Source organism: Cupressus sempervirens, chromosome 5 (assembly GCF_028749045.1).
Source record: "Cupressus sempervirens isolate cs-2001-9-10 chromosome 5, ASM2874904v1, whole genome shotgun sequence".
NCBI classification, from domain to species: Eukaryota; Viridiplantae; Streptophyta; class Pinopsida; order Cupressales; family Cupressaceae; genus Cupressus; species Cupressus sempervirens.
The window spans coordinates 671,462,185-671,606,363 of record NC_143122.1 but is presented as its reverse complement, the minus strand read 5'-3'; the positions used below and the strand labels follow the sequence as shown (position 1 = coordinate 671,606,363).

General features: G+C 32.1%; 1 protein-coding gene across 1 annotated transcript; it reads right to left on the bottom strand.

Annotated features, from left to right (window-relative positions):
- Nucleotides 1–31,679: 31,679 nt before the first annotated feature.
- Nucleotides 31,680–89,025, bottom strand: LOC149557727 (uncharacterized). The gene is made up of 3 exons (XM_089830427.1): nt 88,855–89,025; nt 34,299–34,718; nt 31,680–32,363 (listed from the first exon to the last, which is right to left on the bottom strand). The coding sequence occupies exons 1-3, from the start codon at nt 89,023–89,025 to the stop codon at nt 31,680–31,682; spliced, it is 1,275 nt and encodes a 424-aa protein (XP_089686553.1).
- Nucleotides 89,026–144,179: the final 55,154 nt, after the last annotated feature.

Below are 144,179 nucleotides of genomic sequence, written 5' to 3'. Positions count from 1 at the left end.
TTTAATTTTGTAGTTGGGTAACTTAAGGTTTCAAGTGTATATCGAAGACAGGGAAGCTTCGACCAACGACTTAACAAACCCTTTGTCTAAAGATATTAATTTTCTAATCAATCTATAGAATGTACAAACAAACATTATTTCTTACTCTTGGGCTAAAGTGGCTAACATAACTAAGTGATGCAGGGAACCTTCAAACAAATCTTTACTTCATTTTTTCTATAATCTTTTTTGAAGAAATAATAAATTTTATTTGTGTTTTAAACAACATTCAGTTGAAATAATATAAGGGTAATGATCCAAAGTTTGATGCACCAATGTGAAAATTAAACTACATTTGTGTATCACTTTAGATGGATTTTAATATGTAAAAAAGAAAGAGATGAATTTTTATATTTCATGTTTAAGTAATTAAATCATTAGATGAGTAAATTGCTCTTTGATTTATTTTTTCAAGTGTTTGCAAAACAATTCTATATCAAGATTGCTTCTTGATGGACTAGGCTAGTTTGGGAAGCTCAATTAAATTGATCTCTCTAATAGTCAATTCAACAATACAATATACTTAGTTCGCTAAGTGAGCTGAAGATCATCAACTACCTAAGAGTATTATGCAATAAATGTAATTTATATTATGGATATATGTGTTATAACAATTGTTGCTATTGTTCACTAGATTCATTTTTTGGGAAATAAAAGATTAGACAACAATAGCCTTTTAGATTAATATTTAAATATTAAACCTATATCTTTTTCCTATCATTAATGTATGATCTCTTTATTTTTTCATTTTGTAATTGTTATTTATATGTTGCTTTTTTATTTGGGTTTATTATTTTATTACTTGCATGTCGTATTTTTAACAACTTATTCTTATAATATGAGTGGTTAGGTGTCAATGATTCATGCCCAAAATATTGTGCACAAGAAACATTTCTTTGTTTAATGCATTTTAATTATTTTAACCATATTAATGAATTAGTGCAATGAAGATACATGATATTTTTATCAACCTAATGAATTTGAGTTTTTTGTTCTCGAAATATATTAGTACCATACAAAATCCTTTACTATGTGGATGTAATAGACAAAACTCTTCACAAATTATAGCATTAATTGAAAATTCAACATAGGGTGAGCTAGTTTTATTCTTTTTAAAACTTTGTTAAATATTTGTTCTCTTATCCTGTGATAAGTTGTTTTTATGTAGATGTGGTACAAGTTGAAGTTTATATAAAATAATTATTTTTTATTTTTGTTCTGAGAACCTTTTGTGTAATGGATTTTGAAATTAGGCTTCTCGTGTAGTGGGGAAAATAAGCAAAATCAGCAAACTATTATCTTTTTGACTATATTGCTCATTTATCATTGTCTTTTGCAAGAAATAAAATTTGATGGTCTTCGATGATAGTTATGAGAAGGTAAATCAAAAACTTGTAAACCCAACAACATTTTTTTTGTTGAAATGTGATGGAGCGAGTCATATTTCTAAATACTATATGTGGTAGCTTGCTATAATCTATTCAATCATGAATATAAGAAGTTGGATGTGCTTAGCATCAACTAGTACGAAAAAAGAGATTAGTTGATTAAGTTGGTTTAAATTGATAGGTTGACCCATAGACTATGTTTTGCCACTCAAAGTTAAAAGTTATCTATTTATCATACATTATATGGAGTATTCTATCATCTTCTAGACTCTTTGATTAATTTGTAGGGGATCAAGAAGTTTGCAAAAGGTATAAGATGCTTGTCAATAAATAATTTTCTTATCATAGCCTTGAATATCATGATCTCCATGTCAAAATTGTACGAATTAAGAGTTATATATTTTCATTTATTCCAATCTTTGTTGCTTAACACATTATTTCTCTATACCATTGCATTATACTTTTCCTCTTGTGATATCCCTACTTTAATAGGATTAAATAATAAGTAATTATTAAAATAATATAAAAGAATAAAATATAATTATATTATGAGTGAATAATGTTAACTATAGTTATCTTGATGTAATAATAAAAATATATCATATAATGATAATATACTACAACATTAATGTATTAAACATAACTAACAACAATATATTAGTGAAATATAATAGATTATTAAATTAATTATATATTCTAGTTATAACATTATGTTAGTTGTGTGTAGAGTCACCTAATTCTTTTCCCAAGGATCTCCTTCAAACCTCCCTCTACCTATATTTGTTTGAAGTCTTCTCCTCATCACTTTTGCCTTCTCCGCTCCTTGAAGTTGTTGTCACAAGCTTCCGCGGTTGTGATCCCCTTTCTTTGAACCACTTTGAACCTTAACTCAAAGTAGTTCGAAGTAGTTCAACATAAGATTTTCATACTAATGCTTCTTCCTTTGGCAGGAAGTTCTCTTTATGCACTGGCCTTCATTGAAGCACTTCGAACCACTTTGAGTCTTAGTTCAAAGTAGTTCAAAGTAGTTCTTGATCAGAATGGATGGCAATAATTTGTTTCTAAAATACGACGCGTCGCCTTTCCACAATCAATTAAGGCTCATGTTAGATATCAAAAATCAAAAGATTTTGTTCTTTTTCCAAGGAGGAAGTCGTCATCATTAGGAGTGGGAGAAAAGATCTTCGACTTGAAGGATGATCAGATATTGTACGAAATCGATCATTGTTTATTTATGTGAAAAGGGAAATCATTAAATGAAAAGCTCATGCTACAATGTTTTGAACGTGCCAAGGTTGATATGAGGTGATATGTCATCGTTTTCATTAATGATCCAATTCTTTTGCATGCAAATCTTTCCTTCAATAAAATCGTTCAGCAGCTTAGTAAACTACTTTGTAATAGAGACGGAGTTGTTAAGGAAGGTAGAGGAAGTCGTTTGGTTTTCAGCGTAAAGCAGTTGAGAATTTAGACATCTTTGTTTTGTTCTGTAAATCTGTTGTTTTCAAAAGGATTGTCTAGCAGAGGTTTTGCTTGTTTTGTTGAAAATGAAGTCAATCTTGCACTTTTTCGGCAATGCTTCTAGCCTAGAATGTAAGAGACCAGTGATCTGTGATATGAATTTAGAAGGGGTAAATGTGGAAAAGCTGCAAATGAATTTTCTTGAGAATACCAAAGAGGTTAAGGGACGCATGGAAGTGTTAACAAGTGGGTTGATTGAAGCCGCTACCTTTCCTCCTGCTTTCGTAAGCCCTAAACTTTTGCAACTTTGCATTGACCATTACGATGTTAGGAGTAGAAGCATAATAGATGCGAATGGTAACACAATACTTTCTATCTCAAGGGAAACCAATTCATCTATTTTACGATTAATAGCAAATACCTTTGCTGCATTTTCACCCACTCAAGCTTTGGCTAAATACCAAGAAACCCCTAACATTTTCCGAAACACCCTTGCTAGAAAGTGGGCCGAAGTTAACTATGGAGGTGGGTCTAGGCTACCCAAAGTCATTACGAAAGATCACATGAAACCCCATATACATGACCTGGTTGTATTATTGCACAGGGTGAAGGGTTCAACTGATGTGTATTTGTTTGAAGAATGGATGTATAGATATATTGAAATTATCTTGAAACGCGAGCAGTGGATGGATTGGGCGGAGATCATTGCCAATTCCTTGAGGAACCAACTCAAAAGGGCCAAAGAATCTCGTGAGGATTTCTATATGGCTTCATATTTGACTTATTGTATTGTCTGTACATGTGATCTCACTATCCTTCCACATGGGGTATGGAACGAAGAAATAACCATTTTCCAGTATTGTCCTTTGTTGCAGAAAGACCGAGTTTTAGAAGATTTTTGTAAGGTGCATGATGTAGTGTATAGAAGCATTTATTTGACTCTAAAGGGTGTTGAGGTGCCATGACTTTCTTCTGAGGCACAAAAGCTAGTTCAACAATATGGGAGTCATTTCATTCAATTTCCTAGGTTCACATATTTAAGAGTTAGAGGCTTTGAGGATGAACCTCTGGAATTACCCCGATATGCTCTCGATTGTTTCATTTTGGCCGAATTATGCAGACAGCTTTTCTCAGTCATTAAAGATAATCTTCCTCAGGAGAATTGGGAAATAGCTTTCCCTATTGCACTAGACTCCTTAGTCTGTGCTAACATGAATAATGATTCCATCATTGGAAACAATTTGCTAGGATTCAATCTTGGTTTCTACCGCAGCAAGAGAAACTTTGATAGTAGGGGATATGCAGCTCTAACCCTTGGCCTTGAAGTAAATCTTTCGGACACACCTCATTTAGAAGATCTATGGAGAGACTGTGGAAATGAAGAAGAGGTCTTGAAGAAAGACCATTCTAGATTAACCGTACAACAAATCAATTCGTTCAGATTGAAGTTCAAAACACAAGGAATTATTGAAGACAGTTCATACTTAATTGAACCTGGTTGGGAAGAATCAAATGAGGCAAAGTTTCTAGAAATAGACTGGAGCAAATAGGAGGAAGATGATATTAATTTGAGAGCTAGATCCATATTGAGCTATACAGATGACTGGCTACAGAGGAAAAAAGGAGGAAATATCAATGAGTCTTCTCCTAGGGTAATTTCTTCCCCAGGACCACTTCAATCTAACATTCCATTTTCTCATATTGCAGGGGACGCACCGATTCTAGAAAAGAAACTGAGGTCCTCTCCCCATTCACAAGCTATAACTCCTAGGATGAGATCCCAATCCAAATTCAAAGCCTCAAAGTAGCCTAGTGTTCAGAAACAGAAGATGACATCTTAGGGGCAAAGTTCAGATGATAAATTTGTTTCCCTTGATGAAGTAGATGGTGAAGTCCAATTCATTGAAGCCCCAAGAATAGATCAGCCTAAATTCTTAACTCCAACTCGGGACACTCAAGTAATGTCAACCACTTCTTCTGTCCCTTCGTGGTTGTCAAATTCAATCAACAAGAAATGGAGTCTACAGCCGGTATCCACACCAGTAAAGGACATAGTCACTAGATATGCGGCCAGAGGTTCTAAGACCAAGAAAGTAAAAATGGATGCTTGTCTCACCAAAAACCCAGTGACAGGAAAAATCACAGCAGAGGTGGCCACTTATAGACAAAAGAAAGAATCTGGGGAGATCGAGGATGAATGGTTCCAAGTTACTTCTTTTGAATTAGGTTCTATAAATAGGAGTAATGGAAACAATTTCTTTAAGTTCTCTGTTGACCACATGCTCACACAATCAGAGAGAGATTCCAAGGAAAAGAAAGAACTAAAGGCAATGGTGGTGATGATGGCCACATATATCGATTCTCTGATCAACCTAGGTGATTCTCCTATAATTCAGGTTCCATAACCTTTTGACCCCAACTCTGTTGAGAGCCAGCAATTGATGAAATAGATGCAAAAGGGAAAACTATTAGCTGATGCTATGACTAACTGGGCAAATAACATAATAAATCAAGGAAATAAATTCATTTATGAAGTTGTCAGCATCTACTCCGAAGGTGAAATGCTTCTAGGGGAGATTCAAACCTTGATCTCAATATGGGAAACAGAATTAGAACGTTGTCAAGTTGTGGTTCTACAGGTCTCAGAGGTTGAAAATTTTGGGGTCCCCAAATTCTTGAGTGAAAATCCTATGAAGGTCGTGGACCCCTGCATACTTTTCATTCTGAAGAATAATGTGTTGGAAAGAGTCCATTTACAAAGAGACCATCAAATAAATACAAAGCATTGAAAGTAAAATCACTAGAATGCACGAGGAGCTAGTAAAGGACATGAAGATTGTCAATCCTACGGGCATCTTACAATTCAAGGAAGGGAATATGGACACTGAAATATTAATCAAGAGTTTCACCGATGCAGTAGAACAGATCAAGGACGAAGAATCGCCAAAGGCCGATGATTTCACCTCCTTGGCAAGCATTGAATCTATGTTGCGCCTTAATGAGAGCTTGATGCCACATCAAAACCGAAAGGTAAAAGAGTATAAGTAGCAGAAAGACGCATGCAAAGCCTGGGTGATGAGCTTGAAGAACCCATACTCCCATGCTACGCAGGAATTTGTATCCATGTTTCGGAGTTGGAAGCTGGTGCGTCAAACTATTGGAGAAGAGGAGAAAACTGACGCGGATACTGGGAGTTGAACGGTCATCGGTTGGGGATTTTCTTTTTGATAACTATTTTCTAGTTTTATAACTGTTTCTTGTACCACTTCGATAGGGCTAGGTTTTAATGGAGGCCCTTCAAGTTTGAAAAACTATAAATGCTGGGGCATTGAACTGTGTTTTTTTTTTTTGGGGGAAGCAAATAGGGGATAGAAAATAGAGATTAGATAGCAATATTTTAACATAGATTTGATTTTGATAACAGTTTTTTGGGAACCAGTATATGAATGTTTGGCTTTCAAGGACTTGGTGCATTAAAGTTTGAATATACATATATGAAGAATTTTGAATTATGCTTTGAAACTTTGTGTTTAGAGTGTTGAATTATTATTACTTTATGAATGTGATTCGACATTTTGGAAATCCCAAACTGCTGTTGTTTGATTGTAAGTTCTTTAAAAATTTTTTTTTTTCATTCATTGTTAATGATACATGTTAAAATTTAAGCAGAAGTTCATTCTTTGAAGTGAATTTTCTTCTCTACATTAGTTCAGTCTGTTCATCTTGGAGCAGTTCCTTTTTATATAATTACCTCACTACCCAGGAGTAGTTGAGAGATCTTTATGCACTTTCGAAAAAGTGTGAAAATGATTTCAAATTTATTTCAAATCTAATAAGGGAGCTGTACCCTTAGAAATTTAGAGAGGAAGTGTAAAGTAAGATAAGAGTGCATCCTCAACTGCAGTGAATGATTTTGTTCTTTGTGATATTTGGGTATAGAGTTAATTTGTTAAACCAATTAAAATGACAAATCTGTTCACTAACACATTATTATTAAAATAATTTTCAAAGGACATGACCATTGGGAATATTGGATATTTAATAAGCAAGAAGCAGGAATATCAGATATTTAATAAGGGAGAAGCAAGGAGAGAGTGGGATATCCAAAAATACGTTTTAATTCATCTCCAAAATGTAAGGATCTGATTTGGGATCATTACAAGTGGTATCAGAGCATGTTCCTACCATCCTGAAAGAAGAATATGTTAAAGGTAGTTATCAATAAAAAATAAGAAGAAAAATAAGAAATTAGCTTTTAGAATTGTAAGGGAACTCAACCTTGTAGCTTGTGGATTCGTTGGACAGGAAATGACAATAGTTGAAAAATAGAAATCCAAAGGAACTCTCATCCACACAGAGTACATTTTAGAACTTCAAATCATAAAAATAGATAATAATAGCAAGGTTAGTGCTCTACAAATTTTTTTTGACATCTTCCATTGTATTTTCATTAATAAGTGATAATGTGGAAATTATATAGGATGATTTGGCTTACAAAAGCTTTAGAAAAGCTATACCAATCACACATAAAACAAATGGCAATAGATTAAAGTCTCCTCACCCAGATTAGGAAATGATTGTAACACATGAGCAGGAAAAATGACATTGCATTCATAGAAAACATTCAATGAACCGCTTTGAATTGAAATATCAATTTTGTAAAAAAAGAACTGGAGCAATACCTGTTGTTTCTAGAATCAACCACTCAAATGTAGAGATCTCTACACAAAACCACTAGTTGTTTCTTTTCAAGCCCATTGATTTGCTAGCCCTTTTTCCAATTTAAGACTTGTGGAAATGAGGAATTTGACAACATTATGATTATGATCAATTGGAGAATTTTAAAAAATTAAATATACAGAGTGAAATTCTACTGCATTTAAAAAAGTCTATAAGCCTCGATCTAACAGGGGATTTTTTTATCATTTCAGTGTAGTCTTTTTTAGTTTACATGCATTAGGTCCTATAATATACATAATGGCTAGTGAAATGTATTATTCAATCAGAGAGGCACTGGTGTTGAATAGCTCTTGGTGTAGTTATATGCATTGAGATATATGTAATACTAGACATAATCTTAGTAACTTGATTTTGGGTTCTTTTAAACACAAAGTGCACAAGCAGCCAAAACAAAAAACATTCAAAACAAAATTAGAGGAACCCTCATCTTAGAAAGAGGGTTTCCATTATAAATAAAAGTACCATGAGCCTACGGTTGTAGATGAATTGAAACATGTGAGATTTATGGTTGGAAGCACACCTGTATATCAGTTTCTTGTTTTCTATGAGCACCTACATCGCCAAGAGAGACAAAAAATATAATACTCCTAGCACTTCAATATTTGAAAATTTTATCCTTCTAAGTAACTATAACTGTTAACCGTTGCAAATGTGATTTTAAAAGAAAAATTAGCCCCACACAAAATTTATATACTTCCTTGGTATAGCACTAACTAGAGGAAAGCACCTTGTTCTATGGCATGGTTGTCGAGCAACATAGATAGATGATAACAAGTCCCAACAGGAGGCTTGTGGCAGAGTGCATGATAGAAAGGCTAGACGATAGACTATTCCACCAAGTAGATTCATAGAAGGTCTAAGAATGTAATAGTCTACATTGCAAAATCAATGTCACATTAGCAGTCTCCATAAAATGTGGAAAATTAAACATGAATGAAAGCTAAGGAATATTGATCGGTCAATAGTAGTTGATTAAGTATCATTAACTTTAACAAAAATGCTACATATACATATATGCTCAATTGTAAAGAAACTATAATTTATACCATAATGTATCAATTATGTCGACCATTTTGATAGAAGCACTAGAACCTGTCTAAGAACACAAGGGTGAGAATATTTTAGGAGTGTTTTATCACCCTACCACAAAGCTATTAAGCTTCCCTAGAGTCTTTCGTGACATGAAAGATACCCAACCTGACAACAAGATAGTTTAAACAAGCATAACTAAGAGGAGAGTACTGGAATTGTGCAAATATAGAATATCATCTATAGACTAAGGTATGAATTCATTTCAAATTATTGAACAAATCTCAATCAATAAATATGCCAAAAACAACCACTAGACAAAGATAACTCATAAGATATTAGTTGTAGCGTTTATGTGATAAAGACACAAAAACTCATATTTAGGTTAGTATCCAACTTATGATAGTCAAAAGACATTAATCATCCTTGTTTCTAATTCACATCATAGCCATCATATATGCATGTAAAACATTTAAGATAAGCATCATAAGTATTTGATAAAATACCATCAACATGTGATGTAAAACCATCACAAAATCAATATATAAGATGTGATCAATTCTGCATTAAAACATATCATCTTTGTAAAAAAAAATCACAAATCCAACCAATATGATGATTAGGGTGAAGGATGAAATTATTGGCACATAAGATATAGTTTACCCCATGTGCATATCAAACCATTAGAAATCAACTACCACAAACAAGGGAAAATTAAAGAATATAAATAAACTCCAAAGAAATAATTATTTAGTCATCCACTATATGCTCATAAACATAACTTTAATCACATGTTCACTCAAAAAATGAAAACTTATTAAATAAATTCTATATGGATACAATTCCTGGTATGCCATCATGTTTGGTATTCATAATTTGCATTAAAACTTAGTTCAATTGTTAACCAAACATAGTAAGAATTACATGACAATATCCAACAATCAATTCGTCTTTGTATGCATAAAATATAGGATGCAAGCACTTATTGCTCCTATTCCAACTATTTAAACTATCCATCTTCATTATAGTAGGAATATTAAATGCAATATAAAAACACATCATCTTTTCTATTTCACATTTTTCTCAATTATAAAAGTATCATTAAGCACATTAATTTCTAATAAATAAGGAAGACAATCCCATCATTTGACACTATTGTTTGGTTGTTTGGTCATTCATTCATATTTCAACACAATGTATTCAAACCACATTTGTTGTGGTTCCTTTAGATTTGGTAACTCCAAATTTTTAGTTCAGTCATAGTATTGACTAAAATATGAAATGTTGTGTTTAACACCATAGAATTAAACAATTCTTGGAGGTTTATCACTCCACTTTAGCAAAATAATGAATAAGTTTGTAAGCAATTACTCCTTTACCAATCAAGTTACAAGGAAAGAAATCTTTGAAGGAAGTTTACTAACCTTTTTGTTTCATTTAATTATTACAATCCTTATTATTAAGATTTAGTTAACCAGAATGGGCATCCACAGAGAGATCTATAACGATGACACATGTTCATGAAGTAAGAGTATGACTAGTTATAAAGACAATATAAAATGATAGAATAATTCACCTAATTCCTTGACTAAAGTGAAGTGCAGTTGAGGAGAAGTTTATACAGAACTTAATAATTGTGGTTCTTCAAAGGATCCCTTTGCCTAATCTATCTATTTCTCATACATTCTTTTCCCAATTATGACCACTGTAAGTAGTTCTCCTCCTTATGAAGATAGTGTTGATGTTTGAGATTCACTACAAAATCTCAATTTATAATTTGTGGCTATAGGTCTCTTTCTTGATGTGAGAAGGGATATAAAGCACCCTTGTTTCCATTAAAATGTTGAAATACTTTTACAATAATTTGGGGGGGGGGTGGTGAATCAATGATTCAAGGTCCAGATGTAAAAATTAAACTCTTCTTAACTTAGTGAACCCATATAACATTCATATTCATACATGCATTCAAATGAATATGTGAATACTAGAAACTTGCAGGTTACTGTATAATCAAATTGTAGAAATGTAAAGCATGAAACACAACACATTCATCAACACATTTTACACAATGATTTAATGTGGAAACCCAATTTGGAAAAAACCATCAGTAACATGCTACTCCATTTCACTCTTCTGAAGTGATGCCTTGTGAAAGACCAACCCTGTTAAAGGTTACAATACACATTGTTAAATGTGACTTGGTTAAGGGATTTCAATCACCCAGTTAAAAGTGGGCCTTGTTAGAGGAATTTAGGTCATTCAATTGGAATGCCTCCTTGATAAAAGATTTTCCAGTAACTATTATGTCAACCTTAATCCAAAGGATTAAACCTAGACTGATACAATTTTTAGAGAGTAACAATAGAGCTTTGATTTTATACAACTTAGAACTTCACTTGTAGATTACAGATTTCTCTATTCAATTCTCAATTCTGCTTGGTTTCAACTTGTTCAACCTTCAAGTATTTATCTCCTTAAGCCTTCATGCTTGGTATGCCATTGCAGACACTTCTCTTGGGTCACTTGATGAAGCAAAACCCTTAATTCCTTCTCCTTATTAGGTTCTTGCTTATGACACCGACCTCTCTAACTCATCTTTTTCTTTTTTCTTTTTTTTTTTTTGATTAGGCATTCCTATATAAAGGAAATTAGAATATTTTCCTCCTCATTATCCATCATCTAAATTAGGGTTTTGGATGGATTAGGTGGGATACAATGTATCTACCCCATGCCTTGTCTTCTGTAGAAACTTCTCTTAGAATCCATTTGAATTTGCCTCCAAAATGGTTTACATGAAATTCTATGCCACCAGCTCATCAATCTTACCTTCCTTCTGGTTCACAAGTTTCAAGATAACAAACTTGTCATCTTATATTTGGCGAGTCTACATTTTTTGTCATTATGCAGTAGCTCAACATTATTAATATTTTGATGCTCAACACATACTATGTTGCTCGACATCAACTAAAGTTTACTGATGCTTGGCATCAACTAAAGTTAGTGATGCTCGGAATCAACTAAACTTCACTCAGTATCCATTGTCTTCATCAACATCCATTAGAATTTTCTTTCAATCAACTCTGACTGACTTTTGGCTCGGGTTACACTAACTTTTTTGGGCACCTACTATCCACTCGGTTGAGCTTCATAGATAAATTTTGTTTAACTTATTCTTCTAAACTTTCTAACTGTAGCTAGTCATTTTGTAACCTTAAGTAGATCATCAATACATCATGTCATCACTTTTTTAATTGATCCTTGTACTTCATTACATAATTATAACTCAACCTTTCCTCTAGGTGCTTTTGTTACATTTTATTTATCAAATCCTTCTCATCAATCAACTAAGTGATAGTACTTGAAACATATAAGCAATTAGCTTACCACCAAATAGAAGGTTTGACATCGATGGCAAAACAATGATTGAAACACATAACAATCTCCCTTATAACAATCTTTCTATTTAGTGATATTTTCAATTAGATTTCAACAATCTCCCTCTTTGGCAATGATGGCAAACCAATTCGATCAACCAAGTCAATCAAATGATTAACATGTTGTTCATCCAAACATAACTAGGTTAAAATAGTAAGACAATACAAAAAAGAAAACTTGTATTGAAATTTCTACCTCTATTAGCAACTTCCATCTTTTGATTAGGTTACAAAATATAACTCCCTCTGAGTTCCTTCTTATGTCCTCTTTCATACTGAATTGATTAGTAGAATATCTCCCTCTGATAATGATCTTTCTAACTCTTTGATCAATGTCTCCCTCTTTGTTTTGATCCCTTCTCTAATTTCTTTCTCCCTCTTTGATCTTTTGATTAGTTTGTGCTATTTCTCCCTCTTCAATAACAATGCCAAAGACATATAGAAAACATTTGAAATCTTTAATATCTGTAGATATAGGATTTTGTAGGTTCTTTAGTTTCTCCATCTATCACCTTGCTTGTGACTGATTTGAAGTTTTCAGCGTTGTGATTATTTTAGGCAATTCCTCAAGTAAGATTCACTGCATTGATTTGTATTATATGAACATCAACTTGTTTGATGGAGGGCACTCCCTCTATCTCTTAGAGAGCCTTTGATAGGAGCATCACCCCTAGTGTACCTCTTAGGTACTCATAAACATCATTAGATAATGCTTTTGTGAATATATCAACAATTTGCTTCTTTGTGTTGAAATATTCCATCTTCATCTCTTTATTTTTAGTCAACTCTCTTACATAATGGTACTTGATTGCAATGTGCTTTGTATTTGTACACATTACTGCATTTTTTGATATATTAATAGCACTTGTATTATCACAATAAAGTATCACTAATTTCTTGATTTCTTTCTTCATTCCTTTAAGTAACTATTTGATCCATACATTGTTTGTAATGTTGATAGTAGCAACAACTTATTCTTCTTTAGCAATAAATGAGGAAGTACAACTTTTCTTCTTACTAGTCCATATAACTAGTCTTTTGCCTAAGAAGAATGGTCCTCCACTAGTTCTCTTTTTGCCATCAATGTTTATAGCCCAATCAGCATCAGTATAGTCTCTCAGTTCAAACTTATCATTCTTCTTATAGTATAAACCAAAATTTTTGGTTCCTTTTAAGTATTTCATTATTCTCTTCATAGCCATCAAGTGATTTTCTTTGGGATTTGCTGAGAACCTTGTAACTATCCCTACAGATAATGCACAATTAGGTCTTCTATGTACTACATATTGCAATTTTCCAATCATGGATATAAAACATTTGATTCACTTCAGCTGAATCACCATTCTTTGATAGCTTGAGTCCTGTCACCATAGGTGTACTTATTGGTTTGGAATCCTCTAATCCAAATGTCTTCAATATCTCTTTGATGTACTTTGACTGAGTGATATATATACCAAACTTCATCTAGTATACTTATAATCCCACAAAGAATTTGATCTCTCAAAACATAGACATTTCAAATTCTTGCTTCATCTCATTTGAAAAGTTCTTACATAAAGCATCCTTTCCTCCAAATATGATATCATCAACAAATATTTCAAATAAAAAAATACCTGTGTCTTTTTTTGTCCTCATGTACAAATTATTGTTATCATTAGTCCTTTCAAATCCAATCTTGACAAGAGAAGTATGAAGTCTTTCATACCATGCCCTTGGTGCTTGCTTCAAACCATATAAAGCTTTGTGTAGTCTACATACCATGTTTTATTATTTTCATCAACAAATCCTTCTGGTTGTTCTATGTAGACTTTCTCTTCTGGTATGTTATTCAGAAATGTAGATTTAACATCCATCTGATAAACTTTGAAACCTTTGTATGCAACATTAGCAAGTAGAATTCTCACTCCTTCCATTCTTGCAATAGGGGCAAATATCTCACCATAGTCAATTCCTTCACCTTGTGCATATCCTTTGCAAACTAATTTTGCTTTGTTCCTTGTCACTCAACCATTCTCATCTAGCTTTTTTCTAAATACCCACTTGGTGCTAATCACATTCTTGTCTTCTGGTCTAGGAACTAAACTCCATGTTTTGTTCTTCGTTATTTGTTGAATTTCTTCTTCCATAGCCTTGTACCAGACATTATATTCTAATGCATCTTTCACTATTTTGGGCTCCTTCATGCTTAACAAACTTGATTCACTTCTCAATTTATTTATTTTCATTGACCTTGCATCTTTTTTTCCAATGATTTGATCAACATGATGATGTCTTTTGACATGTTTAGACAATCTTGGCTCAGCTCTTGTTTCCACATTTTTTCTTTCAGCTTCAAAATCATTGTGTGCATCTCTGTCAAGTATCTCAACATCTCTTTCATGTGTACTGATTTTAGAATTACAATGTGCATTTTCTTCATTCTACAACTTGACATTTGAATGCAACTCTATTCCTGAATGCAACTCGACATTCACAAGTTGTGACTCAGTAGGTAGTGAGACTTGTTGTTGCTTTGCAACTTGATTTGTAGCATCTTCTTTAGTACGCATTCCTTCATAGAAGTATACAAATGTTTTTTATTCTTTTGGTTCTTTCATAAGTTCAGCCTCATGTACTTCTATAAATTCAACAAAATTCACATTTTCACTTTCCACAATTTTGTTAGTGTTAGTATTTAAACACTTGTAAGATTTACTCCTTGTGCAGTAACCAAAGAATATTCCTTCTTCACTTTTTGCAGAAAGCTTTCCGTTCCTAACATCTTTAAGAATATAAAATTTTCTTCCAAATACCCTAAAGTATTTCACATTAGGTGGATTCCATACCATAATTTAAAAGGTGTTGAATGAGTACCTTTCCTGACTTGCACATGGTTCAAGGTATATATATCAGTACTTACAAATTCTCTCTAGTATTTCAAAGCAACATTCTTCTCCAACATAAGTGTTTTGGCATAGTCCATTATGGACCCATTTCTTCTTTTAGCAATTCCATTTTGTTTAAGGATTCTAGGTGTCGATGTTAATCCTTTGATTCTTCTATCATTATAGAACATCTCAAACTCATTTGAAGTAAATTCTTCTCCTTTGCCTAATCTCAAGCATTTTAGACTTTTACTTGTTTCTTTTTCAACTTTTTCCAAGTACCACTTAAACATTTGAAAAGCATCAAATTTTTATTTTAGAATCATGACTGTCATTATCCTTGAGTAATCATTAATAAAAAACATTATGTACTCATCTCCTTTGTAGCTTTGCACTTCAATTGATCCACACAAGTCAGTATCAACAATCTCTAGTATTTCTTTAGAGGTATAAGCTTGACTTTGACATTTTTCGTAGCTGACATTGTTTGCATACTATATTATCTAGTTTCTTCAACTTAGCAAAACCTCTAACTCTTTTCATGTTACTGATACTAACCAAATTATCAAAATTAACATGACATAATCTCTCATGAAAAAGCCATACATCATCAAATTTTGTAATAAAACAAGTAGCTTCCTCTATATCTAGATAAAACATATTACTTCTAGTTTGAGCACCATTTCCAATCAGCTTCCCATTCGTGTCATATATCTTGACAGTTTTATTTTCAAATTCAACTTTGCATCCCAAATTATTCAATTGTGACATGCTTAACATTTATAATTTGATCCTTCAACATAGTAAGCATTGTCACATGAATTCTTGTCTTTGAGTTTAATAGACCCTTTTCCATTTATCAAACATGGTGCATCATTACCAAACCTTACACTATTTCCATCATAACAAGTTAAGGTAGCGAACATACTTTTGTCTCCAGTCATGTGATGTGAACATCCACTATTAATAATCCATTTATCATTCTTGTTCACACAAGTCACAAGTGCAGTTTCCTCATCCTCATTAGATTCGTCCTTCATTACAACATATACCACTTTATCATCATGTTCATCAGGTCATGTTCATTAGCAATGTACCATGACTTCTTGGCTTTGTCTTTGTAGTCTCTACCAACATTTTCTCTTCTATGTTTGTACTTGTTCCCTTCTTTTTAGTTCTTCTTCTGTGTACATCTTGTAGCAATATGACCAACTTCACTGTAATTGAAACAAATGATGGGCAACTTGCCTTTACCTCTGTGAAATCTTCTTGCTAGTAGTTCTTCCAATTGTTCAATGTCTTCCTCATCTATATTACTGTCACGAGATGCATATTTTCTCTTTCTCTTCCTCTTCTTCTATTTTAGCTCCTTAGAATCCTTCAATATCAAATTAGCTCTGAAAGCTAATTCAAGAATCTGTAGTTTGTAATTGTCAAAATTAGATAGCTCAAAAGTAGTGAGTATACCTACCAGACCTTCAAGGGTTATATTATTTCCTGGTATACATCTCAACTCTAGGATTGCAGAAACTCTAGTAGCATAAATAGGTAGTAATTTCCTCAATACTTTACTTAGCATAGTATCATTATCTATTTGACCAATAGTACCTTTTATTGCACTAAAAATTTCTTTTATCCTAGCAACATATTGACCAATATTCTCACCTTCTTCCATTCTCATGTCATCAAACTTACCTCTGAGGCTATTAGACTTGGCTATTTAAATATTTTTGTCTCCTCCATAAATGGTGATCAGGGCATCCCACAACTTCTTTGTAGTGTCAAATCCTTTGATATCATGAAATTTGACATAGTTTAGGGTAGAGGCAATCTCCAACATTGCTTGATTGTGTTCTTTCTTTTTCTTGATATCTTTCATAGTTAGGGCTCCTATTGGATCAACATGTTACATTGTAATGGAAGATTGTGCATGATCTCCAAGTCCTCCAAGATGTAGCTTCATCAAACTTTTTCATGCAGGAAATTTATCTCTGTTGAGCTTGGGTACTTCTATTTTATACCTCTTGATCTATGTGCTTCTAGTAACTTAAAACTAGTCCTCTTAAGTAGATGACTTTGATTCCAATTGTTGGAATTCTTTTAGAATAACTAAGAGTGGGGGGTGAATTAGCTATTCAAGGTCCAGATGTACAAATAAAACTTTTCTTAACTTACTGAACCAACATAACATTTATATTCATACATGCATTCAAATGAATATGTGAATACTTGAAACTTGGAGGTTATTATCTAATCAAATTGTAGAAATGTAAAGCATGAAACACAACACATTCATCAACACATTTCACACAATGATTTAATGTGGAAACCAAATTTGGGAAAAACCACTTGTAACATGATACTTTTTTCCACTCTTCTAAAGTGATGCCTTATGAAAGGCCAACCCTATTAAAGGTCATAATACACATTGTTAAATGTGACCCAGTTAAGGGATTTCAATCACCTTGTTAAAAGTGAGCCTTGTTAGAGGACTTTAAGCCATTCACTTGGAATTCCACCCCATTAAAAGATTTTCCAATGATTTTTAAGTCAACATTAATCCAAAGGATTTACCCTAGATTAATACAATTTTTAGAGTGTAACAATAAAGCTTTGATCTAATACAACTTACAAATTCACTTGCAGATTACAGATCTTGGTTCAGTTCTCAATTTTTCTTAGCTCTCATACTTTGTAGCTCTGATATCTTGTTCACCCTTCAATAATTTATCTTCTTAGGCCTTCATGCTTGGTGTGCCATTGCAGACACTTCTCTTGGGTCACTTGATTAAGCAAAACTTTTAATTCCTTCTTTTCATTAGGTTCTTTCTTATAACATCAACTTCTCTAATTCCATTTTTTTATGACCAAGCATACCTATATAAAGGAAATTAGAATATTTCCCCACTTATTATCCATCATCTAAATTAGGGTTTTGGATGGATTAGGTAGGATACAATGTATCTACCCCATATCTTGTCTTCTCTAGAAACTTCTCTTAGAATCCATTTGAATTCACCTCTAAAATTGTTTACATAAAATTTTGTGCCACCAGCTCATCAATCTTATCTTCCTTCTAGTTCACAAGTTTCAAGAAATCAAACTTGTCAACTTATATTTGAAAAATCTACAATTTTTGTCATAACACAGCAGCTCGGCATTGTCAATCTTATGATGCTCGACACATACTGTGTTACTTAGCATCAACTATAAAATCACTCGGCATCAACTAAAGTTTACTAATGATCAACATCCACTAAACTTCACTCGGCATCTACTGTCTTGCTCAACATCCACTAGAATTTTCTTTCACTTGGCTCCAACTGACTTTTTGCTTGGCTTGCACTAACTTTGCTCAACACCTACTATCCACTCGATCGAGCTTTGCAAATAAACTTTGTTTAACTTATTCTTCTAAACTTTCTAAGTGTAGTCAACCATTTTGTAACTCTATGTAGATCATCATTACATCATGTCATCACCGTTTTAACTAATCCTTGTACTTCATTACATAATTATAACTCAACCTTTCCTCTAGGTGCTTTTGTTACATTTTTTTGATCAAATCATTCACATCAATCAACTAAGTGATAGTACTTGAAACATATAAGCAATTATCTTACCACCAAATAGGAGGTTTGACATTGATGAGAAAACAATGATTGAAACACATAAAAATCTCCCTTATAAAAATCTTTCTAACCAGTGATCTTTTAAATTAGATTTCTACATAAAAAATAATGCATTCACTAACCAAAAAGGATACTTTTCAAAGATCCAATGAAATAACACTACAATTTTGACTACCCACAATAGTTGTTATTAATTACAAGAATAGTTGAAAGACAAAATATTTAACTATGGAGTTGATTATCTACCATTTTCAAAGATCCACACAAGAAATATGACCAATCATGCATTGGAAAAAAGGAAATTTGAAGTAGAGTGGAGAACCTGAAATTTTAGATGAATAAGAACCTAGATAATCTTCCTCACAGCTGCACCTATTTTTGGTAGACCAACATTGTAGAATGAGTTCTTGCATGAGTATGGTCAAGCTGAGTATTCCTTTGAGATTTTTTGAACCCTAAGAAATGAAATAAAAGAGTTTCACTAGACAACTCCATTAAATGGTCTTTTGCTTGATACAAATGAGGTTTCCATCATCTGTAATGGAAAATCACATGCTCCTTGCCAAAAGGTTGAAGATGCCCAAGAAAAGCATCAAACACGGAATGATGTCAATGAGTGCAATGATGCCAATGTCATCAAGGAAGACAATTCCCCTTTCAAAATCAAGAATTATATAATCCTCAGGCCATTGAAAAAAAAAATTGTGAGTGCCAATGAAACACATTAAATGATCTATATGAAATTGTAGATGCTAATATTTGTGGTTTTGCACAAGATGCAACAAATGGATATTCAACTTTTTGGTGCAAGTTATAAGAAAGATATTTACTTCTAAAAAGTTTACTAGAGAGGCTTCAAAAGAAAGAATTCATGCTCTATTTTTAGCTTTGAATCCCCCATAATGGTTGTTATATTTCTGTTAGAAAACTATGGCTAAATATATGCTCCCACAACTCCTACAATTGCCATTGACCTTCCAATTGTTAGTCATTAATTAATAATGGTTGATATTACCATTATTTATATTCATTAACATATGTAAAAGAAATTTATTATCAAGAATTAGATTCAATGATCCACGTGGAAAATGGTATACCAGTTTATTTGGACAAGGTGATGTGGTTTGTGACATCCTCCTCTCCTTAAGAGATGCATCGTCCTCGATGTAGTGATATATAAAATCATACCCAAGAGTCTCACGATGCCACAATTTATAGTCTAATTTCTATTAATCACAATAATGTATGCAATTACATTCAATTTCATCTATAATATTTTCTTTTGTCTACTCTTTATAGTCATATTTTGAGTTTCTCAAACTGAAATCTACTTATGATTTTAGATGCATTCTTAAAAGAATAAGTCTACACATACTATCGTGGTAACAATATTTTAAAGACAATATTAACACATATTTGAAATAATCAAATTTAGATAAAATAACACACATTTCATATAAGCACATGATAAGTTATCATTTCAAGAATATTCAATGTGAGTGTCTGAATTCCATTACCCTTCTTTAGTTTTACAAGGTTAGACTACCACTCTCTGACAATATTCACCCTTTATTATGATGTGTCATTCCTTTTATTCATTCATAGGAACAACATCAAATATTAGTCCATCATAAATCATAATTTAAATTAAATATCTAATGAAACATCCAATCAAATACTTCCTTATCTCAAATATGTTCAAAATTAAGTAACATCCTACCTTAAAATCACATGATAGCACACACATACCTATGCTTACTTATCATACCTTGGAAGCACATGGATTTGACCCTTCTAGTAGGTACTTTATATCCACATCTTGCTATACTTATACACATACACTCACAATATCTTTAGTTCATCCTTAGTGTCAATAGCTAAAGAAGATAATTTTTCAGTTATAATTGTCAAGAGTCAGTATTTTCCTTTAACTCATCTTTAATCAAACCTTGATCATGAGTAGCAATAATAACCAACCATGCATACCATCTACATTTGGTTCAAGCTAAGGGAGTAAGTGTCCACATCAATAGGTCAATGAAAATGAAACACAATCAAGTGATGCAATCATGTTACATCTAATTCATCCTCATTTAAATCATCATGAAATATGTAAAAGATATCCACGTATAAATTCATCAATGTACTCATCATCATTTGTTCATCATTATGCATATAGATGCTTGTAGAAGTTGACATACAATGTTATCACATCATAATGCATCATATAGCTCAGAATTATGGATATATATATCTAATCAATAAGATAAGTAAATGGATGATATGGATGCCACATAGTCAAATGCATCAAACAACATTTACCCAGAGTTGTCATCGATATGTAACAAAACCAAATCCAAATAAAACATATTGACCAAAGGTCTAAGTTGAATAAATAATAACCAAGTCTATGTCAAACAACATATCGACTAGGATTTTGAAACAAAAAACTCAAGATAACTAAATTGTCGACCGTTGTTCATCAACTAAGTTGACTAATAAAATGAGTCAACAAGTTTTTATAAAGTAGAAGTCATATATATGGTGGGTCATTATATATACATAATACCAATACAATATATTTCTAAAAATAAATCAAAGAAGGATCTATACATACACTTTTGCATTCTCATAGGAAGACCACATTTCCATACATTTTCCACATAGGCCAAAAAAAGAAAATCAAGTTAGGTTAGTCAAAAGTCAACTACACGTACTGGAATCAACAAGTAGATTAAATATATCTCAATTAATTATGAAAACTCATTTAGTTTCTAAAATACATGTCAAAAAGATAGGTACAATAATTATTATATTTCATGATCCAGTTATCAACCAAAATGTCAAACACAACATATCATCACATAGATATGACATACATGAATATATTCAAGAAGTTGGCCAACATGTCAAGCTTTATTTCATCGTATGTAATAACCATGTCCTACTAAGAAATTACCACATCATTAATTGCAAGAATGCATAAATACGCAAGAAAAATCTAGTTGAATAGTCAACAACCATTTGATTCACCATAATCAAAGGTTAAACAATAATTATGCATTTAAGAACACAACATATGAAATTATCCAAGGATGCTAACCTATACATTATGCATCCATCAAAATGCATATTTTAATAAATACATGAAGTATAATTTAAACCATCATACCTCAATGGGCATCATAGAAAATGTCAACCTATACGTTAGACATGGAACAATAAGCACATCCTACAAGTGCAATACCAGCTACCATATGATCAACACCATTGAGTAAATAATGCTCATCAATCACCTACAAGGATTAGTAAATCCAATTTTTTTATCAATTCAATGACCTTAGGCCCTCAAGCCCATCTTGTCACCATAGTGTGCTTAACCAACATATAAGCACAAGTTGTGATGTATGGCCTTCATGGCATTCAATCATCACATAAAATATGGTTGAGGTGCTTTCATGCCCAACCATGAAGCCTTACACTTCCTTGGGATCCTACCTAACTCATAGAATACCCAACCTTGTAATGCCCAAATATTACCAAAAAACATTTATTTGGGATCCTACCTAACTCATAGAATTACCCAACCCAAAAATTCTCTAGTAATACAAAAGGTTCTTTCTTGGAATCCTACCTAACACGTAGAATTCTCAACTATGGAATGCCCATATATTACCCAAGACAAGAGGTAACTAGTGCAACCATGAAACATACTACCTCACACATATGTCTAACTCCACATATGCCCATATAGCCATAATCATGGATGTGGTAGGGAGATGAAACTAGGGCAACATAGCTTTGACCAAAGCATTTTGTAGTGCTAGTATTACACTGGCAGGTAGAGTGGAAAATGAAAGCATCACTTCTACCCCTCCCTATTTTTCCACATTTGGCACACACACCAGAAGGTAAGATTTTCAAAATAATAAATAAATAAAATAAAAATAAATGAAAAAGGAAGAATAACATGTTCTTCACAATCTAGTCCTTTCAACATCCTACCAATGTTTCACACTAAACATGATAGATGACATAACTTCCAAATCATAGGACTAGCATCATCAAAAATACACACACACCCTAGCCACTCAAGATCAAGAAATCTTGATAACAAGATTCACAATTATCAAGTCAAAGTCCAAAAAGGAGGTACAAAACCAAAAATAAAAGTGAACAAGAGTCACAATAAATAGGTCACATAAGAAATTGGTGGCTCGGTGGTCACAAAGAACATAAAATTTCAAGCTAGTCCATCACATCAAAGTTCATTAAAATGAACATAATAAAATGAAAATCCAATTCACTTAAAGCACAATGACTCTCACCAAGAGGGGTAGATGTTTAATAACACCTTGCATTCAAGGGTTGTTAAGAACATTACTAAACTTCAGATGCATCACATGCAATGTATCTTGATAGTCTCACATTTCTAAATTTATAATGGAACATACAATACTTTTGCAAATGAAATCCATGGTCTTCCTACTTATCATACAAGGTTACTCAATGAACCTCATGAATCTAACATAAAATAAAAATAAATTCTTGCACCACATGTGCATTACATGTGATTTACACAATAAAAGGAAATTTTCATTGCTATCACAAGCTAGATCATCATTTGGTAGGCACGCATAGCCTAGTGCAAAAGTCAACCATGATTTGACTATCTCAATAGTTAACAAAATTTTGCACTCTTCTTGCACCACACTTGCAAGAAACAAATACTTCAGGTGTAATATTAATTATGCATATTATACCACCACATAATTTAAATCAAATATAATCATAACCATGTGAGATGGGATAATTACCAATCATTCCATAAACTTTCCATTTTTGACAATCTTTAAAGGAATGCAATTTCAACTCAAAATCATGACATGCATAAGGAGCATAATGTATCCTTCTATGACAAAAATAATTCTAACTAAGAGACACAACATGCAATCCATGTCATCAACTCATACAACATAGAGTAAACTAGTTTATTTATAGTTGTGTGTCTAGCATAGTGAACTCAAGGCCCAAGTGTGGAACCAAGAGCTTTGATACCATATGTAATAGTTTTCCCTTGCAAAACCAATGCCACATCACTAGTCTTCATAAAATGTGAAAAGTTCAAAGCAAGTCAAAGCTAAGGAATATTGACCAGTTAACAGTAGTTGATTATCATATTTTTTAACAAAAATGCTACATATACATATATGCTTAAATCTTTATAAGAAACTAAAATTTTGTTACCGGAATATTATAATGTATCTATTATGTTGACCATTTCGATAGAAGTTCTAGAACTTGTCTAAGAACACAAAGGTGAGAATATTGTAGGAGTGCTTTGCCACCCTACTATGAAGATATTAAGCTTCCCTAGAATCTTTCCTGATATGAAAGATACCCAACCTACCAATGAGATAGTCTAAACAAGAAAAACTAAGAGGAGAGTATTAGAATTGTGCAAATATAACATATCATTGATAAGATAAGTTGTGAGTTCATTTAAAATTATTGAATATATCCTAATCAATAAATACACCCAAAAAAGCACAGGATGAAGATAACTTATAATATATTAGTTGTAATGTGTATGTGATAAAGACACAAAAACTCATATTTAGGTCAATATCCAACTTATGATAGTCAAAAGACATTAATGATCCTTGTTTCTAATTCACATCATAACCTTCATACATGCATGTGAAACATGTAAGATAAGCATCATAAGTATTTGATAAATACCATCAACATGTAATGTAAAACCATCACAAAATCAATATATAAGATGTGACCAATTGTGCATTAAAACATGTCATCTTTAAAAAAAAAATCACATATCCAATCGATATGATAATTAGGATGAAAGATAAAATGATTAGCTCATAAGATATAGTTTACCCCAGGTGTATATCAAACCATTAGAAATCAATGACCACAAACAAAGGAAAATCAAAGAATATAAATAAATTTTGAAGAAACAATTTTTCGCTCATCCACTATATGCTCATAAACATAACTTTAATCACATGTTTGCTCAAAAAATGAACACTTATTAAATAAATTCTATATGGATCCTATTCCTACTCTAACATCATGTATGGTATTCATAATATGCATTAAAACTTAGTTCAATTGTTAACCAAACATAGTAAGAATTAAATGATGATATCCGACAATCAATTTGTCTTTGTATGTCTAAAATATAGGATGCAAGCAGTTATTGCTCCTATTCCAACTATTTAAACTATCCAGCTTCATTATAGTAGGAATATTAAATGAAATTCAAAGACACATCATCTTTTCTATTTTACATCTTTTTCAATTATAAAAGTATCATTAAGCACATTAATTTCTAATATATAAGGACAACAATCATATCATTTGACACTGTTGTTTGGTTGTTTGGTCATTCATTCATTTTTCAGCACAATGTATTCAAAACACATTTGTTGGTGGTTCCTTTACATCTGGTCACTCCAAATTTCCAGTCCAGTCATAGTACTGACTAAAATATGAAATGCTGTGTTTAACACCATAGAATTAAACAATTCTTGGAGGTATATCACTCTGCCTCGGCAAGAAAATGAATAAGTTTGGAAGCAATTACTCTCTTAACAATCAAGGTACAAGGCAAGAAATATTTGATGGCAGTTTACTAACCTTGTTGTTTCATTTAATTATTACAATCCTTGTTTTTAAGTTTTAGTTAACCAGAATGGGCATCCACGAAGAGATCTATAACCAGGACACATGTTGATGAAGTAAGAGTCTGACTGGTTATCAACATAATAGAAAACGATAGAATAGTTCACCTAATTCCTTGACTAAAGTGAAGGGCGGTTGAGGAAAAGTATACAGAACTTAATAATTGTGGTTCTCCAAAGGATCCCTTTGCCCAATGTATCTACTTCCTGTACATTCTTTTCCCAATTATGACTGTGGTAAGTGGTTCTCCTCCTTATGAAGATAGCGTCAATGTTTGAGATTCACTACAAAGTCTCAATTTATTGCTTGCGGCTACAGGTCTCTGTCTTGATGTGAGAAGGGATATAAAGCACCCTTGTTTCCATTGAGAAAAATGCATTCATTAATCATCAAGGAGACTTTTCAAAGATCCTACGAAACAACAGTACAATTTTGACTACCCACAATACTTGTTATTAACTACAAGAATAGCCGAAAGACAAAATATTTAACTATGGAGTTGATTATCTACCATTTTCAAAGATCCTCACAAGCAATATGATCAATCATGTATTGGTAAAAAGGACATTTCAAGTAGAGTGGAGAACCTTGAATTTTCGATGAATAAGAACATGGATAGTCTTCCTCACAGCTGCACCTGTGTTCTCCAGACCAACGTTGCAGAATGAGTCCTTGCACCAGTATGGTCAAGTTGAGTATTGTTTCCAGATTTTCTGAACCCCAAGAAATGAAATAGCAGAGTTTCACTACACAACTCCATTAAATGGCCTTTTCTTGATACAAATAAGGTTTCCAACTGAACTGTAATGGAAAATCACACGCTTCTTGCCAAAAGGTCGAAGATGCCTAAGAAAAGCATCACACACAGAATGATGTCAAAGAGTGCAATGATGCCAATGTCATCAAGGAAGACAATTCCCCTTTCAAAATCGAGAATTATAGAATCCACAGGCCATTGGGAAACAAGACTCTGAGTGCCAATGCAACACATTACATGATCTATATGAAATTCTGGATGTTGATATTTGTGGTTTTGCACAAGACGCAACACATGGATATTCAACTTTTTGGTACATTTTAAAAGATCTTTACTTCTAAAAAGTTTGAACCCGAGAGGCTTTAAAAGAAAGCATTCCCGCTCTGTTTTACAGCTTCAAACATGCTCCCATAACTCCTACGATCGCCACTGATGTTCCAGTTGTTAGTCATAAATTAATAACAGTTGATATTACCATTATTTGTATTCATTAATACATATATATAGAAAATTTATTATCAAGAATTGGTTTCAATGATCCACGTGGCAAATGGAATACCAGTTTATTCGAACAGGGGGAAGTGGGTTGTGACAGAGAGGAGACAAGTATACACGAGAGCCACTCACGCGAGTAGGGCACTGGCAGAAGCTCATCCATCGAACCGATCGTTAGGATGACATGATGGTCAAAGCAGGCTTCACCCGGATAATAGTCTTATCGGCTATATAAGACAAGTTTTAATCATTATACTATTAAAGTGGAGTTAATATTCAGTATGACCTTGAATAATTAACTTTGATAACGTTCAAATCTCAAATGAACGAGTTATTCATTAGAGGCTAAATACTACACATTATCCCAGAGAATTCGTTGAAAGGGTACAACATACATGGTATTAGCTTGAAAATCCTATCTAAAAGTCACGACTTTAGGATTGCCAATTTATGTCTACCTCTTTGATAACTTCAAGATTGCAAATTTATTTCCACCTGTTTTGCACTTTGAAAGTAGATATCTAAGTCCATAAGTTTTGAAACAAATCTTTTTTAAGTAGTCAAGAATATGTGTCAAATTTCAAATAATAAGGATAAATTATAAAACAATAATATTCTTCCTATAACTTCTTGAAGTATTACTATATACTAAGTTAGGGAGCTCTTGCATCGTCATATAAGACACCACTAACCAGTATGGTATCAAATGCTGGCAGGAAATTAAATTGATGTTTTACAAGGATTGATGTGTTCCAAGGATTATAGTGTTTTTTGAAAGTGCTTCCTTTCATTATGTAGGCTTAGATACCGATATTTACAATTGTCATGAATTGAAAGGAAATGCAAAACCAAAACCTGCAAATAAAGAATAACATATTTTAAATGCATGCAACTATGATCAATTCATTATATATAGTATAGAAAAGGCTTACTATATCACATAAGATAAAAGAACAAGGAAAAAAACCATAGAAAATAAACTTACAATTACAATTCTCTTAAAAAAATGAGTATAATATTTGTTGTAATATAATTTTTTATACTTTAAACAAACATAATATCATTGATGTCAAATTTTGATTAAATAATCTACAAGAAAAGTAATCTCTTCATATATATATATATATGAGGAAATTACTTATATATTCCTTTTATTTTGTTTTAGATTTTACTAAAATTTCAACATCATTTATTTAAAATATATATATATACTTTAATTAATTTGAAAAATATATTTTTATGAGATAAATTTGATTTGGTTTTGTATTTTTTATTGCATATATTTGACATTAATTTTATTACTTTTTATTTTTGATATTTTATGTTATTCTTATTTCATCTCCTTTTTTGTTCTCTCCTTGTCCTTATTTCAGATATTTTAATATTTTGGTAATTTTTTATAAAGTATTTACAATTAAATTCAATTATTTTAGTTGATTTTAATTATATATTTCATATTAGATATAACTTACAATAATTTTTACCTATAAAAAAAACTTACTCTAATTTTAGATTTAAGTGTTTTTTTTTTGTGTATAATATTATTGATCTATTTTGTACTCAATCTCATGCAACTACTAGTAGACATCACAACAATTTACTTAATTTTAAATTCCTACAATAAGTCCTAATAAGCCTATTGTGATGCAATAGGTTTGAAGGGCAATGTCTATGCCAAAAACACAATTTTTTAAAAATAAATTTAAATTTAAGACATAGTTTTAAAGTAATTTTTAATTTATTTTTTAAAATTAGTAAATTGCCAATTTGATGCTAGCATAGACATTGGCATTTTGAAGAGTCTTTAAGATGCATGTAAAATAAGGGAACATGTTTCATGTGGCACAAGCATGCAAGTTTCTAGTAAATATTAGAAGCTTACAGTAGTTTATATTAGAAACTCATATTATGATTTTTTTTAACAAAATGGTACCCCACATAATCACTTTATTTATAGAATTTTCTAAAATGGTCAAGCTTGGCACTGAAAGAAATAAAGATGAACAATCAGGAGAGATTCTACCCGATAAATTTGTAAAATAAAGTGCAAGAAATGGGGAACAACATCTTATATTGTTTCTCTCTCTAAGGTTGAGAAAATGTTTGTAGTGTGATAATATAATTTGAATTTTTAGCCTTTTTAATTTCCCATCAAAGTGAATTCCCACTAGCGGATTCACTCATAAACCTTTTTACAATATCCCTAAAAAGTTTCAACAACACCCGTTGTATTTGCAAGGAAGGCGATGCCCATAGAACCCACATATAGCTCTTTTCTACCATTACAACAATTACCATTCCATTTTGCATGTGAAGATTTTTACCTGGTTGCATTATTGCCTTTCTCATATCAATGGGGCTTAGAAAAGGTCATGTAGTTGAAGTTTGCAATGATCATGAAAGTTTTAAGGGGGCTGGTCCATAGCGATCATTGTTACAAAGGTTGGTGTAGTGTTCCTTGTTGAATTCAAAAATTTTGTGACTGATGAGTGGACATCAAAGATGAGAGAGAAAATTAGGGTTGAACAGATAAGGCCTCAACCTCCTCATATCAAGAGAGAGCATTTTAAGATTTGTGAAAAATTGATGCATGTGATATGGATAGTTAGTGGGAAGGAGTAATAGAGAATGTTGTAGATGATAATAAGTATATTGTTTTCTTTAGCCATAATGTTTGATATGAAATGTGAATACAATTTATCCCAACCCCATCTAAATCTGGACTGGATAGAAGGCAAATGGCTTCAATATTCATAAGTATTATATGTACATTAAAATAGCTTTTAGGGTATTGGGTATTTTATTTGGTGGTTTTCATTTTGTTCAATATTTCAATTTGTTTAATATTTCATGTTTGTAGTGGATGTTGTTTAGATGTTTATTGCTATTATTGTTTAATCTTTTGGATATTTTGTTTGCTGGTTTGAATTTGTTTAATATTTCATGTTTGTAATGGATGTTGTTTTGATGTTTATCATTGTTCTTATTCAACACCTAGCTTCTAGGGCATTGGATATTTTGTTTACTGGTTTGGATTTGGTTAGCAATTTAATAATGTTATTTTAAAATTTTAATTATTTTATTGTAACTCTTAGAATTTTAGGAGTCTAGGTGTTTAGGATTTTTATTGCCATGTTCAACTTTTAACATCTTTTAGAGACTCGTTTACTGATTCTTCATAAATTTCAAAAGTGTACTTGTCGTGAACTGCAATACAAATAGGAATGTACTTTAATTTATATTTTAAAATTTGGCTTTATAAATATATACTTTTTTAATTATTCTAATTATCATCAATTTATTTATTTTTGACAACAAAAATTTATTTAAAACTTTAGGAATATCAAGCATAGATTTTCAAAAAATTAAATTAAAAAATGTATGTTCATGATAAAAAAACTATAAAAGTAATGCAATATGGATATCCTTCCCAAAAAAGGGCTCCTATAAGACAAAGACAATTTAACCAATATTTGAATAATTAAAAAATAGTTGGATGTTATTGGTTGAAATGGTAGAAATTGATTATGTTTTCATCAAAATTGAATGCAATATTATTTGCGTATGACAAGTACAATAACTAGCAAATTCAAATCATTCAAATAATTAGTTGTAATTTGAAAGAATCTTGTAGTGGTTATTTTTTATTTGCAAATAAATTTAAATGGAAAATTGTTATATAATTAAGAGTTGAATCTAGGACCTTGGACAGTTTTGGGAACACATTACTATTTGGCCATCAACTTTTGTAGATATTGGACCATCTTTGATTCAAGTGTATCATTTTCTAACATCATTCTAGTCAATTTTCAATAGTCAGCAATGCTAGTTTCTCTTGCCTTTACTAACCTAGCTTCAATACCATATTGATCTTTCAATAAACTATATAGAAATAAAATCTAAGACTCCCCCTTGCTATTAGGTTGCTTTATTATTGAGCTACTTACTTTGTTGATTCAACCATAATTATTATTAACACAAATCAAATAATCCTTTCTGTATTATGAAAATAATTTGCATAGTTTCTAAAATGTAGACTGATAAGTATATTTTAAAGAACTAATTACGAAACTATGCTAAGTGAAAACTTTTAATGATTCATGACCTTTATTAAATATATTGTTAAACCTTACCATATATAGATATGGTAAGGTTAAGAATCATAAAGCAATTTCCACTTTCAATATTTTTATGAAGTGCATTCTTTTCATTATAGGTATTGTTATTAATTCTTCCCTGTGGTGCATCCTTAAGGATGACTATATTTGACTGATAAGCTTACTCTGGCCACTATCATTCACATGGAGACGGTGAGGTGCAATTGTACAAACATGAGACAAAAAAAAATCCGAATCAAGAATAAAATAGAGGCCATTTTATAGTGGGTGCCTAGCTGATTAGAGAAATTGTCCTCAAGTTTCACCGTTGGCAGGGAAGGCTTGCATTATAAGCATTATATGACATGCAATGAAGGCTTGTAAATGTCGAAAGAAAGTTGGAGGACATAAGTTGAAAGAGAGTTTTATTTTATTTTTTATACCAAGCTTTAAATATAACATGTCTGCTGATGCATGGATCATGTTATAGCAAAATAGATAAAGGAACAAAATTGCAAGACAATTCATTGAGGTGCCAAACTTTATATGCAGTAAAATGAATTTCATATGAAATAGGATCAATTTACCCCAACGAAAATACCCTTATTCAAAATTCGTAAGGATAAAAAATGTCATGTTAAAAGGAACAAAATTAAATACATACATAATATCATTACGGTTAGGTTTAAGATTACGTTAAGAGATCTATAACTGTATATTAACATAAGATAGATCTATAACTGTATATTAACATAAGATTGCTTATACACTTAACTATAATCACCATCATTCCGTTCATTAGTTATCAAACATGGAAGGCAATGTTTTATAGCAAAAAATTCATTACATATTGACAATAACTATTAAGCATACGAGCTCCATTGAAAATGAGCCATACCGGATTTTTCTAGTATATAGCATAAGATAATACCCTGATTCTATCTTTATCAGCAAAAACCTAGTCATTAATCAGCATCAGCAGCTTTGGAATACGGTCAATTCCTCGCACCTTTACAGCTTCAACAGAAACAAAGTGTCTTAGTTATTTTGGGCATAGGTTATGCGTCTCAGCTCGGAAGCGGACTCCTCATTGCTGATATGTAATACCTCTCTTAGATCTGCAAGGAGAACTTCAATTTTTAAACTATGAGTTCCTTGGAGGTACAATGCCTTAAGTACTGAATTATAAGCATGGAGCTCCATCTGCTTCAATCTGGCTGTTGCCCCTGTTTCACAAGTAGTACCAGGATAACCATTAGTTTTCTCATTGTCTACAAGACAAAAGGAGCTCATTGCAATCTTCTTCTCTGGTGTGAAATAAGAATCCAGAGATCTTTTTGCCTCTTCTTTCACAACCCTAGCATCCAAATTATTCTGAACTTCTGAAAATGGTACTTCAGTTGCTTTAAGAATATTTGCATTTAAGGCAGAGGAATGATTTTTTTCTTCCTCCGCCTTGAATGGAGTAACGTTCTTTGGACCCTCCACATCCTTTACTGCTGTGTTCATTGTCACTTTGCCAGTTAATGCATCGTCCTGCTTGTCTTTAATTGTCTTCCTTCGCTTTCCTAATGTTTCATTTGGCTGATCCTCTGCATTTTTCAGGGAATCAGCCTTACCATCTGCTGATAGTCCACAGAAAATGGCCTCTCTTTTGAATTTGTCGGGTCTGGTATTTCCTCTGTCTGGTTTTTGAGAAATGCTATTTGGGTCCTCCGATGGCTGTGGTAGAGGATATGAATTTAGTTAGATTTTCAGATTTCGTTTCATAAAACATGACTGATGCAAATCAGAAAAAACACAAAGATGGAGAGTAAACGAAAAATAGCTATGATTCTTCGTTCCCTACATGTAGCCAAAACATAATTTGCAGTTACTTCTAAGTAGCATATCATTGGAAGTTTAGAAAAACAGATCTAAACGAACAAATTGATACCATAGCACCAGAACTTGTGAAGCAAGAAAATTTGGGTAAAACAGAGTTTTCTAATTGGGTTTACTTGAAAAGAACCATTCCTATGGTTGAGGAACTTTTAGTAACGTTGAACATTCATAACCAACATGAAGAAACTCGTTCGTACTCTTATTAAGAGTGATTCTGTGACATTGATTCTGATATTAATTTATGTTGAGTCCTGTCTAAATCATTAGTTGTGTTGGTAGACCATAACTAATTGGCAAAGCATAACTTTCAATTGTGGATAACCTATATCAGATCAAATATATTGTGTAATAGCATTTCAAATTTGTAGTCGAATTAGGTTGGGTTGCGGCCTCCGATCATAGCAGTCGGATCATTGTTAGAATACATATCTAGCCACAGATACAATTTATACTAAAGAAAGCATTATTTCAAGCTTGTTGATTTGAGCTCAAAGATGGAAATCCAATATATGGTAGGGATAATTGCTATTGGTGGCTAATATTGTCTTACGAAACTAAGACAATGTCTAATGTGCTGTAGTTTAATTTCCTGCCTTTAGCAACCATAAGTCGGATCATTGCTAGAATACATATTTTACCACGAAGACAATTTATACTAAAGAATGATTCCAGGCTTGCTGATTTGCGCTCAAAGATGGAAAATTATGGTTGGGATAATTGCTATTAATGGCTAATATTGTCTTCTGAAACAAAAGCTATGTTTCATGTTCTGTAATTTTATTTCCTGCCTTCAGGCACCATAACAGTTGAATCATTCTCAGAATACATATATAATATTCTAAAGAAAGAATGATTCCAGGCTTGTTGATTTGAGCTGAAAGATGGAAAATGATAATCCAATACTTTTATGGTTGGGATGATTGCTATTTTGTGGCTAATGTTTTCTTATGAAACTTCACAGGTGGCTTTTATATAGTTGATACAAACATTTCGACAAAGGATAGGCATCAAGTCTCAAAACACTTAATTTATTGTTTGCAGCTCAAAACCAATATAAATGGAAGTTTTGTTTCGTGGAATTTGAGTGTTTCAATGCTCATCCAAAAGCATAGAAATGGCCTCCGGAGAAAGGGATAAACTAGAGTCAACTCAATAGTTAGAAATAAGTCTTTCTCATAGATCAAATTCCTTTAAGTCAGTCAACTAACTTAAAACAGAGTTCCAAACAGAGCATTTAGCTATGCCATCAAGGCACTTAGGTTATTCAAATAGTTGCATTCTCTGTTAAATTTCACAAGTATTTTTTATGCCCGCAGATTCTGCCATAAACCTGCAAAAGATAGACTTGAACAGAAATGAATTGATTATGAAAAGGCTAACCTCCCAATGTCTAATCTGAGTCTCAGTCTAAATCCTCTATAGTTAAAACACAAATCAAAGGCATAGTTAAAATCTTTGAAGTGGGTGCTTGAAAAAACATACCAAACCAGTAGGAAGAACAAATCTACATAGCATACATGCTTGAGCATGGCAATAAAAAGACCCAATATTTAGTAAAACAAGACTTTATGCAATTGTAACTTATTAATAGCTAAGATGAAACATTTCATTCTAAAGTTTCAATAAATGGCGAAAACGATGGCCATTGATGGCAGCCTGGAAGTTCAAAGAGAACAGAAAACACTATGAAAGCACCAACGTCCAATCCAAATCCAAAATCTGTTAAACCGAGAGTTAAAAAGTTTAGTGATATACTTTAATACTACATAATACCTGTGAAGGCTGAACCCACTGGCCATCGACCCAATCCAGATGGAGACGAAGCTGAGATACATTGTACTCCAATTTCTCCCCAGAATGACTGAAATGAACAAGATAGTTGTTATCAGCCATGACATTTTCTATGGTTCCTATCCACCACCCATCTTTGTCATTTGCATCAACTATTTCACGAGGTATGAAATATTGCCTTTTCAAAGAAGGGGGCACAGGCCTTATCTGATCAGCTTCAACCTGCTCCCTCAATTTTGATTTCTGGTCGTCAGTTACTAAATCTTTAAACTCAATTATGTATTCCGAACCCCATTTTCTAATTACAGTTGCAGGATACCAGGCACCCTTAAAACCTTCTTCATCACTGCAAACTTCCACTTCCTCACCCTTTTTCACACCCATTGCAGCTTGATCACTATTCTAAAGACCCTACTGAAAGCCCCTTATAACGAAAACAGGATGATACGCAAAGGAGAAAAGAGCCTCAATCCAACAGTGAGGAAATGGATTGAAGGTTCAACTGAGAGGGCGGCTATATTCTAAATATTAGAGAGAAGGCTAATAAGAGATGTTCATGACATCATGGCATGTATTGTTTCCCTACTTGTAAAGTTCATGATTAGGCCTCTCAGCTACATCATTGTACATGCAATGTAATGGAGTTCATATAAACTAATGAAAATATATGATATTAGAATCTCAATGAATCTCAGTTAAGGTAACGCACTTCAGTAATCGTAGCAGGCCCACATGATGAATGCATTATATTGGATTTGGTGTGAATTTTTATTGAAAGATATGTTGTTTTCATTTGTGATGGATACAGCAAAAAAATTGCAGTCACATCAGGACTGATAATGGAGATTGCAGAATTTCGGTAAGATGCCCTTACAAACAAGAGGCCGGGAAAACATTTTGTAAGAAGATTCACAATCATCAAACTGATGTGAATTAACTTGAAGATCATTTGAATGTTATAATAATGATGGGATTGTTATCTTTCCCTGATGATGGTTTTTCAGACCAGCGTCTCTGTTTCATTTTACAAATAGAATAAGATTTAGTTCTTCTTGAATTTACTAATGATTTACGAGTCGTTCATCAATCTTACTAATTATTTATGAGCAGTTCATCGATCTCTTGAAATGTAATTATGAACACATCAGTTATATCAATCTTACTAATTATTTATGAGCAGTTCATCGATCTCTTGAAATGTAATTATGAACACATCAGTTATATCAATTGTGCTCATCAACCATTACAATGCAGGGTACTCGCAAAGTTTAGAGAAAACGAATGCGTACTGAACTATACATACGACTAGCTTATATATATCTCTATATATATTATGCCGAGAGTAATCGTTCTTTTAATCTTAAGGTTATTTTAATCACAATTGGGATTTATGAAAATGAAAATAGGCGCCTCGAGAATGATTACTCTCGGCGTAATATATATAGAGGTATATATAAGCTAGTGGCAATCACGGTGCAATAGGAAAAGTATTTTTAAATTTTTTTCTTTTTTTTTTAAGGTAAGTGCTGAATTATTTATTTCTTTTTAAATACAATTGTATAAACTTACTATAAAAATGTAATAGTGTAAACTTACTATAAAATTATTCTTGAATATTTTATTTTTTAATTCTATATACGGTGTTTATTTGCATCACTTTAATTCTATATATGTTGTTTTATTTTAAGCATATTGTAATGTAAAATGTTATAGTCAAACATAGATATATGGTTAGGGACAAAGTTACCATTACAATTAATGTTAACCTTAGGGATAGAATAAGGGTTAGGGTTACCATTAGGGTTAGGGCTAGAGTTAGGGTTAGGGTTTGAGTTATGGTTATGGTTAAGGTTTGGATTAGAGTTATGTTTATGGTTAAGGTTAGGGTTAGAGTTATGGTCATAGTTAAGTTTAGGGTTAGAGTTATGGTTATGGTTAGGGTTAGTGTTATAGTAAGGCTAGGGTTAGGGTTTGAGTAAAGGTTAAGGTTAGAGTGAAGGTTAGGGTTTGAGTCAAAATTAAAGTAAGGGTTAGGGTTAGGATTAGAGTCCAATTATGGTAGTGTTAGATTTAGGGTTAGAGTTATGCCCATGGTTAAGGTTAGGGTGAGGGTTAGGGTTATTATAGGGCTCGAGTTAGGGTTATTGTAGGGATAGGGTTATGGTTTGAGTTAGGGTTAAGGTTAGGTTTAGGATTAGAGTTAGGGTTTTAGTTAGGATTAAAGTTAGGGTTAGGGTTAGGGTTAGATTCTAGCTATGGTAGAGTTAGATTTAGGGTTAGAGTTAGGGATAGAGTTATGTTTATGGTTAAGTTTAGGGTTAGAGTTATGCTCATGGTTAAGGTTAGGGTTAGACTTATGGTTATGGTTAGGGTTAGGGTTATAGTAGGGCCAGGGTTAGGGTTAGGGCTTGAGTAAGGGTTAAGGTTCTAGAGTTATGGTTAGGGAAAAGTTTTGAGCCAAGATTAAAGATAGGGTTAGGGTTATGGTTAGAGTCTAATTATGGTAGAGTTAGATTTAGGGTTAGAGTTAGGGATAAATTAATGTTTATGGTTAAGGTTAGTGTTAAAGTTAGGGTTAGGGTTAGTGTTAGAGTTAAGGTTAGGGTTAAGATTAGAATTAAGGTTAGGGTTAGTCTTAAGGTTAGGGTTAGGGTTAGAGTTAAAGTTAGGGTTAGCATTAGGATGAAAATTAGGGTAAGGGATAGGGTTTGAATTAGAATTAGGGTTCTTGTTAGGGTTAGAGTTATAGTTAGGGTTAGGGTTAGGTTTAAAATTAGAGTTAGAGTTGGGATTAGGGTTAGGGTTAGAATTAGGGTTGGAAATATAGTTAGGATTAGAGATAGAGTTAGGGTTAGGGTAAGGGTAAGAATTAGGGTGAGGGTTAGAATTAGGGTTAAAAATATAGTTAGGGTTAGTGTTAGGGTTAGAATAAGAGTTAGGGCTAGGGTTAGAGATAGAGTTAGAATTAGAGTTCGAATAAGGGTTAGAGTTAGAGTTAGAGTTAGAGTTAGGGTTATATTTAGGGTTAGAATTAAGGTTAGGATTAGAATTAGTGTTAGAGTTAGGGTTACAGTTAGTGTTAGGGTTATGGTTAGGGTTAGCATTAGGGTTAGGGTTAGCATTAGGGTTAGGGTTAGGGTTATGCTTAGGATTAGCATTAGGGTTAGGGTTACAATTAGAGTTAGAGTTAAAATTAGAGGTAGTGTTAGTGTTAGTGTTCATATAAGAGTTAGAGTTAGAATTAGAGTTAGGGTTCAAGTTAGAGTTAGAGTTAAAGTTAGAGATAGAGTTGTGATTAGGGTTAGCTTAGGGTTAAGGTTAAAGTTACTTGATTAGATTTAGGGTTAGGGTAAGAGTTAGGGCTAGGATTAGGATTAGAATTAGGGTTAGGGTTAGAATTAGCATTAGATTTAGGATTATAAAGGGTTAAGGTTAGGGTTAGGGGGAGAATTAAAGTTAGAGATAGAGTTAGAGTTAGAGTTAGGGTTAGGGTCAGGGTTAGGGTTAGAATTAGAACTATCAAGTTAGAGTTAGAGTTAGAGTTAGGGTTTGTGTTATTATTGCTGTTAAGATAGTTTTTGGGTTACTAATCATATTATAGCTAATAAAATTATAATTAATAAATATTATTACTCTAAATTATAATTATAATTTAGAGTTAGGGTTAGGGTTAGGGTTAATTGTAATCACACTCTCTCTCACATGTCCCATTCTATAATTATACCCCCCCCCCCCCCCCCCCACAATAATGTATACCCTCCCCACTCCCCCTACATTGTTCTCTTTGTCCATCTCTTTCTCTACATATATACATCTCTTCCTCCATAATTATTGTCATTGTCTATCACTATCATACATACCCTTCCCCCAATCATTGTCTACATCTCTTTTGGGCCTTATATATTCTTTTTCTTATTTAGCTCATCTCTCCTTACTCCCCTTCTATATATCTACATCTCCTTCCCCCTCTAATCATCTCTCTCTCTCTCTCATGGCCTCTCTCTCTCCACCATCTCCATCTCCGTCTATTTTGGACCCTTCTTATTCTTTTTCTTTCCATGGCTCATCTCTCCCCCTCTCCCCTTTTCCTTCTACCCCCTCTAAGATTATCCTCTCCCTCTCTCTCTCTCTCTCTCTCTCTCTCTCTCACACACACACACACACACACACACACACATTGCATCATGTTATTTATCTCACTCTTTCTTTGTATCACATCACCTCATGTTAATTCTCTCTCTCTCTCTCTCTCTCTCTCTCTCTCTCTCTCTCTCTCTCTCTCTCACACACACACACACACACACACACACACACACACACACACATCACCTCATGTTATTTGTCTCTCTTTAAATTTGACTTCATTTCTAAAGTTTGTCCCAATTTATAATTTTTTTTTGTATTTCTATAATATAAAATCAAGTACATTTAATAGAACTTAATTATCTTTAATAGTTTTTTTATACAATTAATAAATTTAGGTAAAATTTTATAATTTTTATATTTGATTTAAGTAACAATTTTATTATCTTTTCTTTCTTTAATATAAATATTATGTTAAAATTCATTTGTAAAATCTAAAATAATTTATAAACTTCAATATTTTACAACCTCCAAAATCTTATTATTTTAATAATAAAATAAAATTACATATATATAAAAATCTTTATTTTTAAGATTTGAAAAAATAATAAACTTTCATATAAAATGAAAACTGCAAGCGAAATAGTAACCAAAAAAGATTTATAGAAATTTTTTCCTTTCTACTTTACAATTCATTAGCAAAATAATAATAAATTTTCAAAGGAAGAGAATATTTGTGAAAATAAAAACTTTCTGCAGTTATCTCAAATTGTTATTACTAAGTTTTCCTAGATTTAGTACTATTCTTTGGATGAACTCAGAGATATTAGTAATCAATATTTGTAATAATAAAATTAAAAATAACATCAAAACTAACAATAATTATAAAAAAATTAAAAATATCAGCAACAATAATAATAAGAAAAGAGTAATTTCTTTCAGTGTTTTGTCTCTTCCATGCACCATTTAATCTAATAGTCATGCACCAATTCACCGAATAAGGAAGAGAATGTAACATGCAGTTTGAACTTTGAGTTTTTAGAAAGATGAATTTATGCATGAAATACGGAGAATCAAGTAGTTATAAATTATTAATCACAAGTTCTATAGTTGTCTATGTTTGTTATAACAACAGTTACATAGGAATCTTGGGCCAGTCTCATTCGATAAAATTAGATTAAGTACAAAGTTAGTCTTGATTGTAGTGTAGTTAAATAAGCATGTGAAAGTCCATACGAGGCATTTTTCAATATAAAATATGGCAATTTTAATCTATTTTAAGTAGACGAATTAATACAAAAATTGAAGTTTTTTCTCCATTCTTGTTTTGCTGTAGCAATTGTGTTTTTGATATTTTTGATAAGTGTTGTAGCATGTTATATTTAACATTAAATTAATCTTTATTATTATATTTAATAGTATTTTCAAACATTATTAAAAAGACTCTAAATACAACCAAATCACATAATCTAAGAACTAAAACATAAGTACCCATCACAGGAACAGTTAGAATGCCCAAAATTGCTAAAATAATTGCACCTGCAACTGCCATTACAGAAGCAATTTGTTCCTCAATCTGTTATCTTTCTTAGACTAAAGGAGCACAAGAAAAAGTGAGATTGATATTATGAGTTACAAAAGAAATTTGAATGTATTTATAAGCATTTCTACTTAGAGATTTCCTATAACATTGTGTTAATACTAGATTTCCCTTTTTTTCAATTGTATTGCTAAGAAAATCACCATGGCCGCACTCTATATCCAGAGCAATTATCACATTGGACAAGTCATTCAGCATTGACATAATTATTCACACCATTTTCCAATTAAGAATCCCATCAGAATGCCACAACTAGACATCATGACAAAATTACAAACCGGTGGGAATGAGCCAAAACCTCTCAATCTGCACTTAACTAGATTAAACCACCAAAAGAATAGGTAGTAGGAAGGAACCTATAAATTTGAGCCATAGAAAAGCCAATTCCAAATGCATATCTAGATCTAGATTTAGTCGCTTACCATTAATCCATTCCCATTCAGTCCTAGCAACGCGCTAATAGCGTCAGGAAGCTCCATGCATGAATCAGAAGAAAATGGATAGATCTGGTTAGGAAAGTACATATTGGACCAAAATATTTCAGAAATAGAAAAGAAGAAACCCCTAAAACATTCCCATCAAGCACCATTAACAATGAAAAGTGTTATAAAATATATAAATCAAATAGATTTTGAATACAAATCTAAATCTAAATCAAAGATGCAAGACTAAACTATTAAATGCAAGCCTAAATAGTTATGAACAGAATTCTAAATCTAAATAAAATTAATTAAAATTGAAATCTAAATCAAAGTAGAATATTATAACTAATTTTGAATTTCAATTTACATCTACATCTAAATCTAAATGAAAATGTAAATAAAAAATAGAAATCTCACCTGCAAAAATGTTACTCCAAAACTTCAATCTACTCCTATTCAAAAACTCCAATCTAATCCTCCAATAACCTCCACCTCTTCCTTCCTGCAAAAACATAAAATGAAAATGAAATGAGGATCCTTGGTTTTATAACTTTTGAGAGGCTCCTCATATCCCCCAACAGACGTCTCTTCACATTCCATGAATTTGTTTCAAATTCCCCCACTCCCCGCAAAAAAAAGCATGAATGTGCATGCAAAATTATATTTAACAAAAAGAAAATCATATTGAAATTATTTTGCCCCTATTTTTTCGGGCCCTATTTTTTTGGGTCCTACTTTTTCGGGCCCTACTTTTTCAGGCCCTATTATTTTGGGCCTATTATTTTGGCCTCCATTTGGCTTCCTATTATTTTGGCCAGCTATTATTTTGGGAATTCTTTTTTAATATTTAATTTGGAAGTTTGTAACTGCTCCCAATTCTTTTTTATTGACAGAGAATCTTTTTTGGCATATTCTTGTGCTGTGATTGTATAGAACGCCTCTCGGCATAATTACCAAAACATTTTGGATACACAATTGATGTTTATGATTGGTAATAGCTTGGTTGTATAGTTGTAAAAGTGAAAATGTGCATATCTATCTTTTTAATTTGATCATAATAGGCGAGTTGATAATTAATTTTACAATAATTTTGAGTATATATTAATTGATTTGTTTAAGGTATGTCTTTGTTTAGCCGTGGGAGAAATTGTTGTAACTTCAATATCTAGCCGTCAGTGACTTAAAACTATTATAAGACATTGTTAGTTTTTATTTATTTTTTAAATAAATATTTTATTAAATATTCTAATAAATATTTTAGACAAAAAAATAAAGGATTTTTTTTTATTAAGATAGTGTTTGATTTCATGCACTCACAAATATAATATTGAACACTTTTTTAGGCATATAATGAGAATATTAATTTGCGAGCCAAGAGAATAAGTGGTTCAATTTTAGTTATAAAAATATAGTGTAACTTATTAAGTCTATTTTTTACTAATGTAGTAATAAAGTTAAATAAATATAAGCTATTATTGTATGAGTTCAACAAAGGAGATATACTATACATGAGGTATGTGAGTATCAAATAAATATAATCAAGGATCTTGTTTAAGGTATGGAATCAAACTTCAAATATAAGTGTTCACTTTCTTTTGTCCTCTAGAAAAGAGATGCATAGAGAATGTAGGTTTAAATAAAGTTAATTGGTGATGAAAGCAAATCTAGTCCTTCTAACACACACACACACACACACACACACACACACACACACACACACACACACACACACACACACACACACACACACACACACACACACACAAACACACACACACACACACACACACACACACACACACACACACACACACACACACACACACACATGTATATACACACACACATATATATATACACACACATACACACACACACACACACATACATACATACATACATATAAAAGATGTGTTTTTTATTCTTAAGAGAATGAAATAATTTTAGGGAAGATTATATTAACTCAACCTTTCGGTTAGATTATTTAAATATATTATTCTTAATGGCCTAGGTTTCCTAAAGATGTGATAAGAGGATATGTGTGGTTTCAAGGTAAAATTGCTTTAAAAAAAGTGTGAGGTTTAAATTATTTCTTGTGATTGAACAATCAAATATTTATTCAAAGTGTTGGTGATTTGTTTAAAATATAACTTTATATAGGAAATAATATTTTGAGGTCTACTTCTTGGTATATCATCTATAGTACTAAAAGTTGAATAATAAGTCCACCTAGAGCCATCCTAGAAATCATAAAGGCACCAAATAATATTATCTTAGAAAACATAAAAACACCTAGTAATAGTTTAACATAACAATACATTAACTGATTAATAGTATAAGAATAATTAGTATGTATTGATCATCCGCAACATCAAAAGAAAATGATATATCTAGGTCCAATACTGAGTATATCATTGGTACTATGATTTTTTTTATAACAAGGGTACCTAGGGCCATTCTAAACAACATAAAAAAAACACACCTAGTAATAGTTTAACATAACAATACATTAACTGATTAATAGTATAAGAATAATTAGTATGTATTGATAATCCACAACATCAAAAGAAAATGATATCTCTATGTCCAATACTGAGTATATCATTGGTACTATGATTTTTTTTATAACAAGGGTACCTAGGGCCATTCTAAACAACATAAAAAACACACACCTAGTAATAGTATTACAATTAAAAATTAAGAAATCATAAACATTGTTTCCTCTTATTCCCATGGTCAGAACTAACAACCATAAACATAAACAAAACAAGGGATCTAGTCTCTATTCAGATACCTTTTAGGTGCATAGATAAATTGATGAAGTGTAGCCAACAAATATTTTGTGAGGAACATGAAGAGATCCTTAGAGTTTCCCTTGTCACTAGCATCATCTCTAAGAAACTTCTATTGCAGTGGAAAAAGGGGTTTCATTGAACTATGCATAGTTATCATGGAAAATATGAAGATGCTACCAATTTTCTTTTTCAGCTCTAAAGCTCGCAGCTTAGTTTTTTTTATCACACCAATTGTAGAAGCACATTTATCAAGCTCCCAACCAAAAGGTCATCTTAGGTTCTGACAATAGTGGGTCTGATATTAGAAACTTTCCCTACCATCATTTAGTTAGTGAGGTTTGCAAATAGGATCATTAATGATTGAGCCATTTTCAAGTATCAATTTTATTTTATTTTTAAAAGGAATTTTTTAAAATAAATTTTGATTCTAACCATGATCACTAGAATGTGAGCACAAAATAAAAAATAGAAAATAGAAATAATCCAAATAAAATGAAACTTATCCTATAAAATGACAACTACAAGGTAAAGTATTATCAAATATAAGCAATTAAAAGAAACACTTATAAAATTTAAGCTCATTGGATTGGGATGTTGTTTCTCAGAAAAAAAAAAAAAATGCATGCATCATGTCTTTATTAAAGAATTTGATTTCATGAGCATTTGCATCTTGATTTACTACTTTTTAGAGGGAGGATAAATGGTAGAGATTTTCTTGAAAGATTAATAGTTAAAAATTTATAAAGGATTTTCTTTGGAACAAAGAGAAGATGAAGGGGACTATATTAGCTTCTTCAAGATAAAAGATGTTATTAAATTATATAAAACTAGTAAAACCTATAAATAGTTAATTGCAAAGAAAATAAGAGGCATAGTACTCAATCATTTACTATTTTGAATTAATATTATCTTACCAAGAGTATAGTTTAAAATTATACCTTTTAGTTTACATTAAAAGAATATTCTAGAATAAAACTAAGATCAAAGACCTTGTAGGATCACAAAAGGAGATACAAACCACAAAGGATCATTGAAGGAACTATTGACTCATGAAGTCTATGTAAAGATAAAAACATCATATCATGTATTCAAAATACCATTGAAAGTTGGAAAGCCTAAATGATGAAGGATATAAAATAGTACATTATTGTAATGAAATAATAATAAACTTTTAGAAGGAAAATATAAAGAAAAGTAAAGAAAGTCCCTTATATATTTAGATCCCTCAAAATTCTCAAATATCATCATAAGTATCAATTATATTTTATCTTATAGGCCCATCAATCTCAAAATAATTATCATTTGATTTCACTACATCAAATACATTATTTTATTTATTTATGCCCTTATCTTCTTGAAGGCCCAAATCTCTCCATTTTCTCGTTAGAGTATTGTTTTTTTCTTTTTCTATTTTGAAAGGAGAATATGTTTCATAGTTTTTTGTGTTGTTGGTGATCAACACCTCCTTCAATACTCATAACATGGCTTTATTGCCTCTTATGGGTTGTGTAAAATTTGTCTCATTTGTATTAGGTATTGGTACTTTGAGATCTTGTTTCAATACAAAATAAATATAATAATTAACATTAGAAATTTGAGTCATAGGTTTGAGTCTCCCTTGAAAGTCAATGCTAAGGGGTAGATTCTTGACCTGGTGATTAACACCTCTTTGGAGACTTGTGTCATGGCATAATCACCTCTCATGGGTTGGTCTACATCTAGCACTTGTATGAAGCATTAATAATGCAATATCTTGGCACAACAATAAACAATTTAATCACTTTGTTATCCCTTTCATAAGAACAATTCCTACCATACACATCCTCAATTATCTTAATCTCCACATGTCAAGTGACCAACATCTTATGAAATTTGTCCTTATATATATATCCAACTTAATATTTATTGAAACATAAATATTATGAAATATGTAGTATCTTGTCTTGAATTCAATTATTGTTTCTTTATTTCTATAGAAACAAAAAAATTTACTGGAAACATATATGCCAAAAATAGGCCTTGTAAGAGGACATAAGTTCATCTCAGAGGAAAGTAAAGTGATAGGTGAGTTATTTAGTGATACAAGTCATTTAAAGTAGAATTTTTTTCCTCCACACTACTAAACCAAAGATGCTTTAGAGTTTTAGGAAAATAGCTAGAAGAAAGGATAAGGTACTAATGACTATTAATGTGCCTCATTACATATTGAGATACAATCATGATCCATAAAATTATACTATCATTCTATTTATTGTCACCAATTATGTCATCAATATGATTAATTTGAACATGAAAGATAATCACAATACAAGCTTATCTAAGAACACAATATAGTGTCTATTAGACATGTGACATAATAATGCACATAGAGGAGAACATGATTTTAAATCATTTTTATGTAGTCATTCCTTCATTGAATAAGGATTTAGTAGAAAATCTTTGAAAAAAAGAAAGATACTTTTCCTTAGCTTGTGAGTTCTACCATATAGATCTTGCAAGAAAGATATTGCTATTTTATTTTCCAAAGAACTCACAAACTCTTATGAACAATTTTACTTTATCTATAATTCCATATGCTTTTAGAAACATAAAAATGGTTTTGGGGTAGCAGGGACCTTGAAATTGGGCTTCGTATAGTAGAGGTGAAGTTATTTTGTTATATAAATCTTTTAGATAAATTTGTCATCAAAACTTTCAATTTTGATAAGGAAAGGGAGGTGTTGGTAAAATTTATAAATAGTTATTTTGATCCTAGGAAGGTCAAGAAACTCTAGGATGGTTCTTAGAGTTTCTATTGAATATGTTGTGATGGAGGATAGATTTACCATAGTTTGCAATTACCATTTTTCCTCCTCAATTTTCCTAATAAGGCAAGGACTTCCTTTACTTACTATCTATTTTGCTTGAATAGACATAGTATTAAGGAACACAAGAAAAACCTTACTAAGAATCTTGTCCTAAATGGTGGCCTTGTTTTGTTAATCCATGAGAATTTGAAAAGTATGCAAACCCTCTATAGATCCATTTTGCTGTTGGCCTAAAATATATTACAATATTGATGTTATCTTTTTTTGAGGACTAAGATGACTAGGGTATTAAGTGAGAAGATAAAAAATGTATCTCCTCTAAAATAATGTCTATGAAAAGACCTAAGGAAAATCCCTAAGCTAGAAAATATATCTTTATGTAAACCCCCACATGTCAAATTCTAAAAGAATGGAAAGTGATCCCCTAGAGAAAAATGGTCACACATTCTGCTTGGATTCTTTAAAGGAAAACTCTAAAGCCCTAGATACTACTAATAGTTCCTATTCCTTTAACCCTACAACTAACATAGGTCCATATTACCTAGAGATATTAAACATAAATGCCATATTTTAAGGTTAACCAAGCATTACCCAATGACATTGTTGAAATTGCCAAAAATAAGGTTATTAACTACACAAAGATCATTAACTAAATTCTTCTTGAATTCTTCTCTTAGTAGCTAAAGGATTAACTACATAAAAATAAATTAATAAGGTAGCTAAGGTTTGTATGGATTCTATCTGAATCCTTCTTTGTTTTTTGCCTATCATACTACATTTACTGTGGTATTTATTTTTGGTTATAATGGCCTCGACCTTCTCTAGCCCAACATTTGTTGCTCATGTTGGACCTGCAGTTGTTGGTGAGAATGGTTCTACCAAAAAAATGCCCATTCAAGTTCATTCCCAAGGTGTTTCACAAGGTAACTCCTCTCTTGATATTGTTTTGAATGCCAAGGAATTTGACAGTGCATCTACTTGGCTAGAAAAACAAACCCTAATTGGGTATTTTGTGGGTTGCACTCCTTTTGAAAGCATGCTATGAGAATCCACTTCCAAGGTCTAGAAACCTTAGGGAGTTCACTTTGAAGGCATTCAAAGCCTTACTAAAGGTGTTCTTAATTTTTTTTCTTTGGCACCCCTAGCCAAGTTGAGCACGTGTTTGTTAGAGGCCCTTGATCTGTCAGGTCCTCTCTTTTGGTTTTTTAGTACCAGTCTCATGATTTTTCTATGTTTGATGACCAAAAATTTAAAGTCCCCATATGGGTAGATTTCCTTGGGCTTCCTATTCCATATTGGTCCTTCTTGCAAGTCATTGTGCAAACTATCAATAAGGTCATTTTCCTTGAGCTAGACAAGTTTTTTAATGCTCAACCCTAGCATAGTGTTTGTGTTGAGGTAGACCTTTCTAGGGACCTCAAAGAATTGGTGGAAATTTAGGTAGGTGGCACCACCTTCAATTAGAAGGTTCTTTAACTAAACCTCTCGAATACTTGCTATAGGTGTTAGTCCATGGAATGCAAGACTAAGGATTGTCCATTATTGGAATGCAATTGTCCACTAGTCCAATAAGCCAAATCGACTCTAACTACCAAAAAAGATGAATGAACTACTATTGTGAAAAAAGGAAAAGGCTACGTTGCGACTAAGGCAGACTCTTTGCCTCAAGATAATGGCTATCCTAGCTCAAGTCTAGCACCACTAGATTCTTTTGTCCCTTTTCTCATGAGTTAGAAATGCTTTAGAATAACTAAGAGAGGGGGTGAATTAGTTATTCAAGCTCCAAATGCCCTAATTAAACTTTTTCACTAAATATATTGAGTCCATTTAACTAATCATGCATCCAATCTTAAACTTTCCTACTTTACAAGTTACTGTAAAATCAACATGCAAGAATAACACATGAAGAATCAACACATAACACAATGATTTACGTGGAAAACCAATTTGGGAAAACCACTAGCAACATGCTACTCAATTCTCACTCTTTTGAAGCGATGCCCAATGAAAGGCCTACCCTGTTAAAGGCTACAACACACTATTAAATGTGACCTATTTAAAGGATTTCAAAAATTCACTTGCAATGTTACCCTATTAAAGAATTTACAACCCTATTAAGGATTTACAATATGGTTGCTAAACCAACCTATGTCCATAGGATTTTACCCTAACTAATGCAATTGTTAGAGAGTAACAACAAGGGCTTTTGACCAAATACAACTCACAACTTAACTTGCAAATTTCAAATCTTAGATTACCTTAACAATGTTTCATGGATTTCAGTCACTATAGCTCTGATAGCTTGTCCTCCTTTCAAGCTTCATCTCCTTGAGTGTCCATGCTTGATATACTAGTGCAATCACCTATGTGGTCATCTATTAAAGTAGAGTCTCTGTACTATATTCTTCCTCTCTCTTTGATACCTTCACCTTGACATCCTCCAACCACTTCATCAACCTAGACACTTAGCAACTCTTACTTCTTGACCTATAACTCCTTAAATAGAAGTCTGGAATACTTTTCCTACTTGAATCTTCTTGGTCTTTCTTTTTAGGTCGAATGGATTAGGTAAGATTCAATGAATCTACCCATAATCTTGTTTCCTTCTAGAAACATCATGAAGAATCCTCCTGTATTTGCCCAAAAATGGTTTACCTAAAATTTTGTGCCACTAACTCATCATCCTTATCTTCCATCTAGTTTACAAAATTCAAGGTAACAAACTTGGCAGCTCAGACGTAATGAAACTTTGACTTTTCAAATAATGCAACAACTTGACACTATTGAAATCTGGATACTCAACACATATTGTGTTACTCAACACCTATTGTGTTTTACTGGTGCTTAGCACTTACTATGGACTCACTCAACATTAACTAAGTTGTTACTGATGCTCAACACCTATTACTTGCTCGACACTTGAACTTGCTCAGCTCCTTCTATGTCACTTGGCACATACTAGATTTTGCATTTGCTTGACACTTACTGATAATCTGCTTGGCATGAACTAGCTTGCTCGACATCCACTAATGAACTTAGTCAAGCTTTGCAGACATCTTTGTTACAACTTATTCTTCTAGAGTTCCCAAGTATGGCCAACCTCTGTATCTTCAAGTATACTATCAATACATCATTTTACCATTGTCTTAACTGATTCTTGTACTTCATTACAAAGCCATAAGTCAACCTTTCTCTTAGGTGCTTTTGTTACATCTTATTGATTAAATCCTCTTCATCAATCAACTAAATGATAGTTCTTGGATCTTATAAGCAATTCTCATTCCAGTAAATAGTAGGTTTGACATTAGTGAAAAACAATGATTGAAAACAATCTTTATCAAAAATTGCCCTCTTTGTAAACAATCTCTCTTCTTCAATAATGATCTTTTCAGTCAAATCTTAACAATCTCCCTCTTTGGCATTGATGGAAAACTAAACTGATCAACCAAGTTATCAAAATGCTAACTAGGTTAGACCAGTAAATCAAATACCAAAAAGGAACATTGTATCCAAAGATGTTCATTCTATCAACAACATAAACTAGCTTGTGACTCCCTCTAAATTCTATAAGTAACTTCCTCTATTAAACTATTAGGGATATCTCTTCTGTTGATACACTATCTTCTCCTCTTTTGTTCTGCTTTCTCTCTTTGATTGATTCTTGTCTACTCTATTTACTATTTTCTCCCTCTGAGTTGCTATTTCTTTTCTTGTTTTCTACTATTCTACTATTATCTCTTTCTTTTGATCAATTTAGCTACTTCTCCCTTTGCCCATTTGCTTATGTAGATTTGATCAGTTTCTGCTATTTCTCCCTCTTTGAAAACAATGCCAAAGACATTATTTCAACATCTTGTCATGAAATTGTAGCATTTGCAAGAATTCCAATTTCTCCCTCTATCACCTTTCTTTTGACTTGTTTTGAATTTTAGTACTTTGAATACTCAAGAAAAAACCTAAAGTAAGTATCCTCTGCATCAATTTATAACATTTCAACAATCAACTCATTTGATGCAGGGCAATCTTGTTGTTTCTTAAATAGCCTTGGATAGGGGTATCACCCCTAACTTACCTCTAAGATATTCAAATGCATCTTTAGGTAATGATTTTGTGAAGATGTTAGCAATTTGTTCCTTTTAATTGACATATTCCATCTTCACTTGCTTGTCTTCCACCAATTCTCTTACATAGTGGTACTTAATTGCAATATGCTTTGTTTTGGCAAGTATCACAATATTCTTTGATATGTTGATGGCACTTGTGTTATCACAATAGAGTATCACAAGTTTAGTTACTTCTTCCTTCATACCTTGCAATAGATGCTTGATCCATACAATATTGGTGCAATTAATAGTAGTAGCAACATACTCAGCTTTTGTTGTGGACTGTGAGGTACAACTTTGCTTTTTGCTAGTCCAAGTGACTAATCTTTTATTTAAGAAAAGTGGTCCTCCACTGATGCTTTTTCTGCCATCAATATTACCTCCCAATCTACATCACTGTAGGCTTTCAATTCAAACTTTTTAGTCCTCTTGTAGTATAATCCAAAGTCATCGGTTCCTTTTAGGTACTTGAATATTCTTTTTATTGCCATAAGATAATTTTTTCATGGATTTTCAAAAAATCTTGCCACTATTCCAATAGCTAATGCAAGTCTAGTCTACTATGCACAACATACTATAACTTTCCAATCATTGATCTATACATTGTCTGATTTACTTCAGTTGACTCATCATTCTTGGATAACTTATGTCCTATTACCATTGGTTTGGTGACTAGTTTTGAGTCTTCTAAGACAAATGTTTTGAGTATCTCCTTGATGTATTTTGATTGGGTCACAAATATGCCATGTTTCAGTTGATGTACTTGTAGTCCAACAAAGAATTTGATTTCTCCAAACATTGACATCTCAAACTCATGTTTCATCTGGTTAGCAAAATATTTGCATAATGCATCTTTTCCTCCAAATATTATATCATCAACAAAGATTTTAGATATCAAAATATCTTTAACTTTTTCTTCCTTGACATACAGGTTGTTGTTGTCATCTATTCTTTCAAATCCTATCTTCACAAGATATTTGTGTAGTCTCTCATACCATGCTCTAGGAATTTTTTTCAAATCATAGAGTGCTTTATGAAATTTGAAAACCATATCCTTGTTGTTGTCATCAACAAATCCCTCTAGTTGTTCTATGTAGGCTTCCTCTTCCAATATACCATTTAGAAAAGTAGACTTTACATCTGTTTGGTAGACTTAAAAACCTTTGTAGGAAGCATATGCAAGTAGTGTTCTTACTCTTTCCATCCTTGCAATAGGGGCGAATGTTTCCCCATAGTCTAATCCTTCTTCTTGTGGATAACCTTTGCGGACTAGTCTAGCCTTATTTCTTGTGATTTCACCATTCTCATCTAGCTTGTTCCTAAATACCCATTTGGTACCAATAACATTTTTATCAGCTGGTCTTGGAAATAAGGTCTAGGTTTTGTTCTTCTCTATCTAATCTATCTCTTCTTCCATAGCTTTATTTCAATTATTATCTTGAAGTGCATCTTTCACTATTTTGGGTTCAATCTTGCTTAATAGGCATGATTCATTTCTTAGTCTATTCCTTGTTATTGATCTAGCTTCTTTGTCACCAATGATTTTTTCTACAAGGTGATGTCTTTTCACATACTTGGATAACCTTGGTTTTTTTCTTGTTTCTAAGTTTGGTCTTTCAGATTTAGAGTCACTATACACATCTCTTTTAGGTATTTCATCATCTCTTTCATGTGTACTAATTTTAGAATTAGAATGTGCATTATCTCCATTCTGCAACTTAGCTTCTAAATGCAGCTTGACATTCGCTAGTTGTGACTCAACTGATACTGAAACTTGTTTTTGATTCCCAACTTGATTGGCAACTTCTACTTTAATAGGCATTCCTTCATAGAAGTATACAAAGGATCTGTATTCTTCTGGTTCCTTGGTTTCATCAGCTTAAACTTCTACATGCTCATCAAAATTCACATTTGCACTCTCCACAATCTTGTTGGCATTAGTATTCAAACACTTATATGTGTTGCTTCTAGTGGAGTATCTAAAGAATATGCCTTCATTACTCTTTGCATCAAACTTTCCATTTCTAGAATCTTTAAGAATGTAGCATTTACAACCAAACACTTTGAAATGTTTTACATTGGGTGAGTGACCACACCATAATTTAAAAGGTGTTGCATTTGTACCTTTCTTGACTTGTACTTGATTTAGGGTGTAGATAGTTGTACTTACAGTTTCTCTCTAGTACTTTAGAGCAACATTTTTCTCCATCATTGATGTTCTAGAATAGTCTATTATTGATCTATTCCTTCTTTTTGCAATGCCATTCTATGGTAGAGTTCTTGGTGCTAATGTTTGTCTCTTGATTCCATGTTTGTCTCTTGATTCCTTTGTCATTACAAAATGTCTCAAACTCTTTTGATGTGAACTCTCCTCTTCTATTTCATCTTAGACACTTCAGACTCTTTCCTGTTTCCTTTTCAACCCTGGCCAAATACCACTTAAATATGTGAAATGCATCAAATTTTTTCTTTAAGAACATGGTAGTCATCATCCTAGAGTAGTCATCAACTAACAACATTATATATTTATTTCCTTTATAGCTTCGAACTTCTATTGTGCTACATAAGTCTATATGGACTAACTCTAATACTTCTTTGGAAGTTTAGCTTTTTATTTTGAAAATTGACTTGGTCATCTTTCCTAGTTGTGATTGTTTGCACATTGTATTTTTAGGCTTCTTTAGTTTAGGAAAACCTCTAAATTTCTTCATTTTTTTGATGCTAATCATATTATCAAAGTTGACATGACATAGCCTTTTATGCCATAGCCACACATCATCAATTCTAACAAGACATGATGCATCTTCCATATCTAGGTAAAACAAATTACTCTTAGTTTGTTCTCCTTTCCCTATTAGATTTCCATCAGTGCTATAGATTTTGGTAGTTTTGTTTCCAAATTCTACTTTGCATCCTATATTTCCTAACTATGACAACTCAGTAGATTGTAGTTCAATCCTTCAACATAGTATGCATTATTACATGAAATTTTCTCTGTAATTTTAATAGAACATTTTCCTTTGATTGGACATGGAGCATCATTTCCAAATCTAACACTATTTCCATCATATTGAGTAAAGGTAATAAACTTACTTTGGTCTCTTATCATGTGATGTGAGCATCCACTATCTATGATCCACTTGTCATTCTTGTTCACATAGGTTACCAATGTTGTTGCTTCATCTTCATCTTACTCATCCTTCATGACTACATAGACTACCTCATCATCATTTTCATTAGAATCCTCTTCTTCAACAATGTAACACCTTTTTCCTTTGTCTTTTTAATCTCTACTATCATCTTCTCTTTTGTTCTTGTTCTTTTTGCCTTCTCTGTAATTCTTTTTTGGTGTGCATCTTGCAGCAATATGTCCTACTTCATTGCAATTACAAAAAATGATGGGTTCCTTACTTTTGAATGTAGCTTTACCTCTATGAAATCTTCTTGCTAGTAGTGCTTCCAAATTTTCCAAATCTTCTTTATCCATGCTACTATCATTGGATGCATAATTTACCTTGTTCTTCTTCTTCTCTAGTTTCACATCCTTAGTATCTTTCATTGATAGCTTGGCCTTGAAGGTAGATTCAAGGTTCTTAGGTCTATAGTTATCAAATTTGGACAACTCAAATGCAATGAGTCTTCCCACTATACCTTCAAGAGTTAGTGTGTTTCCTGGTACACATCTTAATTCTTGTATAGCTGAAACTCTAATAGCATAGATGGGGAGCAAGGTTCTTAATAATTTTCTTTTAATAGTGTCATCATCTAAATGACCACCCAAATTTCTTATTGTACTTACTACTTCTTTCATTCTAGAGGCATATTGAGCAATGTTCTCACCTTCCTCCATTTTCATGTCATTAAGCTTTCCTCTGAGGCTTTCCTTTTTTTCTCTTTGAAAATTATGATCTCCTCCATAAATATTAGTCAAGGCTTTCCACATTTTGAATGTAGAGTCACATCCCTTGATGTCATCAAATTTAGCATAGTTGAGGGCAAAGGCAATCTCCAACATTGTCTGATTATGCTCCTTCTTTTTCTTCATATCTTCTGTAGTGCATATAGCCAGATCAACATATTCTACTTTAATTGAGGTTTATGCATTATCACTTATTGATCCAAGGTGAAACGTCATTAACTTTTTCCATGCAGTGAAATTATCTCTGTTGAGCTTGGGAACTTCTCTCTTAGACATTTTGATCTTCCTAATTTTAATATATTTATACCAAATCAGCAAATGGCTCTCATACCAATTATTAGAAATGATTTAGATTAACTAAGAGGGGGGGTGAATCAGTTATTCAAGGTTCAAATGTCCTAATAAAACTTTTTCACTAAATATAGTGAGCCCATTTAACTAATCATGCATTCTAACTTAAACTTTCCTACTTAGCAAGTTACTATAAAATCAACATACAAGAATAACACATGAAGAATCAAAAAATAACACAATGATTTACATGGAAACCCAATTTGGGAAAAACCACAAGTAACATGCTAGTCAATTCTCACTCTTCTAAAGTGATGCTCTATGAAAGACCTGCCCTGTTCAAGGATACAACACATTGTTAAATGTGACCTGGTTAAAGGATTTCAAACATTCACTTGGAATGTTACCCTATTAAAGGATTTACAACCCTATTAAAGATTTAAAATATGGCTGCTAAATCAACCTAATTCCATAGGATTTTACCCTAACTGATACAATTGTTAGAGTAACAACAAGGGCTTTTCACCTGATACAACTCATAACTTAACTTACAACTTTTAGATCTCAGTTTAGCTTCACAATTTTTCCTAGCTTTCAGTCACTGCAGCTCTGATAGCTTCTCCTCCTTTCAAGCTTGGTTTCCTTAAGTTTCCATGCTTGATATACCAATGCAATCACCTCTATGGTCACCTATTGAAGTAGAGTCTATGTACTCCATTCTTCCTCTCTCTTCGATGCCCTCACCTTGACATCCTACCAACCACTTCATTAATGTGACAACTCAACAAATCTTTCTTCTTGACCTGTAACACCTTAAATAGAAGTTTGGAATACTTTTCTTGCTTGAATCTTCCCACTCTTACCTTTTAGGTCAAATGGATTAGGTAGGATGCAATGAATCTACCCATAATCTTGTTTCTTTCTAAAAAATCCATGAAGAATCCTCCTATATTTGCCCAAAAATGGTTGAGCTAAAATTCTATGCTACTAGCTCATCATCCTCATCTTCCATCTGGTTCACAAAATTCAAGGTGACAAACTTGTCATCTTAGATCTGGTGAATCTTTGACTTTTCAAATAATGCAACAACTCAACACTGTTGAAATCCTAACGCTCGACACATACTATGTTACTTGGCACCTACTGTGTTTTACTAATGCTTGGTAGTTACTGTGGATTCACTCAGCATCAACTAAGTTTTTACTAATGCTCGGTACCTATTACTTGCTCAACACGTAAACTTGTTTGGCTCATTCTGTTTCACTCGGCACATACTAGATTTTGCATTTTGTCAGCACTTACTAATAATTTTCTTGGTATGAATTATTTTTCTCGACATCCACTAATGAACTTAGTGAAGCTTTGCAGATAGTTTTGTTATAGCTTATTCTTCTAGAGTTCCTAAGTGTGGCCAAACTCAGTATCTTCAAGTATACTATCAATACATCATTTTACCATTATCTTAATTTATTCTTGTACTTCATTAAAAAGCCATAACTCAAGCTTTCCCTTAGGTTCTTTTGTTACTTTTGTTACATCTTATTAATTAACTCATCTTCATCAATCAACTAAGTGATAGTACTTGGATCTTATAAGCAATTGTCATTTTGACATCGATGAAAAAATAATGATTGAAAACATTCTTTATGAACAATATTCCTCTTTGCAAACAATCTCTCTTCTTCAATAATGATCTTTTCAATTAGATTTCAACATCATGCCTCTACCTGTTTCAAACCCTGGTGCTTAGGGGATGGTGGATGTTCATACCCTCGAGTCTCACCCTTCATGGGTTTGAGTACCACAAGAAACTTTGATGATTATATCCCAATCTCTTCATTAATGTTGCAAACTAGAAGCTCGTGATGAGGTATTTGATAATGGAGAGAACATACAACAGGTCATCTCTCTTAGAGACCCCTCATTTAATTCCTCCACATTTCTAAACAATAGCTTCTCCTCTCTTAGGAATGATGAAGACATGTAAGTTGTGTTATAATGAATTATCTCTCATGGAATGATCAGGGGCTAAAAAACCTCCCTATATTTTTTTTGTTTTAATACAAGACATCGACTTGGTAATCTTGATGTTTTGTGTCCTTAAGAAGTTAAATTTTCTAGGTTTCTTCTCAACTCATCCTTCCAAGCTATTTGGCTAGATAGTGCCTATTTTTCTTCCCATCACAAGGTTGGACAATGTTGTGTAGTCACTCTTCTATCTCCTCATTTACTTTCTTTAGTTATTTTGCATGGCTTTGACCCCATGTAGAGGATTTCTTGGAATTTCCTATCTTTTACAATTATTCCTTTGGCATTGTTAACATCTATGACCCCAATGATGTTGTTGAGTGTTCACACCTATGACTCTGGTTGGTGGATCATTTTCCACCTACCACTTGAGTTTTTTGGGGGACATCAATATGGTTGAGTTAGCTATTGATAATGAAGGGTTGATTCCTTTTTAATGGGTAGTTAGCAAAAGAGAAGACTAGTTCTACATGAAAAATGAGTTTGGCCTTTTTTATCCCAATGCTAACTATCGCCAATCTAGTTGGTTTGACATACTTGGTCCAACTCTCAAGTTGGGTCTGAGAGGGTTTTAAAGAGACTTGATTGGGATATGCTTTTGGCTCAGTCCTTTATTTACATTTTTACATGAGCATGCATTACCTATCACCCCTTTTCCAAATGCAACTTTGTTAGATCATTACCCCATCCTCTTCTCTATAACTTGGCAAACAAATTTGTCTTTTCCTTGCAAAACTTAGTTCTTTCTCAATGCTTCTTTGTTGTCCCATCCATGTACTATTGCCCATATTATTCAAGTCTAGAACCTTGAGCCTAGGCCCACACCTCTATTGGGTCGATTCAATGGTGGAAAAATTCCATCCTTTGTACTGCATGATTTCTTTGCATTTATAGGAGGTAGCTAGCCATGTATCACATAAATATTATGAAGCCACAAATAAAGATCTTCATATGGCCTTAGAAGCTCTCTCGATGAATCCATTTGATACATAATTATAGGTTTGGTTTTCCAATCTTCGACACGAGAACCAAGTTGCAAAGTGTTATGGGGTAAAAGTACAAAGTTGTGTCACCTTTTAGGCTGACTTATTAGAATGATTGAATTTGAGTATTTTTATCTAAAACTCAATTTTTTTCAAACATATGATCTTGATAAATTTATTCTAGCTAAGTTATATATGGTCTCACACTTTTCCAATTGGAAATGTCTATTACATGCATGTTTTATACTAAGTATCCAATTACTAAAGAAAAACAATTATTTTAGAAAATTGTCATTTCAATAAATCTTACTATTTTTTTTTATGTTTTTTTAATAACATATAAACACCATTTTATAGAGCTCAAAGTCAAGAATATTAACATATAGTTTTCATAGTGTTTTAATTAGATATAGTATTTTTTAACTAAAAAAATTGACATGTATTTTAACAGTCAGGAAGATGTCAATTTTGAAAAAGAAAAAAATATTAAATCAAATCAATAAAAATTAAAAATTATATGACATTCTAGAGGAGAGAGGCCTCTTTTAGAATCTATAAGTTTTCTTTTGGTTGGAATAGAATTATTTTGAAAAATGTGGTGGGAGATGAAAACTATCAATTTGATTAAGTTGAAGTTTGAATCATTATGAAAGAGAAAATATAGGTCTAAAGTAAAATTTGTTTTTTGATTTTTCTAGCTACATATGTTATCTATAACATAATATGAGATGAAAGGGAAATAAACTTATTTCCATGTAGTTTTGTGTTGCGAAATAGACCCCTGATTTCTAGCATTTTTCAGCAACTAAAAAGTTATCATTAAAAGATAGGAAATTGTATCATTCTTATTCCAAATAATTATTAAAAATTATAATGCTCAACTTCATCTATTTATAACATTTCATTAGTTTACTTCATTTTCAAATTCCAAATAATAATACTAGTTTTATGTCATTGAAGGTGAATAATTATAGTTTTGTTAACCTTTTCCTTTGTAAAAGGGTGACATAGCTTTGCGCTTCTACCCTATGTTGCTAGGGGATCTTAGATCAAAGCCAATCTCCATTGGTTGGAGGTTGGCAATGAGGCTTCTAAGGAATTTTCAATGTTTTGTGGGCTTGTCACTCTATGATGGGCATCAAGCATATTAGGGAAGACTAGTAGGGCATTTTTATCTTGCCTAGCATCATTTAGGATTTTGTGCATCATTATAAGAAGGTCTTCATTATGTAGGGGCCCTCATCTGTGCATGACCATGCCTTACAAGCCTACATTGCCACCACTACAATAGGTTTTCTCTAGAGTAATACACCTTCTATGAGAAGAATCTCATAATTTCTGATCTCAAGAAAGTTATTTTCAACATGGTTGATAATAAAGCCCCCAGATGTGATGGCTTCACTTGTGAATTTTACAAAGCATTATGGGAGCACATTGGCCTTGATCTACATGAGCTCTATCAAGAAGCATATAATATTCATTCCTTTGGTAGTATAAATTATAATAAGGGTAATATCAAATGCATACCTGAAGTCAGTGATCTGAAGACATATCCAATTTATGGCCCATCACTCTATTGAATGTCTCATACAAGATTATTGCCAAGACACTTTTCCATAAAATTTGGCATTTGTTCCTATAGATTATTCATCCTGAATAAACTCATTTCATCAAATATACATATATTTTGGATAATATTATTGTTTTTTGGAAAGATATGAAGTGGGATCGTCACTCCAAACAATATGCCCTTTTTCTTAATATTAAATTTTCTAAGCCTTTGATCAAATTAAATTACCTTTCATTTTGGCCATGCTTCAAGCCCTAGCGTTTTGCCTAGTATTTTTGTAATTAGTTTAAATGCTTTTTGAAGATGCCCTTTCTTGTATTACCATAAATAACTGACAATATGAAGGTTTTGGGCTCTACATATCTATCTGTCAAGGTTTTCCTTTAGTGCCTTCTCTCTATGTCTTAGCTACTAAAGGTTTTGGCTATATTCTTACCCATGCCATCTCTTAGGGCCTTCTGGGTGGTATAATTCTCCTTGATTCCACTGCACAACGTGTGAATGAGCATTTTACAGTGACTCCTTTGTCACCCTTCTAGAAGATGATGGTAAAATCATGAACACCTTGCAAAGCTTGAATACATTTTGCCTTTCTTTTGGATCTACTATTCAATGACACAAGACCCTTATTTATAGAGAATTTTTCTTGCTAGGCCCTCAATGACTATAGCATTACTGGTGGAAATGGGTGCAATATAGAGTTTTATTTTTGTTGGGGGGGGGGGGGTGGGTGTCATTCCATTTTCATTTCAAGCATCCCCTATGGAGCTATGGAATGTTTTCCTAACTTGGATTGAGAAGAAGTTAGATTAATGGATAATAAAACCTCTCTCCCTTGTAGAAAAATATTAAATTTATTCTAAAGTGCTAGCTTCTATGCATGTCTACTACTCCTCATGTTGGGACCCTTCCAAATCTTCACACCTCAAGCTTGAATTGCTCTTAAGGGACTTCCTATAGGCCTCTCATGTTATGCATCACATCTTTTAAAGAGTTGAGTGGGACTTTTATTGTCTCCCCAAAGACTCTGACAGACTTGGGCTGCTTTCCACTTACAAACAAGATATTTCTCTTTGTGCTAAGTGGGTCATTTAGGCTCTCATCGGTGATGAGGCTTGGAAATTTTTGTTGTGTACTATATTTCTTTAGGCTTTCTAGTTAACTGGCCAACTTGGAAGGGTATTGGTTTTCATAAAACCCTTCTTGTGACAACTGAAATATTACAATAATTTAATCCAATATACCCTTTAAGGAGGGTGATATAATAAACATAATGTCAACTCCAAGGTACCTAAAATTTATGTGAGGCCCTTGTTAGAATTAAAGAGACACAAATAATAATTACATTAAAGTATTGTTATAAATGTTTAGAATAACTAGGGGGGTGCTGAATCAGTTAATCAAGGTCCATAAGTACCATTTGAACAATTAAACACAAACGCTCACTATTTTTCTTATCCTACTATTGCTCAGCCTCTACTGTATTGATAAAATTACTGTCTCAAACATAACATACTTTGCTTGAATAGAAACATTATCAAATGTAAAACATGTGATATCTCCTACTTATCAATTGATGATCTTAAGGGGCTTTCTAATTAATGGTTCATAATGCACAACACTTGGTGAAGGTTTTACAAATGAGGTTACAATCAAAGTGCGTTTAACAATGGAGGATACTTTGTATTTAAGAGCGCTTAAGCTAGAGTAGTACTAGGATGGGTGACCTCCTAGGAAGTCCCAATGCTTCACCTCTATTAGCATCACCTTGATCTAATGCATGCTAAGTGTTCCATTCATTATCATGAGAGATGGCTTCAGTTAACCACTACCCATGAAAGACTGATCAATGAATTTGTCTCAAAAATCATAGAGCTACATCTGAATAGAAATATGATAGTTTGAATTGCTATGGAAAAAAAATCCTACTTATCAATTGATGAGGCTAAGTGGTGATCTAATCAATGGTTCATAAGGCACAACACTTGGTGAAGGTTTTTCAAATGGAATTGCAAGTAGTGTGGGTTTAACTATGGCAAAAACTTAATAATTAAGCGCACTCGAGATAGAGTAGTACTAGGATGGGAGAACTCTTAGGAAGTCTCAATCCTTCACCTCCATGAGCATCACCTAGATATAATGCATGCTAAGTGTTCCATTCATTCTCATGAGAGATGAGTTTGATGAACCACTACTCCTAAAATATGGGTTAATGAGTTTTACTCAAAAATCATAGAGTTAAATCCTAATAGCATTATCATAGTTTGACTTGCTATGGAAAAATATCTCCTACTTATAATTTTATGAGCTTAAGGGGATTTCTAATGAAGGGTTCATAAGGAACAATAGTTGGTGAAGGTTTTGCAAATGGGGTTACAAGTAGAGTGGGTTTGACCATGGAGGAAACTCCATAGTAGAGCGCACTTGAGCTAGAGTAGTTTTGGGATGGGTGACTTCCGAAGAAGTCTCAATGCTTCACCTTTGTGAGAATAACCTAGATCCAATGAGTACTATGTGTTCCATTTGTTCTAATGAGAGATGGGTTCAGTGAACCACTACTCAAAAACATGGGTAAATGAGTTTGACTAAAAACTCACATAGTTAAATCCAAATATCAATATCATAGTTTGACTTGATGTGTAAACATGTCTCCCATTTATCAACTATAAAACATATAAAGCATTCAACACAAGTTTGACACTAGGATTTTATGTGGAAACCCAATTTGGGAAAAACCACTAGCAACATGTCACCACTTCTTCACTCTTTCAAAGTCATCTCTATTAGGAGCCAACCCTATTAAAGATTTACATACTCTCTATTGAATGTGACCTTGTTAGAGGATTTAATCACTATGTTTGGAGTGGCCTTGTTAGAGGACTTTGATCATTCCATTTAGAATGTCACCTTGTTAAAGGATTTACACAAACTGTTAAGTCTTTCAAATGAGTATTAGGTCAACATCTATTAAAATGATTTCAATACAAACTATTTACAATGATTAGAAAGAAAATAGTAGGTATTGATCTATATTATTACAACTCACTTTGCAGGTTCAGATCACTATTCAATCCATGTGCTAATTTACTAATAAGCTTCCTATTTCGATCTCTTTTCTTGACTCACTTGACAACCCTTCAAGAAATTGATCTTCTCATTTCAACAATACTTAAGACATCTGTATAGATTTACTTATCAATATTAGTAGAATATGTGAAATCAATCTCTTTTAGCTATATATTCACTCTCACACTATTGTTTATAACCTTGTGCATCTATGATCCACCTTTCTCTGTCCACCTCTCTCTATCATACCTCATAAGTTCATCTCCATAGCTCTTTAAATAGGCAATTATTTCTTGTCCTTTTTCCATGATCACCATGGATTTTAGGGTTTATGATAAGGTTCAACATGATTCATTGTATCTGTCCATCTTCTTGATCATCCTCTAGAAACATCTCTGGAATCCATCAATTAGGTTTTTACCTAATCCTCACCTTAAATTTAATTATCCAACTCATCAAGATTATCTTCAACATGGTTTACATATCCCAAGAAATCAACTGAGTTAGCTAGGAAACATGATTTTATCAAATTCATTTTCAACACTATTACTTGGTAATCTATAAATTATGTCACTCAATCAAAACTGAATTACTCCATCACTGTAAAAATTTTGGCTTGATATCAACTAGCTTGCTCGGTTGATACTAATATTCAATCAAAACTAGATTTTCTTAGCACTTACTATGGCTCGATTGACACTAGCATCACTCGAGATTCCTTAGTCTTTTACTCTATTGCTTGACTTAGGTTAACTTCTTAACAAAAATAATCACCTTGTCTCATCAAAGTCTATCTAATCAAATCTCCATTGTAGCTTCCTCTTCATAACTCAACCTTTTCTCTAGTTGTTATTGTTATGAGAAATTTCTCAAATTCTCTTCATTAATCAAATAGATATGAAATTTAGATTAGGTAGAAATATGCCTTATCAATAGATTTGACATCAATGACAAAAAACAATTGTTCCAATTGCAAGTTTGCAACAATCTCCCTAGTTGGCATTGATGCCAACATCTCAATATTAGCAACACCTTAATACCTTAGCAGCTTTGTTACCATAGAGTCAAAAAAAATTCACTTTCATGAGTGATCAATATCCTTAGTTTCATTTTGATTTTATTTTCTAATTTTCTCCCTATAAAATTTAATAGATCTCCCTTTTGGATATATTTCTCTATCTCTTACTTTTCTATATCTCCCTCTTTGTTTTTTTCTATTTTTTATATTCTCCCTCTTTGAAAAAAATGCCAAAGACACTTGGGTTTCTTAGCTTCAATCACTTCTTCTATATGAATTATGTAGATATTTGCATGTCTGGCTGATTTCTGTCATCTATCGATGACTTCTCTGTTATGTTGTACTAGACTATCTACCTTAGGCATTTTCCAAAGTAGAGCTATTTTGCATCAATGTGTAAGATATTATGATTAGCAAATTTGATGCAATACATCTTGTCTCTTTAAGTAGCTTTGTTTAGGGGAATCACCCCTAATTTACTTCTAAGATACTCATGCACATCTTTAGGTAAGGATTTAGTGAATAAATTAGAAATTTGTTCTTTTGTGTGCATATATGCTAAGTTAACTTCTTTATCTTGAACTTTTTTCTTCACGTAGTGATACTTCATAGCGATGTGCTTTGTCTTAGTGTGCATCATTGGATTCTTTGAAATGTTAATAACACTTGTATTGTCACAATATATAACTATTGGATCTATAATTTCTTCTTTCATACCTTTTAGTAATTTTTTTATCCACATGATATTTGAGAAGTTCACTATAGATGCCACATACTTCGCTTCAACTACTCATTGGGAGATACAATTCTACTTCTTACTTGTCCATGACACCAATTGCTTTCCTAGAAAGAATGCACCTCCACTAGTACTTTTTCTGTCATCAATATTTCATGCCCAATCTAAGTCAGTGAATACCTTTAGTTTAAATACATCATTTCTCTTATAATAAAATCTATAGTCTATTTTATATTTCAGATATCTCATTATCCTTTTCACTACCATCATGTGATTCTCTTTAGGATTTCCTGAAAATCTAGCAACTATCCTAATTACTAATGCAATCTCTAGTCTGATGTCGATAACATATTTTAATTTTCTAGTCAAGGATATGTATAATGTTTGGTTCAAATTAGTAGAATCACCATTCTTAGATAGCTAATGTCCTATAGACATAGGTGTGCTTACTAGCCTTGAATTTTCCATATCAAAAGTCCTTAGTATCTCCTTGATGTATTTGGATCGAGTAATAAAAATATCATACTTCATTTGATAAACTTCTAATCCAACAAAGAATTTGATTTCACCAAACATAGACATTTCAAATTCCTTCTTCATTTCATTAGAAAATGGCTTGCATAATTCTCCTCTTCCTCCAAATATATTGTCATCAAGAAATATTTTAGATAGTTGTACTTAATCATTTTTATCATTCTTCAAATATAGATTACTATTATCATTTGTCCTTCCAAAACCAATTTTCACTAAATAACTATGTAGTCTTTCATACCATGCTCTTGGGGCTTGTTTCAACCCATGAAGTGCTTTTTTCAGTTTACATACCATGTTCTTCTTGTCTAGATCTACAAATCCATCATGTTGTTCAATGCACACTTCTTCCTCAAGTATACCATTCAAAAATGCAGATTTAATTTCCATTTGATATACCTTGAAATTCTTGTAGGTTGAATATGGATGTAGAGTTTTGACTCGTTCAAGTCCTTCCATAGGAGAAAAAGTCTCTCCATAATCAACTCCTTCTTCTTGAGCATATCCTTTGCATACCATTTTTGCCTTGTTTCTTGTTACTTCACCATTTTCATTGAGTTTGTTCCTAAAAACCCATTTTGTTCCAATACGATGGGGAGGCTTAGGATAGACTAGCTAGTCTATGCTCTTGATCTTCAATTAGGATCTAAGTGTTCTTCTAACACCTTTAATGGTCTCTAAGATTCATTACTCACACAAGGATCCCTTGACTTGCCTAACCTACCCACCAAGTCATGAATTCCAACCTCTAAACATTCCAATTTTATTCTCTAGAAACTAACTCCCTAAAGGCTTATAAGGGTCATTTAGGGTTCTACACCATTACCAAGTTCTAATAGGGATTGAGATTATTTTTAAAGTAGTTTTATAACCTATTCCAAATAAAAAAAATTATGGCAAGGTTGGGTGGACATCCGATTGAAGAGTTTCTTTGCAAATGGGGCTATTAGAGGAGCCCTAATTAAGCCTCCGTATGGATTTGTAGGAATTTTACCTCCTTTCCTTCAAGGATTCAACACAACTGGTAATAGGAACAATTTTTGTAAATGACCCACTCTAAAGGATTTTTGGGGTCTCAAGTCTTCAACAGGCCTTACAATGATAGGACCAAATTATGAGGGTTTTGTGGACTCTGTGTTGTCTCAACCTTTTCAACACCTTACCAAACTTCTCCAATCCTCTCCTTCGAAAAACCTTACCACTAATACTCCTCTTAACTCCCTCAAAATGGTTCAACATGAGACCCACTACTTTGCCTTATTAAGGCTCTTTTTATGTTGTCCGCTTCTTGATTGGGTGTTGTTGTACGCACCTAGGGAAACACAAAAAAATTGTTTGCACATGCATCCAAGGGCCTTGCATTTGTGTACAACCAAAATAGGGTTTATAATTTAGGAATCCAAAGTCCCATGGTTTTTCCATGGTGGAAAGTAAAAATACAACCCTTTATTTACATGGCATACCAAAATAGATAGAATACTGTACAAATGAAAAGAATTTAATAAAACACATGTAAAACTTAAAATATCTAATTTAATAATTACACAAGGAAGTATTAACATTTTACACACTATTCCATCCAAAAAAATTCACAAACACTTCTCTATTCACTTCAAAAACTAAATAAAACCAATAACTGTCATTGTTATTCAAGAGATAGTTTATTGTTCCATACTATGGCCATACAATGGAATTTTCCAACCCTTGCATTAGGGATCCCCAAGAAATTTATATCCTTCTCCACAATTATTTTATTTTATTAGGGTTTTTTAGCCTCTTGGAAAAGTTAGGAAATAGAAAGAGAAAATTTGTTGAGCCACTTTTGAAAAGTTTCTAGCAACTTTTTAGCAATTTTTTGCTGCTTGAGAAATTTTTTCTCATACATGGAAAATGACCATTGTAGGTCCTCCTAAAGCACTAATGTGCTCAAATTCCAACAAAAAATTTATCTGTAGGCTTCTAACAAAACATTGAACTCATTATGCATTCATGGAGGTATTGTGCCACTTATAAGGAGTAACCAGCTGAACTTGAACTTGTAGGAACTAGACACACAAAATGAGCCTTTAAACTCTTATTTTAATTACATGCTTCTTATAATAAGTTCAACACACCAAAAATGTAATTTTGGGAGTCCCTAGAAGGGTTCTCCCACACAAGACTTCCCCCCATCACAAACTAAGGCACTTTGGGGTCAAGAAGAGCTAGATCAATGCCAAACTTCTTGAACTGTCCTTCCTCAACCCAAGAGGCTTTAGGTTTAGGTTGACCCTTCCATTTGATTAGATGCTCCATGTAGACTTGATGCATTATATCTTTCTTTACTTTGGATTCCAAGACTTTCTCTGCTTTGGTTGGCTTCTTCATGGGTCTTGCATTGGTGTCAATGCCTTGTACTACCTTTGGTGGAGCCATACCTTGCTAACTAATATCTCCTTTGAATTTGATTAGATCTACAACATTGAACACCAGTGATATGGGTAAGTCTAATGGAAAGTCCACTTTGTAGGCATTTTCCCCATATTTAGCTAGAACCTTGCGTGGGCTAACTCTTCTAATCTAGAGCTTGGTGGGCACACCCTACTGTATCCTTGCTTTGTTAAGGTGGACCATGACACAATCCCCAATCAAAAACTATACTTCTTTCCTCTTTTCATCCATTTTGGCGTTGAGTATTTGAGTAGACTCCAACATGGTTTTCCTCACTTTTTCTTGAACCTCTTTGATAGTTTGAGTGAAATCTTCAGCTTGTCCACTTTTTAACTCCATAGGACCTAAGTCTCTTAACTCACAGACTCCTCTAGGGTGTCTTTCATACACTATCTCAAAAGGAATTCTTCTTGTGGTCCTATTGATACTATCACTGTAAGCATATTCAACTTGAGATATAACAAGATCCCACAAGATCCCAAGTCTAGATACCCATACTCTTTTGTCAAACACCTTAGCAAGTTGCCAAGCATCTTGTTAATGACCTCAGTTTGACCATTAGTTTGAGGATGGTTTACTAAACTGAAAGAGAGATTAGTTCCCAAATTTTTCCATAAGGTTTTCCAAAAATGAACCATGAACTTGCTATCCTTATCAAACAAAATACTTAGAGGGAGTCCATGAATCCTAAATATCTCCTTGAAGAGGAGATGTGGTACGTAACTTGCATCATGAGTAGTTTTACATCGAATGAAATGACTCATTTTAGAGAATCCATCTACTAAAACATAAATACTATTCATACCTAATTTGGTTTTAGGGACTGCAACCAAAAAATTCATTCATACACATTCCCAAGGCCTATTTGGAATTGGAAATGGTTGACAGAGTCCTACATTGCTTAAACCTCCTTTAACTCTTTGGCATATTCCACATTGTTCAACATATCTTCATACATCCGTTACTAGCTTAGGACAAAAGTAGTATCTCTGTACAAACTCCAATGTTTTTTTAATGCCAAAATGCACACTGAAGCTACGATTATGCTTCTCTTGAATCATATTTTCCCTCATGGATCCCCTAGGTACACATAGCTAGTTACCTTTAAACAACAATCCATTTTAAAGGGTATAATCTGCAAACTCAACATGAAATGGTTCTCAAACTCTAGGTATACCTTGTGGGCTTGTAAGAAGTCTTTGTCCTCTTCATATAAATATTTGAAATCTACTATTCCAATGCTTTACAATTATACTTCTTGGAAAGTCAAAAGATTTCTACTCAAGGCATTTGCTACCTTGTTGAGTTGCCCCTTCTTGTGCTTGATTATGAAGGTAAAAGATTGGAGATACTCCATCCACTTCAAATGCCTATTATTATTCTTCTTATAAGTGTTTATGAATCTTAAAGCCTAATTATTAGTAAAGACAACAAATTATTTGGGTAGGAGGTAATGCCTCCACTTCTTGAGAGATTGTACCAATGCATACAACTCCAAGTCATAAGCTGAATACTTTTTCTTGGCCTCACTGAATTTCTCACTAAAGAATTGCATAGGCCTTCCTTCTTGACTAAATACACCCCCTACTACTACATTACTTGCATCACATTCAATAGTGAACAACTTATCAAAAGGAGGTAAGAGCAAGATAGATTTTTTAGCTACCTATTTTTTCAATGTTTGGAATGCCTTCTCCATTGCCTCAGTCCATTTGAACTTTGTTTTCAATCCTCCTTTGATGGTATCAAACACTAGTGTACAAATTCCACTAAAGTTTCTCACAAACTTTCTATAAGATTGTGCCAAGCCATGAAAATTTTAACTTTAGTCCCTATTTTAGGGGAAGGCCAATTAAAGATTTCCTCCACCTTTCTTGGGTCCATTTTTAGATTACCCTTGGATACTACAAAGCCCAAATAAACTAGTTCTTGTTGCATAAACACACACTTTTCCAGATTAATGGATAGTTGCTCTTCCTAGAGTCTCTTCATGACCAACCTCAAATGTTCAAGATGCTCTGGTTTTTTTTTCTATAGATGAGTATATCATCTAGATATACCACTAAAAATCTTCCTATGAAGTTCTTCAAGACCTCATTCATCAATCTCATGAAGGTTCTTGAGGCATTGGTAAGCCCAAATGACATTACAAGCCATTCATACAATCCATCTGTGGTCTTCCACTCATCACCCTCCTTGATTCTGATTTGGTGATAACTACTCTTTAAATCCAGCTTGGTAAAGTACATAGCTCCTCCTAAATAATCCATCAAATATTGTATTCTTGGAATTGGGAACATATGCCTTATAGCAATCCTATTAATAGCCCTTGAATCTGTGAAAAGTCTATATTTTCCTCCTTTCTTGGATGTTAAGACCACTGGGACTACACATGGACTAATACTCTTCTTAATCAACCATTGATCCAATAATTCTTGCACTTGTCTTGACACTTCCTTATTCTGATCTAGGGTAAGCTTATAGGATTATTTGTTAGGTAGTGATGCACTAGGTACAAAGTCAATTTGGTGGCTGATTGCTCTTTTGGGTGGTAGTACTACTGGTGTACCATCTGATATAATGTCCTTGAAATAATCAAGAATCTACTACATTTCAAGAGGTACTACCTGCAACTTGTCTTCCTCCTTTAGCTTCACCATGATAGCACATCCTATGGTCTCTGCATCCTATAATGCTTGCAAGAACTCCTTACCACTACTAAGCAACACACTAGGTGTCTTAGAAGTTTTCCCTTCATTCTCTATTAAGGACTAAATTTTGAAAGTCCTTCCATCTTTCTTGAAAGAAATGGAATTCTCCTCTCCATCATAGATCACCTTCCTATCAAATTTCCATGGTCTTCCCAATAGAAGATGGCATGCATCCATGGGAAAGATATCACAAAGCACTTTTTCCTTATAGGCTCCAATTGAAAACTCCACCATGTCTGCTCATTAACTAGTACACATTGCTCTTGATTCATCCAAGTCACCTTTTAGGGGTTTTCATGGGGAACCTTTGTAAGTTTTAGCTTCTTTACTACTTCCTCTAATATGATGTTATCTATTAACCTTCAATCCACTATAACCTTGCAAACTTTGCCTTGGATCTTGCACCTGACTCTAAAAAGAGCCCTCCTCTATTTGGGTTCACTTTGATTAGGCTTCCTTATAAGTACCTTCCTAACCATTAATTTCTCACCCATTTCTAATTCTAACTTGCTGACTTTAGTAGGGCATGAGTTGCTACTATCTTCTTGGGCATAAACTACCATCTTCTTATTATTTGAGGCTAATGGTTTATTAGGACACTTATAGGTAGGGTGTCCAAGCTGTCCACATTGATAATACTTCATGGTGGCAAAGTAGGAGCTACTTCTTCCTACTTATCTTCCTCTATTTCCTTGAGAGCCTCTTCCTCTACCAAAGGATCCTCTTCAACTAATTTTTGAACTTTTTTCCAAGAGTCTAGTTTCCCCTTGATATCTTGATTCACCACCTCTACTAGAATGACCTCTTTGACCTCCTCTAGAGTCTCTACCTCTTCGTCTATTCATTGAAGTACAATCCTACTTTATTTTTCCTTTCTCTTCCACCTTTAAGGCCATTTGATAACTTTGATGAGCTATTTTAGGAGTGACAAGGCTCATGTCTTCTTGAATAGAGCATTGAGTCCATTCAAATAGCTGGCTAATATGATGCTTTCATCTTCTACCACCTTAGACCTTGAGCATAACTTTTGGAACTCTTCAATATAAGAATGCACATCCATTTGCCATAGATTTTGTCTCCTCCTATTCAGCTATATTTCACAATCTTTAGTAATGTAAGCTTGTTTGATTTTAGCCATAATTCCTTGCCAAGTGACAATGGCACCTTTTCCTTCTTTTTCCTTCTTTATTTGAACAAGTTTCCACCATGTTAGAGAAGTACCTCTCAACCTTGACCTTGCTACCTTGAATTTTTGAGCATCAAAGACACCATCACATTCAAAATGGTTCTCCATTCCTTCAATCCATTCTAGGATGAGATCAATATCCATCTTGCCACTAAATAGAGGAATGCCTTCCAAGGTTTTGCTATTTATTGCCTTGATTGCCTTCAAGAAAGGCTCTTCTAGTAAAATAAGGTTTGATGTTAAGGTTTCTTCTTCCAACTCAATGTATTTCTCTTTAGCTTCCTTCTCTTCTTTCTTCTCTATCTTATCCTTGACTTTATCTATTATGTCTTGAACCTCATTCAACAACTGTTCAAGTTGTGCCAATCTTTCTCTCTAAGACCTGTTGTCTTCTTCTTGCTCTTCTACATTCCCTTCTTGTTCTTTGACCTTCTTATCCAATTTATAATTGGTTACCATTGTGTGGGACCCATTGGATTCACTAGGTGATAGCATTCATAATGCTCTACTCTTGCTTTGTCCCAGATCGTTACAAGCTCTAATACCATTCTAATGGGGAGGCTTAGGATAGACTAGCTAGTTTATGCTCCTGATCCTCAATTAGGATTTAAGTTTTCTTTTGACACCTCTAATGGTCTCTAGGATTCCTTACTCACCCAAGGATCCCCTGACCTTCCTAACCTTCCCACTAAGTCATGAATTCCAACCTCTTCATGTTCCAAGTTTGTTCTCTAACAACCAACTCCCTAAAGTATTATAAGGGTCATTTAGGGTTCTTCACCATTACTAAGTTCTAAAAGGGATTGAGATGAGTTTTAAAGTGGTTTTATAACTTATTCCATGAAACCAAAATGATTTCAAGGTTGGGTTAACACCCAATTGAAGAGTTTCTTCACAAATAGGGCTACTAGAGGAGCCCCAATTAGGCCTCCTTGCAGATTTGTAGGAATTTTACCTCCTTTCCTTCAAGGATTCAACACATTTGGTAATAAGAAATTTTTTTTTAAATGATCCACTCTCAAGTATTTTCTGGGTCTCAAGCCTTCAACAAGCCATACAATGCTAGGACCAAATTATGAGGGTTTTGAGGGTTTTGTGGACTCCTTGTTGTTCCAACCTTTTTAGAACCTTACTGAACTTCTCCAATCCTCTCCTTCACAAAAATTTACCACCTAATACTCCTCTTAACTCCCTCAAAAGATTTTAACATGATACCCACTCCTCTACCTTGTTAAGGCTCTTTTTATGCTATCTACTCCTTGGTCGAGTGTTGCTGTATGCACCTAGTGCAAGGTAAAAAATATATATTTGCACATGCATCCAAGTGCCCTGCATTTGTGTACAACCAAAATAGGGTTTTTACTTTAGGAATTCAAGGTCCAATGTTTTTCCCATGGTGGAAACTAAAGATACAACCCTTTATTTAAATGGCATACCAAAATACACAGAATACTATATAGATGAAAATAATTTAATAAAACACTTGCAAAACTTGAAAGAACTAATTTAATGCTTACACAAGGAAGTATTAAAATTGTGCACGCTATTCCATCCAAAAAAATTCACAAACTCTTCTCTATTCACTTCAAAAACTAAATAAAACTAGAAACTATCGCTGTTATTCAAGGTACCATCTGCTATTCTGTACTATGGCCATGCAATGGCATTTTTTGACCCTTGCATTCAGGTTCCCCAAGACAGTTATAGCCTTCTCCACCATTCTTGTATTTGATTAGGGTTTTTAGCCTCTTAGAAAAGTTAGGAAACAAAAAGAGAAAAGTTGCTGAGCAACTTTTTAACAATTTTTTGCTGCTTGAGAAACTTTTGCTCATACATGGAAAATAACCATTAAAGGCCCTCCTAAAGCAAAAATATGCTGAAATTCCAACCAAACACTTATCCCTAGGGTTCTAACATGTCATTGAACTCATTATGCATTCATGGAGGTATTGTGACACTTACAAGGAGTAACCAACTAAACTTGAGTTTCTAGGACCTAGACACACAAAATGAGCTTTTAAGCTCTTATTTTACTTACATTCTTCTTATAAGAAGTTCAACACAACAAAATTTTAATGGTGGGAGTCCTTAGAAGGGTGCTTATGCACCACAATAAATTTTTTGTCTTCAGCTCTTGGTACTAAATTCAGAGTATTATTCTTCTTAATCTAGTCAATTTCCTGATTCATTACCTGAATCCAACCTTCATTTTCTAAAGCATTGCACTAGTACAAAAACAATAATATATTACTAAATAAACTACTAAAAATTGTAGATATGTGACTAATTTTAATCATGTGACCAATGGTAGTTTATTGCCAAACATTTATCTCCCAACCAAATTTATGACTAAACAATTTTAATCATTGATTACATCATTGATTTAGTCATTTATTATTGTTACTTGGTAGTTTATTTGGTAATTTTAGTAGTTTATTTGGTAGTATATTTGGTAGTTGATTTGTTATTATATTTCTTAGTTGATTTGGTAGTATATTTTGTAGTTTTTTGGGTAGTATATATGATGGTATATTTGGTAGTATATATAAAAGAATATTTGGTAGTTTATTTAATTATTAATTTAGTCATATCAGGGCATGATGGAATTGAACCACCGTCCTCCTACTTATAAAGTAGGTACTCTTCAATTGAGCTAGTACACTTTAAAGAATAATGCAAAAAATTGACAAAGTTGTCTTCCCAACATTAGATCTACCATGATCATGGTCACTATAACATGATATACTCTTCTTAAAGAACACACATTATTTTAGTTATTGTGGAAAACAATAATATTAATCTTTATCAATAACAATTCAACAATTTCAAATTCTTCTGTTCAAGCATTTTAAAATTATATTTCATTTCAATTACACTTCTCTAAATTATTGTAATTATAGACTCTTACAAAATATAATTTGGAGCACTTTGGCCACACACAAGTATTGTTTCTTGTGCTAACTTCTAAGAAAAAAGATACAAATGATTATTGATTATATAATTTATGTCAATAAAATAGACCTTTGCATTAAATAAAAACATCAAACCCCATTAAAATATTACATCTATGAAAAACTACGAAACACAATCAATTGAAATACTCACTTTTTAACATGTGGAGGTGCCAAATAATCAAATATTTGTTCTTCCTTATGATCAAGTGGATGCTAAAACTATTCATTAGGATCAAATATTTTATTTTCCTTACGATCAAATATTTACACTTTGTATGAAAAAATCTTGAATTCTATTCAACATGGTTAGAAGGTGTAAATAGGGTTCATTAGAAAAAATGAAAAAATGGTTCACAAAATGTAAGCTTTACCAAAGCAAGATTCAGAACCTTGGTTAAATCATTATTAACCTACTAAGAATTTTAGGGACCATTGAAAAATTCTCAACCTAAACATCTTGTATTACCAACTACTCCTTATTCCTCCATTCTACCATAACTAAACAATCCAGAGAAAGAACAACAATAGGACTAATTTGTTAGAAAATCCACAAATCTTGAGGCATGAAAATTGACAAGAAATACAGATTTTAGAATGAAAGATGAGATCTTGCCTTTGCAAGTGATGAATTTACTATTAGTTTTCACAAGAGATAGAGGAACTCTCCCATCTCTACTCTTAAATTCTTGCTGAAATAATCAATTTCTATTCCACTCTCTATCTACATTCTCCAAACAAAAAAAAGGAAAAAAAGATTTTTTCTTCTCTTCTAATCTCTTAATCTTAAAATATTTTCTTTACTAATATTCAAAACCCTTGGACATAAAGTATCTAATCAATATGTTGGACAAAGATAAAGCATAGAAGAAAAAGAAGGATAATAATCCACTAATATTACTCTTCAACAATAAAATATCCATATCGAACCACTAAGCATAAACACTCATTAAAAGAGAATAAATCAACATTCAAGAGGAAAATGACATCAAATTAGATTTGTTTAACTTACAAAAGTGGATTGAAAATATTGTCATAGCACCAACTCAATAAGAAACTCTTATAATGAACAAAAAGGATTGCAAGCCATGTAGCAGTGAATAAGAATAAATAAGTCTAAGGAAGCAATCTTAATTTAGTAATCAATTGAAAATAATTAGTAAATAGACTAATAATAAAAAATAATAAAAAATAGCAAAGGTAATTAGAGCTATTAATAGACATTGAAAAGTGCAATCAAGGAAAAAGAATAGGTAACTAAAGAATGAGTCGTTACAACTATAGAAGTCATTTCAAAGACTAAAATAATATTTAAAAATCATTCAGGTAGCTGACTGACTAGTACACCTAATTCAACATTTGATATGCCCTTTAAGTAAGTTGATGTGACATATGTCACCTCTTCAATGGGGGAATTCAACAAAATGAGCAGAATTGAGCGATGTGTAATCTAGATCCAACACTAAATAGAGTTTCTTTTTTGGTAGTAAATTCTTCAGATCATTATCATGAAACCATGCAACTTGTCTATCTGTAAGCTCAAAATCCTAAAAAATATTTACATATGAAATAGTTTTAGTTATAGAAAAATATAATTGAATTTTATTTATTGAAAGATCAATGTAGGGAATTATACAAGGAAAACTTAAGACTAGTTGTACTATCTACAAACAATCAGTTTGTAAAAATATTTAAGAAAAGGTTTTTTCTTAATAATTGAGTCAATTCAAGGAAATTGAACAAATAACTAAATGATTCAATTAGCTTTCATAAAATGGATACCTTATGAATATATTTAAGAGAAACTCTAGTTTGATCATCCAAATCTAAATTTGGTTTCATCACACCACATCGAATGCAAAGTCCCCGCATAAATCCTACATGGGGAGGGCATGTTTAACTACTACTAGATGCTTCTATATTATTTAGTAAAGAGTGTTAGTGCGTGAAAAAATAGTAAATCATTTTCAATCAAATGTGAGACAACACCAAAAAAATAGACCTATTAAATAGGAATACAAACATTTCATGAAAACTTGTTTCTAGATACCTTTAATGTCTTCAGCCACAAAAGCTTACACCTCTCTTCTTCCCACAGGTGTCATTCCTCCATCACACAATTTCGATCTTTTTGTTCTGATTATAACCAAAGAAAAAATATTGTAATGTAATATTTGGAAACTTTTAGAGGAGAAAAATACTCAATAGATACAACAATAATAATTAATACTTACTATCAACATCTTTTCAAATTATAGTTTTTGCAAATAGGAACTCTAGAGATGCCAAATTCTTAAGACATAACACTTGAGCTTAGAGTTTCATAGCAATTTTTGTTATAGGAGAGGTATGATTTTTAATAAAATGTGCAATTTTAGGTGCTTCATCTTGTAAATTTTTTGCATGAAAAATATAGCAAGTACTATATTTTTATTTCTACCTTCCATTTATTCTATTTGTTTTGTACTCTATTTAATCTATACTAATGTAAAATTCCTAGTTGAAAATAGCTACCTCCAAGAATAGATAGCTTGACAAAATAGCCTAAGATCTACTAAAATACTTCTTCAAAATATTTTTAATATTTTGGCATACCCCCATATCATAACACTTCCTAGATGATAATTCTTCAACCCTCTTTCACAAAAAAGATCTGAAATAAAGCAAGTTGCATTTTTCTAAACTAAAAACCAAATTTATCTCCACCTATTTTCCCTTTTCTCAACATCTACAAAATCCTAGGTATATCATATTGTAGCATACACATTATAACAACAATATTTCTAACTTATGAAAATACAGGTGACGTATATCTCGGAGCTATCAGTATCATAAATATATTTAATGCCCACTCTACTCCAATATTGTAGAAGCAAAATTATTTTCCTTGTTTTTGGTTCCAAAGTCATCTTTATATTGGATTTTACTAGACCAAATAACAATCTTGCATCAACCAAATATTTGTCTATTTAATCTATCTTCCCTTTAGGTTTTTCTTTATTTTATTTTGAGTTTTTAATTCTCTATTCTAAACTAAGGAGATTACCATGTCATTTTCATAAAAAGGGTCTGGTAATGGCCAAGGCTCAAAATATCTTAGCCAAGATTTTCCTTCAAGTTTCCACATTTAAGACCTCATAGCCTGAAGATACAAACTAAATTTTACTATCCAATGGCATTCAAAACTAGATTTTATAAATTTTTTTAAGCTCTATTAGGTTTTTAGAACCAAAGCATCAGTTATTCAACCTTTTGGCTTTAAAGCATCCAAGACTCCCAAAAGCCAAGCTAAATATCTAGATTTACCTCATTTATTTTTTTGAATTTTGATGGTATAAATAGCTCACTTAGAGTTGAGCTTCATGTTCTTGTTGAATCCATTTCCATCATAAAATTAGCTTCTATTCTTCTCCAAGTTTAAAAATCTCCAACTGAGTCCAAATTTCTAATATGAATTAGATTCTAAGTAAGTCCATATTAATAGGATAACTTTATGTTCTTACTCAGACTCCAAGTTTCTAGCAACACAAAGATAAGTTGAATAGTGTTGTAACATTCAATAAATTATCACATTAATAATTCCACTTTATGTGTTTGAAGATTCCAATCACTCAAGTGCTATAATAAAGCTTGATTGAGTAAAATAATTTCCTCCATCATCTCAATTTTTTAAAAAAACTAAAGCCTTCAATAAAGAAACTTAAACTAGATAAAAATACTACTCAGATTTAGAAGCTAAAGATAGCAACCATTAGATTGTCTGCAATTGATTCTTATAAATTTCTCAATAAATATGAAACACACAAAATAAAATCATAATAGCTTGTAAAATGGAATTGACTATTAAGAAATTATATGAAATGTAGACAAAATAAAATCATTATAGCTTATAAAATGAAACTTCCCATTGATAAAATATCATGCTAGTTTCTAAAAATATAACTAGGGAAATGGCTAATCAATTCAACTGGTTAAAATAGAACATTAACAAATAAGTGGAAAAATTATGGAAAACCTTTTAGAAATATACAAATAATTTCAAAGACATTTTAGAATAATTTTTACTTTGTTATCAGAATGTAGAAAACATGTTGGAAATAATCCAGGTTAATATGTTGAATTGCTACAACATTTTGGAAGCAATCTTCAAAGATACAACCAATCTACGGAGTCAAATAAAGAGTTATTAGTCATTAGTGAAACATATATGTTTTACCATCCAAACCAATATAGTACAAGGAAATATACCACCAAGTGTGGATCTTGTACCAAGGACTCAATGGAAGCAATCCAATGGGCTTCCTTAAATGCCATGTCTACTGTGTTGTATATGCCATGCTTTGATTACAAAGTAAGAAATATGAGTGATCGAGTTGTAAACTTGATTAATTATCTTTTTCTTGATCCTACCACAAGAATACCATATTGTTATTCACTAGTAGATCCTTAAACTCCTCCAATTTCTAAGTTTCATGTTGGAAGTGCTTTTGAATTCCGATCTAGGGGAGGAAGTGATCAATAAAGAGGAGCCAATCTAGGGTCATGATTGCAAAAATTGCTCTTATGAATCTTCTTCAAACTAAATTGGATCTTTTTCTAGCTTGTATAGATTAGGTAGCTCACATATTTTATTCTTCTATCCACTTTGCATTCCCATACATTAGTTTTTCGATCATTGAAAAGGTGAGACAAATGTAAGGAATTAAGTCAAAAAGATTCTTTAATCTTTTCTAGCCTAGTAATTTTATTGAATGGAAAGTTTTGTTATTTCTATGTAGTGCTAGTCCTCAGATCCATCCATTGTAGATGGATATTTAACTATGCTAGTAGAGGTGTATATGTGACATGGACTTCCAAAATGTGAAATACAGAGATTGTTAAGCTTTATTGTTTGGAAGGTTCTTGACTCCTCAAGGAAAATTAGAGATGATACATTCTAAATGTTTCAAACATTATTGAAGAGCCTCTATAATGTTACCTACTACCATGGTGATCAATTTCTTGATGAAATTGAAAAAATATAGGCTACAATAACAACTAAATAAAAAGGATTATTCCTCTACTTGATATTCTAATAACAAAAGGCATTGAGGATTTTGACTCTAATGGCTCTAGTGAAATAAGTTGGGCTTTTAAAACCTTCCTTGGTATTTGGAGACTCACTCTACACTGAAATGGATATTGCTGCTATTGAAACTGCAACAACTATTTTGAGGGATCAACACTCCTCATTTCATGAAGTTCTACAACATCCATTTCTTGGTAAATATATGATTGCACCCCTAGTATAGAAGCATCAAATCTCTATTGCATTCAAGGATGCATACTCTTTCCTTGGAAATTTAATGCCTAAAGAGTGTTCTCTCCATTATCTCCTTGCATCCACATAAAAGGTGTATTCATGATACCATCATCTTCCTTAATACCTACACTTCTTAGAAAACTCCTTTATCAAAGCATGCCCAATAATGGAAATTTTTTGTTGCATTTATTACTCTTAACTACCAAAAAAGAATAGAAAAGGAAACATAAAACATCACATGCAATAGCTTAGAAAAATTTTACTTGTTCAAATAAGAAGAATGAAATGATTCCATCTTCATCTTGGCAACATATAGTTCCTTTCATATGTTATAGCATTTCACAGCTCACATTCTCCACTAAGAGGACATATCGATTATACCATTATAATAAGAACAACAGAGGCAAAATGAAGATTCAATTAGGGTTCAAATACACTTTTCTATTTTAGTGTTAGTTGTCACTCTAAGAATGATGCCATAAGTACTTCCTAATATTATAGACAATGTTTTGATGAAAAACCCTTCTCTTGGTGAAGTAGCTTTGGCTTCTTCTAGGGTGATCCCACTCATTTGGTTAGGTATTTGGGAACACCCATATCATTTTTTCCCAATTAGATTTCCATGTGAGATTATGTGAGGCCTCGCCTCGACTCTTTGTAGCCTTAGTTGTTACTTTATCTTTTGTTACTCACGGCTTGGGATGTCGAGACAATTTCAGATACTTGAACATATCATATTATTACATGATGTGTGATGTTATTTTTAGATGTTTTCTGGTTGTCATTTTATGTTATATGTATATGTATGTTAATGAAATCAGTAAATGTAAGATTAATACTTTGATTTAAGAGATTTTAAATGGTTAAGAATTAAGTAGGATGAAAGAAAACCCTGAATGATGTATGTTCCAATTTATGTGGATTTTTGATATGTATACATATATGTACATGTGATTTTATGGGACTACTAATGTGTGCAATGAGTGTGCAGATATTTAGCTGAGAAACCCTACAGAGGAACATAACTGATCTCTATGTGCTAATTTTGGAAACCTTGTTGTTCGTAATTCAAGTATTGTATTGTGAGATGTATGTATGTATCCTTATGTGATCAGTAAATGTTAATGTTCGTAACTATGTTCTTTTAGTGTCGCTTGACACTTGCGAATTGTTTATGTTCTTCAGTGTGCTGATTAGGGTTGGCTGTGTAACCTTTGGACCTAGGTCGGATTTAGTTAGTATCTTTTGCTAATTGGGTTCTTAATCGAGGTTAGTCATCCCTAATCCGAGTTAGTGCTTAATCTGCATGTTAGAGTAGTTAGATGGTCCTATTTTATTGCTAGATTTTGTTTGGCTCTAAACCTTTTTCCTAAGGCTTAAAACATGAAATTATTATACCCAAAGGGTATGGGTATGGGTTAGGGGTCTTTTCCAACCCCTAAGCCCCTTTTTTTGACTTTTGAGGCCACTCAAAAAGTCTCATTTTACCTTTGTGCGAAAATTGCAAGTGGTTATCTTCAGTTACCTCACCTCACCTCCACTTAGTGTTTAACCATAGTGTGGGTTGAGTTAGGAGTCTCTAGAATTGTAAGTGGGTGGGTGTAGTTATTGATTCCTTTGGGTGGTTGAGTTGGAGGCTTATTTAGAGCCCTTTCTTGGACTAGTGGAGGTTGCTACCCAATCTCTACATTTAGAGAGGAGTTCTTGAAGATTGAAGCAAGGAAAGGGAAGCTCTACTCAAACTTATTCATTTTCCATTACCTCTTTGTGTAAGTAGGAATTGTCATCTCCCTTGTTCAGATTTCATTCTTGTTTCATGCTTATGCTACCTTGTTGTTGTTTCAATGTTTGTATGTTTGTGGGTATGTTGGGAAGCTTTGAAAATCATGTTATTTTGGATGTTTTCCTTTCATGTTTATGTTTTCAATTTTGAGGTTTTTCTTGCATGGGTGTTTTGGTATTACTCACCCTTGGAGAGGGCAAAAGTGACCAATTTTGGGAAAGGTCTGTTTAGTCAGACTCCAACTAGTGTAGAGTCTCTTCTCAGGATGAGAAGAGGGAGAAAGGGTAGGGTGTTATGGGCCCCTACTTGTCAGCACAAACCTTGTATGATTATGGTATGTTGAAATGGAAGAACGCAAGTTCTGGGTTTATAGGCCCGATTGGGCATCTATTTGGTGTTGTGCTTGACTTCTCTTGGTTGGAAGAATCCACCTTTCCCTAGTGCTGATTCATTGTGGATATTATTATGAAAACCTTCTATGAATATGCATGTTTGAATTGTTCTTGGTCATGCTTTTGGTCACCCGATCAGATTCTGTTCCCTCCATGGTCTAGAAATGTGTTGCAGAAAACATTATAAATCCCTTGATGAGGGTCATGAAGAAAATTTGATTAAATTGCAGAAAATTGGGATTGATATCCTATGTAAATTGTATTTTAAACCTTGTTGTAAATGGCAACAAAGTCGGGTTTTCTTCCTGGTTCTTTCCCGGCTGAGCCTTTGAATCAAGTTTGCCAATAAAAAAATTGGTGTTTGAGTATATTTTGGTTATCATGTGATTTAATCGTGATTCAAATTTAGATGGATGCATATCAAAAGTAGGATGGATTTGATGTTGATTTAACTTGGCAAATTTTCAAGTTTTCTTGTATGTGGAAAATGAAAATTATGATCATGCATGTAGATTCAGTATTCATGATTTTTGAATCAAATAGCTATTGCATTATTGAATAAAATGGATAATTCATATTCTTGGTATGTTAAGGTTGTAATTAGGCTTTATGGATTTTCATTTAAAAGAAATGATTGAAAAAGGTTGAATTATTCCATTTTAAGGCTTATAGGAGATCAAATGATTTTGGTATCAATGTTTTAAATCTATTCAAAAAAATACACCTTAAAAATATATATATACTTGCCTTGAAAATTATATACTTAGAAAATTTCATCAAAAAAAAAAAGAGTTGCAAGAGAGTAAAACTCTCTGCCTTTTGTATGGGAGACCAAATTTAAATCCTTTTGGTGACAGAGAATCTTTTGAGATTCCTTTATATTTTAAATATCATCAGAGAATTAATATCATTCAAAAATTATACATTTTTAATTTAATCATTATATAAAATACTATATAGCCTAAAATTTCTAAATATCCCAAAATCTACCTATATAACTTTATGTAATTAATGTTATTTCCTTCTACCCTTTTTGGGCGTAGCTCCTTGTATAGGGCTTGATAAGACTTTTGTTTTAAAAATGTCTAATGGTAATCATGTTGGGTGACGTCACCTTGTCACCATCTCATCTTTGTGCAAGGGGAAAGCTTTCTTGGAAAATGATGGTCTTCTTTTTACCTTGAGTTTGGTTTGGCATTTAAATTTTCAAACATTCTTTTTTCATTCCTTTCCCTCCATTTTTATCTTGATCGCCACCTTAGGAAAACTCTGCGCATGTTGGGTAGAGCCCTGTCCTTCATGGCAGCGCTTGGGAAGCGCAGATCGAGAAGGAGGGGGTTGATTTGACAAGGTAGGAAGTTGGGAAATCGCACCAAGCTTGGTTGGGAGGAGAGTTGTGGGGGTGGTTAGGTATGTTGTTGGGTTAGATATAAGTTAAGGGAGTAGGGTAAGATGTGAGGGAGAGTTAGTATAGGTTAGATGTAGGTGTTAGTAGTTAGTTTAAAACTTATTTAAATAGTTAATTAGTTTAGGTTATGAAAGTTTGTTTTAGCTTTTCTATTGTTGGTTTTGTAAGTATAGTTTATATTAGTTTAAAGTATTTAAGTTTTTAAGTTAGTCCAATTTATGTTAAATTAATTTCTTAATCTTTTTTTGTTAGCCTTAACTTATGCAAGTCTTTTGTTTAAGTTTTAATATATATATTTAATTTAGTAATATTCATTTTAGTATTAGTCATTAAAGTTAGTTGTTATTTTAATCTAGTTTTGTTTAACTTTGTAAAGGTAAATTTAGTTATTTTATATCAAATTAAGTTAGTTTAGTATCAAATTAATATTAAATGTAATATAGTTTAGGTTTTAATTAGTTAGTATTTTTAAATAGATATATATTTTAATATAGTTTAGTAGCAATTATAGTTCTAATTTGGCATTAATTGAATGGTGATTTTATTAGAATTAAAAGGATAAGTTTAATTTTGTTATAAATTATGTATCATGCTAAATTATAGGATCTATCATCATTTAAATTGTGGAACTAAAGTTCTCTTCTAATATGGTTTTTCTAAACTAGTTTTAATGTATTATTGATTTATATTTAGTTAGTATGTATTAGATTTAGTTTGTTGTTAGTAAATGAAATTTAAATTTAGTAAGATTAGATAGTTGAAATGTTTAAAGTTAATAGATTTTAGATAAATATATTCAGTTTTAATTTTAGTTAATCTTTTTTCTTAAAAGTGACTTTACAATATCGGTTAGATTGTTAATCAATATTTGTCAAAGAGATTTATAGTTGTTTTTGATTTAGATACCTTTCAATTAAACTAAATCTCGAATACATTTAAATTATCATTTAAATAATTGTTTCATATTGTTGTAAGCTAATAAAATAACGTATCTTATGATCGATATCAATCTTAACGATGTATTCCTCCACTAGAGTTTTAAACTTAAGATGAATTGTAGTGAACCTTTACTTCTCTTGCAAGAATCAGATTAAAAATTTGAGCAATCTAATTATTATAAAAGAAATTAAAAAAAAAAAAAAAGATTGTGTGTGTTTTTGCCCTTGTAGTTTGGGCATGACAGATTAGATGAGAGGAAAAATTGAGAAGAAAATTTGAAAATAGAATAATAATTACATGTCATTGGCTCGTAGAGTCCAAGTGTCAGAAATTTTTATCATCTTATACTGTGCATTGTTCTTCTGCATGACTTTTCAACTAGAATCAAATCAACTACGTATGGAAGATCATCAGAGACTTCATATGGTTATATCCCAGCTTGAATCTATTATCCACTTTTTCTTCAAATATAAATTTTCCAAGGAGGTTTGTAACTATTTTGGTATCCCGTTTAGATATGACATCCATATCCTTCAAGCCTATTTGGGTAACATCTCTAGTCTCTAAAAATAGCTTAACATATTCTAGGACATTCTTTCATTTTATTTTCATTTGTTTATTTGCATAGTTAGGAATGATAAGATATTTAAAGTTAGGACTAGGATCGTTACCGAGTCTCTGTAGAGACTCACTATGCATAAAATTTGTATGTACATCACTATCAGTTATAAAGTAAAGGAGAAGTAATTGATGAGGATCACTTGTTCTTGCACCAAGATACTTCCAAAGGGTAAAGTCAACTATTAAGTAAAAAAAGTGATAAGGAACCCTTGAACTTTGATTGCACTCCAAAGGACATGCTCAACTAGATCAAACAAAGAAAGGAACTCAATGAATTGAATAACTACAAGAAGAAAGTCAATTAATCCCCCACTAGTGCATTCACACCTACTACTAATAAATCAAGGATAAGTAGTTGTATCAACAATTTGAATAATCATATTAATATCAAAAAAATTATTATTGTTACAGATTATTTTCATGACTTTAATGTTGGCAGACCTCACTTTGTAATGGCTAGTGTTGTTCCATGGGCTCTAGCTCTTGCATGAAAGCTATTAATGAAAAATCCAACTACTCTCATCATAAATGGAGCCAATAGGATCAAATGGGTGGAAGGTCCTCTTCTATGGATAGCATGGTTTGGGGAATAAGTAATGTTGTTATATCTCTATATAAAATTCCATCTTTTTAGTTATATATAGTTATTTTTTAATGGCCTGATGTTATAAACAATGACCTAAATGGACCATAGGTTAATTACATGCTGTAGTGATGCATATACTTTGGTTTCTAGTTTGGCACTTTTATTTTATACTAGACTCTTAACATATATCTAAACTAAAAAAATGTAATATTTTTAGTTCCTATTTTGTGTTTTTCCCTATAATAAATATTTGTTGGAATTTTAATTAGGAAACTAAGATACTAAGAGGGTGGGCATGTGAATCAAGATCTATAAAAAAATTATCCTTCAAAATAATTTTACAGTATTCACCATATTGACCTTCTCATATCTAGTATATGATTAACATAACATGTAAATCAAATGTTATAATAAGTAAATCTATCTATTAATCACATTCATCAAGCATAAACACAAAATACAAACTATTTGGTTACCTAGAAACCATCCAAGGTGAAGGTAAAACTAGGGTGGGGATGACACCCACAAATCTTCACTACTGTAGTAACAAAGTTAACCTATTAGGGTTACAATTTTGATCACTTCTAATAATCTACCCTATGAGGGGTTTTCCATGCTAAAGGAATTTAACACTATTAGGTATTTCCTTGTTAAAGGATTTTACACTTCCAATGAAGGAGTCTATTAGGAGATTTATGAAGGTCTGTTAAAACTACTCCATTAAGAGATTTTCCTTGATTCAATTTGTTGAAATTGACTCACTACTTGAACCTTTGGTTTTCATTTTAATTGCTTATTATGGATCTCCTCCTTTCCATCTGATATGATCTCCAATCTAATATAGCTTTTCTCAGTCCTTCACTACTTCATTAGGTCACTATACTCTATTCTTCACAACTCTCTCTTGCATGAAGCATAAAAAATTTAACTTCTTTTCTTCCTTTGCACACTTCATAATATCTTATATGATAAATCACTCCTCTATATAAAATAGGATTTTTATCTTTTTATTTAAAGAATTTTGTTGAGTCTCCTAGATGCTTCCCTTTTCTCCTCTTCATTTAACTAGTTGTTCATTCCTCATAGGGATTAGTGATCCATGTCAAAATGTGTAAAAGTCTCTATAAAAAAACTCTATGGTTTTTAAATATATCATGTCCAAATTGTCTTGAAATGGTTTACCTCAAAGTTTGTATCATTTTGGACTTCAATATTCACTATGTGTTACTTGACAAATCCTATTTTTGATGGTGAGTTGTACAATTGTTCTCCATTATGTTTCTTAGCCTTAATCATACTTGGCTTGTACTAAAAACAATTAGCAACCAAAGTCTTGCTTGAATCCTATAGATCTTAGCATATACATGATTATTTATAAGTCTTTACATGACTCACCCTATATAGAGTAGCCCGATCGAAGTGATGATTGTCTAACTCTGCCCTATATGTGACTAAGTGTTTGACACTAATAGATAACAAGACTTAGAGATATCAATAATCTCCCCCTTTGAAATTAGTGGAAAAGACACTTTTTCATGATTACTTATTTAAAATAAAACAATAAGAGTACTCCCTCTAATCCTATGACTCTATTCTTGTAGAACTTCAAAATCTTCTATACAATACAATATATACTTTACAATTTACATGATTCAAATTAGTCTGACTGTAACTTTATCAGACCCTATTTTGTTTTTGCTCTCTGAAATAACTATATTATTCATTTATCCCCTATATTTTGTTAATCATGATCACTCCATATCAATCATCTAATCTATCTTCTATTCCCCTTGTTTTTAACACTTATGTCTATTGCTTTTGATGTAGGGGTGGCTTATGGTTTTGATTGATCATAGAAAGTACATGATCCCATATCATTATTACTGATTCCAAAACATGAATATTTAATTACAAATTCACCACTAAGTCAATTAATTTTTCAGCAATCAAAATAATATGATCTCCTTTCACTAGATCTTTAATTGAAATCAACTCTTGTTGCATAATCTCCAAATGCGTTATCAACATTGACTAGATAGAGATCAATTTGGCCCTCATTCTTCTATCTATTTTTTGTAGCTAGGCTAACCTCCCTTGTGTAAACAATAATTTTTCATAGTGCATTAAGCTTAATTTAACCGATTAAGATAGATTCTCCTGATTGCTTCATGTCAACCTGAATCTTTTGTATGTTTGTCTGAAATTCATTTGTCAATCTAGGCATGTCACAAAGTATGTTGTATAGATCTTGTATGTTCCATACAAGTTCCTCAATGTTTTTTTTTAAGTTCCAAATTCAAATTTTCTATCTACAATGCCAATAGAAACTTTCTCAAATACTCTCATCTCAAATTTCTTTTCAGACCAGGCCATTAGTTTCTTATTTTCCTCAATATATTTAGTGTTGACCTTTTCAACAATTTGTGTCAACTAAGAGATAATAGGGGCCTTCTGATCAATGGTCTCAATATCAAACACATCAAAAAATATGTCTTTAATCTCATGCAACACTTGTTTTTGTTGATGTTCTCTTTTCATCTCTTGTTGCTTCTTACTTGCTAATATGTCCTATAAGATGACAATTTTGTCAAAAGTGAGACTGGCTAGGTCCCATTTTGGCATATCAATTACTTCATCTAAGCTAATAGTATTATTTGGAGAACTATCCTTTATCTCTTTTCCCATACTTTTCTTTGGATATTTTTCCCTCAATACAACTATAGTAAGAGTAGGTGATGAGGTGTCACCACTTGGTCTTGCTTGAAATTCAATGCTTGAAACATAAATGGTAGCACTTGACACTATGTTCCTTTTTTTCTTTCCTTCTTGTTCAGTTGCCTTATCTCTAGCATCCTAAGAACCTAAGACATGTGGTCCTTATTGGCCTATAATAGAAGTTTCTACATTGGTTTCCTTAACTTGTTCCTATTTCTCTTGCTTCTCCATTTCTTATTCCTCAACTTCTGAGGTGTTAGTTGTGGTGACATGAATAGGTGATATGTTTCCTTGTGGATTCAGAATGACTCATATTTCTTCATCACTTTGATCATCTTCAATGGTCATTTTTTCCACTTCTTTCTCCTATTCAACTCCTTTAGTAGTTAATCTAAAAATACTTTTCCATAACAATCAATTTTGTTGTACAACAACCTCAATCTTATTTTGTAGAATCATGAATATTCTGAATTTAAGAATGAATAGGTTCCTATGATTCTCAAAAAAATGTTTTCTTTTGTTTATTTTATAATTCAGGCATAATCTTAGCCAATGCGCCTTCTCTTATTTGTTTCTCTACTCTTGATTCACATTGACATTTTCTTTCTCTAGTTTACTATTTTGATTAAGTAAAAATATGTTTTAAAGGACCTGAAACCTTTACATCAACATAAGTCTAAGAGAAAATAACATTAGAGAAAGGAAGCACAGAACAACATGAAACAAACCTCGAACAAAAACATTCATGAGGTCACACAAGACAGAGCTAGAAAAAACAACAAAAGTATAGCAAAAGAACAACAACTGACCGGCTAAGAAGCCTTTATTAGGCCAACAGCCTGATCCACCAGAGTTTGCATATTTTTAGCAGCAACCTTCACCTCGTCCTTCTTACTAACTTCCTTATTATTTTTAGAGTGAGCATAGGTACGTTTTCTTGGTCCCTAAGTCTCTGCCTCCAGTGGGGAGTCCTGGCCCTTGTCACACTCATTCCTCTTCAAGAGGTTACTCACATTGTCCGCTAGCTATTTGAATAGTTTATCCAAATTACCCAGCTCGGTTTCCAATTTTGACACCTTCCCCTGAATGTTGCTAATATCTTTATCCATGACCCTTTTTTTTTCTTTAGGCATTGGTATCTTATGCATGAGATTTTTCACTTCTTTTATATCCCCAATAACCACTAAAAGTTTGTCAATATGTTGGCCCAATGTCTGCTCCCCTTTGGAAGTTTTGTTGAGTTGCTCCATTTCCTTTCCCAACAGCTACATTTGATGCTTGAGGATACCAATATCCTTAAGAATTGAACTTGGGTTTCCAAATAAATCCTTGGAAGACCCAAGCCCACTTTCAACTTTATCATCCAAATCTGACATATGCCCCTATTCACCATCATCCTCATTGTCTAAATCCCCATCATTCTTATTTTTTTACCTGTCTGAGCTTGTTGCCTTAATTATTTTCTTTTCCAGAGGGTTGTTATCAAAAGGAGGAGAGACCCAATCATCATGATAGCCTTTACTATTTCCTTTGCCTCCACCTTTATTTTAATGGTCTCTCACAATTTCCTCCATGAAATTACTTTTTGAGTCCCGTTCAGAGTCATCATCCTCAACAGTCTTTTTCTTCTTTTTTGAACTTCCACCTGAGCCCTCTTTTGAGCTTCCCAAACCCGCTTTAGCTTCATCTTGAGTCTCAAAATCATAGCCCTTATCCAGGATACTCCCTTCCATATCCTAATCAGCCCCTTCCAAACTCCTAGGTTTTAAATATTTTTTGGACTTTAACAAATTCATAATCAAGACCATGAGACCCTCATGGAATTAATGCTCTCCATTTGAGTCTTTCTGAATGGCCTGGGTAGAAATACTAAGAGTTTTTAGAAGATAAAAAGGAAAATTGATCCTAACATCATGTCAAAAATGATTTTCCAACCTAAAATGATACCCATACAGCTTAGTGAATCTCCCATCCAAAATAAGATATTCCATAATCACAAAGAGCACAAAACTCCATGGTCAAGAAATAGAGGATGGGTTCTAATACTAGTTACCTATTTTGACCAAATTATTTCTCTCCTATTCTATCTCCACAAAGTCATCGATAGCCTTGTTCAAAAGCTTCCTTTCTTGATAAAAAATTAATCCCATCCATGTTTAACCCCATAGCCTCTGCAATGACTTCTTTAGTGACATCCATATGCTGGTTCCCAACCATCATAGAGCCATCCTTCCATGATTTAATGAACTAGTGCATAATTTTTGGATTATTTCCTCTAAGCCTTTCCATGTACCTTGTGAAATTTCCATGCCTTAAAATGTCCCACACCTCCAACTTATTCTTCCACTGGGAGCAGCTAGGTGGCTCCACCCTTTTCCTCTTTCCCCCCATAATATTTGTATAGAATTCACTTGTTTTCATTCTCTAAAAAACTCCAAATACTTTTCAATGAAAAACCACACCACTACCAAAAAGAGGAAAGGAAAAAATCACCCAGAATCTGTGTGAAAAGCCCACCTTTCTAAAAATCATAACCCACCTCACTCCAAAAGAGTTAAACTCATAATTCCAATTCACTAACACCATCATAATTAAAGTATTTTTTTTGATATCTCTATTTATCATATTCGATATGATGGCAACCATCTAGAGGTAAGGTATCATATGACTCCCAAATGATTTTATGATCATTTACACAAGCCACATTCGAAGCCCAGTTAACTAAACAATTGGCTTCTCTAAAGTTATGAAATATAATGCAATTTTGGAAAGAATTAATAATGTTAATAGCCTTGGAAATAATATTGATGATAGTCCATGAAGGTGGATTTATTTTATTTAAATAATTAATTATATTGAGGGAGTCACCTTCAACTCATATATTCTTCAAATTCATACTTTTGGCGTAGATAAGACCATGAGGAGCAGCAAAAGCTTCAGCAACACAGTGATTAGTTTGACTCCCTAATGGTATAGCCATGCCTCCATCAAAGTCACCATTAGAATTTCTAATAACGACTCCGCAACCTGCTTTACCCAGGTTCCCTTTTGAGGCCCTATCAAATTTTATCTTAAACCAATTCACCAGAGGACAATCCCATCTAGCATTCTCCCTTGGGTTAGCATCCTTAACATTCATACCCAAACTCCTTATATTATAATTATTAAGCACCCCATCCTCCCACTCATTATAAGGTTGCTATCTAGAACCACAAATTTTAATATTTTCAATCATAAGGACTTTGACTTTATAGAAAACCTGAGCAGGACTGGAATCTTGCCCTCTAAAGATCCTATTATTATGCTCCTTCCAAATGCCCCAGCATAGGTATGAAAGAATAAAGTCACACAATTTAATAATCGAAGCATTCTTGGAAGGAGCTTTCCAACTAGAAAAGAACAACTGGATGGTAGCATGGAAAACCCAATCTGCATTCATTAAGCTCCAAATTTTATCCCAAACTTTCTTAGTAAAGGGACAATGTAGCATAATATGATCCATCGATTCCCCATCATTCTTACAAAGAACACATCAATTAACAATGATGAAACCTCTCTTCTTAAGATTGTCAAGAGTTAAAATTTTATTTTGCAGAAGAATCCAAAAGAAGATATTAATTTTGGGAGTCAAACCTTTCACCCAAGCTGTAGCCCAACAAGGTCCATCATGATCATCAAAAGAGTTAGCAAATGCTAAAGCAATAGGGTACATACCACTAGGATTATATTTCCAAATTAGAAAATCATCTTCATGGTTAAGAAAGAATACATTCAAACACTTACCAAGCTCAACCAAATTTTGGTCCACCCTATGAAGATTCACCCAAAAATCATCCTTCCAATAATCAATCACAAAAGTACCATACTGATTCTTGCACTACTCCATATACCTATTCCACCTTGGATTAACACCAAGAGGGTGATCCAAGATCCAAATGTCTTCCCAAAAAAGAACTTTCCTACCATCTCACACCTTCCATTTGACCCCTTTCCTTAAAATATGTTTAAATTTCTAAGCATTCTTACATATCAAAGAACCTACTTGATCAACATTAGAAGAAAGGAAATGCTAAAAATCAAAGTGGTCCCTATAATATTTGTCAGCCCAAATATTCTTCCATTCCTCCTCTTCCTTGTGCCATCTACAAAGTAATTTAGCCAGTAAGAGTTCATTCATTGTTGAAATCCATCGCAAGCTAAGCCCTCCCTTCCCCTAGGGAATACACACGTTCTCCCAAGCAATAAGAGGGAGTGTTTTTTAGTTTCCGTACCAATCCACAAGAAATTCTTCTAAATTTTCTCAATAGCAAGGGAAAACTTTCTCAAAATTTTGAAAACACTCAAGGCATTAAGTGGGACATTTTGAAGGATAGACTTCAAAACAATAACCTTACCATCTTGATTGAGGAGAGAGCCTTTCCAGCTAGCAGGTTTTAAGTGGATTTTATCAATCAGTGAGTTCCAAAAGCTGTCAAGAGGGGTCAATCCCAAAGGTAAACCCAAATAGGTTCCTAGCAGGGAGCCACTCTCATAGCCAATAATATTTTTAATTTTAATTTTTCTTGCCTCACTAATGTTGATAAAGTAAATCAAACCTTTACTCATGTTAATGATTTGACCAGTGGCTATTCCATAGTCAGTCAATGCCTTCTTAATGTTCTTAGCAATCCTCATTGAAGCCTCCCCCATGAGAATAGAATCATGAAAAAATTGTTGATGAGAACACACAAGCGTAGAAGAGGAAGGGTTGAGGCTGACAAAGTCCCCTTTCACCACCATATTATTCACAAATCTCTGACCCCTTGAAGCTTTAAAGAAGGAAGTAGGGGATCCATTGACAAGCATGGAGAAAGAAGCCAATGAAACTAACATAAAGATAAGATCCTAGAATCTCTTATTAAAGCTAAATGTTTCCAAGCCCCTGAGGACTAGGAAATTCCAATCAACTCTGTCATAGGATTTTGAGAGATCAAGCTTAAGAAGAAACCCTTCCTTCTTCGACATTGAAAGAGAATTTACATTTTCATCAGCTAAGATAATGGAAACCAAGATCTATCTACTTGGAACAAACCCATTTTGCTACCTTGAGATGATAGCTGGAAGAAGGGAAATAATTCTAAGATTAAGAAATTTAGAGATGATCTTATAAAAAGAATTACACAAGCTGATAGGCCTAAACTGATCCATTCTATCATCACCCATATTCTTTCAAATAAGGGCAATAAAGGTCCCATTTAACTCTCTTAGGATGTTTTTAGTGCCAAAAAATTCCTTCACACCATTACAAACATCAACACCAATGATATGCCAATATTTATGAAAGAACAAAAGAGGAAACCCATTAGGAATAGGGGCTTTGTCACCCTTGAAAGAAAAAACAACCTTAGAAATCTCATCCAAAGAAGGAATGGAAGTAAGGAACAAATTCTAGGCCGCAGAGATACAAGAAGGAATGCACTCCAGGAACATATTCTACTTATCCAAATTCAAATCAGGGTCGCATTGAACCAATCTACAAAAGAACTCCATCGCCTCCCTTTTGATAATCTCTTCATTATCAGTCAAACCTTCATCCATATTAATTCTATAAATTCAATTAGTCTTCCTATGCTTTAAGTTTTTCATATGAAAGAGCTTGGTGTTATGATCTCCTTGTTTCAAAAAGACATTTCTAGAGCACTGTCTCCAAAACATCTCCTCCTTAGAAATAAGATCATGAAGTTCAACCAATTTATTGCTTTCCTCTTCCTTAGAGACCACCTCATAACCATCAGTCTGAATCCTATCTTGAATGTCTTTAAGCTCCTCCACAAGCTTTTTTTTGTTGTCAAAAATGTTGCCAAAGTTATGTTTATTCCATATCTTAAAATTCTTCTTAACATTTTTCAATTTGGTAGCCACTCTAAACATTGATATACATTCCACCTTAATATCCCACCACTCGTTAATGAGGCTCTCCAAATTTAGATGAAGGGTCCACAGTTTTCAAATTTGAAGGGAAAATTCTTTTGAAAATTAATTTTATCAACAACAAAGAAAATGGAGTAGTGATCAGATCCCACCCGAACTTGAGCATTAAGTGCACATTTATAATTTAGAAACCAACCATTACTAATAAGAGTACAATCCAACCTAACTTGAATAAGGTTCTTTCTAGCTCTTCTATTCATCCATGTGTACTCAATCCCATGGAAATCAAGATCATGGAGAAGATGAAGATCAATAAAGTTCATTAGATCTAATCTATTATCCAAATTGGTCTGACTAGCTCCCCTTTTTTCAAAGTCCTTTAAAGGGGTATTGAAGTCCCCTATAACCAACCAATTATCCTCAGCAAAAAGCTTTCTCTAATTAGAAATTTCTTCCCACAATGCCTTCCTCCCCTATTTGGAATTGGGGGCATAAACATTAGTAAAGATCCAACAAAAATTGTCTTTTGAATTAAAAAATTGAACATTCATCATATTTCTACTTTGATAAATGAGTTCCCCGTGAATCCATTTATTAATCCAAAAACCTACCATACCACCTGACGCTCCTTCAGAATCATTACCAATAATCTTTCCTCCCTTAAAAATAAAAAGACATTCGACCTTATCCTTAAGCATCTTAATTTCTTGACTAACAAAAATGTCTAGCCTATTATCCCTAATCATATTTTTCAAAATGTCATCTTTGTGAGGGTTATTTAGCCCTCAAATATTTCAAGAAATTCTCTTCATAATTTACAAATTTTTTTTAATTCAAGGATGGTTCTCTAACTACCATCATCAATGCTCTTATTAGCCTCAGCTATTCTTTTCTACAAATTGGATGGTCTTCCAACTAATTATGGAGAAGACCCAACATCACCATTCTTGAAAGTAGATCTAGCATTCTTAGATGAAGAACTTCTATGTTTACCCTTAAAAGGTTTTGATTTCCCAATTTTGGATTTTGCTTTGGATCCTTTCTTATTATTTTTCACTGGAGCAAAGTCCTCATCTTTTTTACTTCCTTTCTTCCTTCCTTTAGATTGTCTACCAATCGTAGTCCAGTTGGCATCAAAACTATCCTCTTCCCACACTACTTCCTCAACATGAGAGATAGCTAGAAGGTCATCGACTTCACCACTAACAAAGTTACCATGCTTCATCACGGGATTTGAACTTTATGAACAGTAGGCAATGGCACACTTGTCTCCTTTTGAATCCCTTCTATAATAGAAATCCTAACCTCCTTAGTCAATATCACCATACCTTCTTAATTCCTTTGCAAACTAACACTATTAGGGATCTCGGAAAGGATCTGGGTAGAAGTAGTCAAACTAGTTGCTTGCACCAGACTTGATACTAAGCCAAGTTCTTGAGAAGGAGCACCAATCTTAGAAGGTTCAAAAGGACTCTCTACACCCTTAGTCACACTACCCAATGCACCACCATCAGAGCACTTAGATTGGTCTTTTGGGGAAATAGTCTATTCAATAGGACTCTCCACACCTTTAGTCACATTGCCCACCAAACCACCATTAGAGCACTTTGATTGGTCTTTTAGGGAAATAAACTCATCTAAAGATTCCCCCACACCCTTAGAGAGATCTTTCTTCACCCACACTTTCTTAATCTTCTTAGCCTTTCCTTTCAGAGAAGGAAATTTCTTAGCCCAGTGACCAACTTTCTTATAATGGAACATGCAAAAGGGATAGATTCATACTCAATCCTTTGGTCCCAAGTACCAAGTTTAGATTTCAAGGAGATAGATTTAGGAAGATCCGCACCACCTGAAACCCCAACACAAAATCTAGCATAGTTAAGTCTCCTGCTAGAAATAGTCACAAGATCTAAAGAGAGGAGTTCCCCAAAAGTATTTGCAATGCCCTTGAACACATTTTCCACCCAAAAATCAAGAGGGAGGCCATGTAGTCTCACCCAAATAGGGGCTTGAATAGAAAAATCATCTAGAGAATAAAGGTTGGGGGTCCATTTCTATAATAGCAAGGTATGCCTTCCCATAACCCAAGGACTACTGTAGAGGCTATCTTGCTTATCCTTCCCACGAGAAAAAAGAAATGAAAAGACATCCTTTAGCCATCACTAAAATGTCAACTTGGCCCTTCAATCGCCATTTTTTTCAAAAAAAAGCTCACACATCTTCAATATTGGGTCTTACTCTAATGAAACACCCAACCAAAGTAGTGTCCAGATCATGGATTTTGATTGAGAACTTACCTTTATCCTTCACAGAATTATCTCTAATTGATGGGAAAATAGACTTTCTAGTAAGTTGTACCCCAAATAAATTGGACCATTTTTTAATCTTCTTGGTCCCCCCTCCTAAGTTTGCCAAAAACATGCCATCATTAGCATCCCCAAATTCAACATCCCTAGAATCTACAAGGGAATCTCTAGAATGGTCACTAGGTACAAAAGATTTCAAATTCAGATTCCCACCCAAAAAAATTCACACCTCTCTCCCTGCTCTACCTCGCCATCCTTTCACTAGTTTACTGTTAAAATCACTTGGAATCTTCTTTTCCAATTTAGTAGGGGAGAGATTAGTTTTAGCCATTATATCTATCATAAATTTTTCTATGTTAGATTTGTCATCATTGCTGAATATATCATATTTCATAAATCTAAATCTTGATAACTTTGCACATCTTCTAATGTTAACACATAGGTCATCAATATTTATTTTCTTTGTAGGTAAAATGAGTAAGTGATGTCTAGGATCATCAGACTTGGTCTTCTCTACATCTTCCTCTTCAACTTCTTTCTTATTTCCTAGCCTTCTTATCTTTGTCTAGCTCATAGCGGTTGTCACCTTCCTCTTTTATGTACTAGTGCCACCTAGTTTGGTGATCTTAACCACTCCTTTCTTCATTGGCAGCTCAACACTTACTACTACTACTACCCTGGTACTCAGTCTTTGTGGTGCAAGAGGAGAGAGGGGATTTGATGTTGTCTTCTTTGCAATATTCTTCACCTTAGGCTTTGTGATTTCTATAGTTTTAGCCTTCTTTATTGGTGGACGAATTAGTGCTAGGGAGTTTCCCTTCTTTACACTTTCTTCCTCTTCCTCATCGTCACTATCATTTTTTTCATCCTTTCCAAGACCTTGAGTTAACATTAAAGGTTCTTTACATTTTCCATGTTTTCCTAGTTTCTCTTCTAGGTCTTTCATCATTTCCTTTCTCTTCTTATATGTATAAGTAATTTTGATATCAACTATAATTCTAGCCTTTGCGTATTGACACAGTGCAAGGAATGAGAATCCACAAAGGAGATGTCATAGCCCCCCAAAAAAAACCACACAATTAAAATGCTAGATATGATACCAAATCATAACTCTTTATTCATATAATAAATATTTACATGCAATATGCCCAGTTGTAAGGCCTTCCACATTAAGGCCAAAAACACCAATAATTACAAAAATAGTTCTACAAGATACAACTCAATCCTAGCTAGCCTAGATTTTTAACATAATATAAATCTTGTAGAAACCTCCAAGATTTCAACTTGTGCTCACTAGCCACCAAGAAACCTCCTTGTTTCTAAACTGCAACCACTAGCTCTTCTCACAAATTTGCAACTCCACCACAATCCTGCTATAAACTAGATCACATTCGACTCTCTATCCATAGACTTAGGAAAAATTTCTCTTCATCTCCCAAACTAAACTAAATTTTTTTCCCTTTCTTCTTATGCCTAGGACACTACCTAATCCCTCCTTAAATAGCTAGCTAAGCCACAAGTTAGCTAGTCAAGCATTTAATTACAATATATGTCCACCTTGAAAGAGTAAACTAAAACTCTAAAAAAATGGATTAAAACTAAATAGAAAGTTATATTTAGGTCCACACATGACCCAATAACATTTCCCTCTCTTAACAAGATACCATTTCCTCATATGAAGTTGTGCAAGACAAAAAGTTCCACATATTTCATAGGGAAACTGTCCAAGAATTGATACCCAAAGAAAATAATGATATCTCCTAGATCCAATTGAGTTAGAACTTGTGCTTCAAGATATATTTATAAATTTATGTCCTCTATTACTCTTAAAGTGCACAAAGGATGATTCCTTAAGGATAACCCTACATCCAGCCCAAAAATCATGCATAGAAACCCATCATGAAACTGCCAGAAAATTGATGCTCTAGAAAAATGGCTATATCTCCCAAACCATGATGAATTAAGAATTTATCCTTGGACCATGGATATTAATCTAGGACCTCTTTAATTCTTCAAAGTTTCAGCCTCTAACATAGTGAAAAAAAATTATTTACACATACCGTAATAGGCATCTATAAACCAGAAAAATATAGCTACAACAAGAAGGTAAAAATAACTCAAAAATTAATAGTATAACTTCAATCTCTATGTGCACATAGGAAAAAATTTCCTAGTGTGTCTCCAACACATGCCAAATCATTGAAACCTCAAATCCAAGCTTGATGCTCCTGCATCAGACTCCCAGAGTAAATAGAAAAGTATGTCCCATACTTTGATGCCCAAAGGAAGATCTATAACCAACTTCTTCTTTACCAAAGGCTTACACCATCAAAGTCAATAGAAAATATCTAAAAATAAACCATCTATGCTTCATCCAATGAGACATTATAATCAAATAAATCTTAGTGATGCAATTAATATGCTCACTCCCAGGAACAAACTGAACATAATACTACACCAAGAATCTTTGCAATTGATCACAACCAATAAAAAAAAAAATCCTAAAACATGTACTCCATGTTAGAAACATCATGTAACTCCAAATCCAAGTCAACATCTAGTGAATCCACCCCAACAACATCAAACTCCACATCAATAGAAATATATAGTTCTCCATCAACACATGCCAAACTTACAACACCAACAATCTCATTGCTAACAACAAGATGCTCTTCAACATGTAACTCATCACCATCAACAACCTAATTATACATGACCAAGTACTCTACAATTTCCATGTCAAACTCAACCAAATAATCATGGAAACCAATCTCCAGCCCATCATCAATAAGGTTAAGAATTTCCTCATCAACAACCTTAAGTTTCTTTACAGGTTTCACATCAGACTCAACAAACTAATCAAAAAAACACATCTTCACCTTTACCTTGCCATGCCATCTTTTCTTTCAAACAAGTTTTTCAACCAGCTAGACAACTCTCTTCTAGATCCGTAGACTCCAACTCCACAAACATCTACAGAATGCCTTCCTCACTCTATCCTTGTCTTGATAAGTAGAACTATCTTCAAATCGAGTAGATGCCTCCTTAGTTCAATCAACCAAACTAGCTTCAAACCAAGAAGAAATCTAAGAAAATCTCATCTTCACCATTTTAAAGAGATTTAATAATCATCCTAAGGTCCAATTCTCTTAGATCCATCTTCCAAGATGTTCATAAACCCTCTACCACAAATCCTTCCTAGGCTCCTTGTGACAACCTCAAATTGTTTGCAAGTCAAATCTCAACCTACCACCTCACACAAACAATTAGGAACCAAATCAAAAGTCCAAGAATACAGATCTATAATACAAAAACTCTTTGTAGTCATGCCTTGGCAAGATCAATCCTCCATCATTACATCCATTGATCCATCAAAATGTCCTCTACAAGTGTAGGTCAAATCACAATCTACCACCCCACACCAAGAATCATAAACTAGGAATCCAAAGTAATTAATCGTTCACAATCACCACTAGATCAAGATCTTCTCAAATCAACTCCTCTCAATCCAAGGTCCTATTGCAAACTACCTCAATTTTCACAATCTTCTTACATGCTTAGGAACAACTGTGCTTTGATAAGATCAACCAACTAGCCAGATCAAACATTTTCTCTAATACCACTTGACATAGTGTAAGGCAAGAGAATCCCCAAAGGAGCTGTCATAGCCCCCAACAAATAACCACACAACAAAAACACAAAAATAATTCAAGATTTGATACCAAATCACAACTCTTTATTCATATAATAGTTGTTTATATGCAATATGCCTAGCTATAAGGCCTTCTAGGATAGGGCCAAATACAACAACAATATCCCTCAAGATCCAACTCAATCATAGCTAGCCCAGATCTGTAACATATCAAAAATTTGGTAGAAACCTCCAAGATCTCAACTTATGCTCACAAGCCACCAAGTAACCTCCTTGATTCTAAACTACAAGCACTAGCTCTTCTCACAAATTCATAACTCCACCACAATCCTATTGTAAACTACCTCACATTCGATGCTTTGTCTATAGACTTAGGAAAAATCACTCTTCATTTACAAACTAAACTGAATTTCCTTCCCTTTTTACTTGTTCCTAAGAAACTACCTAAGCCCTCCTTAAATAGCCAGCTAAGCCATAAGTCAACTTGTCAAGCATTTAATTACAATATAGGTCCACCTTGGAAGAGTAAACCAAAACTATAACAAACACGAACAAAAATAAATAAAAAATTATATTTAGGTCTACACATGACCCAATAACATGTCCCTCTCTTAACACAATCCCATTTCCTCATACAAGGTTGTGCAAGATGAAAACTCCACACCTTTCACACAAAAACTAGCCAAAAATTAATACCTGAGGAAGACAATGATATCTCCTAGCTCCAATTGAATTAGAGTTTGTGCTTCAATCTGAAGCTATTAATTTAGGCCCTCTAAAACCTCTTAAATTTTCAAATGCTTATTCCTCAATAATAATTGGGCATCCATCCTGAAAGTCATGCACAAAATTACAAGACTGCAAGAAAATTGACGTGTTAAAAAAATAGCGATATCTCCCAAAACATGATGAATTAAGACTTACACCTTGGATCATAGATAGTAATATAGGCCCTCTTCAATCCCTAACATTTTCATCCTCTAAATCATTGCACCAAATTATCTACATGGCCTGCAATAGGAACCTAGAAACAAAAAAAACACAGCTCCAATAATAATGTAAAAATGACTCGAACTTTAACATGGTAAATCCAATATCTATACACACATAAGAAAATGTTCCCCAATCTTTCTCCAAAACATCCCCAATCATAAAAACCTCAAATCTACCAAAATCCAAGCCTAATTCTCTAGCATCACTTATTCATACTGGCCAAATAGATCAACATATGTATCAATTTCTTACTTAAGTAGTGCAACAAGGCTTGCACTCACATTATTACCTTCAACTTCATAATCAAAAGGTTTATTCCATTCTTTTCTAGGATTAACTTCCTTTAAAAATATATTATCTATATCTACCAAAAAATATACATCATTGCAATGTTTCATCACTAATGATGCTTGGATCATCATTCTCTTTCTCATCTTTAGTTTGAATTCCTGAAAGTACATATCCATAATATTTTCAAATTTTTCTCCCAACTATGTTATGTACTCACTAATCTATTTTATACAAATTTTTCCTTACTCCCAAAAAACATTTCCAATAGAAGGAAAATAATTCTGAACATAGAAGAAAATGTACACAATTAATGATCCAAACTTACACATTTGATTCTTCATTTTCTTGATTCATGTTATATTCTTTGCCAATTATTACCTTTGTAACTTGGTAAGATCATAATCATGATCTTCATCATGATCTTCCACACTTGGTCAACTTCCATTAAAAGGTGTGCTATTTAGTCTACTTGAATGATAAAATTTGTGAGAGATGACTCTTACTATAAAATCAATCACTAGATTTGTAACAGTTGAAATAGAAATTCCTCATCTATTCCATTCAGATTTTGTATTAGCCTCAATTTATTCTCCACTTAGGAAATACATGGTATTCTTCTTATCCATCATTGGATACCCTAGGACATTATGAAGTACTTTCTTTGTAATCTTGATAGGTCCATTTTCTAACCATAAATTTATGTCATAAATTCTTCTCAAAACAACTTTAATCCATTCCATCTTAAATTGTCTCAAAAAAATTTGGGCATGAGTAAATTCATCCCTCTCAAAAATTTTAAGCTCATCCTTTAGTATGCCTTCGTTAAATAAATTCTTATATGCCACACGCATTTCATAATCACCAACTTTGCTAATTTTATATGGGTAAAAGTACAAAGCTTTGTCACCTTTCAGGCTGACTGATCAGAATGATTGAATTTGAGTATTTCTATCTGAAATTCAATATTTTTAAAACATATGATCTAGATAAATTCATTCTAGCTAAATTATATACAGTCTCATACTCTTCCGATTGGAAATGACTATTAAATGCATGTTTTATATTAGTTTACATCTTATTAGTAAAGAAATAAAATCATTTTAGAAAGGTGGTGTTTAAATAACTCTTACTATTCTTTTATGATATTTTTTTAATAACATATAAACACCATTTTATATAGCTTAGAGTCAAGAATATTCCCATGTAGAGTTTATAGTGTTTTAATTAGATATAGTATACTCAAATTTTAAAAAATCCACAACCACGTATTTTAACACTCGAAAAGATGTTAGTCTTGAGAAAGAAAAAAATATTAAATCATATAAAGAAAATATAAAAATTATATGGCATTCTACAGAAAAGAGTCCTCTTCTAGAATCTATAATTTTTCTCCAAGTTAGAATAGATTTGTTTCGAAAAATGTGGTGGGAGATGAAAACTATCGATTTTAGGTGAGTTGAAATTTCAATCCTTATAAAAGAGAAAATATAATTCTAAAGCTGATTTTTATTTTTCATTGTTCTAGATATATATTTTACCTATAACATGGTCTAAGATCAAAAGGAAATAAACTTATTTGCATATAGTTTTGTGGTGGGAACTAGACCCCTAATTTTTAGTGTTTTTCAACACCTAAAAAATTATTTATAAAAATTAGGAAAATATATGAATTCGTATTCCAGATAATTATTAAAAATTATAAAATTCATCCATTTCTACACATTTCATTAGTTTACTTCATTTCCAAATTCAAAATAATAATATCAATTTTATGTCATTGAAGGTGAATAGTTATACTTTTGTTATTCTTTTCCTTTACAAAAGGGTGACACATGTTTGTGCTTTTACCCATACATATAATATCTGTTTACATCATGTATCATAATAACCTTTGGTAGTTTCAATCATAGCACACTTGTTGAATCTGATTTCATAGAAATATCCAGAATAACATGAAACTTAGGTGGAGGACAAGTGTCACACATCACCAATTGTACATTTCTTACCTCTACTCCTTAATTCTCATATTAGGGTTCTAAAACTTTTCTTTTTGAACTATTTGACACAACTGAAAATTAATACATGGTCTCTTTTTTACTACTAGTTTGCTCCCAATCTCCTTACAATCGCTTTGAAATTTTTTCAAATTGCTTTGTGCTCTCTAAATTTGAATGCAAGGTATGTAAAATATCTTCAAATTATCAATATATACCTCCATTCATTCATGTTAGGTTTCCATTAATGTTTTGTTTTCTTTAGGTGGAATCTAGCTGTCTCAGTTGATATAGATACTTTTAAACTCAGTCTCCACTATACAACTCAACCAATTCCATCTATCATGGCTTGTACATTAGTATTACACTGGGGTACTTAGTCCATATTACAGTGCCTAGTCAATATAGAAAATTTTACTGATGTTTGACACTCATTGTGTAAATGATTCTTTTGCATTTCTTGTTTCATAGATTTTTTTTCTTATGCATAGTTTCTCAAGAAGATATGAAATTTTTCACATATTATGTCTAGAACTAATGTAAGACAAATAATTATTTATATAGTTCCTTACATATCTTTCTTGATTAGTTTGAAATGACACAATCACCTTCTCCATTGGATTGGGTGGCCTTGAATTCATTTTATCCACTATTTTCTTCTACCTTTTTCTTCTAGGTTTGATTCATATCATTCTTTATCTTTTTAGCATCCACTTTGTCTTTACCCTTGATGTGTTCATTATTTGGTATAGGTGTTTGGGTTCTATAGTTCTTTCTCACATTTCCAATATTGTGACAGTTATAACAAACTTTCTTATGTGCATTCTTGTTTGTCCAGTATGATTTTTCATGTGATCTAGATTCATATGGTCTATGTCAAAACCTTTGAAAATTGTAACAATATCCCTTAGAGATAGGTTTATTCTTATTCTTGTTCTACACTCATGTATTTGATGTCCCTTCTTCTTGCAATAAAAATAATAACTAGTAAACTTAGATTTAGGGTTCTTCATACTATTTTTGTTTCTACAAATGTTTGAAGTGAGTCCAAGTTTACCATAGTTATAGCAAGTGGGTTTTCCTTACAATTTTGCATTCCTTATCTCTCCACTCTTGGATTGTTCTCCTTCTTTAGTAGATTAATGTTTCTTTGTATGTCTTAGTCCAAAGGTACTACCAAATGACTTAGGTGATTCCATCAATTTTTCAAAGTATCTTAATGCTTTACTAGGCTTGTTCATTCTTTCCTCAATTTCCTTCTTCGATCTTAACTCATTCGTCTATAGGCCAATTTGTGATCTCAAATTTTCTATCTCCATGTCTTTCCTATTCAATTCTTGATTTGCAAGCATCAATTGATTCATCATGTCTAGCTAAGTGTTTGTAATATTTTGCACATTAGATTACCTTTCTTCAAGTTTGATAGTCATTTGTATCTTGTCTTCCACAACTTCAACCTTTTCTTCTTCAACTTTATTCTTTTGTTCAGTCACTTCACATAGCCTTACTGACTAAATCTTATGCTCTCTTTTCAATCCTCTGACCTCTTTTTAAGAATATTATTCTTCTCCAATAGATCTATAATGGATAGATCACTCTCATTAACATTTCTAGCACTATTTAAAAATCCTTGTGTGTCAAATTCTTGATAAAGTGTGTCATTCTATTGAATGGCCATATCCTTTCTCATTTATAAGGGATTTACTCAGTTCCTCTCTTGCTAGTTCAAGTTGCTATAGTATAAGATGGATGCCAATCACTTGATTATCAATAACCATTCCCAATTTTTAAGCCTCCATCTCCAAGATCTAATCTCTTAATCAATTAGACTTCCTTCAGGAGAACCTTTCTTTGATACCAATTATTGGAAGTTTAATTGGGAAACTAAGATACTCATTGGGGGGTGAATCAAGATCTTTAAAAAATTTATCCTTGAAAAACACTTTATTGCATAAACATATTGATCTTATCATATTTAGTTTATGCTTAACATAATATGTAAATCAAATGTTGTAATAAGTAAATCTACCTATCTATCACATGGATGAAGCATACACACATAACACAAAATATTTGGTTACCCAAAAACCCTCCAAGGAGAAGCTAAAACTAGGGTGGGGATGACACTCACAAATCTTCACTACTGTTGACAAAGTTAACCTATTAGGGTTACAATTTTGATCACTTATGATGATCTACCCTATGAGGGGTTTTCCCTACTAAGGGCACTTAAGACTATTAGATCTTACCTTTTTAAAGGATTTTCCACTTACAATGAAGTAAGGACTCTATTAGAAGATTTATAAAGGTTTGTTAAAACCACTATATTTAGAGATTTTCCTTGATTCAATTTGTAAAAAATTACTTAGTACTTGATCCTTTCAATTTTCTACTGTAATTTCTAATTACAGATCTCCTCCTTTCAATGTCTTATCTAATGTCCAATCTAATATAGCTTTCCTCAATCCATCACTGCTTCATTAAGTTGTTATACTCTATTCTTCACTACTCTTTCATGCATGCAACATGCAAAACTTAACTTCTTTACTTCCTTCACAAACTTTGCAATCTCTTTCATGATAAATTAATTCTCTACATAAAATAGGGTTTGGATCTTCCTATTTAAAGACTTTTGAGAACTCTTCTAGATGCTTCCCCTTTTTTCCTCTTCATCTAATTGGTTGTTCACTGCTCATAGGGATTGATGATCCATGTCAAAATGTGTAAAAATATTTGTAACAAACTCTACAATTGTTAAATATCATGTCCATGTTAGCTTGAAATGATTTACCTCAAAGTTTGTATCATTCCAGACTTTGATATTTACTATGTGTTACTCAACACATACTATTTTTTATACTCAGTTGTACAATTGTTTTTCATTATGTTTCTCATCCTTAATCATACTTGGCTTATACTGAAAATGCGCAGTGACCAAAGACTTTCTCGGCTCCTATAAAGATTGAGATATACACAATTATTTATAAGTCTTTACATCACTTGACCTATATAGAGTAGCTCGGTCATAGTGATGAGTGTCTAACTCTATCCAATATATGAGTAAGTGTTTGACACTAATAGACAACAAGACTTAGAGATATCAACAGTGTTTTCATTCTTTAATCTATTGAGAAGTGTTTCTATTCTTTTCCTTGTTTATCCAACTTGTTCTTTTTATGTAGCATGTGTTATTGGTCATAATTCAATATTAAAAACATTATATGTATCCAAAAAAATTCCATCTTGAGGTAAATCATTTGTTATTTACTAATAAAATATTACTAAAATTTTATTTATTCATCTCAAAATCACTTTGACAAAGTTGTTTAGTCACTTTTAGGTAGATATGTCATGACTCTTTTTAAAATAATTGGCAAGAAAAATTATTATTTTTTCTAGATATAATTACTTTTTTGTGTATTGATTAAAGAAACAACTATATGATAATTGTTTTTGGTTGGTCTAATTATTATCAATAATTTTTTTCATTGACCTAATGTTGGATATTGAGAGGAACCTATTTTGTCAATTGAGAAGCTTTAGTAGACTCAATAAATCTCATAAGTCATTGCAATTATTATTTTTATGTGTTAAGCTTGAGAAGATTCAAACACAAGCCTTCCCACATGAGAGGCTCACAGGTTACTATTATTATATACTCTTGCCTTAATTTGTTTAAATTTTATTTTAGAATTTTTTCTTCTTTTTTTTTGTTTTATTTCATAAAACTTAATTGTAGACATTCTCATTTAGTTAATACTTTTATTTGTTGGATTTTTACTATAATGATCTATGGGTACAAGAAGTTGAGTAGTTTAATTGGGGATTTAGAAAGTGTTCAAGATGGAGGAAAAATATTATTACATACAAAAATATCCATTTTTTTTATTAATGCATCTCTACTTTCTATTATACATGTTAATGCATTGTAATATATATATTTATGCTTGTTTTAATTTGAGTTTTTAAAAAATTAATAGAAATATATCATGAATTATTCTTCATGCATGCTTCTATTTTATCATCTCTCTAGACAATTTATTTTTCTTTCATACAATGTAGATTAAGATCCTATAAATTAGAAAATATAATCCTTTTTCCAATTATCTTTTAATTAGTAAAGAATATTAATAATGTAAAACATTGAATTCAGATTTCTTTTTGAAGTGTGGCATAGTTTAAGCCCCTTTATGGTAGCTATTTTCAATTTAGATGGATTTTAAAAGATATTTGTTTTACACAATAAAGACTACAATTTTATGTTCTCCTTGTCACTAGTTGCTCATTTCCTCTTTACTTCATTTTAAAAGTGACATTTATTGATAGTTGTTTGCCTATCTATTTTAATATGTTATTTCATTTTGTAAAAGATAACAATATTAGCATTGTAAAGATATGATTTCTACTTTTTTTTAAATAACAAATGACATGCTTACCAATCCATGGTTATAAATATAATTTTATTATAATTTAATGAATGTAGTAATAGAATTTAACAATTGCAGGATTTGAGGAGTGTTATAGGGAATAATGACACCAAAATCCATGGGTTGGTGAAAAAGATGATAGCTGGTAAACTAAATACACAATCTGATGGCATCGAGCTTAGGTTGGACTTGACTAGCAAGGATAAAGGGAAACAAGAGGAAGCCTATGGGTGGGCCTAGCAAAAGAGCAAGGAGAAAATTGAATAAGAACAAAGCGATTGTTGTGTTGAAGAAAACTGAGGAGGACCCATAGGTAGTTGAGATCTAGGTGGCCAAACTTCAGAAGGAGTTGTCTTACTTTCAGATCTCTAGTACTTTTTTTTGTTTTTTTGGTTTTTTTTTGGTCTCCTATTTATAAAGTGTAATCATTTTTCTAGCATAGTTCCATCTTTGGACTTGATCGTTTGTATTTTGTAAGTTGATACATTTGAGTTTCTGGTCCACCTTTTACATTAGTCCAAAAAAAAATTTAGTAATCAATTAAATTACACTCAAAGAAAACTTTAATATGTAAATAATGTTCAATCTTTTTTTTTTGGTAGGGTAATTATTTTTTATATCCCAAAGAAGCATTTATTGTATTGAGATCAAAGAAAGTATCTCTATAATATTAATAGAGGTCACGACTATCCTACTACAAAAAAATTATGTCTCTTATCAAGGAATGCAATTTAACATGAAGAGTGTGATTAAATACAGTTAGTGTTATGTGGATAAACATGTTTCAGTCCATTACGAAATAATGACAACTGTGAGTAAATCCAAGAAAAATAAAATATATCTAACCATAAAAGAATTAAATAAACATGTACTTGGATTCATTGAAAATCCATTTCAATAAAACTTATTCAAATATACTTCTTTAATTTTGAGATATTATATTTGATATAACATGTCAGCAATTTTTTTTTGATCTTTAAGACAAATCATCAAAGAAAATTCAGCTTGAAGACAAGTCATTACCCTATCTATAGTATTCCATTTTACAATTTTCTCTCATATTATAAGACATAATAATATATTATGATTGTAAATATTTGATTTCTTTCATTTTCTTATGATAAATAACACACTTTCATAACTATTTCATTGCAATTGAAAAAACTAGTAATACATTGTATTGCACTCAAAGAAACCATTTCCAATATGTTAATAGAGCCCAAGCTAATCCTTGTTTATTTGGTAGGTTAATTATCATTATATGTCAAAGAAGCTATTAATATATTGAGACCAAAGAAGGCGTTTCTATAACACCAATGGAGCTTACCATTATCATTGTTTATTTTTTTCTTTGATTTACCCTAAGATACTACAAATAATTTATGTCTCTTATCATGGAAAACAATTTGACTTTAAGAATCTGTTTATGTAATTAAATTCAATTAACATTATCTGGTACCATATAAGCACTTGACACTTCATTAAGATATAACCATATCTATGATTACACCTAAGAGAAAACTCAATATTGCTATCTATAAAAATAAAATATACAAGTATTTAATTATGATTTAATTTGGAATGGTAGATTATAGATAGTCTTAATTAAAAATAGATTTCAATATAACTTATTCAAATAATTTTTTTAAAGTTGGAGATATTATCGAAGATTTAACATGTCAACGAAAACTTGTAAGATTTTTAATAAAATTATTGAGTTCTCTACTCACCTCATGCTAGTGCTTTATAAATTTTAAAATTGATGTAACTATTCAACCTCTATTGCAATCTTGAAGTAAAATTTTCAAGTTGTCTACTAGAATTAATAGACCACTAACTATATGAAGTAAGTTTCATAGTAGAAATGCAACTTGAAGATACTTTCATTAAATTTTGATAAAATTGTATGCACAAATATACTATTCTATTAATAAGATATTGTAAATTTAATCAATATATCTTTGATGCATGTATAATTTGCATTGTATATATATATATATATATATATAAACGTATATATAGTTTTCCTATCAGTCTAATCTTGCAGTTCCTTTTAATTTGAACATTAGAAACTTTAAATTTTAAAAATTAATTACATTTAACTTTATTGATTCGTCAATAAACATTTAGATAGACGAAATAGAATTAATGATATACCTTAATGGTAAATCGTGCTTCAATATCCCGAATATCACATTTTTAAGAAATCATTTCAACATACAAATCAAATTGTTAGTGTATCAATTATGATCCAACTTTTCAGCGTAGCTGACAACCTGGAAATCCAAATGATGAAAACTACGTGATAGGAAATCTGCATACCATGATAAGATTAACATCCCCTCTATTGGCTTTCCTCCGTTATCATAGTAGCTATCATTGTATTTCACAATTCAAGGATTTAACATTGTTGGCTGATTGCCTTGTGATTAACGAACCGAAGTTATTCAGATAAAAAGATCAATGAGACTTAGAACAGGTGATCCAGTTGAAGTTTGCAGTGATGAAGAAGGTTTTAAGGGTGCCTGGTTCCCTGGAACTATAGTTAGGAAGGCTGGTTTAGGATTCCTTGTTGAATTTAGAGACTTACTGACTGATGATGGGAAATCTAAACTCAGAGAAAAAATTGAGGTGGATGAGATAAGGCCTCAGCCTCCTGATATCAACAGAGGACATTTTGTGATAGATGAAAAAGTCGATGTATATGATCAAGATAGTTGGTGGGAAGGAGTAATAGAAGGTGTTCTAGATGATAATAACTACATCGTTTGTTTTACCCAGTTTGGTGAGAAAGATGAATTTAATGCATCTCAACTTCGTCTTCATCTGGACTGGATAGACGATAAATGGCTTCAGCCTTCACAGGTATAATTTTATATAACTTAAAACTGTGCTGCCTCCTTTAACATTCGGGTTGCTTTACTGTTTTCTGCTGTACTCATTTCATTTCTAGCTTCCATGGCATATGTTCTATCGTTTTCTGTGATGTTTTGCCTATTTGGGTTGGACATTTTCAGGGATTATAGTTTTGGATTTTTTCAAAGCAATAAGTTGGGGATTTGGAAAATTTTCAAGCCCAAAGTGGGGTTTTGGATACCCTCAAACATTCTTTCAATGATATGCAGCACATACAGAGCAAAATGTATTAGCTTTAAAGTTTTTTTTTTCTGTGTGGGTTCATTTGATTCTTTTACTGTCTGTGGGTTGGTTGAAGTTTGATGGTCTTCACAAAAAGTAGTTCTTAATTTTCCTTTTAATGCAACAATTTAGATGGTTAAGCACCTTCGTGGCTTGATATGGACAACCAACGAGAGAAAATGAATTCTATGTAAATGGGAATTATTTCTGTCGATTATAGAGCTTTGATAGTTAATCCCTTGTAAGCATTATCTTATAAGGGAGACATTTTTGATGATTTTTCAACATTCCCATATGTGGGCCTTTATCCTGTGTGAATCCTTTTCTTGAGTTATCTTAAATGTCATCAGGGAGTGTGTTCCAACTTCCATGACAGAGAAAATCAGAACAACCATGAAGTTTGAACTTGCATATTCAAATGTGGACAGTGTCAAATTATCTCTATTTGAGCTAAATGCAGTTTATGCTAGGAAAGCATATAATCATAAATTTCTGTCGCTAAATCAGTGTTCATGATCTGTCAAGTTGTTAAATATCGTACAATTGGATAATAGTAGTACATAATAGTTTGGGATTGAACACTGTTTTTCTGTATTGTATATCTAACCTTAAATCTAAGGAGTTATAATGTAAACATATTAATCTGCCTAAATTTGGGACCTTTTTTTCCTACTATAAGTAATTAGAAAATTCTTCTATACCCACATTGCTGTGCCTCAAAATTTATCATTTACAGTTTGAATGAGTTCACTGTTTTGTGCATTAGGGTGAGGCAACAATACATCATCCTGTGCCCTGTCCAAATTGTCAGGAGAACATTGGTCCTGTTCATCCAAGGCCCAAAAGAAGATCTTCTAGGCTCAACAAATGCCAGAATAAAACCTACAGTATTGAAATCCCATCAGAAGATGAGGTAGATCCACCATCTGTATCTTTACAAAACGCAAGAATTGAGTTGAGTGAGAAATCAGGAAAGAGAAAAGTGGATACTGATGACCAGTTGCATGATGCTTTTGTTCAAACAAAGAAAATGGAAGTAGGAGGAAAGGATGTAGAAAGTGCAGAGACTGTATGTACATGTAAGAGGCAAATTATTAACTTGTCCAAGTCACATGGAGAAGATTCAATAGATACCGAAGTTACACTTTCTGAGGATATGGAGAAAACTACTGAGCATCCTATTAATAGTCCAGAGACAAGTACAAATGCGGATTTGAAAAAGATTGAGCTTCATGCATATCATTCACTTCTAAATGCATTGTATCTTCAGGGAAATCATACTTGGGAAATTGAAGTTCTTCTTACAGATCTTAGAGAAGTGTTACATATTACTCATGAGGAGCATGCCACCCAGCTCAGACACATCATTTCTTCTCACCGTAAGTGAGATGTTCTGTTCTGTTCTTGCTAAGGTTTCTATCCAAACATGTATTATGTTTTCCATGTTTATGCTATTCAGTCAATTTCCTATATCTCTAGCCATGCCTGTACCATATACAGCTCTTCTATGACTCATTTTCAATAGAGTCCATGAACAAAATCTCAAACCACTCTATATTTAACTCTACTATGTTCTTGTTCTATGTTTTAATGCAGTCTATATTTAAGGGTGGCTTTCAGTTTTGTTTTCATGAGAATCGATTGTCTTGAAATCTAATGGTCGCAAATATTGAAATCACAGTATTTGTGATTTGGTATTTAATGAATCGTGTTTTACCAAGTCATATAATTTTGTTCTTCTACTTTAAAAAGGACATTTTAATATGCTTTAAATTTGTTGTTTTTGAACACTGCTTTAAGAGGAACCACTCCTTCACTGATTTTAACTTTCATAGGTGTGAATTGCATCATGGTTACAAGGTGTAGTCGATGCATTCTCTTTCTTAACCTTTTAACCTGTTTGTTTGTAAATATTATAATTTATTTAATCCTGCATATACGTTAAAAGTTATTTTTATAAATTCTAGTTGAGGTTCTTCTAAAATGACAGTCTCGATCATTCGGCAGTAAACTGAAATATGTTGATTATTTCGTTTAGAGTACAAGTTGCATATTTAAAAATTATAAGAAAGAGAATATTTATTGTTGATCTTTCGAAATTTTTTTAAAATATATTTTTGCAATGCTAAAATTTGTTATTATAAAATAACAACTTTAAAAAAAAAATTCTTATCTATAAACAATTTTAGAGTTTCATCTTATCATAAACTATTTAAAAAGATTTTGTGCACATTTTTATACATAGACCCTACTACAACATATATTTCTATAAGGGCCCATTTGGCAACGGGAATACAAGTGGAATAGGCATATGTAAATTCTTAAAATTTTGAATTCTTTATTTGGATGCATCAAATTGGAATTGGAATATGAATTCCAATTTCGGCCCAAAAATGGGGTTTTGCAATTCCACCCAAATAATTGTTATTGGAATACGTATTCCTATTCTACTTATATTTATTTTAGAAAACATAAATTTTGGGGTCGCAAATTTCCCATCAAATATTGGCTGAACCAAATAGAGAACAGGAATACGTAGCCCCATTTTCTATTCCAGAATAAGTATTCTACAATAGTTGTTCCTATTCCCCTATTCCTATTCCCGCAACCAAACCGGCCCCGAGATAATTCTAGTCTCAGAATATCACATTCCTTGTCTTGAGTTGATCTCACAATGAGTGGGTTCACTCTCATGCATTATTCAATCAAAGTCAAAATTGAAAAACGTAATAATATTCAAATTGTTTATTGTCATATGCTAGTAGGCATTTAGAGTTTGACTACACTGACATTTCTATGGGAATTTGATAACCACTTAAACATGTCAAATGACCATAACAAGTAATTCTAGAGTTGTTTCTAGTTGATAGCAGCGAGGAACCAAAATATAAAGTATAATAATCTTGAACTTTGCAATTTTAAAAATGTTATCTATGCTCTCTTCTAAATGTCTAATTTTTTTCTTTTGATTTTTAAAAAAATTATAAAAATGATATTAATTTGGATTCATTTTTGTTCACTTGTTTATACTTATTCATTGAATTATTATTAGAGCAAAATAATTGATCTATACATATAAGTGATCTTGTTGACTCTTAGACTTTATATATTTTTATCTTATAGATAATTCATTGTTGATTTTTTCACATTTAGATAATTTGTAAGCATCCATCTCCAAGATTTGAACTCTCATGATGTTAGACTTCCTTCAAGAGAACCTTGCTCTGATACCAATTATTGGACATTTAATTGGGAAACTAAGATGCTCATCTAGGGGTTAATCAAGATCTATAAAACTTTTATATTTCAAAAGAACTTTATTGTATAAACCATATTGATTTTCTCATATCTAGTTTATGCTTAACATAACATGTGAATCAAATGTTGTAATAAGTAAATCTATCTATCTATCACATGGATGAAGCATACACACATAACACAAAATATTTGGTTACCCAGAAACCCTCCAAGGTGAAGGTAAAACTATGGTGGGGATGAAACTCAAAAATCTTCACTACTGTATTGACAAAGTTAACCTATTAGGGATATAATTTTGACTCATTTATGATGATCTACCTTGTGAGGGGTCTACTCTACTAAAGTAACTTAAGACTATAAGGTCTTACCTTATTAAAGGATTTCCCACTTACAATGAAGTAAGGACTTTGTTAGAAGATTTATAAAGGTCTATTAAAACCATCCTGTTAAGAGATTTTCCCTGATTCAATCTATTAAAACTTAATTAGTACTTGATCCTTTCTATTCTACACTTTAATTACCGATTACCAATCTTCTCCTTTCAATCTTTGATTTGATGTCCAATCTGATATAGCTTTTCTCAGTCCTTCACCGCTTCATTAGGTTGTTATACTCTATTCTTCACTATGTTTTCTTGCATGCAACATCCAAAACTTAACTACTTTTCTTCCTTCACAAACTTTGCAATCTCTTCTATGATAAATGACTTGTCTACATAAAATAGGGTTTTAATCTTCCTATTTAAAGACTTTTATGGACTCTTCAAGACACTTCCTATTTTTCCTCTTTATTTGATTGGTTTTTAATTTCTCATGGGGATCGATGATCCATGTCAAAATGCATAAAAAAAATCTATCAAAAAATCTACAATTATTAAATATCATGTCCATGTCAGCTTGAAATGGCTTACTTCAAAGTTTGTATCATTCTAGACTTTAATATTCACTATGTTACTCGACACATACTACTTTTGATACTTAGTTGTACAACTGTTCTTCATTATTTTTCCCATCCTTAACTATACTTGGCTAGTACTGAAAATACTCGGTGATCAAAGACCTTTGTGGCTCCTATAGAGATCAACATATGCATGATTATTTATAAGTCTTTACATGACTTGACCTATATAGAGTAGTTGGATCATAGTGATGAGTGTCTAACTCTACCATATATATGAATAAGTGTTTGTCACTAAGAGACAACAAGACTTAGAGATATCAATAGTGTTTTCATTCTTTTATCTATTGAGAAGCCTTTCTATTCTTTTTCTTGTTTATCCAACTTGTTCTTTCAATGTAGCATGTGTTATTGGTCATAATTCAATATAAAAACATTATATATATCCAAAAAAATTCCATCTTGAGGTAAATCATTTATTATTTATTGATAAAATATTACTTAATTTTTATTTATTCATCTCAAAATCACTTTGATGAAGCTGGTTAGTCACTTTTAGGTAGATAACATCACGACTCTTTTTTTTTTTTAAATGACAAGAGAAAAATAATATTTTTTCTAGATATATTTTTTTTTTCGCACATTGATTAAAGAAACAACTATATGAAGATTGGTTTTGGTTTCTCTAATTATTATCATTAAATTATTTCATTTACCTCATGTTGGATATTGAGAGGAACCCATTTTCTTGATTGAGAAGCTTTAGTAGACTCATTAAATCTCACAAGTTATTGTAATTATTATTTTTATGTGTTAAGCTTGAGAAGATTTGAACACAAGCCTTCCCACATGAGAGGCCCACAAGTTACTATTATTGTATGCTCTTCCCTTTATATTTTTTAATTTTATTTTATTTCATAAAACATAATTGTGGACATTGCTATTTAGATAACACATTTATTTGTTAGATTTTCACTACAATGATCTATGGGTACAAGAACTTGAATAGTTTAATTGGGGATTTAGAAAGTGTTCAAGACGGAGGAAAAATATTATTACATACAAAAATATCCAATTTTTTTTATTAATGCATCTCTACTTTCTCTTATACATGTTAATGTAATGTAACATATATTTATGCTTATTTTAATATGAATTTTTAAAAAATTAATAGAAATATGTCATGAATTATTCTTCATGCATGCTTCTATTTTATCATCTCACTAGACAATTTATTTTTCTTTCATACAATGTAGATTAAGATGCTATAAATTAGAAAATATAATCCTTTTCCAATTATCTTTTCATTAGTAAAGATTATTAATAATGTAAAACATTGAATTTGGATTCCTTTTTGAAGTGTGACATAGTTTAAGCCCCTTTATGGTAGGTATTTTCAATTTAGATGGATTTTGAAGATATTTTTTTATGCAATAAAGACTACAATTTTATATTTTTCTTGTCACTAGTTACTAGTTACTTACTTACTCTTTACTCATTTTAAAAGTGAAATTTATTGATAGTTTCTTGTCTCTCTATTTATATATGTTATTTTGTTTTGTAAAAATAAATAATATTAGCATTTTAAAGATAGGATTTCTACTATTATTTTTAAATAAAAAATGACATGCTTATCAATTTATGGTTATAAATATAATTTTATTACAATTTAATGAATTCAGTAATAGAATTTAACAATTGTAGGATTTGAAGAGTGTTATAGGAAATAGTGACATCAAAATTCATGGGTCGGTGAAAAAGATGATAGCTGGTAAAACAAATACACAATCTGATGGCATCGAGCTTAGGTTGAACTTGACTAGTGAGGATAAAGGACAACAAGAAGAAGCCTAATGGGTGGGCCTAGCAAAAGAGCGAGGAGAAAATTGAACAAGAACAAAACGATTGTTGTGTTGAGATCTAGGTGGTCAAAGTTCTAAAGGACTTGTCTTAGTTTCAGATCTCTATTATGTATTTTCATTTTTTAGATTTTTGTTGGTCTGCTATTTATAAAGTGTAATCCTTTTTTCAGCATAGTTCCATCTTTGGAATCAATTGTTTGTATTTTGTAAGTTGATACATTTGAGTTTCTGATCCACCTTCTTTTACATTAGTCCGAAAAAACAAATTTAGTAATTAATTAAATTGCACTCAAAGAAATCTTGAAAAAGTTCAATCTATTTTTTTTGGTAGGTTAATTTTTTTTAATATCCCAAAGAAGTATTTACTATATTAAGATCAAAGAAAGGATTTTTATAACATTAATAGAGGTCAGGATGATCCTACTACAAAAAAAATTATGATTCTTGTCATGGAAAGCAATTTGACATGAAGAGTGTGATTAAAATCCATTAGTGTTATGTGAATAAACATGTTTCAATCCATTACAAAATAATGACAGTTATGAGTGAACCTAAGGAAAAATGAAATATATCTAACCATAAAATAAAAATAAACATACATTCATTGAAAATCCATTTCAATAAAACTTATTCAAATATTGTTCTTTAATTTTGAGATATTATAATAGATATAACATGTCAACAAGTTTTTTTTTTTATCTTTAAGACAAATCATCAAAGGAAATTTAGCTTCAAGACAAGTCATTACCCTATCTATAGTATTCTATTTTACAATGTTCTCTCATGTTAAAAGACATAATAGTATTACGATTGTAAAGATATGATTTCTTCTATTTTCTTATAATAAATAACATGCTTTCATAGCTATAAATATAATTCCATTGCAATTGCAAAAAAATAGTAATAGATTGTATTGCACTCAAAGAAACTATTTTCAATATGTGAATAGAGCCGAAGCTAATCCTTGTTTATTTGGTAGGGTAATTATCATTAAATGTCAAAGAAGCCATAGAATATATTGAGATAAAAGAAGGCATTTCAATAACATCAATAGAGGTTACCATTATCATTATTCTTTTTTAAAGAATATGTATATGTAATTAAATTCACATTATCTGGTGCTTAAAAGCACTTGACACTTCATTAAGATATAACCATATCTATGATTATACCTAAGAGAAAATCCAATATTGCTATCCATAAAAATAAAATAAACAAGTATTTAACTATGGTTTAATTTTGAATGGTAGATTATAGATAGTCTTAATTAAAAAATAGATGTCAACATAACTTATTCAAATAAATTTCTCTAATTTAGAGATATTATCGAAGATTTAACATGCCAACAAATATTTGTAAGTTTTTATAAAAAAATTATTTTCTCTACTCACCTCATGCTACTCCTTTATAAATTTTACAATTGATGTAACTACTCAACCTCTATTACAATCTTGAAGTAAAATTTTCAAGTGGTCTACTAGAATTAATAGACCACTAATGATATGAAGTAAGTTTTAAAGAAGAAATGCAACTTGCAGATAATTTCATCCAACATTGATAAAATTGTATGCACAAATATGCTATTCTATTAATAAGATATTGTAAATTTAATCAATATATCTTTGATGCATGTATAATTTACATTGTGTGTGTGTGTCTATATATATATATATACACACATGTATATATAGTTTTCCTATCAGTCTAATCTTGCAGTTCCTTTTAAATTATAAAAATTAATTATATTTAACTTTATTTGTCAATAAACATTTAGATAGACAAAATATAATTAATGATATACCTTAATGGTAAATCATGTTTCAATATCACGAATATCACATTTTTAAGAAATCATTTTAACATACAAATCAAATTGTTAGTGTATCAATTATGATCCAAATTTTCAGCGTAGCTGACAACCTTGAAATCCAAATGATGGAAACTACATGATAGGAAATCTGCGTACCATGATAAGATTAACATCCCCTCTATTGGCTTTCCTCCGTTATCATAGTAGGTGTCATTGTATTTCACAATTCAAGGATTGAACACTGTTGGCTGATTACCTTGTGATTAACGAACCGATGTTATTCAGATAAAGAGATCAATGAGACTTCGATCCTGTTGAAGTTTGCAGTGATGAAGAAGGTTTTAAGGGTGCGTGGTTCCCTGGAACTATAGTTAGGAAGGCTGGTTTAGGATTCCTTGTTGAATTTAGAGATTTACTGACTGGTGATGGGAAATCTAAACTCAGAGAAAAAATTGAGGTGGATGAGATAAGGCCTCAGCCTCCTGATATGAACAGAGGACATTTTATGATATATGAAAAAGTTGTTGTATATGATCAAGATAGTTGGTGGGAAGGAGCAATAGAAGGTATTCTAGATGATACTAACTACGTTGTTTGTTTTACATAGTTTGGTGAGAAAGATGAATTCAATGTATCTAAACTTCGTCTTCATCTGGACTGGATAGACGAAATGGCTTCAGCCTTCACAGGTATAATTTTATATAAACTAAAACTGTGCTGCCTCCTTTGACATTCGGGTTGATTTACTGTTTACTGCTGTACTCATTTCATTCTAGCTTCTATGGCATATGTTCTATTGTTTTCTTTGATGTTTTGCCTATCTGGGTTGGACATTTTCATGGATTACAGTTTTGGATTTTTTCAAAGCAATAAGTTGGGGGTTTGGAAATATATCAAGCCCAAAGTGGGGTTTTGGATACTCTCAAATATTCCTTCAATGATATGCAGCACATAAAGAAAAAAATGTATTAGCTTTACAGATTTTTTTTTCTGTGGGTTCATTTGATTCTTATACTGTCCGTGGGTTGAAGTTTGATGGTCTTCACAAAAAGTACTTCTTAATTTTTCTTTTAATGCCACAACTTACATGGTTAAATGGTTAAGTACCTTGACGGCTTGATATGGACGACCTATGAGAGAAAATGAATTCTGTGTAAATGGGAATTATTTCCGTCGATTATAGAGCTTTGATAGTTAATCCCTTGTAACCATTATCTTAGAAGGGAGACATTTTTGATGATTTTTCAACATTCCCATATGTGGGCCCTTATCCTGTGTGAATCCCTTTCTTGAGTTATCTAAATGTCATCAGGGAGTGTGTTCCAACTTCCATGACAGAAAATCAGAACAGCCATGAAGTTTGAACTTGCATATTCAAATGAGGACGGTGTTAAATTATCTCTATTTGAGCTAAATACAGTTTATGCTAGGAAATTGTTAAATGATTTAAGTTGTTAAATTTCGTACAATTGGGTAGTTGTAGTACATAATACTTTGGTTTGAACACTGTTTTTCTGTATTGTATATCTAACCTTAAATGTAAGGAGTTATAATGTAAACATATCAATCTGCCTAAATTTGGGACTTTTTTTTCTTCTATAAGTAATTAGGAAATTCTTCTATACCCACATTGCTGTGCCTAAAAATTTATCATTTATAGTTTGAATGGGTTCACTGTTTTCTGCATTAGGGTGAGGTAACAATACAACATCCTGTGCCCTGTCGAAATTGTCTGGAGAACATTGACCCTGTTCATCCAAGGCCCAAAAGAAGATCTTCTAGGCTCAACAAATGCCAAATTAAAACGTACAGTATAGAAATCCCATCAGAAGATGAGGCAGATCCACCATCTGTATCTTTACAAAACGCAAGATTTGAGTTGAATGAGAAATCAGGAAAGAGAAAAGTGGATACTGATGACCAGTTGCATGATGCTTTTGTTGAAACAAAGAAAAGGGAAGTAGGAGGAAAGGATGTAGAAAGTGCAGAGACTTTATGTACATGTAAGAGGCAAATTATTAACTTGTGCAAGTCACACGGAAAAGATTCAGTAGATACCGAAGTTACACTTTCTGAGGATATGGAGAAAACTATTGAGCATCCTATTAATAGTCCAGAGACAACTGCAAATGCAAATTTGAAAAAGATTGAGCTTCATGTTTATCATTCAATTCTAAAGGCATTGTATCTTCAGCGAAATCATACTTGGGAAATTGAAGTTCTTCTTACAGATCTCAGAGAAGTGTTGCATATTACTCATGAGGAGCATGCCACCCAGCTCAGACACATAATTTTTGCTCAACGTAAGTGAGATGCTGTATTCTTGCTAAGGTTTCTATCCAAATATGTACAATGTTTTCCATGCTTATGATATTTAGTCAATTTCTTAGATCTCCAGCCATGCCTGTACCATATACAGCTCTTGTATGACTCATTTTCAATAGAGTTCATGAACAAAATCTCAAACCACTCTATATTTAACTCTACTATGTACTTGTTCTATGTTTTAGTGCAGTCTATATTAAGGGTTGCTTTGACTTTTGTTTTCATGAGAATCGATTGTCTTGAAATCTAATGTTCGCAAATATCCTTTGAAATCACAGTACTTGTGATTTGGTATTTAATGAATTTTTTTTTACCAAGTCACATACTTCTGTTCTTCTACTTTAAAAAGGACATTTTGATATGGTTTAAATTTGTTGTTTTTAAACACTGCTTTAAGAGGAACCACTCTTTCACTGATTTTAGCTTTCATAATTTCATCATGGTTACAGGGTGTAGTCGATACATTCTTTTTCTTACCTTTCAACCTGGTTGCTTGTAAATATTAAAATTTATTTAATCCTGCATATACGTTAAAATTTATTTTAATAAATTCTAGTTGAGGTTCTTCTAAAATGACACTCTTCATTATTCGGCAGTAAATTGAAATATGTGGATTATGTCGTTTAGAGTACAAGCTGCATATTTAAAAATTATAAGTAAGAGAATATTTATTGTTGATCTTTCTAAATTTATTAAAAATATATTTTTGTAATGCAAAAATTTGTATTAAAATTTATTATTATAAAATATTTTTAAAAAAAAAATCTTTATGTGTAAGTAATTTTAGAGTTTTGTCTTATCTTAAACTATTTAAAAGATTTTGTAGACAATTCTGTACATAGACCTACTACAACATATAGTATAATAATCTTGAACTTTGCAATTTTAACAATGTTATCTATACTCTCTTCCAAATGTCTACTTTTCTTCTTTTGACATTCATTTTTAAATGATATTAATTTTTCTGTGTTATTTATTTATTTATACTTATTTGTGTCTAGGTTGAATTAACATTACAACAAAATAATTTATCTCTACACATAAGTGATCTTGTAGACTCTTAGACCTAATAAGTTTTTATCTTATAGATATTCCATTGTTGATTTTTTAAGATTTGGATCTATATTTTTAATTCCTTAATCATGCATTGGATCTTACTACGAGATATATGTCTAACTAAAGTTGTATTTGAGCAAATCAAATTTCTACCATTAATTTCTAAATTTAATAAATCTAGAAGTGTTTAATATTTTTAAAATATATCTATATTTTATAATCAATATTGTAATTTTAATTTCATGGGTCACTTCCTATTCTAAGCATCATTTAAGAAGACATGGTTATCTAAATCTTATGTCATGGTTTACTTGGTTTCCTAATGTAGTTGTTCAAAAATATTCAAATGTTCATTTTTAGAGCAACTTGAACATGTGAGTCATAATGCCTACATGAAGTAAAAAAATCCATCACTAGTGTATCAGTAAGCTTCTTCCACCTCTTTTCTAGAGTTGTTTCTAGTTGATAGTAATGAAGAACCAAAATATAAAGTATAATAATCTTGAACTTTGCAATTTTAACAATGTTATCTATGCTCTCTTCCAAATGTCTAATTTTCTTCTTTTGACATTCATTTTTAAATGATTTTAAATTTCTGCATTATTTATTTATTTATACTTATTCATTTCTAGATTGAATTAACATTAGAACAAAATAATTTAAATCTACACATAAGTGATCTTGTAGACTCTTAGACCTAATATGTTTTTATCTTAAAGATATTTCATTGTTGATTTTTTAAGATTTGGATCTATATTTTTAATTCCTTAATCATGCATTGGATCTTACTACAAGTTATATGTCTAATTAAAGTTATATTTGAGAAAATCAAATTTCTACCATTAATTTCTAAATTTAATAAATCTAGAAGTGTTTAATATTTTTTAAATATATCTATATTTTATAATCAATATTGTAATTTTAATTTCATGGGTCACTTCCTATTCTAAGCATCATTTGAGGAGACATGCTTATCTAAAGCTTATGTCATGGTTTCCTAATGTAGTCTTTCAAAAATATTCAAATGTTCATTTTGAGAGCAACTTGGACATGCGAGTCATAATGCCTACATGAAGTAAAAAATCCATCACTAATGTATCGGTAAGCTTCTTCCACCTTTTTTTCTAGAATTGTTTATAGTTGATAGCAATGAGGAACAAAAAATAAAGTATAATAAACTTGAACTTTGCAATTTTAAAAATGTTATCTATGCTCTCTTCCAAATGTCTAATTTTCTTCTTTTGACATTCATTTTTAAATGATATTAATTTTTTGTGTTATTTATTTATTTATACTTATTCATTTCTATTTTGAATTAATGTTACAAAAAAATAATTTATCTCTACACATAAGTAATCTTGTAGACTCTTAGACCTAATATGTTTTTATCTTATAGATATTTCATTGTTGATTATTTTAGATTTGGATCTATATTTTAAATTCCTCAATCATGCATTGGATCTTACTATGAGTTATATGTCTAATTAAAGTTGTATTTGAGCAAATCAAATTTCTACCATTAATTTATAAATTTAATAAATCTAGAAGTGTTTAATATTTTTTAAATATATCTATATTTTATAATCAGTATTGTATTTTTAATTTCTTGGGTCACTTCCTATTCTAAGCATCATTTGAGGAGACATGCTTATCTAAAGCTTATGTCATGGTTTCCTATTATAATCATTCAAAAATATTAAAATGTTCATTTTGAGAGCACCTTGGACATGTTAGTCATAATGCCTACATGAAGTAAAAAATCCATCACCAGTATATCAGTAAGCTTCTTCCACCTCTTTTCTTAGTATATCTATTTGTCCTCATTTTTTTCTATACATATACTCTTATTTTTATATTATAGCATTATTCCTACTATTATATCCCACCCCATAACATTACTCTTAATTTTACTACTGTAACTCTTAAAAATATTTAAATCTTTCTACCATCTTCATCTCATTGCACATCCTACCTCATTATAAAATTTTCTATCATATTGATATATCTCGCATAATTGTTTATACATTTACTATCTCTCAAATAGTATTACTCAACTACCCATATCCACCACTCTTATCAAATGTGTAGTTAATAATTCTATCAGCATTGTACCATTTGAGCATCCCTCATTCCATGCTTCCATGATACATATTAATAAATTTAATTATATTTATGTCTCAATTCCTCTTTCCAAACCTACTACTTATTTTATTCTTAATAAAAATCACATTCCTAATTACGCTCCCCCTAGTGCCTATGAACCTTATGTTCTCACTATTCTATCTCTACCGTGTAGGCACTAACTACATCAGCATGATTATGATATGTGAGACGTCTCCTTCAGTTATATATTTTGTGCACCCACATCATTCAATAAATTATTATATTAATGATTACCTAAATGGACATTTAAAATACTAGTTTTCTCATATACATATTCCATCAAGATAAATGATAAAATAAGCTATTTATAATTATTAGAAATAATTTTTTTAATTTAACATAGTTATATTTTTTATTATAGATAAATAAATTATTTTCATTAAGAAGGAAATGAAGGGTTCATATAGAAGAAAAAAGTAGAACACAAACTAGTATCGTTATAGTCAACCAGCTAGCTAGCACAACACTAACCATTATTGATTATGGATTAATATATTTTTATTATAGCTTAATGTCATTATGGGTAGAATATTTACTATTGTATTCTTATTTGAATGTTTTTGAAGAGCACATGAGAATACATAAAGTAATATCATGAGGTTTAATTTGTCGTGTACTTAATTATTGATGCCCTTCCATGATATTAAATTAGGGCATACCATTGTTAAGTTATTAAGACAACTGCATATTTTATCTATCTTACTGATAGTGTAGCAACTTATATGAATATGTGTATACATGATAATAATAGAAGCTTGCATTTTTAGGAAATTATTTCATATATATGTTATGAAGAGCTATACACCATTTTTCTGTGGGATTATTTCTCTTTCTTATTATATGAAATAAAAGACTAAAATTGAAATGAATGTAACTATATTGTTCTTCATTGTAAAAAATCTTGCACATGAATGTAACATGGTAAAAGTACAAACATATGTCACTTTTTATAAAGAAATTGTCATAAAAAGAAAAGTTGTTCGATTTCAATGACACAAAATTGACATTTTTGTTTGGAATTTGAAAATGAAGTAAATTAATGAAACTTGTAGAAATTAATGAAGTCCACAATTATTATTTTGAATAAGAATTGATAATTTTTTCCAAGTTTTAAAAATATTTTTTTATTAATTGTTCTACTATGATTTACCTTATTCTAGTTTTCCAAATCAACATCTTGTCAACTAGTAAAATAGAGGTACTTGTAGTATTTTTCAATTATAATATACCATGTCTAATTAAAATTTTATATAATCTGTATGAACATGTTCTTTACTTTGAGGTCTACAAAATATGCTTTTATATTCTAAAAATATCTTTAAAAAGAGTAGGAGTTATTTTAACATCACTTTTCTAAAATAATGTTATTTCCTTAGTAATAACAATCCAATTGTTCTAAAATATGCATTTAATAGACATTTATGATGGAAAAAGTTGGATAACTTATATAACTTAGCTAGAGTGAATACAACTAGACCAGATGTTCGAGCAAATCTAATTTTGAGCTAGAAATACTCAAATTCAGCTATGTTGATAGCTCATTCTTAAAGGTAATACAATTTTGTGATTTTACCCAGTAATATTACTTCATAAATTAAATAAAATATTCTTTTATATCTACAATGTATTTCTAGTTTAAACAATACATTGAATTTAAAGTTTAAAATTTAAACCAAGTTTACCTTTCACCTTAGTTGTAATAAACTACCCAACTCAACCAATGTAGTTTGGATGTAAATATAGGCATCATTACCATTAAAGGTATGGGGAAAATGTTTACTTACCCGTCTTTTTCTTCACCTCCCACTACAATAGCATCTCTAAAGAGGCTTTTCTATCACTCCATCAAAGGCCTATGCTTTCTTTTTATTATTTCAAATTAAATTTTCTCTCCTTCAAAAGTCATTCATTTTCCTATCCAAAGAATAACTCTAATTAACCACTTCAAAACCCTTGAACCTCCATGAGGATCGACTAGATTGATAGACATCCATTACCCCCTTAAAATGATAACCAAGATCCTAGAAAAATGCCAAAGTAGCTAAGTGTTCCTAAGATAAAAAGGTTTTTGAGGTTGAATTACTCAAAATTACTCCAAAGACATGTAAGACTGCTAGATACAAACTCCTCTCTTTAAAGCTAGTAAAAAAAATAGTTTTATATATTTTGAAGAAAGTAATATAATGGTAAAGAACCCAAAGAATAATGAAACTCAAAAAAAGATTAACTCAAAAAGAGGTTCTCTTCTTGTCTCTTTACTATGGAATTATATGGACAAATGGAAATGGTGGAAAATGAATTGTAAGGTGATGAGAAATTTAAACTTGAAGGGGAAATTTTGTAGATAATTATGAGGATGAGTATTATGAAGAGAAATAAGGATGACTCACATTAAGAGGATGTTGGGGGGCATGCAAGGGCGGGAGGGGGGTAGGGTGAGATTCACCTCAATGCAGATGAAGATGGGCTTGAAAAACTTAAGGATATAATATATTGACCTCTTTTGTTAATAATAAAGGAGACTTTAGGAAATAATAATTCTATCCCTAATCCATTACAAAATGATGAAAGGATATTTCACATTAAAATCTAGATTATTGATCTACCTATAGAAGTGTTAAAGAGTTTGAAGATAGGGAAGATTTCTTTATTAGCACTAAAATACAATGCACTCATTATGTGCCATAATAAAATAGTATCACAAGGAAGGTTTTCATAGAATCAGAAACTAGTTACTAGTGATTAATGATGGACTAGAGATTCTATTAGAGGGTATTATAGCCTTTCTATTATTTGTTGTGTTCTATTATGGAGGATAAATAGAGAAGATAATATTCTAGGGTTTTTGAGATTTAATATATATATTTTGATCAATAATTGAGATAGTTATATGTTAATATAAAAAAGGGATTACAAAGGCTAGTGACCACCAAGAAGATGTCCCATATATCAATAGAGTCCAACCTCAAGCACATAGTTACTAACACCCCTTGGATAGAGAAGTGTAATCATAGCTACTCAAAGTGTGATTATAACCAAAGATTACAACTGAATCGATAACATCATATCAAAACTAACAAAAAGGGACTACTAACAATTTGGTAATAATAGAGGCAAATAAAGAGGTACCAAACATGAAAAAAATGCCAAAAAGGATCTATCCACATCTAGGAAAAAACTATTGAAATATTTACTTGAATCATTTTATTGTGTCATCCTAAGAGAAGTTAGAAATGACCTCATCTCAAACTATCCTAACCTTTCCCTTGCGATGTTTATTTAGAAGATTTAGCTTGCTCCACCTCTCAATTTTCTTGCCAAAAAATATCCCATCCACCTTGCATGAAACAGTACCCTATAAAATAACCCCAATTTCTAACCTTGACTAGAAGTTGGCAACAAATCATAGGGTTACCTATTTGCTACAATAGAGGGTTAGGAATGATTGCAATCTTTTTTGTCTTTTTGAATCTTGACTTAACACCTACACTGTGGGCCTAAACCAAAGAATGAACAAAAGTAGTGAACCTCCACCACCTAGTTGTCACCACCTACATGTGGGATCTAGGTGTGTCAGTCTTTAACCAAATCAATAAGGATTGTAGCTTTTCAAACCTATTGTCAATTAGTCTCTAGGGATGGTTTGCCATGTACAACCAATACCAATCTCAACTTGATGGATGATATCATTGAATACCACACCCATTTTTGACTTAGAAACCATGAAACCTAGGGCCATGAGTAGTAATGAAATATCCAAGTTTGAGCTTAGAATTAGGTTATTTTTCATATATTCTTGGTGCAAGAGCATCATGGGTTGCCTTGCTATCCTTCTCATTTTTGTTCATTATTCTACTAAGTATTGAGTTTTAGCCATTTCCAAGCTCTAATGATTGTTGAATTGCAGTTGCTACCCTATGCTAGCCAAGTGTTCTTGTATGTGCTAAGTTTCTAGTGTTGGTTGAGGGTTCATTCATGTGCCAAATAGCCTAATGAGTTGCTAATACTTTGTTCCTTGTTTGAATTATTTGTTCTCTAATTGCTTCCTTTTGTGAGCCAACTTATGTATTTAATTTAGGGCATCAATTTAATATAAGGATCTTGTCTTAGGATGTGTACAGATTATTCTGATGTCATCCTTCTATTATGTAATGATATAGACTCTTCTATAAGCCATGTTGGGAAGTATAAGTAGAGGTGTCTAAACTTGGGTTAAGGTATCACTTAGAGAGATTAGAATTAGATTTTCAAAGATTATGGATCTTAAAGTTGTAATTTTGTATTGACTATAACCCAAAATGCCTCATAGTCAAGCATGTATGCAAACAATTTGATGAGTTAATAAAGTTTCTTTTTGGGATGAAACATTATATTTATATTAATAATAATTGGTTAAAAAAATCTTTTTGAAAAAAGAACCAAAAAAGAAAAACTTTGGTCATAACCTAATACAAAAAAGGAATGCAGAATAAGAAATACTGCATCAAGAGAGAGTATCTATCAACACTAATGAATCTTGTCATAGAGATTCTCAGATTGAGAATATAGTAATTACAAATAGCTCAAAACTCATATGAATACAATTCATTGATTGGTGCCAGAGACAAGACCCAGAGCCCAACAAAAAATATCATAGAGATTACCATCACTAATCTACATCCAAAAGTTCAATTAAGACTGTGATATTAGAAATCCATTTGATGTAATTGAAATACAAGACCTTGACCTACATATAATATCTCAAAAGAACAAGTGAGATCCATAAAAGAAAAAGCATGCAAAATCATAGAGAAGTCATGGTTGTTATCAAATAAAATATGAGGAGGATTCAACCTTATTCTAAACATATTCTTTTGTCATAATATTAACCAAGTTGGGGAGATCAAGGAGATTAAGTAGGAAAAGTAAAGAGTTAATATAAACCATGTTAGTACCCAAATTAGTCAGACAATCACCTAAAAGATTGCCTTCTCTAGAAGTATGCATGATGTAACATTCAGAAATATACTTGGTGTAAAATATACTACATGGACCAATTATATACATGACATTTAATACACACATTCATAATAATTGATGAATCCCCTTCAACATGTAGATTAGATATAGAAAGTGATTTTGCAAGTTCCAAACCAAAAAGAAAGGCCAAGTTCTCAGCTTTGTTATTAGTACAGTGAGGGAGAGAAGATGATTTTGTTCCAATCACATGATCTTTAAAATCTCTAATGACTATGCCATAGCTAGAGTTTCCTGGATTTCCTCTAGAGGCCTCATCAAAATTGAGTTTGAAATAACCCTCACTTGGAGGAATCCACCACCCTTCCACCACTGAATAACATAGCCATCCCAAGGACAAAAAATATGTTTACCCTTATATTTATTTACTAAAGCATTAACAAGCTCCAATTGATCTCTCTAATCCTCCAAAAAATTGAGGTATTTGAGATGATGTCTGTCTAAATATTCTCTTGTTTCTTTCCCACCAAATTGCCCATACTAAAAATGCAAGGATGCACTTCCAAAGACATGAAAACATTGATTTAGAGTATAAAATTTTCCATGCTTGGAATAAATCTTGTAAAGAATTAGGTAATGATATATGGAAATTAAGCTTATCAAGGAAAAAATGCCAACAATCTTGGGCAAAAGGGAAATTTAAGAGGAGGTGATCTATTGTTTCTATAACTTGTAGGTAGAGCACACAATTAAATGGATTAGAAATGTTCAATCTGTGAATATGATCACTAGTTAAAATTTGGTTCTTTAGTGCAAGCCCTACAAAGCATCCTACTTTTGGCAGAACTAAGCTATTCCAATATAATTCAAAAGTATGATATGTGGTATGATTATACTAGTTGTGTTGGAAAGCCAAGTATCCTAGTTTAATAGAGTATTTGCCATCTTTAGCTGGAACCCAAAAGAGGCAATTTGGATGATTAGACATAAAGACATTCCTTTCAGCTAGTACTTGTTTGAAAGAAGCAACCTGATTGTGGGATATAGGAAGAGATGAGGAATCTTGCCAAATGACTAGCCTTGTGAACCTATGAATAGTTGAGACATAAGTAGAAAAGGATGTCCCCCAAGCTTGAATCACTATGTTTGAAAAATCTGTTAGAGAATCAATAGTGGCAAGAGTGGGAATCCATTCCATGAATCAAACCAAAAATTGACATTATCCCCATTGTTCACTTGCCATGATATGAATGAAGTAATACCTTCTTGAGAAGCCATCATGAAATCCCAAATGATAGACCCCTTTGGCAGGTCTGGCACTGTAAGAACTCTAGAAGGTTCCAAGTTATATAAATATTTCTCTTGAAAAAGGCGACACCATTTGGCAGAGAGTTTTTCATACATTTTCCAAACAAGTTTAACACTAAAAACCCTATTCCTATTGGAAATATTGGGAAGACCAACACCTCCTAGTATATAAGAGATTGACATGGCATGAATAGAAATTAGTGGTATCTTCTTCTAACCATTCATATTATCTTACCAAAGAAACGTGTGGATTAAAGTTTCAATTTGAGAGATGATAGCTTTGGAGGCTTATAGAATGTAGAAGTAATAGTTAGGAATGGTAGAAAGAATAGTTTTGATAAGAAAAATTCTACCCTAGAGGGATAACTAGTGAACCTTCCAAGCACTAATTCTACTCTTGATATATGATCAATCATAGATTTCCACTAAGAGGGTTTGTTTAATCCCATAAAAAAGGGAACACTGAGATAAGTAGAAGGTAAATGATTACGAGGAAAACCAAGAAGACAAATTATTCTTTGGGAAACCAAATAGGATGTATTACGAACCTAAATTTTAGATTTAGTTGCATTGATACATTGACCTAAAACTTGTGTATAAAGGTCAATGGCTTTCTTCATACACTGTGATTCTTGATATGTAGATGATCCAAAAAGTAAAGTATCATCAACAAAAAGTGAATGGGTTATGGACAAAGATGTACCTATAATATTGATACCTTTCCACAACCCTTTTTGATTAAAAGAGTTAATAAGTTTGTTGAGGGCCTCTACCATAATGATAAAAAATAATGGAGAAGGAGAGTCACCTTGATGAACTCCTTGGGAAGAGGAAAATAAACCTATTGGTGCACCATTAATGAGAATAGAAAAATGTGCACGTGAAATGCAAGCTTTAATCCATTTACACCACCTAGATGAAAAACCAAACTGATGAAGTGCTAGAAGAAGAAAAGACAAATTTAGTTTATCGTAAGCCTTCATCATATCTAATATGAAAAAAAAGGATGAAATATTATGTTCTTTGATGGAATGAAGGGTCCCATGGGCTACCATAGCTCCCTTAGCTATTTCTCAACCAAGAACAAAACCCCCTTGTTGTATTGATATAATTTTTGGAATAATGGGCTTAAGATACAAATAAATATCCTTTTTGATAATCTTATAGATAGTGTTACATAAAGAAATAGGATGGAAATCATCAAAATAATAGGGATCATTAACGTTTGGGATGAGAGAAATACTAGTGGTATTAAAGTTCTTCAAAATGGAGACATTTTTCCTAGATTCTTCAAGAGGCTCAACCAATTCAAAACAAATTACATCGCAACATTTTTGAAAGAATAATGTAGTGACCCCATATAGGCCTGGTTCCTTATTAGTAGGCATAGAAAATACTACACCATGAATCTCAGAAAGAGTAAAATGGGCCATAAGAATTAAATTGTCTTGTTGCGTAATCAAAGACAGAATAGAATCCAAGATATCATCCAAAAGGTGGGAAGAGGGGGGATCTTATAGTGGAGGGCAAAGAAGAATAAAGAAGAACTTTACACTCTTAGTTTGAATGCCCTTAGTGTTAGAGATCAAATTTCCTAGGTGGTCATGAATTGTAAAGATTGTGTTATTAGCCTTCTTTTGTTTGGTTGATGCGTGAAAAAAATTATTATTCTAGTGCCCTTCTTGAAGCCACAATTCTCTACACTTTTGTCTCTAGTACTCTTCTTATTTCTTACATATTCTATTAATAAAGAATTTTTTTTTCCTTCTCTCTTGGGTGTGTTTCTCTATGTTGTTTTTCTTCTGTTGTGTTCACTCATTGAGGTGGTCAGATAGTTAAGTTTTCATTTGGCCATAACTATTCAATTCCTTCTTTTATTAGAATGTATTAGAGCTAGGTTCATCATTGAAGAGATTGGGTAAGCTAGAAACCTAAGTTGGATTTTGTTGTAGGGTGCTAGATCTATGGATTTGGCCTATAACTTGTAGAGGGTTACGATCTTGTAGGAATCTATTTGTCAAAATGATTTGAGGTAGAGGAAGCATTGAGACTACTATTATGAACATATTAAAATATATTGTAGCTAGCTTAGACACTATGTAGACAACCTAGAGGAGAGGAGTGCATCTTGATGATGAAGTAGTGACACCAAACCCTAATCTAACCTAAGGAAGATCAAGATTAGGAAAGATTATTGTGAGTGTTTTCTAGGGAAGATTCAAAGCCTATTGTAGAAATTGTCTCTTACGATGGAAAACTAAAAACTAATATTATATTGCAATGGATTTTTGATATGGAGAAGTTCTTTGAGTTAGAAGGCACTACTCATAATAGGAAGGTGAAGATTGTAATCACTAGGTTGAAAGGTCATGCCTCACTTTTCGTGGGAGCATTTGCAAACTAATAGACATAGAAGAGGAAAAGAGAAGATCATAACTTAGTAAAAAATGGTGAACAAGGTGACGAAGACATTATTTCCTATTGATTACCATGTTATCTTGTTCAGGAAGATACACAATTTGAGACACAAAGACACATCATCAGATATGGACATGTGGATAATAAGGTTGAGAAGGATGAAAGATACCTTAATGGATTGAGATCTAGAATTCAAGATAAAATAAGTTTTGTGAAATTGGATAGTGTGGAAGAAGCATATCAATATGGCTTGAAAGTTGAGGAGATCTTGATAAAGAAGCATGAACAAAGATATAGAGGTAGAGGTAGTAGATACTAGAGAGGTAGATGTAGATCTTATGGAAAAAGTAGTAGATTCAACAATTCTGCACAAGATATGGGTAAATCTAAATTGAAAACTAAAGGAAAAATCAAGTGGAAAGTACTAGTTCTTACCAAGGAGGTACTAGCTCTTACCAAGGAAGAGGTAATTATTATTCTAGAGGTGGTTTTCATTGAAAATTTGGCATCACAGGAGTGGGTAACAAAGTTATAGTTACAGAGGCTAAAGCATCCCAAACCCTATCATATTTCATGGATTAGGAACAAGCATAAGATATTGGTAAGTGAGAAATGCATTGTGAAATTCAAGACTGGGTATTATTTTGATGAAGTTTTGTGTGATATTATGTCTCTAAATTGTTGTCATATTATATTGGGTAGACCTTTTAAATATTATAGACAAGCTATGTATGATGGAAGATAGAATCAATATACTATTTGGACAAATGGAGCTAAGTATACATTAATCCCTTTAAATTGAGTCTCTTGATGAGATAAATTATACTACTATGAGAATTTGCAAGGTTAGTGGAAAGAAATTTGAGATGGAGATGAAAATGAACCAAGTTTGTTTTTCTATAATTCCAAGAAGGCCAAGTTGCTATAGTAATGGCTGAGCAACAAATTATAGTAATGTCCAAGTGATAGATAGAGGTTGAGTGACAACAGAAGTGAATAGTGGTAGCTGAGTACCAGTAGAAATTGAAAGGTTGATAAATGACTAAAAGGATATTGTTGCTAAATATATACCTAATGGTTTGATGCCACTAAGAAGTATCAGTCATTGTATGGATCTAATCCCTAGAGCTAGTTTTCTAAATAAAGCACCAATAGATTAACACCTATGGAAAATGAATAACTTAACAGACAAGTGCATGAATTTTTTGCAGAAAGGTTTGATCAAAGAAGGTCTTATTCCATGTTCTATAACTACTATAATTGCACCCAAGAAGAATGGAGAATGAAGAACATGTATTGATTCATAATCTATTAACAAGATAATAATGAAGTATATGTGTCCTATGCCGATGATGGATGACATAATGAATTATTTGATTGGAGAAAAGTATTTTATCAAGATTGATTTGAAGATTCGCTATCATAATATCAAAATCAAAGAAGGTGATGAATGGAAGTCTTCTTTCAATGAAAAATATGGTTTGTATGAGTGGGTGGTTATCCCTTTTGGTTTGACTAAAGTACCAAGCACTTTCATGAGGTTGATGAATGAAGTTCTAAAGTAATACTTGGGTAATTTTTTATTTTTTTTACTTCAATGATATTGTGATATTCAATAAGGCTAAGGAAGAGAATCTTGAGCATATTAGCAAGTATTGTGGAGGTTAAAAGAGGATAAATTGTTGATTAATATGTTGAAGTGTTCCTTTATGCAAGAAGAGATTGTGTATTTGGAATTTGTGATTTCAGCTAATGGTTTGAGAATGGATCCTGATAAGGTTATATAAATTCTAGAGTGGCCTACACCTGAGAATATGGGTGAGGTAAGATCATTTCATGGTTTTGCTAGTTTATATCGAAAGTTTACAAATAATTTCATTCCTTTTGTAATGCTATGACTAAGACTATGAGAGGGGATAAGAAGGATTTTAAATGGATACATGTATCTAACAAGAGTTTTAAGACTTTGAAATAAAAGGTTGTTGAGTTACCTATATTGGCTTTGCCTAATTTCAATAAGGTATTTCGAGTTGAGTGTGATGCAAGTGGTAGTGCAATAGGAGATGTGTTGAGTCAAGAAGGTAAACCTATTGCTTTCTTTAGTGAGAATTTGAATCATTCTAATAAGAATTATTTTGTGTATGATCAAGAGTTTTATGCTATCATTGAAGCCTTGAAGAAGTGGAGACATTATTTTATTCTTAAGGAGTTTGTGTTGTACATACTAGTCATAAAGCTTTACAGTATTTGGGAAGTCAACATAAGTTGAATTAGAGACATATGAAGTGTGTTGAATATTTGTAGAGTTTTATAGTTGTGATCAAGCATAAAAGTGGAGTTACTAACTATGTTGTAGATTCATTGAGAAGAAGCCTTTCTATGTTGACAAAGATGAAGGTTGAAGTTTTTCATTTTGATAAGATGACGGACTTGTATGATATTGACCATGATTTTTATGAGGTGTGGAGAGAGTACATAGCACCATATCTATCAGATCAACTAAGTAAGGATGATGATTATTTCATTCAAGAAGGTATGTTGTCCAATGAAATTCAGTTGTGTATACCAAGTAGTTCTATGAGAGATAATTTGATTAAGAAAAAACAAAATGGTGGATTGGCTAGACACTTTGGTGTTGATAAGACAATGATTTTTCTTAAGGATAAGTATAATTGGCCACAATTGTATGGGGATATTTAGACATTGTTCATGTTGCTGAAATTTTCTTGCAAAGAGATTGTTAGATTGCATAGATTATCAAGAAGTATTATCTCTAATAGAGACAACATATTTGTTGGTTATTTCTTGAGGACTTTGTGGAAGAAGATGGATAATGAGTTGTAGTTTTTTTTTTACATTCCATCCATAAATAGATGGACATACATAGCTTGTCAATAGAATCTTGGGTAATTTGTTGAGATGTTTAGTTGGAGATAAACTAAGCAAGTGGGATATGGTATTGTCACAAGCTTAGTTTGCATATAATAATTCTACGAATTGGAGTACTAGAAAAATACCCTTTGAGATTGTTACTCAAATGCAACCTAGGGGTATACTAGATTTGAGTGATGTTTTTGGTGAAGAGAAGAGAGAGGATGAAGGGGAAGTATTTGATGATTGTATGAAGTCTTTGTGTGAGGAAGTGAAGTTGAAGTTGGAACAAAGTAATCAAAAGTACAAGGAGAATGTCAACAAGTCTAGGAGACATCATGTTTTTAAAGTTGGTGATAAGGTGATGGTTCATTTGAAGAAAGGGACATTACCTGTTGGAACATATATTAAGATGAAAATGAAGAATTTTGGTCCTGTAGAATTTTGAGGAGGTTTGAAAATGGTAATGCTTATGAAGTTAAGTTGCCTGATGACATGGATATATCGGCTATATTCAATATTGCTGATTTGCATAATTATCATGAGTCAAATCATGAAGTTTTCATACTAGATGATTATTATAAGAAATAGATATTGGATCAAAGAGTTGGTAAGAGCATAAGTGGAAAATATTACTATGAATATTTGGTGAAATGGAAGAACATTCTAGTTGAAGATGCTACATGGGTTTCTCAATCTGAGTTGGATTCAGCTCAAGTTGTGACACTTGAATGATTTAGGAGAGTAATGTATATCAACCTTAGTTGTCTAATGTAGGAGCATCATGGGTTTCCATTCTATCCTACTCATCTTTTTTCATTCTTCTAGTAAGTGCTGAGTTGCAATCATTACCATGCTATAGTACCTGTCAAGTTATAGTTGCTATCCTATGTTGGTTGAGAGTTCCTCTATCAGTTGAGCTATTCAATGTTGGCCAAGTGTTCCTTCATGTTCTAAGTATCTTGATGAGTTGTTGATACTTGGTTCTTTCTTTGACTAAGTTTTTTTTGTGATTGTTTCCTAGTATGAGATGGCTTATGTAATGAATTTGGGGCATAGCTTTAATGTAAGGATCTTGCCTTTGGATGCATTCAAACCATTTTGAGGTTGGCCTTCTATTATGTTATGATCTAGTATCATTTGTAAGACATTTTAGGAAGTATACTAATAGTTGTTTGGGCTTGGGTTAAGGTATCAGTTAGAGATTTTTGAGCAGATGATCCTAGACGAGTGATCATAGAATTACATTTGCAGAGATCATGGAGCTTGAAGTTGTAATTTTGTATTGGTCAGAACTTGGAAGGCCTCATAGTTGGGCATGTATGTGGAAAATTTGATGAATTAATCATTTTTTTTTCCTTCTCTCCTAGGTGTGGTTCTTTGTGTTTTTTTCTACCATTGTGTTTACTCATCTAGCTAGTTGGATAGTTTGGTGTGCTTCTAGCCATAGCTTTTCAATTGGTCCTTGTATGAATTCTTCACTAAATAAGGGCTTGAGATCTTTCTAGGACTCATTGTGATCCAATTTAAGAAAATTCCTCAAAAATTTGATTCTCATGATGCCTTTGAAGGAGGGAATATAACCATTGGTGTTGAGTAAAACATTTGTCTCTATTGACTTTTGTTATAATCTACAACTTGATATCGATGATCTAAAATAATAGTTTGAATGATGAGATTTAAAAACCACTAATAACTCTATAAATATCTTCCCATAATAATAAGAGTGTTCATTGGACACAAAACTCATACTTGCCAAATGCATTGGGCCTATTTCCACATATTCATCTTCCTACAATTATATAAAATGAGTTTCCCAAAATCATGAAATGGTAAGAAATAAAACATCCATCAAATGGTCATCATGAAATGGAAATACATGGCCATGAGGCTTTGATACCATACATGAATGATAAAATATTACAATTTGTAAGAAAGAATAATAGACGTATACTTCAAGTGGCTCCCAAACATTTTAGATACTTTGAGGTATAGATTGCCTTTACCATTAACCTTATTTTGGTAGTCTCCATAAAGATGTAGTTTCCAAGTACCTAGATTTAGCCACAATATTATTACATCCACTATAGCCAAACACTCTAGTTGGTCATTTGTTCTATCCAACACCCTTCTTGAACAAAAAGAAAAAATGTTCCTATCTTCATCTCTAGAAACCACACAAATTCTAGAGAGCCCCGAATTGTCGTTGGAGTCTCTATAAAAGTTAATTTTTACCCATCACAATTTAGGAGGGGACCATGTCACACACTTCTTCTTCAATACATAATTATCTCTCAAAGGCCCATGAAAATGCGTAGGGTTGATAATTTGGAGATAATTTCTGCAACAAGTCAAATTGTGATATTGCTATCAGGATTTAATAGTGTGATTTTGAGTCAAACTCATTGACCCATGTTTCATGAGTACTGATTCAACATGAATTCATCTCTCATGAGAATAAATGGAAAACTCAGCAGTCATTGGATCTAGGTAATGCTCACGGGGGTGAAGCACTAGGACTTCATGGGAGGTCACCGATCCTAGTACTACTCCAGCGTAAGCACGCTTAGCTATAGAGTTTCCTCCATGCTTAAACCCAAAGCTTGCAAACCAATTTCCAAATCCTTCACCAAATTTTGTGCCTTATAAACCATTCATTAGAAAACCCCTTAAGCTCATCAATTGATAAGTAGGAGATAATTTCCATAGCAAGTGAAATTGTGATATTGCTATTAGGATTTAACTATGTGATTTTGAGTCAAACTCATTGAGCCATGTTTCATGAGTAGTGATTCAACATGAATCCATCTCTCATGAGAAAAAATGGAACACTTAGCACTAATTGGATCTAGGTGATGCTTATAGGGGTAAAGCACTGAGACTTCCTAGGAGGTCACCCATCCCAATACTACCCTAGCCTGAGCGCACTTAACTACAGAGTTTCCTCCATGGTAAATTGTCATGCATAGGGTTAACAAATCTTAATTTTACTTATGGTATGGATTTTTCTTTTCTTATGGAAGACTTCATGACCTATGTGGCTATAAGAAGCATGATTACTATTTATAATTACTATTATATACATATTAGTGGGTCATTCATTTAGTAAATGGTAATTATTTATAGTTTGATTTAGATAGAACTATGAATAATTGTTTGCATAGAAGGGTTGGCAGTCATCACTGTATATTTTGTATTAAAAATTTGATCATTTAATTAGGTTGATAGACTTATTTGTGGGAGATTTTCTCACAATTTTTAGAAACTTCTACCAAAAAATTTTCCTGCTCACCAATTTTTTTTTGTAAAATTTGGCTAACTTATTCAAATACCCACTTGAAAAAAGTTTTTATTCTTTTTTTCCTTTAATTTTCCCTCCTCTGTTGGGTATTATGATAGTTTTTTGAGGTTTTTTATATTGTCATAGTTGTTTAGGGTTTTAACTTTCTTTCTTTGGCCCTAGTAGTAATGGCTATTGATTGAAGGGTTTCAAATTATATTGTGCATTTGTCACACTATTTGGTAAGTATCCTATTTGTTGCAATAGAGGGTTCTTAAAATATATGAGTTTTAATTATTATTTTTAAAGTTCTCTCTAATAAATCTTCTTATGCCTTCTATCAAGATCTATAATATATATGTGAGGTGTTGAAATATTCATTATTTTTCGTTGTCCCATGAGGCTCCTATGTGCCCACCTACCAAATCTAACATCCCCTATGTGCAGCTCCAACATATATAACATTTAATATGGGTAGGTGAGTTCAAATTTTTAAAATGAGGGGGAAAATATGTGGACAAAAAAATTACAAAAGAAGGGAATGTTCTTTCATTCCATAAGGAGAGTAGACATTCTATGTGATTTGGAGTTTTACATAGTAGCAACATCGAACTATATTCACGATGTGCAACAACACGGTTGGAAGTTTGTTTAGTTTTTGTAAGTGAATGTTTGGTCCTATTGAAAAAGTGATTGCTCCAGGTGTATTTGTATGTAGCCGCACTTGCTGCAAGTTTATTTTATTAACATTAGTTGTAGATAGTTGTTTTAGATTTATGAGTTTGTAGATTTACATTCCAAATGTATAGTAGTTTGATCTTGATTAATAGAAATAATGTAAGAAAGCTAACTTGCCCTTCTCTAGTTCTTTGTATAATTGGCAGTGTCTCCATTTCTTATTCTCTTGTGCGTTTAAGTTTCTTTGAAAAATGTAGCAACATCTCTATCCTTTCTTGTGCTATTTTTCTGGCATGCTATTTGTGATTTTCGTGCATGTTAACATGCTACTTTGTAAAGTGTTAACATTTACTCAGTTTACTCTTGGTTTGCACCTTTTTTTAGTAGCTCTTGTATTGACCAAGTGATTCGGTCTTATCTTTTCCAAGAAACTTGGGGTTAACATGTTGGTTATCACCCTATTTCTTGGTTTTTTGACATGGTATCAAAACTAATTGGCCCTATATCCTTGTGAATTTGGGTATTTGTTTTTTCTAGGTGTTGAAGATTTATGTGTAGGAGATGTAACTAGAGATGTAGAAAAGACTTGGTAGCAACCACCATCCTTTAATGGACAAAAATATGTCACTTAGGAAAAGAAGATGCAAACCGTTATGGTTTTAAATGACTTGTGGGAGCTTGTGGTTAATGGGTTCAATGATGTAACTGACCCAACACAATATTCTACCCTCACCAACAATCAAAAGACTTAGTTAAAGGTGTCAAGGAGGAAGGATGCAAAATCTTTAAGTTTGATTGAGGAAGCCATGACAAAGGTAATTTTTTTCCAAGATATCAACAACTACTATTCAAAGGAAGCATGGGATATCCTTGAGACAAATTTCAAAGGGACTGATAAAGTTAATGTAGTGAAGTATTAGATGATAAAAAAAGAGTTTGAGAACCTTCAAACAAAAGATAATGGGTCTATTGCAGACTTTAGCTCAAGGATCTCTAGTTTGATAAACTAGTTGAAATCAAATGGAAAATATTATTAGGAGTAGAGAATAGTGGAAAATATATTGAGAATTTTCCCCCCAAAATATGATAATCTTGTGATGAACATTGAAGAGGAAAAGGACCTCACTACCTTTACAATGGATGAGTTGATGAGTACTCTCTAAACCCATGAGCACTAGATTAATAGATCAACAACATCTTCCCAAGAGAAAACTTTTAAAGCTTAGTCCAATGCAAGAGGTAGGAGGAGAGAAAGATTTTGTGGAAACTTTAGACAAAGGAATTTCAGAGGAGAAATCTTAGAATGACTAGACACCCAAGAGGGAGCGAGAAACTCTCAAATCAGCTCTAGAGGAGACAACAATAATTACAACTCCAATAAGAGCAATGTGGAGTGTTATTATTTCCACAAATTTGGGCATTATGCAAGTGAATGTTGTTGGAAGTGTAAATGCTAATGATATTCCTATGGAGGAGTATTGTAGAAATATTATTAGATCATTATCACAATGATATGTAACATTCATGACTATGTTTGTCATTGATGTCAACATAGTAGTTTTATGTGGTATCTAATAGAAGAACAATAGAAAGATCAAGTTGGTACAAATAGATAGTCGAGCATTTATACTAAGCAAGGTTAAAAGGAGATACCGCTAAGTGTCTAGTGTATGCAGCTAACATCAGAAGAAAAAGATATTAAGTCTGAAAGAAATTATCAAAGTTTTGATGAAGGCTATTCTAAGATAGATTTTACAGAGGCATATTCTGGTAAACTTGTTATATCTCTTAGAAGATTTGTTATTGTGAGAATTCAAAGTTAAGGATGTGAAGAAGACATTCTAGAGATGATGTAGCTAAGCTTGATCATCATAATGTTATATGTACAAATTTTATTCAAGTTACAAGTTGAAAGATTGGTGTTATCCCTAAGTGTAATGTGTTCATAATGTGGTCCTACAATAATTAATTGCAAAGGTGTAATAGCTGACTCAGGGAACTCAGGGGACTTTGTTGCTGAGGTTTTATTGTTTGATCCAAAGTTTGATACTTGGAGCCAAGGTTTGTGAGCTAGTCTACAAGGTCTGATAGTGATTGGTCCATTTGACAAGACAAAGGAAAGAAGTTAAAGTACAATGCATACAATTATTCTACAAGGACTAGCTCAAAGATCAATTAGACAGTAAGCTCGATGGTCTTGCCATAGAATTTGTTTCAATAGTGGGTCCTTCTATTTGCTACGACTCCTAACAAGGTTGACATAACTCCTAACAAGGTTGGAATATTCTAACAAGGACTCAAAATCTCCTAACAGGGAGTCATATATACTAAATGTTTTAATAGACTCCTAATAGGGTCCATCCTCTAACAAGGAATATTTATATTAGTACATCATTTTGTAGGCATCATTCCCACCAGGGTGTTCCCTTTGATCAAGGGTTTCCTTAGTTAACATATCTAGTGTAATTGCATATGTGCATCTTTGTATTGTTGTTTACTTTCATTGAATAGTAAAAATTATTTAAGGTGGATAAATGTTTTAATTATTAGATAATAGATTCACAACCCCCTCCGCTCAATTATCTTGGTGGACTATTGTTTCTAACAATTGGTATCGAAGCATCAGGTCCTCAAAGATAAATTTTAACAACTTTGGGAGATCCATGGAGAAAATATTATAAAAAGATAGTCCCAAGTCTGGCAGAGGAAATTTTGACACCTGGATGGTTGAAATTCTTGGTGACTTATTAGATTTGTGTAAAGAACAGAGCATTGAGTTTTCAGATCTAGAATCCTTCTGTTGTATGCAAAAGAATAGAAGCACAAGGAATGATAAGTCAAGATCTAAAGAAGACATAAAGATAAAGGAAGGTATTGATCTACTTATGAAAGGAGAACCAGAAGGTATGAAAATTTTTGTTTGTTGGACATGTAAAGAATTTTTTCATTTTTCAGCTAGATGTCCTAAGAGAATAAGAAAAACTAGAAAGAGTTTACTTTCTGATAAAGTTGAAGAATTTAAAGAAAGCATGGAAAGATTCTTTAATGACTATGATAATTAGCCTACATCGATTAATGAAGAGGTAATTGAAGAAATAACTTTGGTGACTATTATGGAAAGTGAAAATGTAAGAGTTGATAAAAAATTTAGGATACAAGAAAGAATAATTGACTACAATTAAAATGATGAGAATTTTGTTACTAAACCAAGGAATGATGAAGTATTCTTTGAGACTAATTGAATGGTTAAGATTATTTACGATAGATAAAAGTTTTAATTATTGGATAACTGATTCACACCCCCTCTCAGTTTTCTTGGTAGAATGTTGTTTCTAATAATTAGTATCAGAGCATCAAGTCCTTGAAGATAAAGTTTAAAAACTTTGGGAGATCCATGATGAATATATTCAGAAAAGATAGTCCCAAGTTTGGCAAAGGAAATTTTGACACCTAGATGGTGAAAATTCTTGGTAAGTTATCATATTTGTGGAAAGAATAGAGCATTGAGTTTTTAGATCTAGAATCCTTTTGTTGTATACATAAGAATAGAATCACAAGCAAAGATAAGTCCAAAACTAAAGAAGACATAAAGATAAAGGAAGGTATTGATCTACTTATGAAAAGAGAACTAGAAGTTATGAATTTTTTTTTTGTTGGACATATAAAGAATTTGGTCATTTTTCAACTAGACGTCTTAAGAGAATAAGAAAAACTATAAAGAGTTTACTTTTTTATAAAGTTGAAGAATTTAAAAGAACTATGGAAAGATTCTTGAATGACTATGATAATGATCCTAGATTGGTTAATGAAGAAGTAATTAAAGAAACAACTTTGGTGAATATTATGGAAAGTGCAAATGTAAGAGTTAATGAGAAACTCAAGATGCAAGAAAGAATAATTGACTAGAATTCAAATGATGAGAATGTTGTTACTAAACCAAGGAATGATGAAGTATTCTTTGAGACTAACAATAATTTGTAGAATGAAGGATAACTAAGGCAAGAACAAAGCTTAGAACCTTCAACAGAGCTAAACATTGAGATAACAACTCATACTTTGGGTAAGAATATGACAAAGAATCATCCACCTGAGCAAATCATTAGAAGCAAAGATAAAGGTGTGATGACAAGAAGAAGAATCAATGAAGAACTATGTTTGATATCTCAAGTTGAACCAAAGAATGTAGATGAAGCATGTATAGATGAATATTGGAAGCAAGCTATGAAAGAAGAATTGGATGAAATAGTAAAGAATGAGACATTGAAATTTGTCCCCAGACTAATAGACAAGAATGTGATAGGAACTAAATGGGCATTTAGGAACAAGAAGAATGAACAAGGTGAAGTTGTAAGGAACAAGGTAAGATTGGTATGTAAAGTTTACTCACAATAGAAAGGAATAAACTATGACAAAACCTATACTCCTGTGGAAAGAATAGAAGTAGTAATGTTATTCTTAACATATGCAACATATAAGAAATTCAAAGTATATCAGATAGATGTCAAGTCAGCATTCCTAAATGGAGAACTTGAAGAAGAGGTATGCATAGAATAGCCCAAAGGTTGTCCTTTAACAAATGACAAGGACATAGTATGCAGATTGAAGAAATCATTGAATGGCTTGAAGCAAGAATCCAAAACTTGGTATGGAAGATTGGACAAGGATTTGATAAAACTTGGATATAGAAAAGGTATGACTTATAGTAATCTATACTGGAAATAAATTGATGATGGATTGATGATTTTGGTAATATTTGTTGATGATATCATATTTGGAGGAAATGATGATGAAAGTGATAAGTTTTGAAATGATGAAGAAATGAAAAAGGAATTTGAAATGAGCATTATAGGAGAAATGACTTTTTTTCTAGGATTATACATTGTGCAAGACAAAGAAGGAATATTTATTTCTCAAACTAAGTATTTGAAAGATCTACTAAAAAGGTCTAGTTTGGAAACTTGTAAACTTGTTGGAACACCTATGGTAACTAGACATAAGCTATCTACAAAGGATGAGACACCTACTATTGAGCAGAAGAAGTATAGATCTTTGATGAGAGGATTGCAATATTTGACTCACACAAGACTAGATATAGAAAATGTTGTTGGAATTCTTGCAAGATTTCAAGCTGATCCTAGAGAAGCACATTCTATAGAAATCAAAAGGATATTTAGATACCTGAAAGGAAAACCAAAGTTTGGATTGTGGTATAATAAATGTAATGATTTCACTCTATATGCTTATATTGATGTTGATTGGGCAAGCGGTATGGATGATAGAAAGAGCACTAGTGG

What these genes read in the sequence shown, in the direction of transcription:
- LOC149557727 (XM_089830427.1), bottom strand. Translation starts at nt 89,025, where the DNA reads ATGGAAGGGAGTATCCTGGATAAGGGCTATGATTTTGAGACTCAAGAT. An exon ending in GTAATTTCATGGAGGAAATT is followed by an intron (nt 34,719 to 88,854) that starts GTGAGAGACCAT and finishes TAGGGTCTTTAG; the next exon opens with AATAGTGATCAAGCTGCAAT. An exon ending in AGTGGGTTCAGCCTTCACAG is followed by an intron (nt 32,364 to 34,298) that starts GTATTATGTAGT and finishes CCTCTACCACAG; the next exon opens with CCATCGGAGGACCCAAATAG.